Source organism: Ursus maritimus, unplaced genomic scaffold, assembly GCF_017311325.1.
Source record: "Ursus maritimus isolate PB19 unplaced genomic scaffold, ASM1731132v1 scaffold_20, whole genome shotgun sequence".
In the NCBI taxonomy this organism is placed as follows: Eukaryota; Metazoa; Chordata; class Mammalia; order Carnivora; family Ursidae; genus Ursus; species Ursus maritimus.
Genome location: NW_024424453.1, coordinates 40,924,633 through 41,068,811, shown reverse-complemented (window position 1 = coordinate 41,068,811; position 144,179 = coordinate 40,924,633). Strand labels below are relative to the sequence as shown.

The 144,179-nt window shown below is 38.8% G+C and overlaps 2 protein-coding genes and 1 long non-coding RNA gene across 5 annotated transcripts; 2 read left to right on the top strand and 1 right to left on the bottom strand.

Annotated features, from left to right (window-relative positions):
- Nucleotides 1-56,700: 56,700 nt before the first annotated feature.
- OXSM (3-oxoacyl-ACP synthase, mitochondrial) lies at nt 56,701-61,386 on the bottom strand. Its single transcript, XM_008709338.2, has 3 exons — nt 61,316-61,386; nt 59,673-60,787; nt 56,701-57,187 (listed from the first exon to the last, which is right to left on the bottom strand). Exons 2-3 carry the CDS (start codon nt 60,650-60,652, stop codon nt 56,785-56,787), a joined length of 1,383 nt encoding a protein of 460 aa, XP_008707560.1. The 5' UTR covers nt 60,653-60,787; nt 61,316-61,386; the 3' UTR covers nt 56,701-56,784.
- Nucleotides 61,387-61,440: 54 nt separating this feature from the next.
- Nucleotides 61,441-64,540, top strand: LOC121104291. Of its 2 annotated transcripts, XR_005836590.1 has the most exons (3): nt 61,441-61,476; nt 62,326-62,473; nt 63,251-64,540. It is a non-coding gene; the product is annotated as an uncharacterized LOC121104291 (long non-coding RNA). The 2 variants fall into 2 exon arrangements; XR_005836589.1 differs by lacking the exon at nt 63,251-64,540 and having other exon boundaries at nt 62,326-63,198.
- A 1,629-nt stretch (nt 64,541-66,169) lies between these two features.
- NGLY1 (N-glycanase 1) lies at nt 66,170-125,344 on the top strand. 2 transcript variants are annotated; one of them, XM_008709352.2, is made up of 12 exons: nt 66,172-66,342; nt 76,771-76,885; nt 81,363-81,608; nt 91,871-92,036; nt 100,893-101,115; nt 103,524-103,645; nt 104,629-104,774; nt 106,775-106,885; nt 108,173-108,337; nt 112,710-112,895; nt 120,074-120,251; nt 120,613-125,344. In XM_008709352.2, exons 1-12 carry the CDS (start codon nt 66,212-66,214, stop codon nt 120,786-120,788), a joined length of 1,965 nt encoding a protein of 654 aa, XP_008707574.2. In that variant the 5' UTR covers nt 66,172-66,211; the 3' UTR covers nt 120,789-125,344. The 2 variants fall into 2 exon arrangements, with proteins under 2 accessions (XP_040492814.1, XP_008707574.2); XM_040636880.1 differs by lacking the exon at nt 120,074-120,251 and having other exon boundaries at nt 66,170-66,342.
- Nucleotides 125,345-144,179: the final 18,835 nt, after the last annotated feature.

Genomic DNA, 144,179 nt, shown 5'->3' with positions numbered 1-144,179 from the left:
AATGATCAGGGGCATCACTAGATACAGGGTAGATTGGGCTAATAGGGCCCCCCTTCCCATGACACATTATAAAAGTTCAAGACATGGGTGAAGGTAGCTCTACCTGCCACTCCAGCAGCCCCACGTTATTGGACCCAACTGTAGGCTCCAGGAGATAAATGCACCGTGTGGGGTTCAGAACAGGCACGGTGATGCTAGAACTAGGACTCCTACAGAGAACCAGAAACTAGATCCAGGCATCCAGTCCATGAAATAGAAACTAGACTCTATCCTCGTGGAAGACAAAGTCCAGGAAATTCGGGAAAAAAAGAAAGTCTCCTAAAAACAATTTTAAAACCCAATCCTGCCTTACATGCAGGGGTAGAGTCAAGAGAGAGTACTATGTGAGTGATGATAATAAATTGTTATTTTAATCCAAAGCTTCTGGGGTAGCTTGCTATATAGTAATAGAGTCAGTACCTGGAGTTACAAGGATTCCTTCACATTGCAGGAGTTTCAAGGAAAGAAATTAACACAAGAAAGTTGATCTAAAAGTGATGAAACATGAATCACTGACAGAAGCAAAGAAAATCATGCTGAAGTGATGTTTCTAACTCACTGAGACTCAGACACTGACAACATGATAAAACCAAGTTAAAGATAAACTCACAATCGAAAATTGCGAACCACATAAGGAAATGAACACCCATGAGATGGAGAGAGAGCATACAAAAATAATGGAAAACTTTCCAACCTAAAAATGTTTATAAACTGTGTACTTAAAATTATTAAAGAAATTAAAAATAGGATCATGTATAACTCAGCTATTTCTTGATTTCTGAACTATGCCCTCAGACATTCTTTTGGTAATGTTGATAATAAACTCTGTTTTTGTTTATCTGAAAATGGGGGTCAGAAGAGGGTATCAACTACAAAAGGCATGAGGATTTTGGGGGGGGATGATGGCAATATTCTAGAACTTGATTGTTGTGGGGTTACAAAACCGTTTTGTCAAAACTCACCAAACTGTGCACCTAAAAAGGAGAATCGTACAATATGTAAATTATACCTCAGTGTCTGACATTAAAAAAAAAAAAAATCAGTCTCTTCTCTTTCAAGGTCTCCACAGACAGAAAACAGAACAACATAAACATTTTCATTCAGAGAACAAGAATTTGTGCAAAGATTCACTAAACAATAAACTCAAACAAAACAAGTAGATTCAAATCCTACTAAGGGCTCACTGATATAAGTTAAAACTTACCTGAACACCAGTCCGCAAAAGCAGACCTGGAGGAGGCAGCCTCCCACGGGAGGCTAGTGTGAACCGAGTGTGAACACACAGCCACATCCATTTTTTGAAAAATTTATAACAGAAATAGTCACATGCATTTATAGCACTGGAAAAATAATAACTAAATCCTTAGTAAACAGGTTTATCACTGAAAAGTCAGAATCAATTTGTTGACTCAGGGGGCACCTGGGTGGCTCAGTCGTTAAGCGTCTGCCTTCGGCTCAGGGCATGATCCCGGTGTTCTGGGATCAAGCCTCACATCAGGCTCCTCCACTGGGAGCCTGCTTCTTCCTCTCCCACTCCCCCTGCTTGTGTTCCCTCTCTCTCTCTCTCTGTCAAATAAATAAATAAAATCTTTTAAAAAAAATTTTGTTGACTCAGAAAATAAGGAAATCATTCAAACTCAGACTTTGCCAGTAATAAGTAATATGATCCAGAGGCCAAAGTCTCACTTCTCTGCTCCTTAGAGTCATTTTTTGCGTTAATAAAGATGATCCCTCGGGTCCACTCCTGCATTCACGTTCTAAGAGTTCATGACATTTGGACTTAGACAAGGAGCCACTAAAACTTCAAAGTCAAAATACCAAATCGGAGAAAATTTTGAGGCCCGTAAAACTTAACTGCCATGGTAGATCGAGGTTGTACCATTTCAGAGAGTAGTAAAATCATGCTTTCTGCAAAAATCTCCATGGGGAAGGGGGTTTACTATAGAAACTAATTTCTCACCAATGCAAACAGAAGAAAAATGTGAATTACAATATTTGAAATTCAATACATGAAGTTGAAGAAGAATTAGCAAATCACAGCTTCATGTGTCATGCTCCATTCCTTCAAAGTTCTATTCTCTCTTTGTAAGAGATGATGGAAATAGTAGCCAACTCCAGCCAGATCAAGCAAAACCTGTAGTCTATTAGAAAAATACCAACAGATCCCATAGAACCCAGGAAAAAAAAGTATAGCCAAGCCCCAGAAGGTGCTAAAACAGAACATTGGGACTTGAAGTCATTCTTCTTGATTCTCTGGGGCCATATTAGAGGTTCTTCCGGCACCAACTGATATACTGCAAACTAATTGTGGTACTAACTATCTGAGATCAGCACAGACCCCACAAGTTAAGGGCTGAGTCCTCCACAAGACTACCCTCATTTTAATGCCAGTCAGACATCAGGGGTCCCTGGGCCACCTGCACTTCCAACTGACTGGCTATATATTCAGAGGTTCCCACAAACCCCTCAGGCTTGCTAACTTGCTAGACTGACTCGCAGAACTCAGAAAAGTACTATGCTTATTATTACAATTTTGAAATAAAGGATACAGATCAGGACTTGTTAAATGAAAAGCCACAAAGGCCAAGGTCTGGGAAGTTCCTAAACACAGAGCATCCATGCCCTCTTCCCAAGGGATCAGGACAAGTCACCCACCTGGCACACTGACGTATTTATCTATCAGGAAGCTCCACTGAGCTTCAGTGTCCAGAGTGTTTACTGGGGTTTCCTTATATAGGCAGGATTGATTAGATCATCAATGATGTGATTGAACTCCATTTCTAGCCCTTCACTTCTTCCTAGAGGTCAGACTGCTCAAAGTCAACCTTCTAATCATATAGTTGGTCTTTCTGCTGGCCAGCCAGAAGCTGGCCCATCCGGAAGCTATTTTAGAGGCTAACCTTGAGATATCTCATTTGCATAAACTCCGGTGTGATCCAAGGGGCTCATGAATAACAAAGACACTTCTATCACTTGAGAAATCCCAAAAATCTTTGTGCCCAGAGCCCAGAACAAAGGCCAAATTCTTTATTATACAACAGAGCTCATCTCAGATTCTCTCTGTGCAGTCTTTTTAGATATTTTTTTCTCAGCACACAGGCATTCCTGGCTTTAAGATTCTGGTTGATCACAGCTGTCCCAGCACAGTGCTCCAGTTTGATATGACCATTCCCTTTCAACACTCAGCTCCAACTAAGTGACTTACATCCTTGAGTTAGCATTTTAAATCTCTGGGAGAGAATGTCTAAATGTCACAGCTTGAGTCAAGAGACCACTGGTCTAAAAAGCTGTGATCAGAGGGACAAAGTCACAGGATGCTTCAAGATGGGCCTAACAATTCTCAGAAAACAGAACATGGACTTGGCAGGCACCAGACAATATAGCTTAAATGCAAGTTCTACAATTATGAAAAGCATAGGTGTGTAAAGCAAGACCCTAGGAAATGTGAACAAGGATATACACAAAGAGAACTAAATGTAATCAAGCTCCAGGATTGTTGCCATCCCTCCTGTAGTCTCTTTATAAAATAAGCACAGAAATATTTCAGTTCAACTTTATCCAGGTAGGATGTCATTAAGATCAATATTCATGGGAGGCAAACCGAAGTTGGACATGTTCTTCTTGTGTGCAAATGATTCTATTTGGTTTTAGAGAATCATCATCAATGAAGAAAGCACTTTATAGGGAATGGGAGAAAGAGAAAGTCCATTTGGGAGTACTTTCTGGAATCAAAATATGGAGAGCTAATAGAAGAGTTAGGTAAAGCCTAACCAAACAGTACATAGTTGAGCTAAAAGAGAAAAAAAAAAAGATCTCTTAAGCTGCATATGAGGGAAACTAACTAGAGCTAGATTAAGAAAAATGAGAATTTGTCATAATGATGAAGGCGTAACTCATGAACTCCAAGTGCAAAAATGCAATCTGGCCTCCAGAAGGTACTGAGACCCAGCCTCAGAAGCCTTCATGGCTGCTCTCTGTATATTCGCCAATCTCTCTGTCTCTCTCTCCTTCTGCTATTCCCATTTTGCTGTTTCTCAGGTCACACATCTGTGCATGAGGGCCACTTCACAACCCTGAGTTTACTTTCTGAAAAAGTTAGAGTCCCTTAGTTCCAGATCTTTAGCTCCAAGAGACACTGTCTGGCCCCCTTGGAAGCAACCAGGAAAGGTATTGGGCAGGGATCACATAGTGCAAACTTGGCTGCAGGGAGCCATTTTTGTGGGTCCAGGAGGCAGTGAAGGAGCCATTTGTGAGTTGAGAAGATGCCCCAGAAAGTAGCTCTGATACTGTTCCATTTATTTAGAGAAAAACAATAGCCGCCCTGAATAAATGACAATGTCTAAAAAGCATGTCCCCAGGCTACATGATAGTTTCTGCATTTAATGTTTTTCTAAATTATGTGAAGAGTGAATGCGAAAGAAAGAAAGAGAGAGGAAAGAAAGAAAGAAAGAAAGAAAGAAAGAAAGAAAGAAAGAAAGAAAGAAAGAAAGAAGAAAGAAAACAATTCACATTTGCAGATGAACAAATATCTCTGGAATATAAGTAAGCCAAGGTGATAGGAATAAAATGTCAACAGCTAAACTTCAGTGAGTATAAGGGAAAAGTAATAAAATCAGGGCAAATGATCTAAATCCATTAGTTATAAGAAATCAAAGGAGCATAATCTTGAATGCACTGAAGAAAATTTCAAGTAAAGACCTGAGATATTCCTATAACCTAAAAGATGAAAGGAGACTTTTATTTATTGAGTGACTTTCAGTCTCAAGTATTATTTACTCATTTGCTCATGCAACAGAAATATACAAGGAAAGAAGGGGGGAAGGGAAAAATGGTGAGAGGGAAGGGAGAAGATGAAGAAAAGGAAGGGAGAGAGAAAGGCAGGCAGACAAGGGGGAAGGGAAATCCCCCCCCCCTACCATGTCATACATACCTCAGGAGGCAAAGGTTATCAATCTCATTTTTCAGATGAGGAAGCTGGACTCAAGATCCCATAAGTTACCCAAGACCACCAATTAGTAAGTAGAGCCAGGATTCCAGGTCAGGTGTATCTGCGCCCAAAGCCTATGTTCTCTCCACCACATGATTACCCCCCATTTTCAAGATTTGGCATGAAATTCTTAGCAAAAATATTAGCGCATGTTAAAATAGCCTAGTAAAAAGCCATGAGGTACTGATTTTTCTAATACCACATAGAAGTCCACAGATGAAACAATAATCCATTTGGAGTCAGAGCATGACACCAAAAAAAAAAAAAAAAAGGTAAACATACGTTTCTCTACCCACCTACATTTGTACCCCCAAAATGCTGCCCTGTTTGCTTACTAGGGCCTAAAATTTCCAGTAGGAAAACTTTGGTATCAAGTAAAGTGAAAATATTCAAACCCAGTACATTTGTACCCCCAAAATGCTGCCCTGTTTGCTTACTAGGGCCTAAAATTTCCAGTAGGAAAACTTTGGTATCAAGTAAAGTGAAAAAATTCAAACCTAATAGGAAAACTTTGGTATCAAGTAAAGTGAAAATATTCAAACCTAAAAACAAAGAAGAAATAATGAAGGGGAAAAACAAGATATATCACATTACAGAAAAATTAAAAGTTACTTATAGGCAAGTAATACCAAAAATAAAGTTAAATTGGAAATCATGTGTAACATTTATGACAGTTACTATTCTTAATAGCTAAAGAGGTCATACAATAAGAATACTTTGAAAAAATGTCCATCCTTATTAGTAACCGTAGTATTTGTCTATCCAACTGCAAGTCTTCTCTTTCTTTTTTTAATAACAATAACCAGGTTTTGTGGAGGATATGGGGGAATGTGCTTTCTTAACATTGTAAGTGAACATATAAATGGTATGCATTTTCTGAAACACAATTAGTCAATAGTATCAAAAAATTCAAACATCTGTCTACCTTTTGACTCAACACTTGCACTTCTAGGAATACATTCTAAGACAAAAATGAGATCGCAAAGACTATAAACAGGAATGTGTTTATACCCAAGTATCAGTAAAAACTGAAAACACCTAATAACCAAGAATAACAATTGCTTAAAGAAAGTTGATCCATCACACATCATCATTGTTTGCAATCACCAGAAAGTATGCTCTAACAAATAGTAATACTCTGAATAATTAAATGAAAAGGGTAACTTATGAGATTATGTTCACTTATCTATACAATTTCAGATACGCAAGCATTATATATTACATATATATAATGTAATAGAAATGGTATATAGAAAACGTAATAGAAATAATTTAAAGTACTCATCAGATACTCACTAAAATATTAACAATAGCTCTTTCTGCATAGGGTTATGGGGATTTTCACTTTGTACATAGAGTTGTTCTCTATTTTTCACAGTTTCCACAATAAATTAAGTTGCATTATTTTTATAATCAGAAAACAATGACTTTAAAATAAAAATGCAAATTTTTCAAAAAGAAGGCATAATTTCTGCTCATCTAGTCTATGTGCAGAATGGATTCAAACAGGTTTTGATCCCACTGGAGGAGGTCACCAAGGTGGCAGGTCATCCTGCGTGGCTGTAAGTAACTGTCCTATTTATAAATGTGTGGAGCCTTTTTAAATATTCCTTCCCAGAGTAAAACACAACCGTACATTTCTAATAAGAGCAATTTGCTTTTGATGACGAATTCCTACCAAAATAATTAAGACATTTTTCAGAATCATCAAAACCAAAAATACAAATAATAGCAACAGAATAAACACACAATAAAAAGGATAAAATACAAAAGCAAAACAAGGTCATCTCATTAAAAACAAGAGATTACTGTTGAAATTGCCCAGGGTCTCATCGGAAGGACTTTATTTTCTTTAACAATAGCTTTGATTTGAGAATGGCAATGCCAAAGCGACTTCATTTTCCTCTCAGTGTTTTCATGACCGGGTGTGGATAGCTCTGAGAGTGCTCACATGGTTGAGGAGGGTGATTTGTAGAAGAGGGAACATATTACTTGTAATATTCAAAAACAAAACAAAACACGCTACGTGCAGATAATTTATTTTAAAATGTACTATATTTTTTTGTTTCATAGAAACAGTATAAACTGAGTTAGGGTTTTTTTTATTATTTTATTTTTTTACCATTTTAAGTATACTCTTTAATTCCCATCACCTATCTGACTCATCCCCCAACTCGCCTCCCCTTTGGTGACCATGAGTTTGTTCTCTATTAAACTGAGTTAGGTTTAAGCAGGTCTGGCCCCTCTCTTCCTGTTCTGCTCCGCTTCCCAAATATTTCTCCCACCATATGCCAAAGAGGTCAAAATACACCATTATTGAGTCATTTCCTGGGGTCCTGCAGGCATTTACTTTATCAAGAATCATTCATTACTTGAAAGCAAATACTCTCTGAACCAAATTCATCTCAGCCCTTGCTTAGTTGCAAGTAAGTGACCAAGACAACATACCAGGTGAGGGGACTGTCTAGGAAGGACAAGCATATGGGAAGGCATACAGAGAGCAAAAGGAAAGTGAAAGGATCATGAAAGCAAGCACTGCTATGCATATACAGATAATGGATATAATCATCAAATTCCAGCTAAAAATAACTGATACCCTTTTAAAATCAAGGAAGCATCCGCTTGACCCCATTCTAGTAAGGCACAGAAAGCAAACCACTCACTCCCTGAAATGATCTACTTCCTCTTCTAACCACAAGGTGGGGCTCTCCTTAGGATCTGCAAACTCGGAGAGCGTATTTAGAGCTGAAACAGCGGGAAACTGGCGTTAGAAATCCCATCTATAAGCCATGCTCCTCCAGTCAATCCAGTTTTACATAGGACTTGCTGCCAACGAAACACGCTAGGCAAGTACAGAGTTCTGTCCACTGAGGACCCCTCTTCACTGATGCTGCATCTATACGGGCCAAGTCACCTCTGCATTTCAACAGCTACAGCCATCACTTTCTTTCCTCAAGCTGAGCTTTCTGTGATGGAACTGAGCTCTCTGCCTACCCCTCCCCCCTTTTCTTCCTTCTTTTTATTTCTTGGATCTCGTTTTTTATTTTTGTGTTGTGACAAGTCAAGTGAAATGTCATGCCATAGCAGATATGGAGATATGCCACCCGGATTATTCTTCAGGAAAAGACTGGCTGCCCAGCTGTGAAGACTGCCGTCATCAGAGTGCAGCTGTCAGCTCCTTCACAGTGTCAGCTAGAGAGAGCCACCTCGTTCAAGCCCATGCCCTTCCCGGAGCGGCCGACCTCAGGGATCTGGGAAGGGTGGGTAGGGATATGGAGACCCAGCCACCTCAACCCAACGCAAGGCAACTGTAACAGGCAATGCTTGCCCTAGAGCTTTGCTGGGCCTCCACTGCACATCACCCTTGTCCCCTGGTTAACGCTGCTTCCAGCCCTCTTCGTTTCAAGGTACTAATCCCTGATAAATATCTTGCACCCCAAATGACATGTCTGTGTCTACCTCCAGAGAACACAGTCTGCAACAATGTGAAAATAAATTTCTCAGATCACCCGACAATGATAGGCTATTAAATAATTTGGAGTACTTAGCTTTTGCTTTTATACACTTTCGCGCTTCGGATGTTTTCACTGAATCCCCATTTAGTCGTTTATTCAATAAATATCCAACTGCCTGCCCAGAGCTGCACACGATGCTGGGTAAAGGATACCTGAAAAATATCAGGACTGGAGGTGAAGCAGCCGTCTTGGAAGCGTGAAAATGAAAGCAGCGATCCAAGAAGAGAGCCAGAAAGAGCCTTCGTGGAGCAGTCATGACTGCCCTGGATTGCCTGACTCTGACCTTCTCATTGTGTGAGAAAAGCAACCTCTACTTGGTTTTTCTATTGTGTGCAATGGAACATCAACCCTAGCTGAGAGAGTGCCCCCAGCTGGCACTCACTATGCCTGATGCAAATACCATGCCTTGGCCATTGTTTGTTAATGTGCTGACGGAGTAAATGAACAAATGAAAGATAGTTCTTACTATCATGTGACCCCACATCCCCTGGTCAAATCTAGAAAGGCAGCCAGTAATAAGGAATCAAGCCCTAAGAAGTAGTCTGAGCCCTGACTGCCCACTCCTAGGCTCAAATCTGCTCACTTTATTCTTCCCTATTTCATTTCAAAACTATATTCATGTTATTCCTTTTATAGTATTGCCACATGAAAATGAACAACAAGCAAAGCATTTCTCCAGTAAGATCGTTTTTGACATTTTTTTCTTCTATGTCTCATATACAAAGAAGAGGAAAATTTGACACATGGGCTGTAGGGCTGTGTAAACATACAGCATATTACTTAAAATGCTTCAGTTTCAGGGCAGCTGAGAGATAAATGGCATGTCTATAATTATCCCTGCACCATCAATAAGCTTCAAATTACTATCTACTCTCAAGAGTGGAGAAAACGTTAAAGTTATTTTTTATGAAACTTCAGAAGTTGCATATTTGGTAATTTGTTATACCATAAAGTCCCAGACCCAGAAAGTGTCTTGAGATTCTATTTACTTGAAGGGAAGTTTTCAATTAATTGTCCAATTGGGATGTAAGAAGACCAACAAGAAAAGTCTGACCCATGAAGCAAATCCAGGCTCGCTGAGGTTCACAAAAGTTTTCCGCCAAAATTAGCAGCCACTGGTGGTATAACACTCAATTCAGCTATTTCCCTATAAATTTCCTTCTTCCCAACGATGTTTCCTCTTAAGTTATTGATTTATATATCTATTCAACAGACATTCATTAAACATCAATCACGTGCAGGCATAATAGAAATAATAATAGAAAACCAAGTAAAGGTTACTTTCTCACATGATGAGGTCAGAGTTAGGCAATCCACGCACTAGAAAGAAATAAGGCATGGCCTTGGATCTCAAACTACAGACTTTACAGACAGATATAAACACACAACAGAGCATTTTAATACAATACCATGTGTCCAATAAAGGTGTGCACAGGCCGTTTGGCGAAATCGCAGAAGAGAGAAACCTAGCCTAGCATGGAAGAACAGTCCGAGCAAGAAGTTTTTCTCAGAGAAAATGGCCTTTGAGTTATCCTAAACAATGAACAGAAGTTACCTCTACCTCCTGTAAACATATGCCAATCCAACTCTTTCTGCACATGTGCACCTGTGCTGGCCAAGTCCATCATCCACCTACCTGGTTCACCACAAGAGCCTCCCAACAGGTCTCCTGAACCCAGGCCCTTACATCAGCCAGAGGGAGCCTTTTAAAAGGTAAATCGGGGGCACCTGGGTGGGGCTCAGTCGTTAAACGTCTGCCCTTGGCTCAGGGCATGATCCCAGAGTCCTGGGATCAAGCCCCGCATCGGGCTCCATGCTCCACTGGGAGGCCTGCTTCTTCCTCTCCCACTCCCCCTGCTTGTGTTCCCTCCTCTCTCTCTGGCTGTCTCTCTGTGTCAAATAAATAAATAAAATCTTTAAAAAAAAAAAAAAAGGTAAATCAGATGATATCACCCCTCTAATGGCTTTCCTTCATCCTTAAAATAAAAGTCTTCGCCATGTCTCTAAGAACCGATATGATCTGGTATCTGGCTACCTATTCAATTTCATTTCCTGTAACTCTTCCCCTGGCTCACTGCCCTCCATCTACACTTGCACCCTTGCAGTTCCTCAAACACAACAAGAAATCTGTCTCCGGGCCTTTGTACTTGCTGTTCCCTCTACTTAGAAATATTCTAATGGCTTACTCACTTCATGTGTCTCTACTCAAATGTCACTTCCTCAGAGAGGCCTTCCAGGACCATACCCCTGAAAGTACTATATACCATCCCCTTATTTGACTTCAGTTTTCTTCCTAACACTTGTCAATATCTAACATTATATGTAATTATCTACAGCCTATATCTCCCTCCGGAAGGTAAGTCCTATGAGAATAAGATTTTATTTATTTCAATGCTATGTCCCCAGTACCTACAGCAATACCTATGATTCACAATAGGCACTCAATAGACTGTTGAATAAATAAACCCATAGCATCTGACCACAACCCAGAAAAGAAGAAGTAAAAGGATAGTGTGTTTAGAAGTTGTTTACATGGCAGGCCCAGGCTCTCTGCTCCCATTCTAATTGAGCTAAACAGTCTGTCTAGTTAACTACATGAAACCAAACAAAGAAAAGATCAGCTTCAAAGTGGGTACAAAGGTGGGGGTGGTAGGACGGTTTGGGCAGGATTACTTGTCTGAAAAGTTTTGGAAACGGTATTGTGAGTGAATCAGAGCCATGATACTAAAAGCCTTCTGAAAATCCTTCAAGTTCTAAGTGACTACAACGTCCAAGTCCATTTGGAAACATGCTCAGCCACCTCGGCTTGATGTCACACTCTAAAGATGGGGTATTGTGACGGACAGGGTTCCTGGAGAAACTCTGCTGTGCAATCTCGGTGGGAAGCTATGTAAGAATTCCCTACACACAGAGATAAGAGTTCTTAAAAATGGCAACCCGGAGGCCCATTCTGTATTTAGGGATTGGGTTGTGTCGGGGCGGGGGGGGTGTAAATGTATTTTTCTGTATTGAAGCATTCGAAGATTTCACATTAAAATCCATGTTCTATTATCTCTTGAAAATAGGAAAACTCAGGCAAAATGTAATAGTCAGCTGGAGCCTAGTTACAGCCGCTCCCTTCACTCTGTAGCTTGGCACCATGCTTGACACAACCTCTTTATTATCCCAGGTGGGTTCTCTCATTCATTTATTTGACCCGTCTGGGCCAGGGAGGCATGTAAGTCATGATTCCTGGCCTTAAACTTGATTGGTTACTTGTCCCAGAGTCAGGAAGATCATAAAAAGAGCAAAACACTCAACGACTCAATGCCATGAAGAGCCACCAAGTATTAAAATGCCACAAGTCCTCGTAGAGATGCAGAGCTGGAAGGGGCCTCCGAAATCATCCTGTCAACTCCGTTATTACAGGTGGAGGAACAGAAGCCCAGGTGGGTCAAACTTTGAACAGATCAAAGATTGGATCTCCTGATGCCCACTTTGGGTCTTACACCTCCCAATAAGTGGTTATCAGAACATATAGTAGCAGGTTAGCAAACACTGCCATGTAACCCTGGTCACTGTCATAGCCACCCACTGATCTTCATCCCTAATATTTGGAAAACGTTTTCAAAAATTTAAATATTAAGAAAAGACAGCATTTATAACGATGTAAGGGCAATTGAGAAAAATCTGCGGAATAAAAATCTTAGGAGGCCCAGACAAGATTTGGAGAACTGAGTTGGCCTCTGTCAGAGATAAGTAAATTCTTTTGGTAAAAGGCCAGATAGTAAATATTTTAAATTTTGTGGGCCATACAGTCTCTATGGCAACAACTCATCTCTGCTGTTGTAGCAGGAAAGCAGCCATAGACAATATGTAAATAAATGTTACTCTGTTCCAATAAAACTTTAGTTATGGACACTGAAAGCTGGATTTCATATAATTCTGTGTCATGAAACAATCCTGTGATATTTTGGGGGGGGGTACCATCTAAAACTGTAAAAAGCACTCTTAGCTCCAGGGTCATACAAAAACAGGTGGTGGGCAGGATTTGACCCAGGGGCTATAGTTTGCTGATCTCTGGCCTAGATGGTGAGGGCAGATAAGAAGAGCAGCCAATCCTGCTTGTCCTGCTATCCCAGGTCTTCTTTCAGTTTGAATAGAAGAGATCTCCTAACTCACAGGTCTGACTTTCTAACGATAGTATTTGAAGGGTCTTACAGTTTATCAAGTTTATCCAGTTCTCTTGTTTGCTCTTCACAATGATTCTCTTAGATACATAGAATAGGTCTATGTGTGTATTGCATTTCAAATTTGTTCACTTTTTGTACAGGTTATAATGACAATAACAGAAGAAAAATTTGCCCAAAATATCACCACCTCAGGAAAAATATTTGATATTTTCCTTTATATTTCTCTATTCCTTTTTTTTTCATTGGTATGCTAACTTTTACTGAATTGGCATCATCATGAGTATAAAATGGTATATTCCCATTCTTCCCATAGTGGATTTCAGTGTCTTGCCCAATGCCACATACTTGACAAAGAGCACTTCGGACTCTAATTTATGCCTTTTGCTCTTTCCCTTTGATGGCACCCAAGGATTTCCTGGGACTTTGATATATAGTTTTGATTTCTTGCTCACTCTTGGGGGCATTTCATTTGCAGACTGACTTCTAAGTCCTAGATATCAGCCAATCTGTCCTTTCCAGATTCTTGGACCCCATTGGTCCCTCTCTAACCTGCTACACAAATCCAGAGGCAATGCTTTTCTTCTTTTTATTTCTTAAATTAAACAAGTAACAGATGAGCATTATGCGACATAATATTTGTGCCTTCGAACTCTCCTATCAGCCTGGTCACTAAACTTAGCACAGCAGTTTCCCTCATGACAGCATATAGATTGCTATTAAAGGAGATGTCGACAAGTTCTAACTCTGAGTTCATTTATATTCATAATCTTTTATCCACATTCTGATATTTCAAGGTTAATGAAATCAGTACTCCTGAAACTGAGAATTAATATCCAAGAAGAATTCATATGAAAAAAAGTGTAATACTTCCTCCTCTTTATTTTTTCCTTTACAAAAACAATATCCCCAAGAAAGGTCACAATTAGAGGCAAGAACAACTAACAGGAGAATTTTGACAAAACTATAATCTCTGCCTGTTTCCTATCATCTTATTCTGAATGAAACGCAAAGATAGAGTCTGCAAACTTCCTTGCCAGTTCTCCATCAGTCCTCCCGAGACGGTTTTCTCTAAGTTTACTCATTGACGTAGCTGTATTTCTAGGTGTTGGTTGCACTGGGTAGCAACTATGATCTGAAGTCTTTGAGGCAAATCTGGTTCTAGGAATTAAGGATACCTGTGGATATAGATTGGGGGCGTATGTGGGTCTAGAGCATGTGTCAGGAGACCTTTTTCTTACATAGCCAGACAGTAAAGATTTTAGCCTTTGCAGGCAAAAGGTTTCTGTTGCAACCCTTCCACTCTGCTATTACAGCACAGAAACCAGCCATAGACTATGTGTAAACAAAGAGGTGTGGCTACGTCCCAGTGAAACATTTACCAAAGCAGATGGTAGGCCTGCAGGGCATAGTTCGCTGACCACTGGTCTAGACGCTGATAGAACTTGCACTTCTAGATGTCAGTACCTTGGCACTTTGTAACACTTGATAATACTTCAACGGCACATACAATCTCAGTTTTGGTGTTTTCTGGCACTTTGTGAAACCAGCACAGGGTGAAGTCTTCTCAGAATTTGGTGGCACTTATGATTCTAGACCTTGATAGCGCTTGAGGTTTTATGCTTGATGATTCTTGTGGTTGTGAGTGCTAGCGGCATTTCTATTTCTAGAAGGGATCTAATGTTGTTAAGGGTCATTTGCCAATCCTAAAGTCATAGCCCTGATACCATAGTAAACACTCAGAGAATGTTTGCTGAGTGAATAAATGACCTCTTTGGAGATCTTCAAGTGTGCTAAAAATTTTATCTCTAATATTTACACTTTCTCTATTCCATGCTTTGTACTCAACAAAAACTGGCTACTTAATTTGGAAAAGGCGACAGACTTTGGCCAATAGGTGGCATGGGTATTCATGAATTCATATTCGCAGTCACCATGGTAGAAAATATTAACTGAGAATCTATCATGTACAGGGTATAGTACTTCCTCTAACCTATCATTTCAAATGTTGTATTGAGGTATCTGGGTTCACAGGCTTATAAATATCTCTTATTGAAGCATGGTATATCTTCCAAAGTACTCTGGAGAAATTTCTGCGTTCCCAAAGGAATAGAAACGGTATCATACACAGATCCTACTGGTCTCATTCTTAAATAAATAAATATGGAATTTTAACTTTCTTCTGTACCACTCTGAGAATGTGCTACTCTGTGTTAGAAAACTCCAATTTTACAAGTGTAAAATATTGAGAACGAAGTCGGTTTTATCTCATGACCTAAGAACATAGTAAGAAATAAAACCTTACTTTGAAAAAATTTCACTTATCTTCAATAGATTTGTTTTTTAAAATAAAACAACTAAGCGAAGTTGGCAACGTTTATGTCAAAGGAGTTTGCAAGCTGATCTGAAAAGCCATACTAACTACCAAGGTTTTGGCACCATCATGTGGCCATTTAGATTTATCCATTAAAAACTAAGCTAAGCGCCACCGTAACCAGTGTATTCCCACAACTCCGCACAAATCATAACGGATATCTGGAAATAAAGAGGAAATTCTTCAAAACAGAGTTTCAGTCAAACCTGATCTCTGACAGGGGACAAAAGATTATTATAATCAAACTATTACCTGACTTACAAACTTAGCTTGCTTTTTTGGACACAACAGTTGTGGAATGTATGTTTCCGGAATCTTCTCTCTTCTGTCTCTCCCACTGCCAGCACCCTTGTCCAGGTACCACATCTGTTTCTCAGCCGATCTGTCTCATGGTCTTCTAGACCCATCTCCCTGCAAACACTCTTGATTCTCTCCAATTCATTCTCTACTCTGTTGCCACAGTGATTTGTGTTAATACAAAACTGATGGTGTCACTCCTAAACTCTACCTAAAACCCTTCAATAACATCCCACTTCTGAAGAAAAACGTCCCAATCCTAACATAGCCCGCAAGCCTCATCGAGCTGTCCAGCATAGCAGCCTCCAGCCACAGGTGGTTAGTGAACCCTTGAAATGTGGCTGGTACAAATTAAGGGTGCTGTCAGTGTCAAATGCACCCTAGACATTGACTACTTAAAACATAGAAAAGAATCTTGCCATTTGCAACGATGTAGATGGAACTAGAGACTATTATGCTAAGCGAAATAAGTCAGTCAGAGAAAGACAATTATCATATGATTTCATTCATATCTGGAATTTAAGAAACAAAACAGAGGAGCATAGAGGAAGGGAGAGAAAAATAAACCAAGACGAAATTAGAGAGGGAGACAAACCATAAGAGACTCTTAATCATAGGAAACAAACTGAGGGAGGCTGGGGGGAGATGGGGTAACTGGGTTGTGGGTGTTATGGAGGGCACATGATGTAATGATCACTGGGTATCATATAAGACTGATGAATCACTGAACTCTACCTCTGAAACTAATAATGCACTGTATGTTAATTAATTGAATTTAATTAAAATAAAATTAGGTGTAAAAAACAAAAAGAATGTAAATTATCTCATTACTAATTTTTATAGTGATTACATGATTACATTACATAAAATGATAATGCTTTGGATAGAATGGGTTAAACATAATACATTTTAAACTTACTTTCACCTGTTTCTTTTTACTCCTACAAATGTGGATCTAAAACCTGAGGCTATCGTGAAGCAAACAGGAAAAGTTCCTTCCCAATGGCTCTAACATCTCTTGGGAGAAATAGGGCATAAACAATATGTATCAGAGAGGATGTGAGATAAAATTCATTACAAGCAGAGGAAACAGCAAGGGCAAAGGCAGGGGCAGACCTTGTTTGCTTAAGAACTAGCAAAGAGGTTAGTGTGGCTTAAGCTCAGCTACCAAGATGAGAAGGGGAGGTCAGGGCAATACCAAGAGCCAGATCTATGGCCTTTAGCTGAGGGAGACAGGAAGCTACCAGAGATTTTCAATATCACATTTATGCTGATGCAGAAATTTTTATCTCCACGGGTGCCTGGGCGCTGCAGTCAGTTAAGTGTCCAACTCTGGTCTGGCTCAGGTCGTGATCTCAAGGTCTTGAGACCCAGCCCTGCAGGGGGCTCCACACTGAGTGCAGAGTCTACCTAAGATTCTCTCTCTTTTCTGCCCCTTCCCTTCCACTAGCGTGTGTGTACTCTCTCTGAAAGAAAGAAAGAAAGAAAGAAAGAAAGAAAGAAAGAAAGAAAGAAAGAAAGAAAGAAATCCTATCTCCAGCCCTAGCTCTTTACCTGACTCAAACCTATATATCCAACCACTCGGTATCTTCCCTTGGTTGTCTAAAAACTCTTTCAGATGTTACATAGACACCACTGATTCCTGATATGCCAGTCCTCCATGCCCTGCCAAGACCTGCTTCTCACCCAGGATTCCTTGTCTTGCTAAAATTGGATCTACATAAACCTATTTACCACTTAGATAAAAATAGTTTACAATAAAAAGCTTCCAGTTTCAGCTCCAATATGTAAAAAGATTCAAAATTGTTGGGGCGCCTGGGTGGCTTAGTTGGTTGAGTGTCTGCCTTTGGCTTGGGTCATGATCCCTGGGTCCTGGGATCGGGCCCCACGTCGGGCTCTCTTCTGGGTGGGGAGCCTGCTTCTCCCTCTCCTGTTTCCTCTGCTTATGCGCGCGCTCTCTCTCTCTCTGTCAAATAAATAAAATCTTAAAAAAAAAAAAAGATTCAAAATTATCACTCTCAAATTCCATCAAGAAACAACTGAACAAACTGAAAATCAATGGCTTTTCTTGGACCCATCACAGAACTGGGGTAACAAGGCAGATAACACCCTGAAATCTGGAGAGACAGGTGCGTGCAGTGAGTTACAGCCAAGATCTGCTCACCTGGAGGAGAAGCCGCTGGAGTCATAAACTGGTAGCCTCAGGTTCCACATGGTTGCTACAATTACAGGGAATTTGACTCCTAGGCAACTGACAGATGTCAAAGGCTTTTCCAAGTTAGAATTGAAACCCAGAGTAAAATATTTACAGGAGCCATGAAATCTAAAAGACAGGTTTGACTACATAAAAATGAAGAACTTCTGTACAACAAAAAGGAAAAAACAGGTAAAAGATAACTAGGAAACTGGAGGGAATTATTTCCAGCATAGGTAACAAAAAGCCAATGTCTGTAATATATAAATAACACCTACAAATCAATTTTTTTTTGAAAAAGAAAACCCAACACATTGAAGCATAAGAAGGCATTTGGAAAAAAAATAATTGTACTTGAAGCAAGCATTTGGAAAAAAAATAGTTGTATTTGGGGAGAATCTAGTAGATTGAGAAGAAATGTTAAGAGACAGATAACATTTGGTGTCAAAGGAACAAGGGGAAAAAGGCACTGTAAAACAGCATTGGTAGGAGTGTATACAGGTAAACCTTTCTCAGGGGACAAGTGACAGCATTTGCCAAAATATTAAATGTACAGACTTTTTGAGCCAGCAATTTCACTCCTAGAAATTGTTAAGTGAATATATAGAAATATATGGATGAGCAAGTTCTTGTTACGTTGTTTCCAATACAGAAAATTCAAAACAATTTAACATTCACCATTAGGAACTGGTTAGGGTAGGTATATCCATTCAGTAACGTTCTATGCATGTGATCAAGGCTTGTTGTAACTCACCTACCATCTTAAGAAATGGCCATGATTTGTATTTAAATAACAAAAACATGATAAATATTCAGAGTCTTATCTCAAAAAAAAAAAAAAAAGCACTTAACATATTTATTCAAGACCTCTTTTTTTGGCCCCACAGTGAGGTTTTACAGTTTCTTCCAAAAGGACCTTTACAGGTTAAGTTTAATTTCTGTATGGTTTGTGTTCTATGTTGCCATTATGAATGGAATATATTTTTCTATTATATTTCCTATATAAATTTCTATAGTTATATAAAATGTGTTGTTTTTATATAAGAAATCTGCTGATTTTGTCTGTTTAATTTATAACTGAACTCCTTAATGAACCGTCGTATTGTCTAGAAGTTTCATTACCTACCCCTTCTATTTTTTATATTTCCTTCTCTACCCCCCAAGAGAAGCTATTAAAATATGATTGCAGTTCAGGGGAATTTTACTGCTAAACACCTGGGAAAGGAGAGCAGGGAACCATAAAATTATACAGATTTGGAAACAAAATTGTTTTGCAAAATCCGGTAAGTCACTATGTGGTCTCTGAACTAAGGTTCCTAAAGTCATTCTCCATCTAGACAGTGGTGTTATTCACATACTTTTTAAGTTCTCTCCAAATGAAAACTTGGGCAAGAGCACAATATGTAAAACTGAGCTTGCCTGGTTGATGCTGCCCTAAAAATTACTCTTTTTCAATGCATGGGGGTCCTGAGATAACTTTTAGACACAAATAAATTAGGCATTTGCTACAGTCCTAATGGAATGTTCCACAATCATCATCATCTGGGATTCGATTGGGCTTTAAGGAACCAAAAAACAAAATATTGTGCATGGTGACTCTCTGCTTTAAAACTTATTTAGCCAATTCTTGAAAATTCCTACCTGTTGACCTTAAAAACATACCATACTGAATGATTGAAATACCAATGTTCCTGCTGATTTTATGTCTTTATGAAGGTTATCAATTTAACAAAAGTCGTACTCTGTATGCCCACCGCTGCATAAGGAGAGACAGCTTCTCCAGAAGTCAGGAAAATCAAATCAAAAGTGGAAAGGAAGGGGGAAAAAAAAAACTTTTAAAACAATGTAGACCAAGGACGGAGCTTTACAACAATGGGGCTTTCACCCGAAACTGTGCCTGGTGCAAATCATTCTTCAAGTTCCATTTACATAATTGGCTGAAGAGAGGTCTGCTGTCTGGCAAGCGCTCACTTATAAATTTGGTTCTTTTAGTCCTATGTCAGGTAGGGCTGGCAGCTGTGCTTTGGGCCTTCTCTTACTCTCCTGGCACACATCTCTGTGTGCTTGCATAAAATTCCATCTGGTGGTATATGGAGGGATTTTAATTGCAAGACTGCATTTGGCGAGTGGATGAGATAATACATCAAAAGTTTTCCACATGATGAAATTGCATCTCCCAGCATTATACTTTTTGAATCACTGACTAGGCTAAACTACATTGTTTTTGAGCAAAAGCCTTTCTCCCCAAATCATGTTTTACAGCAGAAGGAGCTGTCATGCTCTGAGCAATCACACTGACCAGAAGGCTTTCTCTAAAGCAAACCCTGTCAGCTGCTCAGGCTCTATAGAAAGTACAGTATGGCCCAGGGATTAAATGAGTATCTTTGGTAACTGCTTCGCCACGATTGGTATAAAGAGAATAAATACACAATTGAGGAAAATTGCAGCTATCCAGATGCACATTACTTAATTAGCTTAGCCACAACTGAATGCGCTAATCATTTTCCCCTTAACATGTCCTGCTTTCACTTCTCTTTTTCACAAGTTAATTGTTACCCCCATCCCCAGGCTTTGGCTACACTCTAGCTTTCTGTCTAGGTTTAAGTCTGGACTTAGAAACTGCAGAATGCAATACCTCCTGTCATAGCCAAATGATGCGTGTGTAAGTTCTCTCCGAGTCCGTATCTTCCTGCCCACAGAGCTCTCCCACTGACCCTGAATATACTGTACATTGGTTTTATGCATCAAGTATTGCTGATGAAAAGTCTGATATCATTCTGATTTTCTTTTCTTTGTAGGTAATCTGTTTTGTTTTGTTTTTTTTATCACTGGTAGGCTTTAGGATTTTCTTTGTATCCCTAGTGTTTTGAAGTTTCACTATAATGGGTTACTTTTTTGTGAAAGGTGTAAGGTTCATTTTTGGCATATGGATTTCCCATTGTTCCAGCACCATTTGCTGAAAAGATTATTCTTTCTCTATTGAAGTGCCTTTGTTCCTTTGTCAAAGATCTGAGGGGTCTATTTCTAAGCTCCCAATTCTGTTCCGTTGATTTAGGTCAACTACGTGTCTGTTCTTTCACCAACAATGTGCCCCGCAAGAAAGGTTTACTAATACATACTCCCCCACTAACACTGTTTAACATTGATCTTTTATCCTTATCCCCATCAACACTAAATGTTATCTGTTTTTTTAATTATTTTTCCAATCTACTAGACTCCCCCCTTCAAAACACTCTGCCTTTTTTTCCAAAATGCCCGCTTACCCTTTAATATATTGCATGATATTTTTTAATGATTTGTTGGTACTGTTTACATATTATATATTGACCTTTTGTCATCAATTTTTAAATATTTCCCTCCAGTTTCCTAGTTACCTTTTAACTTTTTTTTTCTTTTGTTGTACAGAAGTTCTTCATTTTTATGTAGACAAACCCATCTTTTAGATTTCATGACTTGTATAAACATTTTACTTCCGGGTTTCATTTCTAACTTTAAAAAGCCTGTGACACCTGCCAGGTGCCTCGGAGTCAAATTCTGTTTCATTGTAGCAACCACGTGGAATCTGTGGTTTACATATTTTCATTTGAAATTTTTGCTTTCTCATCTCAGCATTCTAATTTTCTTAACATTTTTTAATATTTGATTTAGCTAATGTATCTAACACCACCTTGATTAATGTTTCCATCTCACAGAAAATAAACTCCCAGCACAAAGTGGGTAAAAATGAATGTACATTCCACTCCTAGGTACATACCCCAAAGAACTGAAACCAGGTGTTCAAACAAAAACTTGTACACAGATATTTATAGCAGCACTATTCACAAAAGCCAAAATGTGGAAATAACCCCAATGTCCATCACATGATGAATAAATAAACAAAATGTGGTATATCATACATTGGAATAGTATTCGGTCATTACTAGGAATGAAATATTGATACATACCACAACCTAACGAACCTTGTAAACCTTATGCTAAGTAAAAGGAACCAGATACAAAAGTTCACATATTGTATGATTCCATTTATACGAAATAATCAAGAATAAGTGAATCCCTAGAGACCAAACGCAAATCAGTGGTTGTCAGGAACTGTGGGGAGAGAGTAATGGAGATTGATTGCATAATGAGTATGGGGTTTCTTTATGGGATGAGGGAAATGTTTTGGAACTGCATAGAGGGAACGGTTGCACAACATTTGTGAATATACCAACTGCCACTGAATTGTACACTTTGAATGGCTAAGTTTACATTACATGAATTGTACCTCAGTTTTCCTTAAACACAAATATATAATAAACACTTCTTTCTAAGGTGGGGATCTTAATCTCTACCTACTGCAAATGATTGTTATAAGGCTCAGATGGTAAACAGCAAGTTAGAGCATTATACAAATACAGCATGATCAAATATATCATAATCATGATTGTTTTCTAGGACAGATTTTGCCTTCCTTTCAAAGCTTCTCAGCTGTGGTTTGTCATTCGTAAATCTGTTAGGACAACAAATTGCTTAGTTTCCACCCCTGCTCTGCTTGAATTTCAATAAAAGGAAGGTCATGGTTAAAATTCCAGCCCATCTCTGTCCCTGCTCCAATTAGGAGCAGGCAGCTGGTGTTCCTACTGACTGGATTACAAACTGTGTGGACTCAAAAAAAGCACAAAAGGCAAAAACGGTGAGCCCCTTCCCTGAGGGCACAGTTCACTTTGGTGCTGCTATTTTATTTTCTTATTCAAAAATTAAACATTGTTGAGCACCAGCTATATGTTGGGTACTTGGGCTACATTTACCAACAAACCAGTCAAAAATGCCAGTCCTTGTAGAGCTTGCCTTCTGTAGAGGGAGAGAGAAAAAATAATAAACTGAATAAGGAAGTAAATTTTATAGTATGTTAAAAGGCGATGAAGCGCTATGGGAAATGGAATAGGTAAGGAGCATTAGGAGGGTAAGAGAGGGTACCCTTTCTAACAGACGAGCAGGCTAAGGCTCCTTGGAAGAGTGGCATGTGAACAAAGATGTGAAGGAAGAAAGAGGTGGACCTCCAGGAATCTGACATTTATCATGAAGAGTGCTTCATGCCAAGTGTGCATTCCTCCACGCAAATGTCCTACGGCAGGAGCATGTTAGAGCCTCAGCAAGTAGACCCGCGTGGTCAGAAAGGAGTAAGCGATGGGAAAGAAGTCAGAAACGAGATCAGAGGGGTAAAGGGGAAAACAGATCACACCAGGTCCTTGTGGGCAATTATAAGGACTTCGGTCATGAGCAAATAGCGAGTTTCTGAGCAGAGGCCTTGCTCATGTCCAGCTTGACTTTGCATCGTTCCAGCTGGGTTTCCCTCAACGACTACCGCTCAGCATATCACCCCCAGAATCATAGGCTTCTTGTGCATATTTCAGAATCTTCTTAACCTTTAGCCACTGTCGCAGTTACTAGTTCTCTCCGGTTACTAGTTCTTTGATCTCCTTTGTCCCAGAGCAACCAGAGCATGCCCCGCCTTAAGCTGCGCTGTATACCACTTGCTTTCTGCCCAGGGATTCTCTTGAGGCTAAGCCAAGATGTCTTCCAAATCACTTGGAATTCTTAATCCAGATGTACAAGGAAGTTAACATCAGCGTAGCCATTTGTGACCCTGGGGAGCAGAAGTCAATGAGTAAATGCTTCCCTCTTGCATTGCCACCAAGAAAACTGTTCTTAGATGCATTTCATAAGGCTCCTCAGGAAGTCTCATTGGATTCAACACAAGATGCCCCTAGCACTCGTTTGACTCAATAACACATCCTTGTATTGGCTTTTACTCCCTTCTCGTTTCATTCCGCCATCCTGTACCCCTGCTCCCTGAGACCATATTTCCAAATAGACTTCACACAAACATATCTCAAGTTCTGCAGGAACCTGAAGGGAAATTAGGGGAAATCCAGTTTAAGACCCCTCCCTACACTTTCAAACTGTGCACTTATTCCTCCAGAGTGCAGTCCCCTAGAATGTGATACCTGCCTGGGACGTCACAAACTATCACACTCACCCAGCCTTGAGTGACTGCCAGTTCTACCCCGGCTGTCCCTTTAGCTCCCCCTGCTCCCCACAGCCAGCAGCAGAAAATGAACTCAGAAAACAGGTGGCCAGCAGATTGTGAAAGGGCTGGGATGCCATGCCCAGAATCTGTAGGCAGAAGAGATTCACTGGATGTTTTTAATCAGGGGAGGAATGTGATCACATTTTGGAAAAGTAACCAATGGCAGTGTAGATGGTAGATGGGAAGGAGAAAGTCTGGAGCCATGAAGATTAGGAGCAAAGGAAGTTGAAGAAACACACCCTGAATAATTAGTTTCTCCTCAAAACTGGTCATCTGCCAATAGTGTTGGGCCTAGGAGTAGAGCCAGGGCCCCAGGGGAATGTAGATGTGTCCCCTCCCCAGTGAGGTCCTCCTGTGGAGGGTTGAGTTGCCCTGGGTTGAGGGGCTGGCAGGATAGCTGCAGAAGAAAGATAATCAGATGAAGGAACATGGTGATGTGAGGATGTGGTTGAAGGGATAGACTGTACTGAGATCGTAGTGAGATCCCTTATATTGAATGGGAAAGGTACAGAAGCCAGGCACAATGGATGGTCTAAAAGAATCAAGATAGTCAGAAAGTGGTGAGAAGTGAGAAGGGACAAAAAGGTGAAACTTTAAAATGTCCATCTTACTTCTTAATTACAATTCTGAGTGGAAGGCTTGGTATAGAATACACGGATACTAATCACTCAGATGAGGTTTGGGGATTATTGGTGGATTTCAAGGATAATTGGACTGAATATGCAATGAAATTCAATTCTGCTTAACTGATGGGAACTAATGATCTCATTTCAAAGTCTAAAGTGAGAATGGACAAAAACTTTCTATTAGTTTGGCATAAATATTAATATGGGGCCACGGGTACAGGGCTGGAAAAATGAAGCCAGAGTACAGCCTTAAATTTATTTAGAATAATGGTCAGAACTAAATGCTATAGCATTTGTAAGAGTGCTAAACTGATACAAAATATAAATAAATTAACACTCTTTTAAGCCCAATTAAAAAATAAATTTGGTTTATTAATTTGGTGATTTTTCCTCTTTCTTAATAATTGAACTTTTCCATTTTCTTTCTATAATTGAACAACTAATCACTCATCTTCCTTTTCACAATTAAAATGATTTTCATATACATGAAAAATAAATAGCCAAGATAGGAATGAGCCACCAAGGAGGTTTTTGTTTGTTTGGTTGGTTCTTCTAGTTTTATCTAATTATAATGGATATACAAAATCACTTCCACAAAATTGCATTTATCACCTTGAAATAAGTCCAGAAAAAATATATCAAGGCTTAAAAAACTACAAATCAATATATGTACCCATAAAAAAGTAAATAGCCAAATCCCACTGTATCAATTATCTATTGCCACATTAATGCTTTGTAACCAACACCCACAAATCCTCATTGGCGTACACAGTTCAGTGTTCTCATCACTGTGCATTGGCTGTGTGGTTCTGCTGATCTCACCTGGCTCACTCAAGTGTTTGTGGGATGAGGAGGTGGCTCTGATTTAGTCAGAGCTTTATTGAATCCACTGAACTGGGCTAGTTTTGCTTTTACTCTCCTAGAAACAGCAGGCTAGCTAGGAATGTCCTTCTCATGGCAATGGCAGAAGCTCAACTGCAAAAACACTTTTCAAGACCGTGCTTGCACCACATCCCTAACATCCCATCGACCAAAGCAAGTCATCTGAGCCCGACGTTGGGACATTTACATCCTGCTCACAGTGGAAGACTACTGAAAAGGAACATGGCAAAGAGCACAGATACAATGAGGAGGGAAAAAATCCAGCCACTGGCGCAATCTACAGTACCCATGGTTCAGAATTTACCCAAGTAAATAGTTTAAAAGGATAAAAAACAAAACTATGCATAGGACTCATTCATTAACATACTGATTACAATATGAAAAAATCAGAAATGTAAATATCCGTGAATAGAGGATTTGTTAAGCACATCATGATATAAGAAAATGATCATTTATACCACTATTAAAATTGAAGTAGGTCTCTTTTTCCCTTTTTTGAGATTTATTTACTTATTTGAGAAAGAGAAAGATGGAGGGAAGGAGGGAAAGTATGCCGCGAGCCACAAGCTGGGGAGGAGCCGAGGGAGAGAATCTTCAAGCAGACTCCCTGAAGAGTGTGAAGCCTACCCCGGGGCTTGATTTCACGACCCAAGAGATCATGACCTGAGCCAAAATCAAGAGTCAGATGCTTAACCAAATGACCCATCCAAGCACCCCAATCTTTTTCTTTTTTAAATGGAAAGATGTCCAGGGCACCTGGGTGGCTCAGTAAGTTGAGCAACCAACTCTTGATTTCGGCTCAGGTCATGATCTCAGAGTCCTGAGATTGAGCTCTGTATCAGGCTCTGCACTGAGCATGGAGACTGCTTGGGATTCTCTCTCTCCCACTGCTCTGCCCCTCTCCCCACTCGTTCTCTCTCTCTCTCTCTTTCTCTTTTTCTCTCAAAAAAAACCCCCCAAAAAACCATAAATGGAAAGATGTCCACTGTATGTAGTAGACTGGAGGGGGGGTGTGGGGAGAAGCAACTTACAGAGCAGAATGAATGGTATGAACCCATTTATGTAAAATGCATACATATTTCCACATGTTATATGCATAAGAAATATCTCAAACAATGTCCATCTATACTTTTCTCTGATTGTAGAGTTTCAGATGCTTATTTCTCTCTCTGTATTATTTGATTTTTTATAATGCGTAAATATTTTATAGAAGCAATACAGTGCTCAAAAAATAAGTAACTCCTCTTTAAGATTAAATATAGGAGAAAATAAACGTTTCTTCTCAATTTTATTCCTGACTCATTGTCAGATTTAGATAGGAAGTCCTAGGTTTTATCCCCCCCCAAAAAAGAGTAAATATTCATTTAAAAACAAACTTTTGGGGCCTTGAGTGGGTCAGTCAGTTGAGCATCTGACTCTTGGTTTTGACTCAGGTCAGAGTCATGATATCAATCCCCTCATCAGGCTCTGCATTCAGTGTGGAGTCTGCTTGAGATTCTCTCCCTCTCCCTCTATCCCTCCCCTCAGCTTGTGCTCTTTCTCCCTCTCTCTCTAAAATAAATAAATAAAATCTTTAGGAAAAACGTTTACTTTTTAATTACCTGGGCGGAAAATATAAGAATATTTGTTATATTATGTTTTATACTCTTTTATGTCTTAATTATTTCAGATTAAATATTTTTGAAAAATCCTTGTGCCAAAACTGTTTCACTACTCAATGTATTTGTATTACAAATGCAATTTTTTTTCTTAGTCTGAGCCTTGATGTCCAAAAAGGATGTTCATATTTGAGACTATTTTTAATAATTTGCTGGAATCCTCTAAGAAATAATCACTTAATAAAATAATCATTTATTGAATTCCTACTGTATACAATGTACTATATTATGGGCTATGGGAGGCTTTTTTTAATGTACATGACAGAGTCTATTCCCAAAGAGCCGAATATTTCATATTTTAAAGACTAGACTCTAAGTAGAAAATAATATGAAGAATTTCTACCTCTAAAATTATGTAAGTATCAAAGCTAGATTTCATGGTGAAGATCCATCTCATCTACAGGACCCTCATGTTAGCATCAGTGGCTTGAAATGAACACATAGGTGTTCTGGGTCCATGCTTCTACTGGCTTGAAACTGCTCCAAAAACTGTGGGCAGTCAATAAGCAAATTTATGCCCCAATTACAAGCATTCTGGCTACAGGGCACCAAAAAGAATGTATACTAAAGAAAAAGAACAAAGAGTTATTTTAAGTAGTAAGCCTAGTATGGTGATCCAAAATTGGTCAATATCCCAGTGACTATTTGCCATGACTCTTTAAGTTCCTGAATATATAGTTTGTTGTCAAAAGAATCTAATGTATGTAATAGTCATATTAATATGACTATGCACACAAATTCAACTGCCACATTTTCAACTCATTGTCCTCCACTTTCCACCAAAATAGGGATTCCAGCTGCCTGTATGCTAATATACACTGCAAGAACTTTGCATCATTACCAAACACCATATTGCGGCCAGGCTTCCTAGTAGAATACTGAATTGGTGATATACTCATTTTAGTTTTGAATACCAAATACCAATTAAAGGTAATATTTCTTCTTTACTCTAAAATCCTATAGTTCAGTTTTTCAGGGCAATTGCATTTAGATGTTGACCTTCATTTAAAGCATTTTCTTTTTTTTTAAATAATAATTTGTTTACTATATTATGTTATTCACCATACAGTACATCCCTAGATTTTGATGTAAAGTTCCATGATTCATTACTTGCGTATAACACCAAGTGTACCATGCAATACGTGCCCTCCTTAATACCCATCACCGGCCTATCCCATTCTCCCATCCCCCTCCCCTCTGAAGCACTCAGTCTGTTTCCCAGAGTCCATAGCCTCTCATGGTTCATTCCCCCTTCTGTTTACCCCCCCTTCATTCTTCCCTTTCTTCTCCTACCGATCTTCCTACTTCTTATGTTCCATAAGTGAGTGAAACCATATGATAATTGCCTTTCTCTGCTTGACTTATTTTGCTTAGCATTATCTCCTCCAGTCCCGTCCATGTTGCAGCAAATGTTGAGAAATCATTCTTTTTGATGGCTGAGTAATATTCCATTGTATATATGGACCACAACTTCTTAATCCAGTCATCTGTTGAAGGGCATCTCGGCTCCTTCCATGATTTAGCTATTGTGGACAATGCTGGTATGAACATTGGGGTGCATATGGCCCTTCTCTTCACTATGTCTGTATCTTTGGGGTAAATACCCAGTAGTGCAATTGCTGGATCATAGGGTAGCTCCGTTTTTTACATTTAAGGGACCTCCACACTGTTTTCCAAAGTGGCTGTACCAACTGCATTCCTACCAACAGTGTAAGAGGGATCCCCTTTCTCCACATCCTCTCCAACATTTGTTGTTTCCTGCCTTGTCAATTTTTGCCATTCTAACTGGCGTAAGGTGGTATCTCAATGTGCTTTTGATTTGAATTTCCCTTATGGCTAATGATTTTGAACATTTTTTCATGTGTCTGTTAGCCATTTGTATGTCTTCATTGGAAAAGTGTCTGTTCATACTTTCTGCCCATTTTTTGATTTGATTATTTGTTTCCCATGTATTGAGATTGAGAAGTTTTTTTGTAGATCTTGGATACTAATCTTTTATCTGTAGTGTCATTTGCAAATATCTTCTCCCATTCTGTGGACTGCCTCTTAGTTTTTTTGACTGTTTCCTTGGCTGTGCAGAAGCTTTTTATCTTGATGAAGTCCCACAAGTTCATTTTTTCTTTAGTTTCTCTTGCCTTAGGAGATATGTCATGAAAAAGTTGCTGTGACCCATGTCAAAGAGGTTGCAGCCTATGTTCTCCTCTAGGATATTGATGGATTCCTGTCTCACATCAAGGTCTTTCATCCATTTGGAGTTTATCTTTGTGTATGGTGTGAGAGAGTGGTCAAGTTTCATTCTTTTGCATGGCTGACCAATTTTCCCAGCACCATTTATTGAAGAGACTGTCTTTTTCCACTGGATGTTTTTTCCTGCTTTGTCAAAGATTAGTTGCCCAAAAAGCCAAGGGTCCATTTCTGGGGTCTCTATCTGTTCCATTGGTCTACGTGTCTGTTTTTTTGCCAGTACCATGCTGTCTTTGTCATCACAGCTTTGTAGTATAGCTTGAAATCCAGAAACTCAAACACTAGGAAACTAAGAACCATCAAGCTCAAGAATGATTGGGTAAATGAGGAAATTAAAAATCAATTTAAACAATTTATGGAGACCAATGAGAATGAAAACACAATGGTCCAAAACCTATGGGACACTACAAAGGCAATCCTAAGGGGAAAATACATAGCCATTCAAGCCTCACTCAAAAGAACAGAAAAATCTAAAATGCAGTTTTTATATTCTCACCTCAAGAAGCTGGAGCTGGAACAGAAGAACAGGCCTAACCCACACACGAGAAGGCAGGTGATCAAGATTAGAGCAGAGATCAATGAATTAGAAACCAGGAGCACAGTAGAGCAGATCAACAGAACTAGAAGCTGGTTCTTCGAAAGAATAAATAAGATCGATAAGCCACTGGCCAGACTTATTCAAAAGAATAGAGAAAGGACCCAAATTAATAAAATTATGACTGAAAGGGGAGAGGTCACAACCAACACCAATGAAATAGGAAGGATCATTAGAAACTTTTATCAATAGCTTTATGCCAATGAATTAAACAACATGGAAGAAATGGGTGCCTTCCTGGAAACCTATAAACTACCAAGACTGAAACAGAAAGAAATTGATGATTTAAACAGACCAATTAATTACGAAGAGATTGAAGCAGTGATCAAAAACCTCCCCAAAAACAAGAGTCCAGGGCCTGACGGATTCCCTGGGAAATTCTACCAAACATTCAAAGAAGAAATAATACCTATTCTCCTGAAGCTGTTTCAAAAAATAGAAAGAGAAGGAAAACTACCAAACTCATTCTATGAAGCCAGTATTACCTTGATCCCCAAACCACGCAAAGACCCCATCAAAAAGGAGAATTACAGACCGATTTCCCTGATGAATATGGACGCCAAAATTCTCAACAAGATCCTAACTAATAGGATCCAACAGTACATTAAAAGGATTATCCATCATGACCAAGTGGGATTCATCCCTGGGATGCAAGGGTGGTTCAACTTTCACAAATCAATCAGTGTGATAGATCATATCAACAAGAAAAGAGTCAAGAACCATATAATCCTCTCAACTGATGCAGAAAAAGCATTTGACAAAATATAGCATCCTTTCCTGATTAAAATCCTTCAGAGTGTAGGGATAGAGGGTACATTCCTCAGTCTCATAAAAACCATCTATGAAAAGCCTACAGCAAATATCGTTCTCAATGGGGAAAAGCTGGAAGCCTTTCTCTTAAGATCAGGAACACGACAAGGATGCCCACTCTCACCATTATTATTCAACATAGTACTAGAAGTCCTTGCAACAGCAATCGGACAACAAAAAGGGATAAAAGGTATTCAAATCGGCAAAGAAGAAGTCAAACTGTCTCTCTTCGCAGATGACATGATACTCTATATGGAAAACCCAAAAGACTCCACTTCCAAACTACTAGAAGTTATAGAGCAATTCAGTAATGTGGCGGGATACAAAATCAATGTTCAGAAATCAGTTGCATTTCTATACATGAACAATGAGACTGAAGAAAGAGAAATTAGGGAATCCATCCCATTTACAATAGCCCCAAAAATCATACGTTATCTCGGAATTAACTAGAGACGCAAAGGATCTATATTCTACAAACTACAAATCACTCTTGAAAGACATTGAAGAAGACACAAAAAGATGGAAAAATATTCCATGCTTATGGATCAGAAGAATTAACATAGTTAAAATGTCTATGCTACCCAGAGCAATCTACACTTTCAATGCCATACCAATCAAAATACCAATGACATTTTTCAAAGAACTGGAACAAACAGCCCTTAAATTTGTGTGGAAACAAAAATGTCCCCGAATCGCCAAGGAATTATTGAAAAGGAAAAACAAAGCTGGGGGCATCATTTAAAGCATTTTCATTCAGGGCTTGCCTTCCTTCATTGATTGTATTTTCCTTAAAGACAAGAACAGTATATATTAATCATTGAAGCCCCATAACCCCCTACCACATTGTCTGGTAAAGAGTAGACTCCCAATAAATGGCTTCTAAATAAATGAATAAATTCTAATTCTATTTCTATTTCTGAGCAATAAAAATAAATCGGATGAAATAAAATTAAAAGAGCACTGGGGCGCCTGGGTGGCTCAGTCGTTAAGCGTCTGCCTTCGGCTCAGGGTGTGATCCCGGCGTTCTGGGATCAAGCCCCACATCAGGCTCCTCTGCTGGGAGCCTGCTTCTTCCTCTTCCACTCCCCCTGCTTGTGTTCCCTCTCTCGCTGGCTGTCTCTATCTCTATATCAAGTAAATAAATAAACTCTTAAAAAAAAAAAGAGCACTGGACTTTGAGTACAGAGATGTGGACACTGTTGGCTACCAAACCACACATTCACTTTGCAATACTATCTTCTTTTACAGCAAAATCTGCCTCCAGTGAGAGGGACTAAAAATGCCAGATATTTACTTTTTCTGCCTTCCTTGTTACTAGGGATAAAAATATAACCAAGTTCTAGCCAATGAGATATATAGATAAATATTTGCAGAATTATTTCTTGGAAAGATGCATCTCCTAACTAAAGAGATGAAGAAGGAAAGAATGTGAGAGATGAAAAGACAGAGAGAGAGGTCGACAAAATCAAAGAAGAAAGGGGGAGGGGGAAGAGAGAGAAACAGAGAATGAAAGAAATAGGGAAGAAGGAAGGCAGAGAAAAAAGAAGAGGCAGAGGGAGAGATTGAGAGAGAACAAGAGGTCTCCTATCTTTCTCTTTCTGCTTTAGATTGATTCTATAATGTGAAGATGTGATGTTTGGAGCTACTGCAATCATCTTGTAGCTTCGAGGGAAAGGTCAAGAGAATCAGAGACATCAGTCTAGCTCCCTGAACTAACCTAGAATGATTTGTTTCCAATCTTCTTTTAATGTGGGATTATTAAATGTCTTTTTTGTTTACACCACTGTTAGCGAGGTAACCTTTCATAATGAGCCAAAAATATCATATTTGATGTAGAAGGCATAGGTTTCAGTCTCAACTCTGCCACTTGCTATCTGTTTGACCTTAGAAAACCTTGTTAATGTCTCTGATTCTTCATTTCTCTACCTATCATGACTTTCCTGCCAGGGAGAGTGTAATGAAGGAAGGAACACTGAGAAAAGTAAACAACTATAAAAGTCAATTCAATTGCAAGTTGAAACTGAGGATGTTCTTATATTTTTTCAATGATTGTCGATAGATCATGTCTCCAAATCTCAAAATCAACAGGTAAAGATAAGTAAACCATAAAAACAAAGTCAAAATCTGCTGACAAAGAGAAGCAATTAAATCCCTTACATCTCTAGCTTATCTTCCTATCAAAGAGAACTCCCGAGCCTCGTTGCACCAACTCCAAGAATTAGTTTTTTTCATAAAATCCTATAACATGATTTTAAACAACATGGATTTTATTCTTCTTAAAATATGTTTAAAGTGGGCCAAGAGACATTTTTCTGGATCATAATTACAGCAAATATGAACTAATTACAGGATCAAGCCAAAGGCTGTTTTTCTATGACAGGTTGCACACTGTAACCTGTAATGGCTCAGTCACAGCAGCATGTAATTACTCAGCATTCACAGCTAAGTACTTTCTATGCCTTTGCCAAATGAAACGATGCAAATACCAAAGAACAGACTTTAGACGAGTACATGGATCAGGGAAAGCGTAAGTGTTTTACTTTCAGGTTGCCTAGTCTACAGCTCAGGATGCTTTGGTGTTCTTAGTTGTACACGTTTGTGGGAGGGAATTCCAGCCAGCTTAGAGTCAAACAACCAGGGCACAACCTGCCCTAAGTGAGAGGCTTAGGCTGGACTTCTTGCTGATCATGTCAGACTGTAGTAACTACTATTTTATCCACTCAGCATACACATTTTGCCCTCTCCTTTCTCCTGGTAACAAACTTTCCCCACCGGTCATAGGCTTGGGCATGTGACCCAAACAAAATCAGTTAAGTGCCATGCCCACCTGACCCCAGTGACTGGTTCAGGAATGTGCCCGTGACCCATGTAGGACCAATCAGAATGCTGCCCTGGACTTACTGTATAAATGTTAAGAAAAGCCCGTCTCCATAAGAATCAGCTCAGCGCATAGAAATAACTAGTTTCATTGTTTGGTCAGGCTTTTAGTTTCTGCATAACTGGCAGGTTGCCAATCCAAATGACTTTTTTTTTTTTTAATTCAATTAGCCAACATAGAGTACATCAGTAGTTTCAGATGTAGAGGTCAGTAATTTATCAGTTGCCTATAACACCCAGTGCTCATCACATCACGTGCCCTCCTTAATGCCCATCCAGATGACTTCTGGCAAATATTCACTGGTTAACCCAACGACGTGACTCATTTGTTCCTCCAGATGGTAGCAAGCAAAAAGTGGGCAGTAAAATCAGCTGTCATCTAAATGCAGGTAGAATTCAGGAAGGACTTTGATTATCTATACCATTAGAACATTGATTAACATAACAAGCAGAAATAAAGAGTAATTAAGAATAAAGATTAATTGATCCAAAGAAAAATCTAGAGCAGTACCATCCAACAGAAATATTCTGTGAGCCAAATTTAATTTTAAATTCTCCAGTAGTAGCTATAGTTTAGAAAGTAAAATAAAAGGCAAAAATAATTTTAATATATTTTATTTAACCTGAGAGCTAAAATCTTATCGTTTTAACATATAATATTTTAAAATTCTAGTCATATGTTCTTTTTTTTAATTAGTAAGTCTTGAAACCCCATGTGTATTTTATATTTACAGCTCATCTCAATTCAGACTAGCCATATTTCTTTTTTTTTTTTTAAGATTTATTCACTCATTTTGGGGGGAAGGGATAAAGGGAAAATGAGAGACAGTCTCAAGCAGACTCCATGCTGAGTGCTAAGCACGGAGCCCGATGTGGGGCTTGACCCCACGACCCCGAGATCATGACCTGAACAGATATCAAGAGTCAGACACTCAACTGACTGCGCCACCCAGGTGCCCCTAGCCATATTTTAAGTGCTCAATAGCCACATGTGGCTAGTGGCTACTAAATTAAATAGTAAGGGTCCAGAGAATAAAATATCCTGATTTTTAAGTTTTGGTTGCAGCTCCCTATTACTCTTTGAGCTGGGAATCAGGGTGATTTTCCCTAATCCAAAGATGCATTTACCAATATGATAAATAAAAATGCCATCTTTGATATTTTAAAAGACAAGTTCCAAGATTACCTGTGGCTGTGGGTGCACCCAGGCATGTGTACCAAGAACCTGAAACACCTCTGGTGGGCTCTCACACCTCCCCAGCAAACACACAACTATGAGTCATCTACACTGCACCTGTACCCAGGTTGTTGAGCTCTCTCTTGGAGAAAAACCCTGTAACTCTGAGCATTGGTATCATTTACAAATTCAAGGCTTCAAATCTCAACTTGAAACTCAGTATTACCCAAAATAGCCTGCCCCTGATCAATTCCCTTTGCCATTGTACTCAAAAGCATTATCGTATCTTCACCATTTTCTTTAGGTCCACTACCTTTGCATACCACCTTCTTCTGTCATTTCTCCCTGGGCAACTCCAATCTTTCTTCATAGAGAAATGGAAGCCTCACATAAGAACCCCATTTCCCTGGGGCGCCTGGGTGGCTCAGTCATCAAGCGTCTGCCTTTGGCTCAGGTCATGATCCCAAGGTCCTGGGATCGAGCCCCACATTGGGCTCCCTGCTCAGCGGGAAGACTTTTTCTCCCTCTCCCACTCCCCCTGCTGGTGTTCCCTCTCTTGCTGTGTCTCTCTTCTCTCTCTGTCCAATAAATAAATAAAATCTTTAACAAAAAAAAAAAGAAGAAGAAGAACCCCATTTCCCATTNNCCTACACCTGTTTCCTCCTTCAAATTCCAGGGTTCAATATTTATCCATCCTTTTTGGCCTCTTGTCTAAATCTAATTGCAGTCACCTCTTGCCTCTGTCAGGCCTTTCTCCATCAATCACACCATGCCTTGCATATCCAACCTTTCTTCTCTGCTTCCTCTTTCTCTTCAGTACCTAAAGTTCTAACTTTCATTGTATCGAAATTATATACATCCAATTATTGCTACTGCTTGCTTTCTCTGCATCCCTTTGTAGAAATCTACCCTCCTTACTCTATTAAAACTGCCCAAAGATACTGCCTCCTGGAAAATCCAACACAGCCTGTTCTATCTTTATGTATTTGTTTCTCAGCAACATTTGACCAAGTTGAGCATGTCCTCTGTCATGAAAATCTTTCCACACTTAACTGCATGACACCAATAACTATCTGATTTTTTTCTTTTTCTGGCTTTTAACAATTTCTTTGCAGTTTTTTTTTTCTCCTTTGCCTATTATTTAAATGTTTTTCCTTAAATACCAAACATCTACCTTCTTCATTTTCCAAGTGTGGTCCATGGACCAGTAGCATTGCCATCATCTCAGAGCTTGATGGAAATGCAGAATCTTGGGCTGCACCCCAGACCTTCTGAATCAGAACTTGCATTTTAACAAGATTCGCAGGCACAACAGGCATATCAAACTTACTATAGTCCCACAGGAATACCTGATCTCATGTGTTTAGATAAAGGGAAGATCATGAGAGGAGCAATCATAAAAGAATACGTTGGAATTGGAGTTGAATTTGACATGAGCCAAAAAGAGGGGGAGGACCAGGATTCATGTAAATAAAAAGTGACAGAAAGCCCAAAGCCCATTTATCTTCAAAACTAATAATGTAACCCCTTTTTCCCAAGGCAGTAGTCTCCTGGCAGACAATATAAGGAAGAGGTAACTATTCGGGGTTTCTTCAGCCAGCATGAGAATTCACCTAGACCTCTTGGTCGCTATCCTCTTCAAATTTCTTTTCATTCACAGTTACTTGTTGAACTTCTACTCAATAGTGTCAGGCACTATTCCCAGTGCTGGTGATAGAGCAAAGAACAAAACACAAAAGTTTCTGCACTCATATTCTTAATAGAAATATTTATTGTCTCCCCTTAATGAGTCATTTAGAAAGAAGTCATCATGCAACTTGAGTCCCTTTGTGATCAACTCCCTGTCAAGCTCGAAGGCTCAGGAAGAATTCCAAAATATCATTCGAAATACTTTAAAGCAAAGACTTTGTCGTGGGAAAACTTACAAGTAAGGGTCTATAGGCAAAGAAGGGCTGGATCCTTCACTTCCCTATTGCTTCTACAAAGAGGCTTGCTGGAAGCTGACCCCCTGGTAACCCCAGAATGACTGAGGCACTTACTCAATGTTTATACAGACTGAACTCTGATATCACAACAGAAAAGAACATTTCTGCCCTCCAACAGGGACATGAGGTGAATGTCCAGGACGAGTACAAATCCACCACCACATCTGAGAAACTTTTTCCAAGTAGATGAATAGGTTTATCAGTGCATATAGAAACAACATGGAACATTCTCTTGTGGCTCTTAGTTTATACAGATTTCACTTGTGACATATTCCCCACTGCTTTAACAGACTACTTAGAACCACCACCATAGTTCAACCACAATAGTGGTTGAAAATGAGTAGGGGACACATGTCCACAAATGTGAAAGTAAGTCGATTATAATAGAGTTGAGTTAGGAGCAGAAAAATATTGATAGCAAAACACTAAACCACAGAAAATTTACATTGGAATTATAGATTAACTGCAGAAAGAGAGCATTTCCCTGACACTTTCATAAAAGGAGGTTTTCCTCAAACCCCAAAGATCATGCCCTTCAATATGGTCGATAATTGGAAAAAGTTCAACTGTAAGTCACCACACTTATCTCTTTACATTTCTTTTTATATTGCATTTTAATGCTGATAAAATAAAACAAGGGAGAAAAAAGTAGAGCTCTGATATCATGCCTCTTACCTTCTGATTTGATTTCAATCCCATTATCACATATTTCCAGAAATATACAATAGTGCCGAATAGCTTTCTCTACCTTGGGGTGGTTTCCCTGTATATTAGCTGTCATTGTAAAATTATTGTGCCTCCTACGTGCAGACTAAAATTCCAAACAATGGCTACTGACAAATTTCTCTATAGTTTACTGATTCCTCACAGAAAATGGATTTTTCTACCCAGCGAAAATTAATTACCGTTGTTATAGAAATCAGAATGCATCTGTCGGCTTGAACAGAAAACACTGTGTGCTTTGCTTTCCTTTTTATTGTATCGGTAATACATGCTCAAAGTCAATTAGTATCTTATAACCTTCCTAAAGAAATAGCTACCCACTATCCCTGCTTACTGTGGAAAAGCCCCTGGGTCTGTGTATCCCTCAGGTACGAGAATCTCATGACCGTGGAGACTCTGTTTTGGGGACCAGGAGAAGCCTTCAGCGAATATCTTATCACCTCTAGCCTGCACCAAGAATATGAAGGATCTGAGAAAGTGACACTATGGCACTAAGAGCCCGAGACGGGGAGGTTCAGGGTGTTGAAGTTACCACTTCTGGCCTAACAAGCCACCTAAAACTCAGTGGCTCAAAACAGCAGCCATGTATTATTCCTCAGATGTCTACAGTCCGCCAGGCCCTTAGTTTGTTCGAGCCCCCCTTCTGCGTCTGCAGTCAGCTGGCAGCTTGCTCATGCTTCAGCAATGGCCCCAGCAGGACACCTTGGAGGTCTCAACTCTGCTCCCTGTGGTCTCACCTTTCAGCAAGCCGGCCTGCGCTTATTCTCAGGGCAGCAGCAAGGAGAGAAGAGAAGCGTGCAAAACCCTTTAGTGACTCGGGTTGGAATGGGCATCCCGTCTGGTCCCCAGCAGGCTGCTAGCCACAGCGAGTCACCAGTCAGCCCAGATTCAAGGCACAGGAAAGTGGATTCTACCTCCTGATGAGAAGATTTTAAAACCACATTGCAAAGGGCTAACATAGCGGGGTAGAGCATTACTAAAGTGTTTCAGCTGTAAGTCGCACATTCATGGGAAATCCCTGGCTAGCCTCCTTGGGTATTACACTTCTACCTGGCACATCCTTGGGATCAGGTTCATGCTGAGACTTTCTCTTACTATGGCTTCTTATTGCAGATGCTCTTACACCGTAAAGGGCAAGTCAGAGAAGAGATAGTGCCAGAAGAAAAGAAGATGCTGCCTGTCTGTAGGACTTCATTGTCTCTCAACTCCCATCAGTACATCCAAAACACTTGCTGTGGCTTCTTGGTGGGGGGAGTAAGCTTTCCCACCCCTTGACTTTGGGAGACCCATGTGCCTTGCTTTGGCCAATGACATGTGCCACCAGCAAAGATTTAAAATGTGTTTCTGGCGTCTGAGTGGCTCAGTCAGTTGAGCAGACGCCTCTTGATTTCAGCTCAAGTCATGATCTCGGGGTCTGGGGATGGAGCCCGAGTCAGACTCCCTGCTCAGTGGAGAGTCTGCTCCTCCCTCTCCCTCTGCCCCTCCCCCTGCGCACGCACGCACGCACTCTCTCTCTCTCTCTCCCTCTCTCAAATAAATCTTTTAAAAAATAAATAAATAAAAATAAAATCTGTTTTTACATTGCCTATATTATTGCATTTAGGCCTGGGCCCCAAGAGAAACATACCCTGAGTAGACACTGACTCTTCAGCATGGAGTGAAATAGCCCAGACAATCCACAGGTGCGTGACCAGCAAACAAATGCTTACAGTTGTATGTAACTGAAATTGTGCGGCAGCTAAACAGAAACATTGAATGAATTATTGAGAAACTGAATTAAAAGAGTAAAGAAAAAGGCAAGGAGGAGACTGGAAATTCTGAAGGCAGGAAACCAGCAAAGAGGTGATGGAATCACTATCTTTAATCTGGGTTTGTACAACACATGAATTTTCTGGAGAGAAATCATGCAGAAAGAGTCTTTTTTCTTTACTGAGCAATTCAATCATTGACCAAGAACATCTTTTCTACTGCGTGTGTGTGTGTGTGTATAAACATATTTCTTGTTTATTAGCAGGTGCTATCTGAGGCCACTCATTAGGAAGGAACTTTGCATTGTTTTTCTAAGTATAACGGGATACACTGGTGTTTGTTCAAGAACGAAACCACCTTCCCCCATCTGTGAAATGGAAATTAACATGCTAAGATGCTTCAAAGGATTCTGTTTTCTTGGTTGGTTTTTTTTTTTTTTTCAAAGAATAATGGAAAAAATAATTGAAAACATTTAAGAAATACAAAGTGATATAAACACTAAATAATAATTACTTGTGAGAATTGAAATGAGAACTGCTTTGCCAAGAATCTTAAGTTAGATTACAGCTCCATTACTTGTGAGGAACAGCTAATGGGAATCTTCATAAAATTTCTAATTTTCTACTGACCGATTCTTTACCAGATCAAAACCATTAGCAAATCCATATCAACCATCCATCATGAAAAAGAATGATATTCAGCACAACCGGCCTAATTTCCTTTTGGGATACAGTTGACCAGGGTTGTCAGGAGTCACACAGCCATTGCAGGAAGATGTGGTACTTCCAGTTGAAGAGGAAAATAATCATTCCCCCTCGCAGATAAGGCTTCACAAGGATACTAGGCTGGGGCCTCTAGTTAGTTAGTTGGAAGACTAACTGATGTAATATTTGTACTATTACCATTCCAAAAGACTCATTGTTGATTTACATACGCACACTAATAATGATAACAATAATAATTGCTACCGCTTATTGAATAACTACTATTTGCCAGGAACTTTATATATATTATCTCATCCCCAACACCTATTATGTATGGTTCTTTATATATAATAGAAGTTAATGAATACTTAATGAATGAATGAATATTCCTTCTTACAGATAAGAAAAATGGGAGTTATTTAAAGAATTAAAATAACTTATGTGGCACATGACAGAGCCAGAATTCAAAGAAACTGTCTGAATCCAAAGCCTAGTCTAGGACACAGAGTACAATCTAGTACATCTTACTCCCCCTCCCATGTAGACACAAAGAAGAGAATGTAAACAGAATCCTTGCTCTTTAGACATTTCTGATTTAAGCCAAGGCAAAGTTACCTGGTGCAACCTGAGTTCATCTGGGTCCAGCCGTCCCATGCAAGGCAATGTGGAATGCCGTGGACCAGATCAGGGTGACTTTCTCTATGCCCTTCTCTGATTCTCCCAAGGCTGTGCCGTCTAGAGTCAATTTGAAGTAAGGTATCCAGGTATTTCCAAGTAGAGCATCCACCAGTAGGGCCTCAGCTCCAGCCTTTCCCTAGTTCTTTCACTGGTCAACCACCCTGTGAACACACTGACCTGCCCTTGTACCTCATACCTAAAAAGATGACCCTGTTACCCAGCTCCAGGAAAACATATGGGCTAACTGGGGCTTTCAGGGACCCTTAATTTTTTAATTTTCCTTTCATCTATCTGGCTACTCAGAACACTCCCCACATCCCACTTAGCTCACCATGTTCCCCTCCAGTGTTTGCTGTAATATCGTGAGCATAAAATTTGGAGCCAGAAATCCCACCTCTGTCATTTACTAACTGACTTTAAGAATGTCTCATAATCAGGGCACCTGGGTGGCTCAGTCAGTTGAGCTCCAGCTCTTGATTTCAGTTCTGGTCATGATCTTGGGGTAGTGAGATCGAGCCCCGCATTGGGCTCTGCCTTGAGCATGGAGCTTGCTTAAGATTCTCTCTCTTCCTCTCCCTCTGCCCCTCCCCCCTGCTCACATATATTTGCTCGCTCTCTCTCTTTCTGTAGAAAAAAAAAAAAAAAGGGAATGTCTCATAATCATCCTTAAGCCTTGGCTTTCTCATCTATAAAGTGGAAATGAATCTAAGCAGAAAAAAATGTACTTTAAGGCAGGCCTTTCAAATCTCACCGAAAGTACTGTCCATCCACACACTTCAGATAGAATATTATGACAGGGGTGCCTGGGTGGCACAGTTGTTGGGCGTCTGCCTTCAGCTCAGGGCGTGATCCTGGCGTTCCGGGATCGGGCCCCACATCAGGCTCCTCCACTAGGAGCCTGCTTCTTCCTCTCCCCAATCCCCCTGCCTGTGTTCCCTCTCTCACTGGCTGTCTCTCTCTGTCTAATAAATAAATAAATAAATCTTAAAAAAAAAAAAAAGAAAGAATATTATGACAAATTGGGATAAAAGAGAGTGACTTTTTTTTTTAAAGATTTTATTTATTTATTCGACAGAGATAGAGACAGCCAGCGAGAGAGGGAACACAAGCAGGGGGAGTGGGAGAGGAAGAAGCAGGCTCATAGCAGAGGAGCCTGATGTGGGGCTCGATCCCATAACGCCGGGATCACACCCTGAGCCGAAGGCAGGCGTTTAACCGCTGTGCCACCCAGGCGCCCCAAAAGAGAGTGACTTTAGATGAGGGAGCTCTGTCTATGACCCTAAGATCATGCTGCCTAGGAGCCTACCTGATTCCCCGTCTACGCTGGCCCTGAACATAGCTCTTAAAAGAGGTAGATGTAGTAAAAACTCAGTGAGGGTGAGGATTTTTGTTTGGTTTACTAATATATCCTAAGGAGCAGACACATGGTTGGTGTTCAGTAAATATTTATTGAATGAATGGAGAAATTGTCATAAATGGCCAAACTTAGAGCCATTGTAACCACTGGGGAAGTAATTGGCCTAGTGGTTTAAAGCAGTGATTTAGGGGTTTGATGGATTTGAGTTCCATTTCTGGCTCTGCATCTTACAAACTATGTGAGCATGGCAGGAGCTAAACTCCTAGGTCTGAGTTTCATCATCTGGAAGTGAAAATAATAATAGCATCTACTTGCTTAGGGCTGTTTGAAGGATTAAATGAGATAATACATGAGAAACATTTAACACAGTGCCTGGCACACAGACCAACTGCTGGGAGGAAGAAAAGCTATGAGTATTGCAGGAGTGGTCCTCTGGTTTATGGATTGCATTTGTGTTCTCTTTATAGGTATAAGTAACAGCAATTCATTCATTCACTCAGCAAATACATTTTAGGGACTTCCTATGCACCAGACATTGATTTAGGCACAGGGAATGCTTAGTGAACAAAACAAAGAACTTCTGGTGGAAACAAACAGATAAGCAACAAATGAAATAAATAAGTAAATTTTAAGGTATGTTAGAAGGTGACTAATGCTTTGGAAAATTAAAAGTAGAGCAGGGTGAATGTGATCAGCAGTGGGAGGTGAGGAGCAGAATGTAGTATTTAAATAGGGTGATTCTTGAGAAGGTGACATTTGAGCAAAGACTTGAAGGAGGTGAGAGACTTGGTCATGTGTGTATCTGGAAGAAGAGCTCTGAAGGCAAAAGGGAATAGCCAGTGCAAAGGCCCTGTGGAGGGATATGACAGGTGCCTCTATGGGTCTGAAAAGAGATAATCAGGGCTGGAGTAGAGTTAATGGAGGTGGGTGCAGATTATTTAGAAGCTGGTAAGCCGTTGTTTTGAGTAGTACAGGTACAATAAGAGGGATTTGAACAGGGCGCCTGGGTGGCACAGCGGTTAAGCGTCTGCCTTCGGCTCAGGGCGTGATCCCGGCGTTACGGGATCGAGTCCCACATCAGGCTCCTCCGCTAGGAGCCTGCTTCTTCCTCTCCCACTCCCCCTGCTTGTGTTCCCTCTCTCGCTGGCTGTCTCTATCCTGTCGAATAAATAAATAAAATCTTTAAAAAAAAAAAAAGAGGGATTTGAACAGAGGAATCATTTGACATAGCCTGAGTTTTAAAAGGGTTATTCTGGCTGCTGAGTTGAGAACATGTCATAGGGAAGGAAGTGAGTGCAAAAACAGGGACACGTGTGAAGAAGCTATTGTAGTAATATGGACTGGAGATGATGGTGACGTGAACCAGGGTAGCAGGGGCCTGGGAAATGGCAAGAAATGGATGGATTCCAGATATATTTTAAGGTGATTAGAATGGGCAGAAGTGGAAGGTTTGCCCTTGTGAAGTTCTGCTCATCTCCACCTATTTCCAGATAACATGATGCACAATCAGTAAAGATAAATATGAGTAATTTCATAAAATTATAGTGGGTAGGCCTTGCCCTGTTCAAAGAAGCATTGCCTCCACTGCTGATTTTTATTCAGAATTAACAATTTATAAAACTTGGCCTGTCTGCTAACATCACAAAAAGATAGTTGCGCTGACTCATGAAGGTCCATACTACCCTTGAATGGTGTGTTCTTGTGAACTTGGATCAAGTCAAGTCCCTAGTTCCAACCACTAATTTCTAGGCAATATAGAGGACACAGGAACATGTTAAATAATACCACAGACTTGCAACCAGCAAAATACAAATGTGTAAGATTCTATAAAACAAATGATCTGTTTCTTTAACAGATAAATTGCAAGGGGAAAAGAGAGGAAAGAGACTGACTCCTTTAGATCGAAAATGACTTAAGAGCTACCTCTTCCAAATGTATTAACCTTATTTGGATCCTGTTTTTCAATAAAACTTAAAAATTTATGAGATATTTGGGCAAATGTTAACACCCATTTGATATATGATAATATTAACACATTATTGTTAATGCTTTATAGGTGTGAAAATGGATTATGGTTATGTTTTTAAAAGAAAAAGACAGTATCCCTGTCTTTTAGAGTAGGCGTTGACAAACATTTTCTAAAAAGGGTCAGAAACATTTTAAGCTTGTGGACCAAACATTCTATCACAATTACTCAATTCCACCATTATAACACAAAAGAAACCATCCACAATAAGTAAATGGATAGGCATCACTGTTGTTGAGAAAGAAAATCTTTTCCTCTATACTCTTAGATTCACTTTTGGGGGCTTGTGAATTAAACTGAATGAAAAACAGATTAGGAAAGACAGATTTTTATTCATGAACATAAGAGTTCACACACATAAGAGGTGGTTAAAATTTGGGACTTAAGTATCACCTTAATAAGGGAAGAGGAGGGGGGGCAAAGGATGACTTATGGGAAACCAAAATGACTTTTAGGATAGATAAATGGGCCCTTAGGAAAATAGATGACAGATACCATAGTTTTGTGACAATGTCTGTTTAGATGTGGTTCCAGCTTCTTTGTGATTAAGAATCAATCTTTCATAGTGCTGAAATTCCTGCAGAGGGGACTTATGACAATTGAGTTCTTTTGGGAGACTCTGCTTTTAGGCACATAAGGGAGTTGGTAGAAGAAAAGCCTATTCTTGAATGACTTCAGCTCAAAATAATTTTTATGCCACATGGAATATTCTGGACCCCTTCACTATGTTCCAATTAAACTTTATTGTCAAACAGACATTGAGCTGTAATTTGCTACGTCTATGTCAGAGATACGTACTGGAATATTTATACGTGAAGTAATATGATGTATGAAATCTGTTTTAAAATAATCAAGTAGGGGAAGTGAATGGGCAGTTAGGTAAAACAAGATTGCCCATAAACAGACAACTGCTGATGAGTACATGAAGGTTTATTACACTTTGCTCTATATTTTTAAATATGTTTGCTATTTCCTATTATCAAGGTAAAAAAAATGGTAAAAAAAAATAAGCAAAACAAAAAGCAAACAAAACGCAATAATACTTAAGATTTTGCATTAATCAATATTATTGAACTCATTATATTCCAGAAACAGTGCTAACCACTTTATATGTACTAACTCATTTAATCTTCAAAACAACCTTAAGAAGTAGGTACTATTATTGTCCCCATTTTACAGATGAGGAGCATAAGATACAAAAAGGTTAAATAAATAACCAAAGTCACAGAGCTCATAAAAGGTCAGAACCATTATCTGACCCAGGCAGGTTGGCTCCAGAGGCCAGTCTCCTAAAATACTACACAAGTTCCTTATTAGGTATAAGATGCTTATGGATTTGTAGAATTCTCTCTCTGTTCTCTGCTAACAATGACTCTTTTCTAGTTAATATGCTGCTCCAGTAATGTCTAGTCTGGGAGGATTACCTCCTGGATCTTTGCATCCTACATTATTATTCATTCATCTTTCTGAACCGCAATATGATAACTAAGCTTAGTTATTAAAATGATCTAACTCCTTCTGTATCTGAATGCATTTTTTATCAGCCTTCTCCCTCTTGCTTTCGTCCAAAATACAACAACGAAAAAATCTTCTTGAGGAGAAAAAAGACCCAATGGCTTGTATAAAACATGAGCATTTGAGTCCTGCTAATCTCAAGTATACAATTTTAACCATGCAGGCATAGATTCAGGTCAGGAGCCAGTATTTTCAACCATCACTGTGTACAAAGGATTTCACATCAGCAGTATTAGCATAATCTTTAAATAGACATCAAAAAACAAAACCCAGGCTACAAGGAACCTTGAGAGGTCATCTAATCCCCCCTGCTGCTAAGAAGGGGTGGGCCTGAGCCAGCCAAGAGAGGCAACCTTTCATCCCTTCACCAGGAATTTCATAAGCTTCTTTTTAACATTTCTACGCCTCAAAACGCTTATTTTAGAGGAAATTCCTGAAGCTTGGATATGGTGCTTTTTACCCTGACAAAGCTTTTCTCCATTTAATAATAGGTCTGTCTCAGGGACAACAGTATGATGATGATGATTATAATAATAATAATAATTATAACAATAATATATAGATATAAAATATAAAAATAATGATAAAATCCAAAAGCAATTGAGTTTTCTGGACACAGCAGCAAAGCTCCTGGAGAGCTCATCAATATGGAAAAGACCATACTCGTCTCTTAACATAATAGCCACTTTTTACACAGATGATCACACTCCGCGTATTATCGATCAACCTATTTGAGGCTCAAAATCATTGTTGCACAAGTAGTATTACTGACTCCATTTACAGATGAGAAAACCGAGGCCCGGCACCAGTGATTTCCATCTAGGTCTCCTGAGTCCAGTCTCCCATTCTGCCTACCACACTGCTCTGGGAAAGCAAGGAGATCTTCAGGTGGGTTGTTCACCATCAGACCATGGTTAACAGAGCTTGGCTAGGGTAGAATTAAGCAGTGAAAGGAAAAAGGAAATTCTCATGTGCTGTTTGCTGAAGTCAAGCCAGACCAAAATGGCACCATATATATCAGTTACTTTGAGGTTATAACATATTTTTTTTTTAAGATTTTATTTATTTATTTGACAGAGAGACAGCCAGCCAGATAGGGAACACAAGCAGGGGGAGTGGGAGAGGAAGAAGCAGGCTCCCAGCGGAGGAGCCTGATGTGGGGCTCGATCCCATAACGCCGGGATCACACCCTGAGCCGAAGGCAGACGCTTAACGACTGCGCTACCCAGGTGCCCCAAGGTTATAACATATTATTAGCCAGTGATGAGGGGTGGGGAGAATGGGTTGACTTATATTCTTCCCCACTGCTTTAATTTTTTAAAATGAGCATATATAGGGGCACCTGGGTAGCTCAATCAGTTAAGCGTCTGACTTGATTTCGGCTCAGATCATGATCTCAGGGTTGTGAGATGAAGCCCCAAACCAGGCTCTGTGCTGGGTATGGAGTCTGCTTAAGATTCTCCCTCCCCCTCTACCCCTCCCCTGCCCTGTGCTCACTCACTGCTCTCTCCCATATATATATATATGGGGTGCCTGGGTGGCTCAGGCAGTTAAGCGCCTGCCTTCGGCTCAGGTCATGATCCCAGAATCCTGGGATTGAGCCCTGCATCGAACCCTGCATCGGGCTCCCTGCTCAGCTGAGAGCCCACTTCTCTCTCCCTCTCTGGCTCCGCCTGCTTGCGTTCCCTCTCTAGCTGTCTCTCCCTGTCAAATAAATAAATAAATAAATAAAATCTTTAAGAAAATTAATGAGAAGATATTAAGAAAACACTTGAAATAATGTGTGGCATATAAGCATTAGTTATTGTTCTTATAATCATTATTATTACTCCAATACTGAAATTCACCTTTTAAGGTTATACTGCAAAGTTTCTGGACACTTCACTGGTGCAGAAAGATTAGATGGCTAAACATTTCAGAGAATGTCAGAAAATGTGCTTCCTTGAAGAGCTAGGGCAGGAACTGTAAAAATACAGCCATTGACCAAATCTGCCCCCTTCCCTGGCAAATCGTGCTACACCCACCCACTCATTTATGCATTGTCTATTGCTGCTTTTGAACTATAAGAGAAAGGTTGAGAAGTTGTGACTGAGACCATATAACACACAAGGCCAAAAACGTTTGCTATCTGCCCTTTACAGAAAAAATGGGCTGAACTCTGAGTTAAAGGCATTTTTGCTCAAGACAGCATATTTAGTTTCTTAAAATTCAAGATAACATTGCTTATAAGCAATTCTAAAGAAACTATCAAGATAACCATGAGCTTCCCTATTTGATCCCAACCATCAACGCAGTGTCTCAAGTAGCTAAACAGATAAAAAGCATGACAGCTTCCACTAATTATGGTCATGAGGTCCATCCCCTGTACTTAAGACCCTACATGGGCAACTCCTACCTTAATAACAACTCTTTTTGTTTTTCTAAGACCATGGGTGAACGGCTCTTCCTCACTACCTTCCTGGAACAAAGTTATTTTTAGTCACATTTGGGACTAAAATATTTCCATTTGTGTTGGTCATGTGTTTGTGTGTGTACATGTGTGTGACACCTGTGTGTGCCACACACTTTGCTGGATTCTGGGAATACAATTTTGGTGGGGGGAAGAGGATATAATTTTTGTTCCAAGGATTGATAAGATTTCTTTTTCCGTGAAGCTTACATTCTAACAGAGAGATTTTTTTTTAAAGCCCAGAAAACATATTGTTAAAAGGGGATAATTTCTGATAGTAAGAAGAGATCAAAAGAAATACCCTGGGGCTCGGGGATGGAGAGGGATTAGTAAGGAAGAGAGGGGGCTACTTTAGAATGGGTGACCAAGAAGACCTCTCCCAAGAAGGGGCATTTGTGTGGAAATCTGAATAACAAGAGGAAGCCAATTTGCACATACATTTTTTTAAAAAAATCATATTCCAGGACAAGGGAAGAGCAAGCATAAAAGCAGAAATGAGCATTGCGTATTTGAGGAAGAGAAAGAACACCCGCGTGGCTTGAATGTGAGTGGGACGAGGCAAGATTGAAGAGGGAGGTCAGGGCCAAATCATGTAGAGACTCAAGTCTTGGTAAGGTGTTTGAATTGCATCCTACATCAAATGGGAAGCCATGGAAAGCTTTTCAGCAGAGCAATGACCTGATCTGATTTATATCATACAAAGATCAATTTGGCAGCTATGATAAAAGTGAATGGTGTTTGGGAACCATTGAAGAGCGGAAGCAAGGAGACCAAAAAAGTGGCTCTTGTACTAGTTCAGGGGAGAGATGATAGTAGTGGTGGATGTGAAGAGCAGTGACTGCTCAAGGTACAGATTGGGTATATAATCAGCTGGAATTGCTGAAGGATTGGAAATGGGAAAGCAAAAGCAGGGGAATAGAGGATGACTCTTACTTGCGGTCTTGTGGTCTAAGCAACCAGGTAATTGGTAGAGCAATTTTCAAGATTCACTCATTTGTTCACTCAGCAAATGTTTATTGAGGACCTACTTTGTGCCAGGTATTATTCTAGGCACCAGGAACTCTAGCAGTAAGATAAGCCGCAAGAATTCCTACTCTGGTAAAATTGATACTCTAGGAGGGAACAGAGAATACAGAAGATTAAGGGAGAAAAAAAGAATTTGAGGAGGAAGATGGGGGGAATCATCCACCAGATCCTGCTGATTCTGTCTCCTAAGTATTTCTTGTAGTAGTTCAAGTTGAAAAAGATGGCAGCTGCATTGAAGCCACATTTACCTTGTTAAGTTAATTAAATGAGGAGGCTGTTAGACTGAGCTGGCTCCAATATTATGGCAACCGATGTAGACAAACCAAAATCTAAGCCTGTATATGCCTCAAGGTTATTAAATAGAAACCTAAGGACAACCAATCACAAACGGCCAACCAGGATTTAAGCTATAGCCAATCAATAATTGCCATGCTTTGCTTCTGCCTTTTCTCTATAGAATCTCTCCCTGAGCTCTTGCTGGTTGAACGCTCCTAACAATTTCTGGTTTGGTACTGGCCAATTCAACTCGATAAATTTTCAGATAAACTCTGAAAATGTTTAGTATGCCTCATTTTATCTTTTAACAAGGAGTAGACTTGAAAGACATTGGTGAGGGGAAACTTCCCGATGGGCAGAGCTGCAAACAACACAACTGGCGATCTACTTCGTACAAAAGCCCAAGAAGGGAGACTATATAAAGATTCCTAGAGAGTAGCCAAAAGTCTGGCCTTTAGTCAAGGGTCTGGGAAGAAAAGATGGAAAGATCAGAGGTAAGAATATCTGGTGCAGAGTCATGCAGATGGACATACACTTAGTTGAAGAATAAAGAGTTTTGTATCACACATTTATACCCCCCAGAAAACATCCACCACTGTAGAGGAACTGTACAACCAAGTAGACAAAAGGACTCTGCCAACTGACATTAGTCAGCCTTGTCATTGGCCACCTCGGGACTCGCATGAGAAAGACACATAAATGAAGTAGTCACAGTGGTAGAAATGGTGGCTACATATGGGCTCACCAATATGGAGTTTCACTTACCAGATGGATCTAGCTACCGCTGCCTCCATTTACTAAGTACAGTTTAGCTACAGCAGCCCTCCCTTGTCTGCAGGGGATGCCTTCCAAGACCCCGAGCGGACACCTGAAACCACAGATAGTACCTAACCCTGTATACACTGTGTTTTTTCCTATACATACATACCTAATTTATAAATTAGGCACAGTGAGAGATTGACAATAGAACAATTCTAACAATATACTGTAATAAAAGTTACAGGAATGTGCTCTCTCAGAATACCTTACTGCACTGTACTCACCCTTCTCCTTGTGCTGATGGCAGAGAAAACGCCTACGTGAGATGATGTGAGGCGAACATGGCGGGCGCTGTGACACAGTGTTGGGCTCTTACTGACTTTCTGACCATCCATCGGGAGGATGACTGGCTTCTGGACTTGGCGGAGGGTAGGGAATTGAAACCACGTTAAGCTAAACTGCAGGTAAGGGAGAACGACTGTACCGTTGCCTCTCAATGTCCAGCGCCGCTCAGAAAGAAGCATCTGTGTTTCAATGTCGTAGGTATAGAGACTTATTTTGGAGGGGGGGTGCCTGTCCTGCCCACAGAGCCCCAGCCAGCATCACCATCTGCAGGCTCGTGGAATACCGGATCCGCAGGCATGGAACCCCACACAACACAGCATCTGAGCGGTGCTCTGCAAACTCGGGAGCTTCCCTGACAAGATCTGAAACTGGCCCCTTACACCGGAGGGCAAGGAAAGACTGAAGAAAGAGGCTGGCCACTCCTGATTGGAGTGTCCAAACAAGTAAGGGAACTTGATGAGGCTTGTTTCCAGTGGATCTCTGCATCCGCTGCGAGAATCTTCAAAGTTTATATAGAGGCCTTAATGAGGTTCAGGTGTGTAACTGCCCAGATAGTCTCAACAACACATTGCTCGCTCAAGGCTGTGTCCTTGAAACTGCCTCACTCTATAGAAAACGAGGGCTGAATGTACATTTCCAGGACAGCGGAGGGAGTCAGGAGCTTCTAATTGCCCGGGTCTAGCCTGAGGGTCAACTGGTGTTCCTGTCCTCTGGATGACCTCCTCCAACACTTTACCCCTCGTGACCTGCCTTTACAATCTTGCGTGCCCCCACTCCAACCACGCCCTCTTCTGCAAATTACCCTGAGCAGGCAGCAAGGAGTTTCACTGGGATGGAGGTGACTTTTTTTTCAGTGACCTGGCTGCACAGGAGGCAGATACCACAACAATAACAGACACATGCAAGACAACACAGATTAAGATAATGATTCCCAAAATAAAGAACAGCTTTTTCCACCAAAGACCCCATGAGCCAAACTACCAGTTTATTAAGTCACCGAAGAAGGGTGTCAGATCATTCAGAACATTGATTACTTGCATCCTCACGTGACTCTGCTTATGTGTTAGCAGAGTCAGCAGCTATGAACCCAGCATTCTCTTGGGTAATGGCATAGATGCCTCCTTGCAAGGCAATAGTAACCTTCAAGGCCATCCTTTTTTTTTTAATATTTTATTTATTTATTTCACAGAGAGACAGAAAGAGAGGGAACATAAGCAGGGGGTGTGGGAGCGGGAGAGAGAAGCAGGCTCCCCGCTGAGGAGAGAGCCTGATGTGGGGCTTGATACCAGGACCCAGGAATCACGACCTGAGCAGAAGGCAGAGGCTTAACAACTGAGCCACCCAGGCGCCCCAAGGCCATCCTTTTTTGGAGGATAGTGTTTCTCGTTAGAGACACTTCAGTGCTCAGAAAGGACAGGCTGTGTTGGCTCGCATTTAAGGCTCCCCGGGTGAATTTAGTAAGGTCTTCTGTGTGAGCTATAATGCCCTCCAGGCCAACAGTGGGAACAAAGACAATGGCCAAATGATTGTACCAGTGGAAAACAGAGTGTATCCATCTGGCCTAGAGGACAGTGAGTTTGGCAGCTTTAGGAATTTGACCTGGTTATAATACCCTGCATGTTTCCTGGGGGAGGCAGCACTGTCAGGCATGAGGAGATGGACTGGGGACAGGATATGCCAGATCAGCACCTCTACCTTCTCCCCGTTTACAATGGTGCATGCTTCATTCCAGGTAGAGTACATTTCAAAGGTCAAGCTTGCAGCAGCACAACTGGATCCCAGGGGAGATTAAGTAGTTCCTCCTTACACAGGGGTGCAAAGTAATTATTCATCCATTCAGGTGGGACAACCCATTGCAAATTCTGGTAGGTAATACCTTCCCCAGGCATCATGGGACTTGATATCCTCAGCAGCATAGCACTTTGATCCATGGTGACAGTTGGTGGGGAGGGGACTGTTTCCCACAATTGCCATACCTTTGTGGTATTGGGTATCTCAGCAGGGTCCTCAGTCTGGCATATGGAGCAACAGGTGCCACTGGTTGATCATTCAAATGTACTAAAACATGGGGTAGTACCTTAGTCTACCCAGGCAGGATGGTTTTACCCTTTAGTAATTTAATCTATTGCTTGCAGGTTACAGGGAAGATGGAACCTCCATTCAGTGTCATACTCTTTTGCCCAGTTTTGTACGTCATGATCACCATCTGTTTGCTGAGGGTATCTACTCGGTACTTAACGTCTCTAATCCCCTAATGGTGGCAGCATGGTTTGTGCAGTGACAGAGGAATACTTGGGTTAGGCCAAACTAAGGCATATTTAGAATTCTCACTTGGTGGGAGGGGGCCAACGTCATCAACTTGCCAAACTCTCATTAGTTGGGAACTCCAGTGAATGGCCCTTGGGCATTGTTTAGAACACACAAGACATGTTGTTACTGTATTAACCAAGTCGCTGTATTTCAAGGGCAATTTGGCATTCTTGGCAATATGCCATTCCACCTGGGCGCTAAAGTGGCATCTACTGAAGGGTCAGTATGAGGGCTCGTGCAGAGCAACAGCATTAACTTCCTGATTGCCGGGAGGTGTCAGTGCCTTATGAGCCGGGATGTAGAAGGCAGTGAGAAATGTCTCAGGCCTTTGCAGGTGAACCCAAATGTCTTTCCACATATTTTGACCTCACAAGGGCTTATTCATGATCATCCACCTCTCAGCTTCCCACTGGTCCAAGCCATGAGGTTAATCCCTTTTGAATAGCCCAACTGTCAGTACAAAGGGTTAATGGCCAGGGCTCGTGAGTGATCACTAGCCAAATTGCTCTGAGTTCAGCTCACTGGCTCCTGTAATTCTTTCCTGCTACAAGGAGAACACATTCTTATTGAACCTATGCAAATAACTATATGGACATGAAAATAAGAATATACATTAAGAATTTCCAAATTCTGGAGGGTTCAGGTAGGGAAGAAAAGATAAATGTTTCAACTCTGTTCATAAAAGTGTATGTTGGCAAATTGCTGACTGCTTAAGAAAAAAGAGAAAAAGCTTTCTTAAATCTGGAAAAACAAAACAAAACAAAATCAACAATGCTTCCAATAAAAAGTTAAAAAAATTAAAGACATCCTCATCAGCTTTTCCATTAGAGTTCTATAAGTTCTTATTCAGTTCAGTAATATGATCATAGTTAATCAGACACCTGTACTTGTCAGTCTTTTCAATGAATCTCCTTGAAAATGAAGCACTTTTGCAGGAACACTTTTGCAAGAGAATCGGAGTGCAACAATAACTGTCTGTAAATGACAAAAGACTTAAAAATAGCTATGGTTAAAGATCTGGTTAAGAGTTCATTATAATGTGATTAACATGGAGATTTGGTTATGTCTGTGACACACATCCTCTCTATGACTCCTCCAGTACTGAGCAGGGGCACTTCCTGCACAGCAAAGGAGACGGACCATGGGAACAAGCCAATGACATGGGATCCCCGAGTTGTATCCCATGTCATACCATCCAGAAGCAGCCAGCCTCAGAAAATGCTGGAACAGCCTTCTAAAGGCAAACCTGAATCACCAACTCAGAAGCAATTTCCTGAATGTGGTGCCAACCTCAGGATGCAGCAGATGCTGAAATCAAAGACTTCTGTATGGGGCCAAGTCCCCAATAAGAAGAACACAAAGTGTGTGGGGAACAGGAGTGGCCCCCCTTATCATCACTCCTAATGATCCAATCACAATGGGGAATTTTCTGCTTCCCATCCTTGCAACTCTGGGCTCTGCAGTATTTAAAGTTCTGGTCTCCAAAGGGTATACAGACTCTTGCCAGGAAACACAGAAAGTGTCTCATTGAACAACAAACTGTAGTTACCACTAGGACGCTTTGGACTCCTTGTGCCCAGAGCCCAGAAAGTCAACATGCTGGCTGTGGTATTTGACCCTCATCAGCTGAAGAAGGTGGTGCTGCTTTACAAGGAGGACAGGGAGAATATGTGTGGAATCTAGGTGGTGTACTTGGGCACCTTCTGGTATTTCCTTGACTCCTGATGCCAGTGGTCTAGACACAAACAGCAACTGCTGTCTGGAAAAGGTGTGGTTTGATTGCCTAGGGCCCAGGGTGTCGGGAACGAAGGTTTCAGTCACACCACTAGGGGAGCCAGCAAGGCCCGCCAAGATAACATCTGAGTGCGAGGGGGAATTTAGGATGAATAGTGGATGAAGGGGAGGACGAGGGCCAGTGTGAACCTGAAACCTACTACCGCATTAGGAGCTACTACTTGTCCCACTAAGCTTCCTCTTCTAGGAGAAGTGGTCTAACTGTCTGTGTAAGGCTGTTATGTTCACCTGTTCTCCTCTGATGCTGGAATCTGAAGTCCACAGGGCAGGCAGTTGGAAAGGGAAGATGGGTGTAAGGTTTCAGTAACAAGCTGGAACCCACAACCACAAGAATAAACTGAAACCACTCAGACCTTGCTTCTTCTGATTTTGGGGATACGAGGGCAAAGCTGGGGCCCTTCATCATCATGGAGCTAGACACATAGCTGGTCCAGGAGTCCGGGAAACTGAAGGAAGATCCAGAAACAGAAGGAAGAAGCGGTTGCAGGCTCAGCCGCTGCCTCCACGTGAAGGTGAGCCACCAAAGCCCCGACGTGGATCTGCTACAAAATGGCTGCTGCTTCACTTCCCCTCTCCAGTCTCCTACAAGAACCTCTTACGGCCAGCATTAACTGAAAACATACAGTAAGAAGAATTCTAGGAAGTGTAGGTCAGCCTACCAAGTTGACACCTTACAAAACCATCATAACCTTACCTTAAATGACCTCCCATTACTTTCATACTGTTAACAAAATTTGTGAGGTTCCTTGTGACCTGACTTCCACCAGATTTTCTGCTTTATCTCCTATTCATCCCCACCACCATCCCCAGTCTCAGGCTATTATGTATTTGTTTAGTACAAATGTTCTAACTTTTCTAACCTTTCCACACTATTCCTCGTGGCTGGAAGACTTTTCATTCCTTCCCTCTCTTCTTCTTAACCTGGCTGAGACCTATTCACCCTTATGGGCTCAGCTTCTTTTAGGAAACCCTCCCTGATATATCACTTTATCATTGGTGGCCAGTACAAAACGAGGTCCATAGTTAGCACCCAACAAATTTTGGTTGAATAAATTAATATGTGCCTATGACAATTAAAACTGATTATAACTGAATGAACATGGCCGCAGTCTTGGGCATACAGGGGATAAAATGCTATAGTCAAGGTCAGTGGGTAGACAATATATCCAGCCTATTAAAATGTGTACAAAACTATTCAGTTCTGCAGAAGTATACATGTTCCATTTATCCACTTATTTACGCCATCCCTTTGCTATATAAACCCCCATTTCAACACATACTTCTTGCTTAGTTTGAGTCCCCCACAAAGCAGAGCCTAACATAAGGTAGTTTGTTTGGGAGGTGATACTGGAAGCAGGATAAAAAATCAGGGAGAGAGGAAAGGGAAGGGGGGGGGAAAGCCAGTAAAGAGGGTTACTGAGCTGGTAAATGTCCTGACCACTGAAGTTTTATCTGACCAGAAACCCTCTGAGGAACTGCGGAGAACATTAGATATCCCTCTGAGAGGAGGCTGACGCATTTGACCACTAACCCAATCCCTCACTGGTTTTGAATGTTGCTCTAGGGAACTTGTCCCTATCCCCTCCCCAATACTTGCAGCCAGACGGGGATGAATGAGATCTCAAAAGATCTTTAGAAAAAGCCCCAAGGTGGAAAATTAGAGGCACCACCAGCACTTGTGGGGGACATTAGAAACAGCCACAAACACGGTCTACCACAGCTGCAATGAAGGGGGGCTGAGGTGATGTGGCTGGAGTCACCAACAAGTTCTGCTCCACTTCCCAAGGACCTTTATCTCCGTTAATCACTAGATGCCACCATAAATACAAAAAGAGTAAGAAACCAATTTTACCTTCTTCTTTCAGAGAACTCATGACTTGGACGTTTAGGGAAATGCCACAAATTTACTGCATCTCTACAGATAAAATGAAGAAAAGAGAGCTAGCTAGATAGAAGGGGCAAATAGCTCATTGCTGGCTGACTGACTGCTTTATTCAGAGTGTCGATCAATGAGGCAAACTCCCAGGTGTATTTGTATTCCTTCTCCTTATGTTGTATGGGAATGGCATGCCTGGAGTTGTACAATGCAACAACCTTGCCTAGCCCAGAGCAGCTACTCACCAAATATTTGTGGAAGGAACAAGAGCAGGTGAAACATCAAAGAGTTGTTTGACCTAGAGTATTAGAAAAGTAGAGATCAGTGGTTCTTATATGGGGATGATTTTGCCACCCAGAAAACACCTGGCAGTGTCTAGAGACATTTTTGGTTGTCAGAACTAGAGAAGACAGTGCTTCTGGAATCTAGTGGGTAAAGATGAGGGTGCTGCCAAGCATCCTATAATATATAGGACAGCTCCTCTTACCCTAACAAAGAATTATCCTGTCCAAAATATCAATAGTGGCAGAGTTGACAAACCCTGACACAGATAAAGGGTATCTGGGTATTGATATAGATTGATATATAGACTTATACACAGATTGATATTTATATATTTATATAATATTTTATTTGTCCACTTAATATAGTTCATAATATTTTTTTAAAAATCTATGTTTAATTATAAGTGATTTGTCCTACATGCCAGCAATACAAAGTGTTGCATTAGTACCACCAAAACCAAAGGAATTGGTGAGTCCAATACATCTTTTCCCAATTTTCCATTCCTGTGCCTTTAATGGAACATAATTGAGATCAAATTCTGGTTCTGTACAATCCAGGTTTAAAGTAGGTGGTAGTTTTTGATAATAACAAGCCAAAGCAGTAAAAGCTGCCTCAACCGCCCCTGCAGCTCCCAACAGATGTCCCGTGGCTCCCTTAGTTGAAGAAACTGCAAGGGCAGGTGCATGGTCTTTGAAAAGATGTTTGATAGCTTTGTTTTCAGCAGCATCTCCCAATGGGGTGGAAGTAGCATGTGCGTTGACATAGGATATCTCTTCAGGTTGTACACCTGCATCTCTTACAGCTGCAGCCATACATCTAATAAAATAAGGAGAGAAATTTATCAGAACTAAGTTTAATTTGAACACAGGAGTCTCTATATGCTTTATGAGAAAGAAATAAACATATATGCTGGATGAAGAAAATCATTTCCTCTAATAACAGAACCTCAACTTGGATCACCGTATGAGTTAGAATGCCATCTGCATGGGCATAATGAGTCACCCCCAGTAACCTGGACTGACTCAACACCAGAGATAAATACACAGGCCTATGGGTTTTATAATCTCTAACAAAATATATTTCCATTTATTTGAATTGATATTTTTCCCTGGGGAAAATATCATGTTGACTCATGATATGCTGACTCAAACCTAGAATAGTTTTTCTTCTAGGAATTTTTTATCAGTGGGGTGTGCGTGCGTGTGCATGCGTGTGTGTGTGTGTGTGTATAGTGATTCCAAATATGGAGAAAAAATTTATAAAAATGTTTTAATTTTTTCTCTCACATTTAAATGTAAAACTTGGCATATTTCCCAATAATCTAAAAATGTCTGCACCATTACTTTGGTGCTTCAAATAACCTTTTCAAAATTCTATTTAGGCTTTAAGAATTCTAAATAAATGAAGTACGGTGCCAAGCCAAAAAAACAAACAAACAAATCTGAAAATAAAACATTTCTCTGGAACAATCTCTGAAAACATCATCAATGTCAACACCTTCTTTTTTAGTTCCTGATCTCTGGGTTGCATACATTTCCTTAAGAGGCAGCTCAGGGTATAATGTGAAGTGTGATGAAGGGTTTCACCTAAATATAACTATTTCTTCATCTAGCTGGCTACTATGTTTGACACCAGGAACTATTTACTAAAACTCAAAAGCATAATTCAGGGGCCAGTAAACTGTGGCCCTGGCCAGATGCCTGTTTTTACAAACACAGGTGACCCTTGAATAATATGGGTTTGAACTGTGTGGGTCCACTTACATGTAGATTTTTTACAGGATTGTACTATAAATGTATTTTCTCCTCCTTATGATTTTCTTAATAACATATTCTTTTCTCTAGCTTACCTTATTGTAAGAAGACAGTATATAATACATACACAAAATACGTGTTCATTGACTGTTTATGTTATCAGTAAGGCTTTCTGTCAACAGTAGCCTATCAGTAGTTAAATTTTGGAGGAGTCAAAAGTTATACATGGAATTTTTTTTTTTTTAAAGATTTTATTTATTTATTCAACAGAGATAGAGACAGCCAGCGAGAGAGGGAACACAAGCAGGGGGAGTGGGAGAGGAAGAAGCAGGCTCATAGCGGAAGAGCCTGATGTGGGGCTCGATCCCATAACGCCAGGATCACGCCCTGAGCCGAAGGCAGATGCTTAACCGCTGTGCCACCCAGGCGCCCCTATACATGGAAGTTTTGACTGCACAGCAGGCCAGTGCCCCTAACCACCCACATTGTTCAAGGGTCAACTGCAGTTTTCACTGGAGCACGCCCATTCATTTATGTATTGTCTATGGCTGCTTTCACACTAGAAGACAGATTTGAATAATTGTTGACAGAGACCCTATGGCCTACAAAGATGAAAATACTATTTGTCCCTTTACAGAAAAGGTTTGCCAACCCCTGGTCAAGTTAACTGCTTAAAACGTAATATGACCTAAGCAGGCTAGTCTATTAGCTAACACATTAATTTTTTTTTTTAACTTAACTATCTCTTCTGCAATACCAACTTGCTTTTCAAATTGTGGTCCTCAGACCAGCAGCAGCAGTTTCATGGGAGCTTGTTAGAAATGCAGAATCTCTAGCACCACCCCAGGCCTAGAGTCAGAATCTGCATTTTAATGTCCCTGGGTGGTGAAAAGTTAGAAAGTACTGATTTAATAAAAGCAGAACCCTGTTGAAATGGCACAGAGACCACACACAACTAGAAGGGCTGACTTTACTGTCTGAGTCTGATGAAGGGCCAAAGAGGAGGACTGTGAGAGGAAGCACTCTGACAGTTGCTAAGCACAATTGGAAACATGAAAAATTGGCAAAGACACACATGGCCCTCTTTACAACTTTATAGGCCTTAACTAAAATCTAATTTTTGTTAAGGATGTTCAAATGCTTTCAAATATTTCAAACATGTTAAAGCAAAGAATTCAAAACCATTTTGTCTTGTCTAAAATGGAAAAACATCAAAGATACTGTACACCAAGGGCAGATACTACAATATCGGACTCCCTACTTTGAAAGTCTAATAAAATGTCTTATTTGGAGAAATATTTAAATAAAACAACAAGTCTTGGGGCACCCGGGTGGTGCAGTTGGTTTAGTGGCCCACTCCTGGTTTTGGCTCAGGTCGTGATCTTGGGGTCCTGGGATCCTGGGATCAATGTGGAGTCTGCTTGGAATTCTTTCCCTCCCCCTCTGCCCTTCCCACCCCTATCCCTGTGCTCACTCTCTCTTTCTCTCTCTCTCAAATAGGTAAATAAATCTTTTTAAAAAACAAAACAAAACAAAGAAGTCTTTACCTTAAGGCACCTTCTCCTTCAGGGTCAGGTGCAGTTATGTGACCAGCATCACCCGAGAGTCCATAGCCCAAAACTTCTGCATAGATCCGGGCCCCTCGTTGAACAGCATGATCATATTCTTCCAGCACAAGCACAGCTGCACCTTCTCCCATTACAAAACCATCTCTCTTTGGGTGAAATGGTCGACATGCCAACTTAGGATCAGGGTTTGTGCTCAGAGCACGGGCTCTGGAAAACCCAGCAAGAGATAAAGGACTAATGCAAGAATCTGTACCTCCAGCCACCATCACATCAGCATCACCATGGGCTATAAATCTAAAAGAGTCTCCCACAGCATGAGCTCCTGTGGTACAGGCTGTAGACACTGTATGATTGGGGCCCTTGAGTTTATAGCGAATGCTGACCTGGCCTGCTGCCATATTGATGAGAATCTTAGGGACAAAGAATGGGCTGACTTTACTATAACCTTTTGTCTGAAACATCAAAGCAGTTTCAGAAACAACTTCAAGAGGAACCATTCCCATACCAATTGCAACTCCGGTAGCCACTTGATCAGCTTCTGATTGAGGGTGCCAGCCAGAATCTTTCAAGGCTAACTCTGCAGCCCCGATGGCCATAATGGTAGGAGAAGACATGGACTTGATATCGGATTTGGACACAAAGTTTTGTTCATTGAACTGACCTTCATCACAACCTCTTGGCACATAAGCAGCAACACTGCAGGGGATATTCTTATACTCCTCACCGACCACTGAAATAATTCCAGTCTCTCCTCGTATAAGACGATCCCATACCAGCTGAGTTCCAACACCCAGAGGAGTCACTAATCCAATGCCTGTAATGACAACCCGCCTACGAAATCTGAACGTTGGCACAGTTCCTAAAAACCTCCTTTTACTTCCTATTAATCGCTGGCATAATCTTGAATATAGATGAGGGCTTGTAATTTTTAAGAAATTTTGCAAGCAGTTTGACAACATGGTTGAGATTCAGATGATCAGAAACACATTCCTGTAACAGATCACAACACGCGCAGGAGGTAATCACTGTTGTTTAAATAGCTTATAGGCCTAAGAAACAATAGCCGAAAACTTCTTTCAGGTGCTCGGTGTGAGCTGTTAATGAACACAAAGAAAACAACGTTAACATCACTTTAATTTATACTAATCGTCAAACCAACTGTTTTGAGTTCCCTTTTTAGACTGTAAATACCTCAGATATTCCAAGACAAAGAGGTGAAATGATGAGTCATTCAATTCACCACAATAGAATTACACCATGAAAAATATAAAGGCACTCCTGGCCTTTTATGGACTGCAGGAAGCATCCTGTATCAGGATTACTGAGGCCTTATTCTAGGTAGTATTTCTGGTGCCAATGACACAAAAAACACTTCAGGGCCTATTCTTTGAGGTAGGGGTAAGTAAACTTTATTGGTCTTCAAAATGTGGAGAAAATTTGGGTTTTTGACTAGGGCGGGGTTTGGGAGTGAGGGGCGTGGCCAACTCCCCACACCGCCTCTCAAGCACACCGCACACCCCCGAAGAAAGCACTCCCAGAGGAAAAGAAACCAGGCCCAGGTCATCAGACTCCCCTTTCCCGATCCAACCCCCGGAAGGAGAAGCGTAGCACGCAGCTGATACCTTCACCAGGCCTCGCGCCGGCCGCGCAGCCGCCGTCTGCACACGCACGTCCGCTCATGCGCGCGCGCACGCACGCCCTGCGTCTGAGCCGGGTGCGGCCAGTGGCCCTTCCGCCGCGTCACCTTGGTGGAGGTCAGACCGCGGGAGGCGGCAAGGCTCAGGTTGCACGGGAGGGAGCTCCCCTCGTGCGACTTCAGTGACAGGATGATAATCAGGACGCGATCAGATAGCTTTTTTGCCCATCAGGAAAGGATTTTGGGGGGCGGGGTAATGATGTCCAAATATTTCCATCTGCTAGGAGAAAGGACACTGTCATATTCTACTGAAATCCTTGGAAAGAATTAAGGAAATAACTGTAGCCTCAAAGTTATTACCGTACCTCCCAAAGTTGTTTATAATAGTAAAGTAGAACTAACCAAAGTGCCTAACAGTAGGAAATGGGTTACTTTGTAGTACACCTAAAGGCTGTGCAGGCGTTTAAAATAATTTTGTAAGTGAATGTTCTGTGGAAAAATGTTGAAACCATGTTAGGAGATACAAGTTACAAAACAGTATATATACCTTTTAAAATATATTAAATATTTTAATAAATAATAAATAGTAAGATAAACATATTTAAAATATATTTTCAGATCTGCAAGGATGTACAATGATTGTGAAGTTCCCCCATTTTTGCTTAGTCTTAGGTAGTATCTTTTCTATAATAAACAAATAGTACTTTTGTAATAATAAAGCTATTTTTACTTTTTAAAATTATTGGATCTGGGGCAAGGCTCAAAATGCCATGTGCAATGTCTAACAAGAATGGAGACAAAAACAGATTGTAGACATTTATTTCTAAGTGTCTAAAAAATACAACTTCATTTGTTCAGAGTTAACTGTGAATCTATAAAGGGAAAAACATGAAATATTTTAAAAAACAACAAGAAAGCAAGATATTTATATAGATGACCATCTTTTGCTCACATGCTAACCCAGGTATGAGATTTGTGTCCTTTTTTCTTTTTTAGATAAAGGATTGACCATGTAATCTGCATCTGATCCTCCCAGCCATATTTGTTTCTTTCTGGACAGTGTCTCTTGAAATGATTGTTTCCGAGTGCTCTTCCTTCTTTCCCAGCTCTAGAGAAGAATTTTGGTCAAGCTCAGATTTTCCTGGTTAGTATTGGTTATAAATGAGTTTGGAAATGTACTTTGCCTAAAATAGTTTAGGAAACCCTAGTATGACCTTACGTCTTCCTTGATCCAAGCCTATTCAGTCACTTCTTAGCATGACCTTCATTCATTAACCATAGAGTTAACTTAAGAGGAATTAAATAAACACATGTGGTTATAAAATAATTAAAAGTTGTGAGTGAGAAATACCCAAGCTTGCTGTCCCTTTTCATTGTTATGCAATATGTTGAAATTACAGTGTGAAAAGACCTACAATATATTCTTTAAACCCAAACTCCTAGGAAACACCCAGTTTTAATGTGCTGTTTTTTCTTTTGTAATATCACAAGATTATCTTGGATAAGGAGTGACAAATCAATTAAAATCTTGTAGAAAAGTAAAACCACCAAAAAGTCATTTCACTTCTATTTCTACCTCTGATCTCCTTTCCTTTGGTTTGTAAAAGGGATAAGAATGTCTATGATACTCCAATAGCCATAAAATGATTTAGTACCATATTCCTTGCTGGTGATGCTGATACTGATCTAACCACGGCTATAAACTCATTATAACTTCCATGAAAGCAGGGCCCATGCTTATCTACTTCACTGCTTCACGGTATCTAGCACAGTGCCCGGCATTTAGTAGCCACTTCATAAATATTTAGTGAATGACTGAATTATGAAATGAATGAATAAACACATACACTTCTACTGGTTAGTATCATATACACTGCTTTGTGTGTTTTTTTTACCAAATAACTTTTTCTTCTTTTCACAGTAACTTTTTTGTTTCATCAGCTCAAGGACTGTCTGTGTGTAAGGTATGATCATCAGTTTTGTCTTTCCTACTAGATTAAAAATCTCTTATGTCCTCCATCAGACTACTTTGTACACAACAGGTGCTCAATAAATAATTGTTGGTTAATTACTTAATGCAATCACGCAATAGTGAATCACCGTACAATTTCTAAAAGGCTTCACTGAGGTCAGTGTTTTCTCTTTTATGTCAAAACTGACCCTGGGGAAATTTAATGGGTTATTTCTTTTTTCTATTCCATTTAAGAATAGTGCCACCATGTGTCAACTCTAATGATGGTGTGCTTAATAAAGTTGGAATCCTGAAAAAAAAAATTCATTATTTTGGAGGAAAAAAAAATCAAGTAAAAGAATGGAAAGTTCAATGTTGATTTAAAACTAGAACACCCTTTAGTTGAAGTGATGGTAAGTATAAAGAGATTAAGAGGAGCCTCCTATCTTCAATTTTTCTCAAGGAACTGAAAAATCAAAATATTTTCAACTTGACTTAGTGGAAGAAGCAGACAGGGAAAAGAACAAGTCAAAGTCCCTTATAAAACTCTCTTAACAGCTGCATAAATGGTGGTATCCAGGAGAGATTGTAGTTACTCGAGAACTTCAACAGGAGTATTGGTAAACAGTAATTTGGAATGATTTAAATTTCAGGTGATTTAAAATAAATAATAATTTACTGAATTACCCTCAAAATGATGATTTCTATGATTTTTTTAAACTCTGCATCATTATCACAGTATTAACTCTATGGCATTGGTTTTCACACCGTGTTTGCTTATTCCTCACAAATGCCTGGTGGCCATTATCTCTGTCAAGAGACAGGCTAATAAGCTGATGGTATTCTGTCCCTCCTGCCCCCTCCTCCTGCTTCAATTCCAGAGCATCTCCACTTTGGTGTTTTCTATATACTGGGTTTCCTCCTAAGAATTTATTTGAAAAAAAAAAAAGTGTTCTATTACTTAAAAATAAAAGTCAAAAAACTATATAGTATGTAATAACCTTAAGCTATTACAAGGATAAATAAATGTGAAAAAAGAAAAATTAAGGTGCATATAGTTTGTGGTTAGAGACAGCTAGCTATAATTCTAGGCCCTCTTCTCTGCACCTTTCCATCTTTCAGAGTTGTGGGTAGTACATGTCCAGCTAGGGACTACATTTCCCAGCCTTCCCTCTTTTATCTAGATGGGGCTCCATTTTCTCCAATTATATGGTAGAGAAAATGCTATATGTCATTTTGGGCCCATGTGGTTAAGAAGCAGGTATGCCTTCCTTTTGCCCAACCACTAACAATGCAGAAGTATCTGAGGCTCTATGGCAGGAGTTAGCAAACTACAGGCCAAATCCAGTAGGCTGCCTGTTTTTGTAAACAGAGTTTCATGGGAACACAGCCATGCCCATTCATATTAGAGTACTGTCTACAGAATACAAGTGCAGTGGCAGAATTAAAGAGTTGAAACAGAGACCCTGTGTCCACAAAGCCTTAAACATTACAATCTGGCCCTTTACAAAAAATGTTTGTTGACCTCTATTCTACAGGATGGAAGGTGCCTGGGAGCCTGAGTCACTACGTGGAGGAGAGCCGCTCATTGACTAATGACACCTGCTTTTTAAACTGTTATGTGAGCAAGAAAGAAACTTCTCTTGTCACTGAAAATTTTAATTACAGCAGCTAGTAACATACTATCAGTTAAACACACTAGTCTTGGAAGCTGGTCCAAAACCTACTTATTAAAAACTTTTCCCACGTATCTAGCAGATGAATGGAAATTGAAGCAGATGGCATAGCTCAAGGTCTTGCTCTGAGATACTGGAAGAAAACTTCAAATTTAAGAAGCAAACAGAAGATAAATCATCAAGAACATTTAAATAAGCTACTTACACAAATAACTTACCTTAAAAACATAAGGTCAAGAAAAATATTTGTTGAGGTTTTAAAGGTATGTCTGCAAAGAAGGAAGCCATCGGTAAAGTACACTTTCAAGGACATGGTGAGGCAGAGAATGGATTAAAGAAGCTAGGATTCATCTTCTAAAAGGAATAAAGGATATTAATGACATGATCTATCTGTGAAACAAAGTCACAGAATAATACCCACCCTTACTATGTGAGATGCATATTTTTACTGCCAACCCCTCCTTCCATTTTATTCTATTCTATTTTGTCCTTATGGTATATATGTTTTATGCTGGTCACCACACGGTAAATTGAGTCCACAACCCACTACGTTGCAACCTGCGGTTTGAAAACTACTTCTTTACAGAGACATCATACTATTTGAACTGGTACTTAATGAAAAAGATTTTCAATCATTCTTCTAATTCTAAAAAGAATCTATATACCAGAAACCCAGCAGAGTTTACAGACACCCGTTTGATTTTAAACATTTGTTGCTCCTTCCTTCTGAAGTTCCTTGATCCACACATGTCTAGGAACACCTGGCAGTCTGCGAGGAGGAAGCTGTAAGGTTGTTTTGTTTGGGGGGGGGAAAGAGTGGTTGTACTAGAGGGTTTCCCCACCTTCGTGGCTGGATCAATCGAAGCGCACCCTGCGGCGCGGAAAGAGCCTGGTTTCTGGGACAAACCGCCAATCACCGGCCAGCATCCCCCTGCCCCTCCTAGCTGAAGCCCCCGGGCCCTGACAACCAAGCACCCCGCCCCTTCTTTCTGATCGAAGCCCCGAGGCCCAGGCGACGACACCCCGATCACTCCAGGTCCAAACCCCCGACCCTCCCGGAACCGCCCCAGCCCGCCTGGCTGAGGCCGCCCCGCCCCTCCCCGCCAAGCCCCCCGCCCCTTCCCGCCAAGCCCCCCACCTCCGGGTCGAGCGCCCCGCCCCTCCCGGCTCGCCGCAGAGGAGGCCGCGCGCTGTAGCGCCTGCTCAGTGAGGGACGCGGCGCGCGAGGGGCGGCGACGGCCCCGGGCGCTCAAGCATGGCGGCAGCGGCGCTGGGCAGCTCGTCGGGCTCCGCGTCCCCGGCTGTGGCCGAGCTGTGCCAGAACACCCCGGAGACCTTTCTGGAGGCCTCCAAGCTGTTGCTCACCTATGCGGACAACATCCTCAGGTGCGGGGCAGAGGAGTCACACGGGGTGCCAGGGCGGGCGGTGAGGGGGCGCCTGGTTGGCCTGGGTTTGGGGGCGCCCGGCTTGGGCCCGGAAGGGTGTCGAGGACATGAGGGACCGGGCCCTGAGCCTGGCTCCGGTTCACTATCCGAGCCCACCCGCCAGGGGCTTCGAGACACAGGCGGGCCACTCCCTCCCGAGAAGAGTAAGTTTCTTTGCACTTGTGACTTGGCACCCAATGTCGGGGTGCTCTAGGGTGAACTGGAGGTCGCGGGGATTGCGCAAGGCGGAGGGAGGTGAGAAGGCGTGCCCTAAACACTTGCTTCCGTTCGGGTTAATTGTCTTAATGTCAGCACAGAAAGGGTAACAGCGTTTTATTCCCGCTGCGTGGATTTTACCGAACATAGTGCCTTAGCCACAGGCTTCTGAGAAGTTAGTCTCGACAAAATCCCCCCCCCAACGTTTTGTGAATACCTTAATATTAAAGCATAATACTACAGAAGTGGTGGGGTTTTTACATTTTTATGGTCTTTTCCTGCCCATTTTGTTGATTGAAATGTTATTAACCATACTAAAGTTACAATTTTCATATTAACACCTGTATTCTACTTTTCAACATGACCTTTTAAATAAGAATTAGTGAAGATTACCTTGGTTGAGGGTAATTTGTTATTCTCTCGTGAGCAGAAGTACACTTGTAGATCCTTAAGGGACCTTACAGGTTTGGGGAATTGGGAGGCAAGTTTGATTATTCATTTTGAATCATTTTCCACCTCAGTTCTTAGATCAAATCATGTAGTGGCTTGTGTAGGGTAGGGAAATGGGACCGAGGTTAAAGGAGCTCCAGGTGCCAGGTAGTTGAGTGAGTTTACCTCATTCATCAGGTCATCAAGGTTACTATCTAGGTTCTCTCTCCCACTTCACCCCCTCGTGCACTTATTCTTCTAAGTGGTGGGTATATTGGCACGAAGTCTAAAAGGAAATGCTTAGTTTCAAGGTTATAGATTTGATGTGACCCAATTTTAGAGACATTAGTTACAAGTGTAGTGTTTTAGCCCATGGCGTTTCATTCTTCATGGCAATATATTGTTCATAGAGGTAACATTAAGGATTTTAAAAGTAAAGTGAAGGAAAAATGACCCTTTATTATTCGCCCAATGCTATAACGGATGTGCAGTATGTGCAGTGTACACAGCCACAAAATTGTGACCTATGTGGAGACTGCCTTTCTCCTCTGTGACACCTTCTCAACTCACCTCTACCCTGTGAGATCTAACAGCTCTTCAAAGCACAGGGATGCCAATGGACTCTGCATGAATGAACTCATAAGCTGAGTCCTCCAGATATTCTGAGCTGGGACCCCCAAACTGGAAAGCCACCAAACTATTTAAACCCCTTTATTCAGAAAAGGGGTTAGTTTCAAGGTTATAGATTTGGGAAAAGGGAAGGGAAGTGGCCTTGTAATAGGATTCACTTCTGCTTTTAATCTAGTGAAACCCAAAATACTAAGATCAAGGTGTTTTGAGGAAGGAAAACCTTTGCATGCAAATAATGACTTGGCATCATAATCACCATTATGAATATTTATCAGACTCATAGAAGAAACTTGGCATGCTGTCAGTTCATGTTACAGTCTTTCCTTTGGCTTATGTTTCTGAATTGAAAAGTTTTTATCTAAAAAGGGAATTAGGAGTCTGGAACTCATAATTGAAGATAGTATGAAAAGCTACCCTTGTTAGTTTAATTACAGTTATGCCTTGTTTTATTGCTCTTCACTTTATTGTGCTTTGCAAATACTGTGGTGTTTTTTTTGTTTTTTTTTTTTTACAAATTAAAGATTTGTCTGTTGAGCGAGTCTATTGGTGCCATTTTTTTCAACAACTCACTTTGTATCTCTGTCACATTTTGGTAATTCTTGTAATATTCAAACTTTTTCGTTGTATTTGTTATCTGATCAGTGAGCTCTTTCATTTAATTGAAATATACTTGACACATAATGTTACATTAGTTTCAGTAGTACAACATAGTGATTCCACAACTCTGTACATTATGCTGTGCTCATAAGTATAGGTACCATCAGTCACATACAGTTCTATTATAATACCATAAATTATATTCCCTATATGTATCGTTTATCTCCATGACTTTTTTTTTAGTGAGCTCTGTGCCCAGTGTGGGGCTTGAACTCATGACCCCAAGATGAAGAGTCACATGCTCTACTGACTGAGCCAGTCAGGCGCCCCCCTCCCACCCCCGTGACTTACTTATTCTATAACTGGAAGCCTGTGTCTCCCACTACACTTCACCCATTTTGCCCATCCCGCACTCCCCCCTCCACCCCTACAACCATCATTTGTACTCTGTATTTATGTGTTTGATTCTGTTTTTTGTTTGTTTTGGTTTTTTATCCACATATAAGTGAAATCATATAGTGTTTGCCTTTCTCTGTTTGACTTACATCTCTTCTCATAATACCATCTAAGTCCATCTGTGTTATTGCAGATGACAAGATCTTATTCTTTTTTATGGCTGAGTAATATTCTGGTGTGTGTATGTGTGTGTTTGTGTGTGTGTATGTATACACACCACATCTTCTTTATCCTTCAGTCAGTTATCTTTGATGTTAATAGTGTTTTGGGATGCACCAACTGTACCCACATAAGATGGCAAACTCTATAAATGCTGTGTGCATTGTGACTGCTCCACCCATTGGCCCTTCTCCTGTCCCTCTCTTTTCCCTGTGTCCTGACACACAATAATAATTGAAATTAGGCCAATCAGAACCCTGCAATGGCCTAAGTGTTGAAGTGAGAGAAAGGGGTGCATGTCTCTCACTTTAAATCCACAACTGGAAGTAATTCAGCTTAGTGAGGAGGGCATGTCAAAATCCATGATAGCCCAAAAGCTACGCCTATTGTACCAAACAGACAAGTTGCAAATGCAAAAGAGAAGTTCTTGAAGGAGATTAAAAGTGCTACTCCAGTGAACACACAAATGATGAGAAAGCGAAACAGCCTTATTGCTACTAATGGAAGAAGTTTTAGTGGTCTATCTAGATAGAGGATGAAGCCAGCCTCAGCATTCTCCTAAAAACCAAAGCCTAATCCCAAGCAAGGCCCTACCTCTTCTCTGAAGGTTGAGAGAGGTGACGAAGTTGAGGAAGAAAAGTTGCACCCTAGCAGAGGTTGGTTCCTGAGGTTTAAGGAAAGAAGCTGTCTCCATAACACAAAAGAGCAAGGTAAAGTAGCAAGTGCTGATGAGAAGCTTCAAGTTATCCAGAAGACCTAGCTAAGATGATTCATGAAGGTGGCTACACTACAACGGATTTTCAGTGTAGACCAAATAGCCTTTTATTGGAAGAAGATGCCATCTAAGATTTCATAGCTAGAGAGGAGAAGTCAAAGTCTGGCTTCAAAGGACAGGGTGACTCTTATGTTAGGGGTTAATACAGCTGGTGACTCAAAGTTGAAGTCAGTGCTTATTAACCATGCTGAAAATCCTAGGGCTCTTAAAAATTATGCCAGATCTACTTGGCCTATGGTCTGTAAATGGAAGAAACAAAGCCTGGATGATAGCACATCTGTTTGCTATGCAATTTACTGAATATTTTAAGTCCACTGTTGAGACTTGTTCAGGAAAAAAAGATTCCTTTCAAAATATTGCTCATTGACAATGCGCCTGGTCACCTAAGAGCTATGATGGAAATGTACAATGACATAATGTTGTTTTCATGACTGCTAACACAGCATCCATGCTGCAGCGCATGGATCAGGGAGTCCTTTGGGCTTTGAAGTCTTTTATTTTAACAATTACATTTTATAGAGCTATAGCTGCCATAGATAGTAATTCCTCTGATGGATCTGGGCAAAGTAAGCTGAAAACCTTTTGGAAAGGATTCACCATTCTAGATGCCATTAACATTTGTGGTTCATGGAGGGAGGTCAGAATATCTACATTCATAGGAGTTTAGAAGAAATTGATTCCAGCCCTCATGGATGACTTTCAGGGATTCAAGCCTTCAGTGGAGGAGGGGACTGCAGATGTGGTGGAAACAGCAAGAGAACTCGAGTTAGAGGTGGAGCATACAGATATAGTTGTAGCTAAATTGCTGCAATCTCATGATAAAACTTTCATGGATGAGAAGTTGCTTTTTATGGATTAGCAAAGGAAGTGGTTTCTTCAGATGGAATCTACTGGTGAAGATGCTGTGAGGATTGTTGAAATGACAACAAAAAAATTAAAATATAACAAACTTTGTTGATAAAGCAGCAGCAGGGTTTGAGGGGATTGACTCCAATTTTGAAAGATGTTCTATCAAATAGCATTGCATGCTACAGAGAAATTGTTCATGAAAAAAAAAGAGTCAATTGATGTGGCAAACTTTTTTGTCTTGTTTTAAGAAATTGCCATACCACACCAACCTTTAGCAACCGTCAGCATTGAGGCAAACCCTCCACCAGCAAAAAGATTACAACTCCTGAAAATTCATTTGGTAGTTAGCATTTTTAGCGTTAAAGTATGTTTAAGGTATGTACAATTTTTTAAAACATGCTATTAAACACTTAATAGACTACAGTATGGTATAAACATGACTTTTATATGCAGTGGGAAATTTTAAAAATTCATTTGACTTGCTTTAGTGTAATTTTCACTTAATTACAGTGGTCTAGACCCAAACCTATAATATCTCAGAGGTATGCTTATAACAGTATTAGTCCCCGCTCTTATATTAGAATTAAAACTCCTTTAGCCTTCAGGAAGTTAGAAAACACTTTCTTCCACTTCTAAGTCCAGTGACTTGTTAACCTCTTAACAGAAAAGCCCCTGAACTCTTCTTGATCTCTAGCTACACTACCTTACAGAACCGTTAATCTGACTTATTTAAGAATAGAGAAAACCAAGGTTTCTGTTCCTTTTGTTGTCTTGGGAAATTGATCAGTGTTAGAGATAAGGGACTGTATCAGGGATGTTATCTTGGTATATCTTGTTCCTACCTTAGGGTTTGACATAGTGTTTTATGAAATGAGTGCTGAAATAAGAATTTTATTAGTAGGTTTTGTTTTGTTTTTTTAACAGCAATACTTGTCACTGCACTCAAGTGAAGATAATACCTTTGATTACATTTCAGATTTCTGCTTCAGGTGATGTTTACCTTTTCCCCAACTAAGAGACATAAAGCTAGTGAAATTATAGAATAAAACATAAGCTAATTTGCATGCACTATATGCTATGGGTTTGAACTTTTTACTTTTTTTTTCAGTTCACTGACTTCTAGATAAAGATGAGCTGTCCTCAATAATATCTACTTTGCAAAATTTATAATAGTTTGACTAGCATTCCACATGTGTTCCTTAGATAATTTGCTCTGTTCTTTAAAAAATATGTTTGATGTTCCACTAATTTCTTTTGAAAACTGCACAGAGTTACTGGTTACAAAGTGCCAAGGGCCAAGAATAGAAAGTGGTTTCTTCGAAGAAAATAAATATGTTTAGGAGAAAGACACAAGTATGGAAAATAGCCACAACATAAAATCTAGAGAACAGTTGGAAGACAGTGTTCAAGCAGTTACATGTTTATGTGTGGAGATGATAGAGGGACCTAGTGTAGAATAGTTTTGAGAACGGAGGTTTGATAAGATGGGATGGGTTCATGGAATAGCAGAGAACATATATTTGACATAAGAGGCAAGAGAAAATGATTGTACTTTCTAGAGTCAAAGAGAAACATGAAGGAGTTTCATGAAGAATAATGATGTGTGAAGACACAAGGCATAGGTTTCATTTGTGAAACTATTACAGTAATCATAAGCATAACTGGGGATAGAATGGAGAAAGAACTATCGGAGACAGGGATTGGCAGTTCTTGATGACTGAAAGCAAGGAGTAGAGCTGGTAATGAGAGGAGACAAAATAACCCAAATAACTTCAGATTTCTAATCTGCGTGACTGTTGACAACTGGAGAAATTGAGAGAGGGTAGTTAATTGAGGATTGGTGAGCTTGTTGGCATATTGTATGGTGGAGAGTATGTAAGCTTTGTAATCAGACCAGTGGGTTTATATCCCAGTCAATCATTTCCTAAGAATATGGTTATAGGCAATTTATGTAAAGTCTCTGGGTTTCAATTTCCTCATTTTTTTTCAGTTTCCTCATTTTTAAGAGGAAAGAAAAATGCCTGCATTATACGATTGTTGCAAAAGAGAAATGAAGATACATATGTTGTCTATTGTTACCATTATTCAGTTTTTCATGTTGAACAAGCTAGATTTTGTGTATGTTTCCCTTTTTGTCAGCTACATAGAATGGTAGAGTTAGAGCTAGAGATGGTTCCCAGATGGTTCTAAAGATGTTTTTGAAAAATGTACATGTATCTCAGAATAGTAGATTTTCAGAAGGCCTAGAAATATTTTTTAAATGGCCTACAAACTGACTTTTGTGATTAGTAATAAAAATACAAGATTATAGGATTTCTCGTGTACTAAATTTCCATTTATGTAAACCTTTCTGAGATTATGCATCCTAAAGAGGTAGAGGGCTAGTAATTGGTTAGATACATTTAATTACCAGCATTTCTGAAATTCTGAGATAGAAACATTTAAGTTTTTCTTTTTTTCTGAGTTGGTGACCTCAGTGGGAGACCTACTGTTAACATATCTTAAGATCTTTTTGGGGGCTCCTGATGCCTTTGGCTCAGGTCATGATCCCAGGGTCCTTGGATCGAGCCGCATCAGGCTCCCTACTCAGCGGGGAGCCTGTTTCTCCCTCCCCCTCTGCTATTCCCCCTGCCTGTGTGCTCTCTCTCTCAAATAAATAAAATCTTGAGGAAAAAAAATCTTTTTTTTTTAAGATTTTATTTTTTTATTTCAGAGAGCAGAGGGCAAGGGGGTGGGATTCAAAGGGGGAGAGGAACAGGGAAAGAATCCCAAGCAGACCCCGTACTGAGCACAGAGCCGGACATGGGGCTTGATCCCATGATCCCGAGATCATGACCTGAGCTGAAACCAAGAGCTGGACCCTCAACTGACTGAGCCACCCAGGTGCCCCAGTGTGTCTTAAGATCTTAAATACATGGTCGATTATTTTTTATAATAATTTTTTATTATGTTAGTCACCATACAGTATATCCTTAGTTTTTGATGTAGTGTTCCATGATTCATTATTTGCATAATTATGACTTTCAGGGTGAAAAGCATGACTTTTTTCTACCATTCAGTTGTAAAAACAAAGACAGCGAGGGGGTAAGACAGCTAGGAAGACACCAAAGTATGTTCAAAGTGATGGTGAGTGAGGTGTGGGACACTTTGCTGCCCTTTCAAGATCCCATTCTTCCAACATCATCCAACAAACAACCAAGAAAAAAAAAGCGAAGGTGCTAAATGATTGCAAACAAGCAAGATAAATATTACAAGTTGCAGGAATAGTTAAGGGTCAGCAGAGGTAGAAAAAACACAATGAAGAATTACAGCAAAAAATATTTGAGAAAAGTCTGCAGAGGAAATTAAGTTAATGGAAGAAGAAAATGAAGCAAAAATAAAGGTGATCCCTAGGGGTACTTCAGACACTGCAAGATAAGGAGAATAGTAAGGAGTTCAAGGGTGGTGGGTATGCTGGCATGAAGCTAGAGATTTAGGAAATGTTTGTTTGGTACTTTTCCAAGGGCAGGAAATGGGATCTGCTGGATATGAGCTCTAGTGTCTTTATGGCAAGTTCTCTAAGCCTTTGAGGGCTTCAGGATGAACTTTTGGCACTATTGTGTGTTCAGTGCTATGGCTGATGTGCTCAACATATTTAAAAAGAGGGAGGCGCCTGGGTGGTGCATGGGGCGCTTGGGTGGTGCATCGTTAAGCGTCTGCCTTCGGCTCAGGGCGTGATCCTGGCGTTCTGGGATCGAGCCCCACATCAGGCTTCTCCACTAGGAGCCTGCTTCTTCCTCTCCTACTCCCCCTGCTTGTGTTCCCTCTCGCTGGCTGTCTCTCTCTGTCAAATGAATAAATAAAATCTTTAAAAAAAAAACATTTAAAAAGAGGAAGATAGGATTTGGGTAACTGGACATTACTGTTGGTCTTTTTGATTTGTTTTTGTTTGCATTATGTTTTTAGGGAGAAAAACAGATAATGGTATGTGAGGCCCATAGATGTTAAAAGATAGAAAATTGCTGACTAGACTGGAGCCGAAAAGCTATATCAAGAATTACTTTGAAACATGTATCAAAATAATAAGCTGTATCAGATCAACTAGTCTAGGTTTTATAAGAATTTTTAAACAGTGGTGAAAGAGGAAAAACTAGAAAATTAAAGCCAGAGAAAGACTTTTGATCATGTAAAAATCTGGAAGCTATTGGGGAAAAATAGGTTAAAAAAAATCAGGCAGCTTTGCACCAGTAGATTATATCATCCCGGTGGTACTGATGTTTATGACCCTGTGAAATGTGTTGAATATCACGAAAAGATGCTTCGTTTATCTATAACTGGCCTTGATAAATGTAGGAGTATCGTATAGGTTAATGTTTTTTGTTTTCATGGTAAGAAAACGAGGCACACTTATATTGTGGCATAAAAGCCAGAGATGCTGAATATCTTGCAGTGCTCAGGGCAGTCCCCTACAACAAAGACCTCAAATGTCAATAATACCAAGGTTGAGAAACTCATTTAATACACAGAATAAAAGAGTAGAGCGTTTATTATTGTCTTTTTTAACCACCTGTGATGCTCAAAAGACCCGTATTGAAGAACAGTGTTTTTTTTCTTTTTTTCCAGTTTTTTGTGGATCTATAACTTTGTAAAGTACAATAAAAATTTCATGGCATATCAAATTGTTAGAAAAATTGCTGAGTAGTCTTAATTTCAGCACTTCTCATGAATGACTAGCAAGGAGTTTATAGATGGGCACCAGTCTATGGACATTTTGAATAACACTATTTTAGAGCTTTATCTCTGAATAATCTGTAATAAACTTGTATAATTTTTGAAATTAAGGAGAAGTTTAAAGAGGATTCATGTATTTATGACATTTTGGCAATAGAGAGTTGTTTGATGGAAAACAAATGTGAAATATGTTGAAATTTCCAAAGTTCAATTAGGACAGAAATGGTTAATGAGTTGCTAACAGTTGATAGCATTGTCCACTATTCCCATTCCATACCCCAAGCAGATGGCCTTGGCACTCCCATCGATGGACCCCTGACACAGCCTCTGAATCCGTCTTAAAATAGTGCTAATGAAAGCCACTACTTTTGTAAGGGAATTCGTATCAGATATGAAATCTCATCAGGATGCCAGGGTGGCTCGTTCAGCTAAGTGTCTGCCTTTGGCTCAGGTCATGATCCCAGGGTCTTGGGATTGAGTCCTGCAGCAGGCTCCTTGCTCGGTGGGGAGTCTGCTTCTCCCTGTGACTGCCATTCCCCCTGCTTATGCGTGTGCTCTGTCTCTCTCTGACAAATAAATAAAATTTTTTAAAAATCTCATCATCCTAAATTATGTTTTGAAGGTCTTTTGAGTGTAATACTGTGATTACCTTTTTTAAAATTTTATTTATTTATTTATTTGAGAGAACATGAGCAGAAAGGAGGTGCACAGGGAGAGGGAGAAGCCCTACCTGGGGCTCGATCCCAGGACCCCAGCATGATGACCTGAGCCAAAGGCAGATGCTTAACTGACTCTCCCACCCAGGCTCCCAATACTGTGATTATCTTAATCTTGTATTTTTTTCTGTTTTTTTTTTAAACAGCCTTTCTGATTTATCAGGATTATTAAAAATCTCAAAACTTTTCACAAAGCTGGTCTCATCCCATGTATGCTATTCAAAATTTTAATCATGGTAAAAAAAAAATTTGGCTGTGACAAAAATATATCTTTACTTAAGAGTAAAAACAATCATTGGTCTAGGGAGGAAAGAAAATCAAGTGACTTTAAGGTATACCTGGGTTTGTATTTGTCAGAGGTAAAGTCTTTGAGGAACTGTGATCCATTTTTATATAGCTTCTTAGTTTCTTTTAGTCATTCATTTCACAAGTATTTATTAACTACCATCTGTGCATCAGGCACCATTCTCGATGATTGAGATCCATCAGAACAAAATAGGCAAAACCTGCGCCCATGTCTGGAGCTTACCTAGATTTTTTTCTTAGCAACCTAAAAACTCATAAAGGTATGTGGCTTTAACAGCGTAGAATTAAAATGTCGCATGGATTTCCCTTATGGAAGCATTCATATTATTAGCTATGAAATTAAACAGTAAGGTGGTAATAAATGTATACTGAGGTAAGAATCACAGAATCAGGCCATTTTTCCCGACTGTGCTTTCTCTTTCTTTAAAGTTGGGAACTATACTACCTTGTAATGGTGTAGCCAATATAAAAGGTAAAAAGGCATGCAAAAACACTGTGGAAAGTATAAATTGTTATATATAATCAAACTTTCTTTATTTAAATCAGGAACCCTAATGATGAAAAATATAGATCTATCCGGATTGGAAACACAGCTTTTTCTACTAGACTCTTACCTGTCAGAGGAGCCGTTGAATGTTTATTTGAAATGGGCTTTGAAGAGGTAAGTTAAAGGGTTTCTTCTACCCAGTTCACGTATAAAGAATTTATTATAATGTTGATGGATAATTATCTAAATAAGATAATATTTTTAGATTAATGTATCATTTTAGAAATCTGTGGAACTACTTGCTTCTTCACCTGTTAGACTTTTAAAAGTCACAGTAAATATATTTTAAAATCACAGTAAAATATAACAACTCTCCTACAGGGAAAATTCTTAGAAGTTTTAATCCTTTAGAACAGGGAGGTCAGACATACAACCCAAAGACCAAATTGTGGGTCATTTTAGACTTTTAGCAAAAATCTGATTTGTAAGTACACATGAATACTAGTAGGGTCTAACCACTTGTCTCCAATAAGAAATGAAAAGAGTAAATGCAAAATAGCTGAGTTCAGTTGCCACATGTAAGAGATTTCTTCTGTGACAGAATAGAAGAATCTCAGTATGTTTTTTTTGTTTTTTAGTCAAAATAAAAGTTTGGTGTTTTCATCTTCTGGAATCTTGTGGCATAGCTTAATTTTATGACACAATGAAAGTAGTTATCGGTATTGTCAGTTTTCTTTATGTATATATGTTTAACCATTTCTAGTTTATGGAATATTGAAAGAAGTTGAACCAGGTTGTGGATACACGGTAGTCCATAGCAGTCAGAATTGTCAAGGCTGTAGAAGTTGTTAAAGAGATATACTGAGTTGCCATAAGAAGTACTTTCCTTCCTGCCTCTCTGCTTTTCTCCCCATATTCTGTTCTAGGCCCTGAAGGGTATAGTAGTGAACTGGAGAAATAGATCCCATTTCACAGTGAGCCTGGTTCTGATAGGTTAGACAAACCGTAGATATGAAAGCAAAGATGAGTGCAAAGAAGAAAATAAGGAGTGGTAATACACTGAAAAGCAACTATAGAGGTGAGCAGCTACGTAAGAATGAGTGGTCAGGGAAGGCCTTTCAGGAGATAATATTTGAGCTGGGACCTAAATGAAGAAAAGCATTTCAGGTACCTGATCCCTCAGGTAAGAGTACTTCAAACAGAAGGATTCATGTGTGCAACGGACTTCTAGTAGAATTAGCTTTGGCACAGAAAGGAGCTACACAGGCCAGCAGAATCCAGGGTGTGGGGTTTTGAGGACCGTGATAAAGACTTGGACTTCATTCTAAGTGAGATGGGAACCATAGGAAGGTTTTAGGCAGGAAAGAATATTTAAAAGATTACTTTAGCTGTTGTAAAAAGGATGTTCTGAATGTTCTGGGATGGGGGCAAGGGATGAAGCAGGGAGACCAGTTAGAAAGCTTTTATCAGCCTAACGAAGAAACAATAATGGTTTGTATGAGTTCCATGAGGGCAGAGCCTTTTGTCTTTTTATCCCCCCTGTTGCCAGCTCCTAGAATACACTGAGGCATTCAGGAAACATTTGTTGAGTTAAAGACTGATAGCAGTGGAGATGGGGGAAAAGTAGAGGCATCTGGATTTTTCTTTTTATTTGAAGCAGAGCCTGCAGGACTTGCTGATGAACTGAATGTGGGGTACAAGGGAAAGGAAGGAATCAAGGATACTTCTAGGTTTTGGTTTGAGCATCTAAGTGGATGCAAGTACCATTAATTCAGACTGAAAAATCTTGGAGTGTAGCAGATGTCAGAAGAAATCACTGTTTCTCTTTTGGATAAATATAACTGACACACTGTTAAACATTCAAGTAGAGATAAGAAGTAGGCAGTTGGATATATGATTCTATAACTCAAAAGGAGAGGTCAGCCTGGAGATATAAATTATGGTGTTATCTGCTTGTTAGTTACAGACATCTGAACATAAAGAACTTAAAAGTATAGGAGACAAAATTGAGAACATTGCAGATTTTGTTCAAGGAAATACAATTTTCAAGTTAAATGACAGAAAAATTTAGTAAATGACAGCTGGAAACTGTATGATTTCTCAGTTTTGAAGTATCACATATTCTGTGGAGTCATATTTGTCTTTTCATTCAACAAATATTTGAGTGCCGGGTGTGATGACAAACATCCCAGTTTGCCTGGGGCTGTCCTGGGTTTAGTACTCAAAATCCCACATTCTAGAAAATCCATCTCAGGCAGACCCAAAAGTTGGTTACCCAGTGCCAGGTAACAAGATAAATTGAGACTTGCAGTAGTATTGGACACAAATGGAGGAACGGTTTCGGGAAAGATTAACATGTTTTGATCAGACTAATTTATACTTAAAGTTTCTGAGTGAATTTAGACTTCACACCTCAGGACCCATCTGCAGTAAATGTTTTATCAGTGTGGCTAAGTTGCAGAAGGAACCAATGGAACTGCAACTGAAGTCTACCATTAGAAAGAAATTCAGTAGGCTTTACGGTGAAGTAGGAATCTCAGACCCATCCCAAAATGTTCAGGTGTATACTAAAATCCTGGGCACTTTTGGGCCTCCTTGCCTCTGAGGCTACATTCCTTGTGAAAATTTTGAGAAGGAGGTTGAGAAAGACTGGGATCCATGTGGATATGTGACTCATCCAGCTTGCTGAGTGGAGTGGTTCTCACCAGGTACCATCGGAGGAGGGCAGTTTTGGTTGTCTTGGTGACTGGAAGATATTATCAGCGTTTGGTGGGCAGGAGCCAGGTTTGCGAGAATTGTCTTAGCAAAAATATGTTGAGAAATAAGAATTTTGTTAAATACTAGAATTCTCATTAATTTCCTAAAGTGTTATTGGGTCTAGTGCAGTAAGCCTGTAATTTTGTCCTTTTCGTGAAAATACAGTGCTGTTGATGAAACTTTTTGGTGCAGACACTTTAGCCGTAATCATACATTCTTTTAGGACTGGTCCTGAAAAGTTAGAAGGGAAGGGAGCAAGGCACAAGCAGCATCTCTGTCTTATAGGCCTTCTCTGAGGTATGGACTGAACATCGATCCCGATACCTGTTATGCTGGATTTCCACCTCGGCCCATGGTGTCTTCTACCTCTCTTAGTGCTGCTTCACTAACAGTATGAGATGGGAAACCTCCGCATTTGGTTTTAACCTAGATACCTGTTTCTGAAGAGAAACCTCATCCAGAGATGTGAGGTGGTTCCTTTCTAATGGTGGAAAATCATTGTGATCCAATTTGTGCTAATCATGGGTGTCATCATCACAGCTGTAGAAATATTTTCTTTTTGCTTAACACTTACAGCTATTAGTACAAGCTTATGAGTTTTTGTCTCTCTTCAGTCTAAGATGTAGTCAATTATAGTTTAACAATTAAGGTTTACTCCAACAATTACTCTGTAGCATCAGGCAGATTATTTTACTTTTCTGAGCTTTTGTAATTTCATATAAAGGATAGGGATAAACCTAATACCTACATTTCAGGGTGGTTGTGAGAATTACTTAAGATAATGTACATAAAATGTTAGCATAGCACCTAGAACACATGAACACAATAAGTGATAGTTTTGTTTTTACAGCTATTATGGGTAATGAATATGTAGAGCTTAATGGCCTCTTCTAGCTTTTTAAAAGGGATTCATATGGGATTAATTTTCATGTCATTAATTTTCATGTCATGTTAGTCATTTGATTCTGATAGGTCTGCCATCACCAGGAAAATAGGTCATTCTTAGTTGTGGAGCTTAATTTAAATGCTTAAAATCTACAAGTCTATCTATTGCACGTTAACAATTATTTTATCTCATATGCAGTTGGAATTACTGTTGCTTCTCAAGACCTTAAAACTTGATTGAAGATATTTTCATTTAACTTTTTTGTTTTGTAATTTGCTGACTATTTTACATTGTGAACTTTGTTGTGATGTTTATTGTATCTTAAAGCTTCTCTGATTATATTATGGGTATTCATTAAATGAATCACTACTTGAAGAATGGGAGTTTTATTGTTTGTTTTATTTGGACCACCTTTGTATTACTATTAGCAATGCATAGTTTTGAATTGACCATCAGGCTATACTTTTTGTTTTCTTGAGAAAATTAGTGGACCCCATATCCAGACTTCTTTAATCTTGTAGCTATTCTTTAAAGTCTTGGGTTTAGGAGATTCAGAGGTTATTATACAGATATAACTTCTTGACCCCGGATCATTTTGTATGGCTGCATCTCTAATTACTATTATTTCATAGGGAATTTCACAGAGAATAATAGTATAATATACTATTGCAGAGAAGATAGGAATGTGCATTTTTATAATAATTATGAGACTTTGTGACTTATTATTCCTAAAAGAAAATATTTTTCTAATGGCTTTTGAACCAATCAAATAAGCTAAGCATTATATGCAAAGGAGACCAATTTTTTTAACTTCCTCGTTCATACATAGGCACTTTTTACCTTTGACTATTTTTTAAAAAGTACCATAATGGTAGGAAAACAGAATGACTGTTAAAATATTATGTATTCTATAGTATTGACTTCATTTTACAGATATATATATATATATATATATGAATGTCAGTATAAAGCAAAGGTTAAAATTGTTTCCAATTTTATAAATTCCAGGGAGAAACACATCTTATCTTCCCTAAAAAAGCTTCAGTGGAGCAGCTGCAAAAAATTCGTGACCTGATTGCCATAGAAAGAAGTAGCAGATTGGATGGATCAAATAAGAGTTACAAAGTAGAATTATCTCAGCAACCTGCATCCAGTACCCAGCTTCCTATAACACAGTCTTCAACTCCTAGTGGGTTAACCCAGCATGCAGGGAACAGTGAAGGACAGTCATCAAATCTACCATCTGCTCCAATGGTAATGTTAGAATTAAACCTTTCTTAACCAAAGTATTGAAACAGCAAAAGCTTTGAAATATGTTGTGATTTATTCCTGAATTTATGCCCTCGTTATTCTTGGTTCTTAGAATTGTAATATATCCAGATTTCCTTAGGTGTTTAAAAAATTGTCAAATTTGTAACAAAGTAGGGAAAATGTCTTTTTTTATACTTTTAAATCTTAACTTTTGGTTTATTGCTTCTTAGGCATTTCATCATTTTATCATTCATAAATTCACCCATTGCTTTGGTACATAAATCATTAACACAAATTAGCATAGGTCTTTAACCTAAAACAAAGTAACAGACTTGCTGGACAATGGCAGTCATATTAGATTTCCTCTACTGCACTGATACTTCTCATCTAAATTTTACCTGTTGCCATTCATTATGAAGATTATTAATTCCAATAACCTAACCATTATCAGTCCCTCATTTGGTAAAAGAAAGCAGCTTCTTTAAGGTAAATAATAGTGCACTAATTTATTGAGAGGGGTGCTACCAGATTAGTGAAGTTGAGTTAGTGATATACACAGAAGAACTGCATTCAAACTTTTGATCTCTTACAAACATCCTTGGTACACTTAACTGATCTCATTTAATAGGAAACTATCTTTTTACCAAAATTTCTTTTGATAGAGGTCCTTAAGTTTTCCTCTGAATTTTCACTCAGAAAAATTTCATGATTTTTTTTTTTTCTATAGTAATTTTATCAGTTGCCAGCTTCAGTTTATATCTGCTTATTTTGATTTTGGTAAAACATCTTGTCACTGTCCTCCATAAAGCAGAACTTATATATAAAGTCAGTTATTAAATCTACCCTTAATCTTCTCCAATTGAGTAATCCAGAATCTTTAACCTCACTTCCCTGGTGGTCATTTCTTTGTTTATGCTGAGAAGACACTAAGCTTGTCTTTAAAAAATAAAGAATAAAGGTGGTAAAGGCTATCGGGAAGAGACAGAGAGTTAACTGTCCTCTTATATAATTCTTGTTGAGTGATTTCCAAACTTTTTTCTTTTTTGTGGAGGATTAACTCCTCTAAAACATATTTCTTTGTGCTTCAGTTTACGTAGATTAACCTTTAAGTCTTTAAAATATTTTCTCCTCTCATTAGCTTCACAGCTAATGCTTACTTATAATAATAATAATAATAAATACAACTAGTGTTTACAAATGCTTTGGAGAAACTTACTGAAAATTTCAGATCAACTAGTAATGATACTAAGTGGCTGTGGGTATTCCATGAGATAGCATATGTGAATACATTGTAAACTGTAAAGGACTTTGTAAACTATAAAGGTTTGCCCTTGGTAATAATAATTATTTCTATAAAGTATCGGAGCTGCTTCTTTCAGCACAAAGTTATCACAGAGTAATGGAAAAATGGGACTACTTAATTCTAATGTGACATAATAGTAACCCCAGTCAGTCCATTCCTTACAAGAGTGGCTTTTGGTTACACATCTTAAAAGTAATAAAATGTTGAGTACATAACCCAGAGTCTATTTCCTTATAAATTATATACTTCTAATATGTTATGTACCTTATACAACAATTATGTAAAAAAGGTGAAATAAAAAGTAAATCTGAGGTGCACCCCAGTGGATTCTTTTGTGCCCCTCTCATGAGCATGTGTGTTCTATCTTGGAATACCTGAGGTTGTCTTCAGTTTTGCAGTTAAGGTTGATATAGAAGCACATTTAACTTGTTCATTTTGAGCACCATTTGTTATGTTTTCTAAGTATAGTGTTAGAATATATCTTTTAAGATTCCCTACTTTATCTTTGTTGAATCTCAGTGTTACAGTTTAAAATGCATGGTACTAACCAGCTTCACAGAAAAAGCATGTAATACATGAAAACATTTTATTTTACAAAATATACCTATTTCCTGGACTAAGTAGTATTTTGTTAGTGTTCTGACTCAGGAGATTGATTTACATTTTCTGACTCTTCTGTAACCTTTCTTTTTTTTGACTCTTAACCTTGCAATTCAGATATAATTTGAGGCCTTTAAAACTCTGTAATCACCAGAAAGCCTCTGGATACTAACCTAAAAACAAAATGTCATTTTATTGACAGAACAAATGTAGAGTTTAGAAGAAAATAAACCGCTGGGTGGCACAGCGGTTGGGCGTCTGCCTTCGGCTCAGGGCGTGATCCCAGCGTTATGGGATCAAGCCCCACATCAGGCTCCTCCTCTATGAGCCTGCTTCTTCCTCTCCCGCTCCCCCTACTTGTGTTCCTTTTCTCGCTGGCTGTCTCTATCTCTGTCGAATAAATAAATAAAAAATAAAAAATAAAAAAAAGAAGAAAATAAACTTTCCTAAAGACATATGCTTTTAGTAGGCAGTCTGTTACCAATTCTTATTTCTCTAGTCCTTGGTACACAGTATCTTTTTCTGAGTTCCTTAAGGGAACTGGGAGAAATTAGAATGAATCTTCTTTTTTATCACCAAGTCTTGGTTATTCATGGATCACTGGAACGCGTAGTTTAAAAAAGTATTTTGTTATTTAAGCATTCATCACCACCATTTGTTGTACTACAGAATTTGACAGTTATGCTCCCCTGCCTTGCCTGTTTTGAGTGGGGGTACTTAATTGGTAATTAAAATAGACCAAAGTCAAGTAGCAAGAGAAAGATTTAAAAAGCATTGAATGCGTATAAACTAGATAAATCCTGAGCACTAATGTGCTCATAACTATTGTAATCATACTTTGTTAAAACTGCATCAAGTAAAATTTTGAAATATAATTCAAAGTGATAGTCACTGATGTTGAAGTTTGCCAATAAGCTTTTGCTTTAAAATACAAAGTAATGGAATATATTGGTGCTCAGTAAAAGGTGATGTTGTTAGAAACTTATTTTGTTGCTTTTTCTGGATATTTTACGTAAATGGAATGTATAGTTTTTTGCTTTGGGCTTCTTTTACTTTGTATGTTCTTGAAGTTTATTCATATTGTAGGATGTATCAGTATTTTATTCCTTTTTATTGCTGGATAGTATTCCATGATGGACTTTTGGGTTGTTTCCCATCTTTACCAATTATGAATGATGCTGCTGTGAACATTCACATACGAGGCTTTGTGTGGGCATGTTTTCATTTCTCTTGTGTAGATTCCTAGGAGTGGAACCACTAGGTTGTATGGTAAGTTTATGTTTAATGGTTTAAGAAATTTCCAAGCTGTTTTCCAAAGTTGTTGCACCATTTTACATTCTCACCAACAGTGTATGAATGTTACAATTTCTCAATATCCTCACTGACACTTGTTATTGTTTTTTTTATTACGGCAATTTTAGTGGTTGTTAGGTAGTATCTCATTGTGGCTTTAATTTGAATTTCCCTAATGACTCAATTGACTTTTAAATTTGCTGGTTATACATGCTGAGTGTTTAGTGTTCCTAAAGGACATAATTTCCCAATAACCCTTTATATATTTTTATACCCTTTGCCTTCGAGAAGCAGTTTCGAAATAGCAGAGATAGTTTTTCAAAGACATAGAGCCTTAGAATGTTAAAAGCGCTGTATTTTGAATTTTGCAACTTTATCTAGGTTGAAAATATGTGATTCTGAATGTGTTTTGCTTAAAATAAGCCTTCAGTTATTACACAACTAGTTTAGCTGCATACTTTTATTTGGCACATGCCTACTTTTAGAATGTGTATAGAGTTGTTAAGGACTTTTCACCAACTCTAATTACTGTAGAAATTACTACCTGTTGTGTATATGGGTATACATTTATATATTTAAAAGAATTATCATTTGAAATTATTCTCTTGAAATTGTAAATGTATTGTTAGACAATGATAAACAATATGAGTTCGTTTATTTTTTTTTTAATGAGTTGGTTTATTTTTATAAGAAACCTTTTAGTCTGGATCTTTATTAGAGAAAAGGTACCCTTCAATAGGGGATCACTTAAATTACAACATATCCATATACCAGAATTCTTAGCATCCATTAAAAATGATGATGTGGGGGGCACCTGGGTGGCACAGCGGTTAAGCGTCTGCCTTCGGCTCAGGGCGTGATCCCGGCGTTATGGGATCGAGCCCCACATCAGGCTCCTCTGCTATGAGCCTGCTTCTTCCTCTCCCACTCCCCTTGTTTGTGTTCCCTCTCTCGCTGGCTGTCTCTATCTCTGTCAAATAAATAAATAAAATCTTTAAAAAAAAAAAAATGATGTGGCCTGTTTTGGCATTAAGACAGTTATTATGTGGGGGAAAAATGGTAAACTGAGAATTCTAAAATTAAACAATATATGTTGTGTGTATGTATATAATATTTCAATTTTCTTACTAAAAATGCACATACATAAATATGTTCATTTTTTAAAAGTCTGGAAAGCTATACCGAGACATCTTAGCCATAATTTTATCTTAGGGTGAAGTTACAGGTGATTCCATGTTATTTATACCACTCAGTATTTCCTGAGAATTTCTTACAACATTTACTTTTATAAATAGAAAAAAAAAAGAGTGGGGGGGTTGTAAGAAATAAGGTGATTGAAGTCTCAAGCTGATTAAAACTAACATTAAAAAGTTATTAAACAGAACTTTTATGTTTAAAAACAGGTTCTAAATTTAAAAGGCACAAAAGCAAAAGGCTACATAAAGGTAGAAGGAAGACTGGTCCTTTACTAAAGAAGTAAATTTGCTAATCCAGCTTCCACAGGTTGTATGACATGATATGACAAAATATACATATTATACATTTTTTCTTATAAAGGGTCTTGAATATATTTCACATTAGAAACCAAAATAATTGAAATCCAAGTATGATCAGTGAAGCAAACCACTTTTTTTGACCTAAAACAGACAGATTGCACTTTTGAACTTCTATTTGTACTCCAAATAACTTCAGCTCTCTCAGGCAATTAACTGGTTGCCCAGCTGCGGTAGTCACCTTGCAGCCGGCGGACTTTGCTTTTATCACTTAGTGTTTATAGAGTTGTGCCAAAGACTATGTGAAGAAGTAAGGCAAGAAAATAAATTGCTCAGGATTGTTTGAGTGCCATAAAAACCACAACCAATGAGGTAATTTCCAGATTGGAAGTATCAAATTGAAAATAAAAATTCTCTGGATGAGTTTTTACCTTCATAGGTTAAATGAAAACCTATGTTTAAGAACAACAACAAAAAATATAACTGTGCCTTCTTTTTGTAAGAATTCTTTAAAAATGGAGACCTGTTTTGTATGTTTCTGTATCAGTTCTGGCAGAGGAGCATATTCCTCTCTGTTGGGAATACCCTGGATTTCTCATCACTAGATCTTCAGTAAGTTTCTTCAGTCATCTGTAAAACTCATCCCTTTTGTAAATGGGGAAACGTGTCTGCTCTTAATAAAAGCCAGTTCCTCCTTTATCCCTGCATCCCTTCTCCTCTGTTCACTGTGGAGTCTCACATGGACTTTGTGCAGTCTTGAACCTCCTCTTTTCTTGGGGATTCTTCTCATTGGCCTTTAAACCTTGCTTTAGTCCAGTTTTCATCTAAGGTTAGGCTGTTGGCATCAGAATGAGCTGGACATTCAGGTTCCTAGATGTAACCTAATGTTTAGGAACCTTTCCCATAAACTCTCCTATCTTAGAAACAAGCCAGCATACAAATATCCCTGGATCCTATATGTCCTCTAGTTCTCATTTCTTCACAGCAAGTTTCCGGAAAAGCTCCCTGTACTCATCACTGTATCTTTACTTCTCACATATAAGCTTCCATTCTTTAATTATGTATCCTATCAGTAAAATGTTTGAGCATAGCCTTTCAATATATATTTTTGTTTGTAAATTATATACATGTACTATTACGTCATTATACCATATCGGGAAATAATGTTAACAGAAGCTAGCGACTAAATAATATTTTTAATTTTTAAATGTATTAATGACATTATTGATGTGAGGGGCACCTGGGTGGCTCAGGTGGTTAAATGTCTGCTTTTCGGCTCAGGTCATGATCCCACTGGGATCGAGCCCTGCATCAGGCTCCCTGCTCAGCAGGGAGTCTGCTTCTCCCTCTTCCTCCCCTCACTCTCTGGCTTGTACTCTCTCTCTTGCTCTCTCTCTCTCTCAAATAAATAAATAAAACCTTAAAAAAAATTCTTTAATTATACATATATATATCATTGAAGTGAATGTAAATGAATTTAGATATAAATCTGTTTTTAAATCGTCTTGATAATTTTGAATTTAGGGGGCTAACTTTGTCAGTTCTAAGTAGATTGTGATTTATTTAATTTTTTTGGCATTAAAATTAGCTGTTGAAGGGCTCATACTAAAAAAGTAGATGAGTTAGCCCTGCCATTTCTTTTTGCTTATGTGAACTTGCAGTATTAGTATTAGCTTCCATGCCTAGAGGTCTTCGAATCTTTTTTTTTTTTTCTAAGTTTATTTTTACGTAATCTCCACACCCAACTCAGGGCTTGAACTCACAACCCCAAGATCAAGAGCTGCATGCTCACAACTGAGCCACCAAGTGCCCCCAGTCTTTGTAATCTTTTACAGCCAGGTTGAGGGTTCATTAGTGAAAACTATATAACATAATCTGTAAATTCACTTAGCCAGACACATAGGAATTGCAAAACCATGTAATATGATAAGAGTAGTAGTAGGAGTGAACATGCCAGTTGTTAGCCCCCCTGTACTTTGTGGTACTTTCTCTCCTCAGGCTAGCTTGCTAGCCACTGATCACCCAAATACTAAATGTTATTATAACTTAATTGCTTTATTTTTTTGACAAAAAAAATAAATAGTTCTAATATTTTCTGTACACTTTCCAGTAGACCATTTCATGCAGCTGCTTTAGTACTCTTCAGGCCACTTTGGGACACAGTTACACAACTAAGTTTCTTACAACTTGTTTTCCTTATTAACACCATTAGAAATCTTCCTAAGATCATCAAAGAACTCCATGCTGCTAAATTTAATGTACTTTTTTTCAGTTCATTTTTACTTGACCATTCATCTTCTTTAGCTCAGTCACTTCCTGGTTTTTCTTCTGCTGTAAGTGGTTCAACCATTGACCTAGTTAGTTGCTCACTCAAAATCCACAGATCATTTCTTTTTTTTTTTTTTTTTTAAAGATTTATTTATTTATTTATTCGACAGAGATAGAGACAGCCAGTGAGAGAGGGAACACAAGCAGGGGGAGTGGGAGAGTAAGAAGCAGGCTCATAGCGGAGGAGCCTGATGTGGGGCTCGATCCCAGGACTCTGAGATCACGCCCTGAGCCGAAGGCAGACGCTTAACCGCTGTGCCACCCAGGCGCCCCATAATCCACAGATCATTTCTAATGTATTTTTCTACTTTTCTAACTGCCCCCGACTCCACGATTACGTCACCAAGACTTGATGATCCTATTTCCTAAGTTCTTTTTATTCCCTTTACTCCTGCTAAACCATCTAGTGGAAGCCACCAGCTCTTTCAGACTTCCGCAGTAGGCCCCCCTTGGATCATCCTTTCTCTAGCTATAGCTAGGGTGATATTCTGAAAATGTAAATCTGATGGTTTTACTCCCTTGCTTAAGTATCTTTAATAGCTTCTTATTAGAATGGAAAGAGACCAGAAAGATCTAGCTGCTTACCAACTCAGCTTCATCCTCAGCTTTCTCTCTCCACCATTTCCCCTTGGTTCTTCATGCCATCGACATCCTGATTTACTCTTTGATCCTACATTTCCTAAGCATGTCCCCGTAAACACACTCCCCAGCTACCTATATGCTGTTCCTTCCGATAGGAATTAGCCTTTTCCCTTTCCTATTAGCTTCTCATCCTTAGTACTTCACCACAAATATGAAAAATAACATTTTTTCAGGGAATTCTAGGTTCAGAACCCCTGTTGTACGGTGTCACTATTCTCTGTATTTGCTTACTCTTCTTATACCTATGAATAAATTATCTAACTTACCATTATATCCCCTGTACCTAGCAAATAATAAAGGCTCATTAAATGTTTGAGTAAATGAACATTGTTGTGCCAATATTAGTTTGTATCAATAGACTACTTTGCGAGGATAATATCCTCGACTATTTTGGTCACCATTATTTTTTCAGTATGTAACACACACACACACACACACACATTTATACACAAATATTTGTTGACTTAATATGGTGGTTTTGTCATTATTTAATGCCTTTCCCTCTCTTAGACAATAAAGTAATCATGTCTGTCTTATGCACCCATCCCCAGTGCTTTAAAAAGTCCTAGACATTAAAGGCAGTTTCGGTAATGGTTTTTATTTTTTAAATTAATCTATGTCCACCTTTTAATATACACATTTAACCAATTCACATTTACCATAATTGCTAATATGTTTGAATTTATTTCTGACATCTTATTTTGTGTTGCCTGTGTCCTTGCTTTTGTTTTTTTCCTTTTTTCTTTGTCTTATATTGAGAACAGTTTTCTTCCATTATTTTCCCTTTAAAGGTTAGAAAGATAAATATCTTCTTTTTAGTCTTCTATTATTGCCCTTAAATTTTTAATGCAGATATTTACTTCTGTATTTTTTTACTAACATCTTATAACAAGACAGGAACCTCAGAAAGCTTTTACTCTTTTTCTGCTCCCTTCCCTGCTACCTTCTTTATGAGAAAATTTGAGATTTTGCTTTTCAATTATGATTATTTGTAATAATCAGAACTTAGCTTTTACTAGTTTATTTTTTTAACTCCTGCTGCTTTTATCTCAATTTCTACTCCTGGGTGATCTGTCTATTTACTTTGATTATATTATATCTTGAGGGGACAGTAACTTCTCTAAGAATTCTTTTGGATAGGATTTGGGAGCGATATACTTTTATACTGCTACATATCAGAAAATGTATTTATTCTACCCTCCTGTATATTAGTTTGGCTGGGTAGGAATCTTGTGTTCCCTATCATTTTCCCTCAGAATTTCAAAGATTTTGCTTCATTGTTTCTAACAAGATGTCTGATTCATAAAAGGCTTTTGGGATTTTGTTTTTCTACTTAACTGTTAATGAAATGTCATTATTATATGCCTTGTTTTATCCCCGCATTCATACTGGTTCTTTCTTCAACTCTCAGAAATTTGTTTCCATTATTTCTTTGAGAAATTTCTGTTTTCCATTCTTTCTCTTCTACTTTCTAGACTTCCTGTTAGCTGGATTTGGAAACTTTTAGATTTATCCTCAGTGTCTGGGTTTTTTTGTGCCGCATTCTCAGAAATGTCTTGGCTCAGTCTTCTAATTGATCAGTCTTTAGCTATGTTTATTCTACTGTTTGACACCATCTGTACTTTCTTATTTCAGTGTTTAAATTTTTAATTTCCAAGATCCATAGTTGTCTTTCTCTGAATATGGTATACTGTCAAATCTCTGAAGATAGACTTGCTGCTATGGCTACAGTGTTAGTTTTTCTGATGTTGATTCTAGTGTATCTTCGCAACAGTATGGGTTGTTGCAGACCCAGTGAATCTGAGAGCTCCTGCTAGCCTGTCTGAATGCAGCATCTGCTTCTAGCAACTGTGGGGAAGGGTAGGACATGCTACAAGATGGCCTGTACCAAAAGCAACTGTTCGGAGCTTGGACGTCTCTCTTTCCTTTTGGGAATCTAAGCAGCCTCCCTCACTTCTCAGAGGCATCTTCTTTGTTGAGAAGGAATGATTGGGGGAGGGGGGGATGTCTAGCTATTCCTCCTGCAGAGCCCAGCCAGTGTCACTAATGTTCCATCCAAGGCCCTTTTCTGCTCTGGATCCTGGGGCTCCTCTGCCCTTGGAATTACTTTGAAAACTTTTTTTTGGTTTGTATAACCACTCTGTTGGAGGGATTGATTGATTTTAGAGAGCGTGCGGGTGCATGTGCGGTACATGTGGGAGAGGGAGAGAGAATCCTCAGGCAGACTCCCTGCTGAGGGTGGAGCCCAACTCAGGGCCTGATCCCAGGACTCTATGATCATGACCTGAGCCAAAATCAGGAGTCAGCCGCTTAACGGACTGGGCCACCCAGGTGCCCCTCAGAGCACTATCTTGATCCAAACTTGTAATCAAGAATCTAGCGTATCTCTGTTTAAATATATCCTCAATAATATATTCAGAGGGAAAGAATGGATGTATCTTAGATGGTGACACAGATACGGGTATCTCCTAAAACTAATATTATATAGGCTTTGAGTATTATATTTCAGTGAATCCATACAATCCTCTTCATGAAACCATTTTCTGTTATGTGTTATTTTTGTCGCATATGGAGAAAAGCTAATCAATATATTTTTTTTCTATTAGGTTACTACTGATTCAGTCATTCTAAAAGTTCTCCGGTCCAACATTCAGCATGTGCTGGTCTATGAGAACCTTGCTCTCCAGGAGAAAGCACTGGCTTGTATTCCAGTCCAAGAACTAAAAAGGAGATCTCAAGAAAAGTTATCTAGAGCTAGAAAATTGGATAAAGGTAGTGGCTTTATATAATCATTCATTGCTAAATATACATCATTGCTAAAGAGACACACTGAAATGCTGGCTTTTGCTGTATACATCATAAAATTCTAACAGTTCTATTTTGATCTTTAGGAAGTCCAACAATAGTGAAATTTTACTGCATGTACCTCATTGACACATCTATTAACACATCTTTTTTTTTTTTTTTAACCTCAGTATGTGTTTACAGTTTAATCATTGGTATATGAATTTTTTTTAGGTATAGTAGAACGTAAGAGTGTAGAACATATGATAGTATTATTAGTGAATTTTAATGTGAATTAGACAGAAACCACATTCAAGATTAATCAATATGATTAAACCATTGATTCACTTTGGCTAATAAAGAGAGAGTATTTACTGGTATATGGTTCTTCCTCACCCACTACTATTTACTGCCTGGGAATAAATTCAGCTCTGCCATTTTACTGTGCATCACTGAGCAAGTAATTTGATCTCTGTGCCTCAGCTTCTTCATTTGAAAATAGGATGATTTTTAAAAATAAATGAAATAGTACATGTAAATGGCTCAGAACAGTACCTACCACATTCATCAACCAATAATTGTGTGTTATCATTAATGGTCTTAGGATTTTTGTTGTTAAATTTTTCCAATGTTAGCATTTGTACTTTGAGTTTTTATGTAACTAGCTTTTATCTAAGTCATTTCTTAATACCATATTTTTTAGGGGATAATATTGCTGGGATATAGAATTCTAGGTTGGTGAGGTTTTTCTTTCAACAACACTTTAAATATTTTACCTCCCTGTCTTCTTGCCTGCATTGTTTATGACAGAAGTCTGCTATAATTCCTATCCTTATTCCTGTCTAGGTAAGGTTTTCCCTGCGTCCCCCCAGCTCACTCCCCATCCCCAGCTTTATTCAAGATTTTCTCTGTCTTTGGTTTTCTACAATTTGAGTAGATATGCCTGGGTGTAGTTTCTTGGTGTTTTCTGAGCTTCCTAGATCTGTGGTTTGGAATCTCATTAATTTTGGAAAATTCTTGGCCATGATTGCTTCAAATATTTCTTTTGTTTCTTTCTCTCTTTTCCTTCTGCTATTCCAAAATGGAAGTATCCTGTTTTACTTACATCTGTCTCTGCCTCAATTTCCCATAGTTCTTAGATGTCTCCCATAGAGAATCTTGAGATTCTGCTGCAGTTCTTGGATGTTCTATGCCTTTTTTTTCTTTTTTTCTTTTTCTTTTTTTTTTCCTCTTTGATTATCAGTTTGGGAAGTTTCTGTTAACCTGTCTTTAAGCTCACTGACTCTGTCCTTGGCTGTGTCCCATCTACTTATGAGCCCATGAAAGGCATTCTGTTACAGTGTTTTTAATTTCTGGCATTTCCTCTAGATTTTTTTAAAGCTTCTAAACAAACTAAAAAAATCTATTTACATTATCCATCTGTTCTTACATGTTGTTTACTTTTTTCATGAGAGCACCTAATATATTAATCATAGTTATTTTAAATTCTTTATTAATTCCAAAATCTGGGTGGTTCTGATACTTGCTTTATCACTTCAGACTGTTTTTTCTTGCCTTTTAACGCATCTTGTATTTGTTTGTTGGAAGTTAGACATGATGTACTGGATAGTAGGAGCTAAGGTGAATAGGCCCTTTATGTAAGGTCTTGTGTCCATTTAACGAGGAGTTGGGCTATGTTTAATGTTAGCTGTAGGTGTCAGAAGCTTCAGACTTCCTCTGGTATTCTCCTTGTATCCCCTGTTGTCTTTTGGGCTTTTCTAAAAACTCCTCCTTAAATAGAGTCTGCATCTTTTAGCAGACTCCATTGTTGTTACACCAGAGCCTTGTTGGTATAGAGGTAAGGCACAGGGGAGCAGAAACCCTCTGTAATCTTATGATTAAATCTCAGTGCTTTAGTGGACCTATGTCCTCAGGCCTGTGACCTTCCCAAGTCCTTCTTAACTTTTCCCCCCTATAGACAAGATAGGAAGGCTAGAGGTGGCTAGGGTCAAGGAAGTTCCTTTTTTCACTTCAGAAAAGGCTCTGGTCAAATCTTTTTCCCTGAAAAGTAGGCCTTAATTGTAAAGAACGCTCTGGGCATACTTTGCAATTCTTAATCTTCTCCTCTTCTTCTCAGAGCTATGAGGGGATCTTTTTTGGTTCTTTACCTAGAAAACCTGGTAGGATTCTTGGAGGGAAAACCCTCAAAAGTGTTAGGAACCCCTCCTAAGATTGTGTTTCTTACTCAAGCTAGTCCGTATGCAGCCTCCAGCAATTTGTCGAAATTATCATTTAAGTGTTTCTACCAATTTATGACTCCAGTGTCTTCTGTTCCATATAGCAGATGGCTGGTTGTGATTCTGTGTATTTGGCTGAGATTCTCTGTATTTGTCTCTCCAGATTTCAGGGTGACAGTTTGACCTCTGAACTCTAAGGAGCTCAAGAAAAGTCGGTGATTTGGGTTTGTTCTTTTTTTGTTGTTGTCGTAACCTTGAGACAATTCTTCATCTTCTTGGATTAACAGTTTTTTTACTATTTATAAAATAAGAATGCTTATTATATGTGATCACAATGGCCCTGTCCACATTAAAGTACTGTGCTCCTTCAGGTGATCCCTGACATAAACGCGTGTTTAACAGGTACTTACCAAAGCATGTTTTATTTGTGAGTCATTCAGCTGAGCCCCACAGGGGAGACACAGTTAGTAGTGTCCCTGTTGACATTTGCCTGGCATTTTTTCCCTCTAATTATAAAGGTAATACGTGGCTTTTTTTGTAGCAAATTTGGAAAATAGGGGTAGTTTAAGCCGTCTATAACTTCACATCAGAGTATGACTTTTGAGGTTTGTCTATATATCCTTTCACGCTTAAAATTTAAAAGCCCTATAATGGAATTTTAAGTAGGAAAGAAAGAACATTGGGTTGATAGAATGGTATTGTGAAAATCAGTAAAAGATTCAACTTTTTTTTTTTTTAAAGGTTATGAAGGATGAGTTGGCATAATAACCTGAGATGCCAGAGGACTTATTAAGGCAGGGATCAGGGATATTATTCCAAATGTAGTGAACAGCATGTATGGAGGCAGAAGAGTTACAGATTCTATATGGGGAATAATGAGTAATAAAGTCTGGCTTTAAGTGTGTAGTGTAAGGAGTGGGTAAAACAGTAGTGAGAGATCAGGTAGGCTGAAATCATATTTTGGTTGACATTGAATTTCAGGCAGAGAAATGTACACTGAATTTATCTTACACTTTTAATCTTTCCAAAAAGAACTAGCGATAAAATGGAACAAAGAATACTTCTAACAAAGTTTTGAAATAGAAAATAAGGACCAAAGAAATTAGGAGGATGCACATGTCTTAGTTGAAGGCTAACATTACAATATACTGTATTCATTAGCAAGGAGGAAATAAAGCGATTGCTCAGGGAAGTCAACTATTCTTGATTACTTAATTCAACAGCATTAACCATCGAAGCTTTAAGCAAGTGAGTGACATCAGAGGTGTGCTTGAGGAAGATTGATCTAGCACTAACTTGTAAGATGAACAAGAATAAGAGTCCAAGGAGAGAACGGTTGAAACACAGTAGTAATAGAATTTCCACAAGAGGAATTAGGATGAACAGGGTATTGTGACAGCAGGGGAGAAAATGGATGTGAGTTATTGGGGTGATAGAATACAGACTGATTGCAGTTGATGAGTGTATTTGATGTGACAGGGCATTGTCTGTGCTTAAGGAAAATGTCAAGGAGGACTGTCCAGTTTTGAATTCAGGCAACTAGAAGATTAGAGCAGTCAATAGGAACAGGCTTTGAAGGGAAATGGTTTAAAGTACCTGCTGGCCATTATCTGGACCAGGTGAAAATGTAGGCCTAGAGTTCTGTTAAGAGGTCAAGCCTTGAAGTACACTTTAGAGTGATAGGTAAAACTGTGCAAGTAAATGAGATTTCCCAGAATGAAAAAACAAGGGGGTATTGCAAAGGTTCTATAAAACAGGGTAGTACTAGCCACATGTAGATATTCATATTTAAATTAATTTAAGTTTTAAAAAATTAAAAATCCAGTTCTTTAGTTACAGTCAACACATTTTGAGTACTCATTAACCACAATTGACTAGTGGCAACCCAGTCGAAAAGTGTGGATATGAATTATTTCCATTATTGCTGAAAGTTCTCTTGGGTGGTACTGTTCCACAAAAATAGTAGGATATTGAAAGAGTTACAGTCATAAGTGGAGGAAATTCAAATATATAGCGAAATAAGTGGTATTAAAGGCATAATGAATGGATCATTTAAGGTTAGAGTGGGCTGTTGAGTAATGGGATTTGTGACCCCAGTGGCTTAGGATTTATTTTCTCATGTAAGAAATTATTGAGGTGGGCAGTCTGATGCTAGTCGTAAGCTCTGAAACATTATCAGAGGCATAGGTTCCTTCTGTCTTTTGGCTCTGGCATACATGGTGTCCATTCTGCAGGTTACATCTCATAGTCTAAGATGGCTGCTAAAGCTCCAGCCATTATATCTGCAGACCAGGCATCAGGAAGAGGAAAGGGAGAAAAAACAAAAAGGAAACTCTGAGCCTGTTCTCTTAAAGCAGCCTTCCTTGGAATCTCACACAAAGCTTAGTCATTTGGCCTCCTTTATCTACACGGGAGGCTGGAATCTGTACTCTTTTAGCTAATGCATTGCCATCCCTAATAAATTATAATTCTGTAAATAAAGTATTGGCAGATGGATATTGTGTGGCAACTAGCACCCTCTGCCCCAGTGACTGGCACTGAAATGATGACAAAACCTCCTTTGTCCAGGTTGTTGATTTTCTTTCATTCATTTTTTTTTTTTTTCATTTTTCGCCCCAAATTAAATCTTACTCTGGGTTTCTGAACTAGGAAAAGTGTTCTGGTCTGAAGCAGAAGTGAGGACCTGGGAAGCCTACCCACTGAGATACCTTTAGAGATAGTCAAGGCTCAGAGAAACATGATTTCATAGCTCTGGCTTGGAAGACTGAAGATTTATCATGATTGAGTGTTCCAAATACAGCCGAAACACCTTTTGCGAAGAGGAAAGAACCCTGTCGTTTTGGAAAAGTGAAACAAAATATATGTTTGCCCACTAAATTGAATGTGAAGACATGGGAGGAAGAATGTTGAGTATTAAGGTGTGTCAAAGGATGAGGCTACCTGTACTGATGTTTTTACTGATTTTCTTCTCATTCCCTCTTTTGCACACTAATGTCTGTGATTTTCATAGGATGGAGTTAAGACTTACACATGTTAATTTTATCTTTGTCACTGAAAAGTTACCAGAAATCTATTGTATGGTGTTTTTGAAGATGCTAAATGTATTAATCTGAAGTCTTGAGTATAATTTTAAAATGTACTCTCCACATTCTAATATATTCTCCATACTCTGCATACTCTCACAGAATTCAGCATCTAAAAAAAACCAAAAAACAAATAAAGAATTCCACATCTAAGTCCAGCCTCCCTTTAAGCCCCCGATCTCTGAGCTTTCTGAGCTCTTATCCTCTACAGACAGGATTCCACTTGCGTTTCTCTGAGCCTTAATAAAGGATATTGCTCGATCAAGGAGCACAGACCCTCATAGTCCTACTTCTAACTGGGAGGCTGCCGGTGTATACCTGGAGTACACAGAACACAGAAGCACAAGGATGCTGTCTTCCTTTCCCTTCTTTTCCTAATTTGATAATGACTATTTGGTGAACAGTATTAATTATAGTTAATATTATGAGGCTTATTTGTTTAGTCCTTCCATCATTCATTCAGATATTTACTGAGCACCTATTGTGTGACAAACACAGCTCAAGATGTTGGGGATACAGCAGTGAACAAAACAAAATCCCTGTTGTCACAGGGTGAGACAGACTAAAAAACCCCAAGTACTCAAATATAGCAGGTTGTTAAGTGCCGGAAAGACAAGCAAGTCAGGATAACAGTAGAGAGAGTGACTAGAAAGGTTTGGTATAAGCTTCTCTGGAAAGCAGTGATTTACATTCCAGGTAGAGGGCACCATCAACTGCACAGGCTCCCCTAGGTGAGAGTGAGCTTGGCATGTTTAAAGGATGGCAGGGAGGACATTGTGCCTGTAGCAGAATGAACAAGACAGAGGTCAGAGAAGTAAAGAGGGTATATTAGTTTCCTGTGTCTGCTGTAACAAATTATCACAAACTTGGTGACCTAAAAGAACAGAAATTTATTCACTCCCAGTTCTGGAAGTCCATAATCAGTGTCACTGGGGCCACGCCTCTCTCTTCTGCTATCACATCGCCTTATCTGTATGTGTGTAAAATTTCCCTCTGCTTCCCTCTTAGAAGGATAGTGTGCATTTAGGGTCCACTGAGATAATCCAATATAATCCCCCATCTCCAAGTCCTTAACTTCATCATATCTTCAGACTGTTTTTTTTTCTTTTTTTCTTTTTTTTTTTTTTTGCTGTATTTAGTAACAGTTATAGAGTCCAGGGGTTAGAATGTGGGTATCTTTTGGTGGACCATTGTTCAGCCTACCAGAGGAGACCAACTGTGGTAAGGAAGAATAAGAGTAGAGACTTTGAACTGTATCCTGAGTGAGATGGAAACCTCATTGGAGGGTTTTGAGTGATATAATAATCTACCTTGCATTTTTAAAAAGATGACTATGCTTTAGGCTCTTGATGGAGAAGAAGGGTGTCAGTTCTGTATTTCTAAAGTTCATTTTTAATTAAATACAGACCTTCATATTAAATGAGAAAAGCTAAACTCTCCCTGCCAGTTGGTCCTACACCTCTTCCATAGGTAACAGCTATTATCATGTGGTATGTTCCTTTTCATATCTTCTCCTATGTATTTACACCCATAAATAGTTACCTGCAAAAATAGTTCAAGTTGTGTGGGTTTACATAAAATTTATCATCCCATATATCTTCAATTTCTTGGTGTTTTTCATTTACTAACTTGTCTTAGAAATATTTTTAACCCTCCGTAGTGTTCTATAGTATGCATATACCATTATTTGTACAGTTCCCTATTGATAGACATTGAGATTATTTACCATTTTTCTCTATCCTAAATGCTCCTACAGTGAGAATTCTTGTAAAGCATGCCTTGTGGTGTATATGCACAAGTGTTTCTCTGAGATAAAAATGTCAAGTTTGTGTGACTTTAACACTGTAAAGGTTCCTGTCAAGCAAATTGCCTTTCAGTTTACATTAGAAGTGTCAGAGTATTTATTTCCACTAATGAAATTATTGGACTTCTTTTATAGGCTTTGAATTTTTCTAATGGGTTTGCTAATATTCTTACCGATTTATAGAAGTTCTTTATTTTGGATACTTTTCTTTTTTAGACATGTTACATTTTTTTTTCCTCCTGGTGTTTTGTTTAATTTCATTTAGTGTATCTTTTGAAATTCATAAGCTTTAACTTTTAATATAAGAAAGTTTTTTTCCCCATTATAGATTTCACAGTCTGCATCTTGTCTAAGAAGGCCCTTCCCTACCACAAAGTCACAAACGTATTTTTTGTAACTTCTGTTACCTTTATAGTATTCCTTCTCTCAATATAGAATTTTTGTATTATCCCCAAATCATTTATTGAATAGTCCGTCCTCTTAGAACTACTTTGAAAGGCTAACTTCATTAGATGCTATGTGTCACTTAGAAATCTTTCAGGAGTCATTCCTTTGTTTCTTCACCAATATCACAATATTTTAATTATTAGAATTTTGTAATGTCTTTTGACATGTACTAAATGAATTTATCGTATTGTTCTTAGTCAAGTTTTATGAAAAATTAATTTATAAATTTTTAATTAAGTAAATTTTTTAAATTAAATACTTTTTAAATTATAATTGTAATTGGGTTTACATTAAATCACAGATTAATTTGTAGAAAATTAACAACTTTAGAATATTGTTTTCCCATCCAGGAACATAATATATTTCTGGCCTTTATTAAATTCTCTAGTTTTTTTTTAATATAGTTTTTTTCATTTTGAACTATATCAAACAGAAATAGAGTGAGTATAGAAATAGAGTATAATGTATCAAACACCTATGACCAGCATTAAACTTTACCAGGTCTTTGCATTATGCCATATATTTCCTTCATATGTATGTTTTCTGATCTCTTCTTAATAATAAAACATGAAAGAGATGAGAACTCCCTGTATGTGTCTCCTAGATTCTTTTCTCGTCTTGTTCTCTCCTCAGAGATACCACAGTCTTGAACATGGCCAAGAGACACATTTTTATTTGATAAATAGATACAATTTTATGTAATATTATAGGCCATATTTACTTGCCAGGGTTTTTGAATACCGTGTAGACACTGTTGTGTTTTTAGGTGATTTGTGATGAGTATTCACAGATGGGTATAGTTGAAACACTGATAGAAAAGCTTATAGGTTGAGTTTTTAAGGTGTCTGGAATTCTATGATTTCTGCTTGGGATTTTCTGATTGTTTCTTGTTCACTTGTGTATATATACCTGATAACAAATTGAATGTAGTCCTTTTTAAATGTTTTTAAAAAATTAAACTGATTTCTTAACCTCCCTGTGTTTCAAGATCAACTACACGTTGACCATAGTTCCCTAAGAGGTTGTTGTGTTCAGCTCACTTGTTAGTACGTAATGTTGGTTAGAGGTTACGGAGTGATGAATGTCCTGCTATAAATGTGCAACGTATTAGGTCATTGTATTTCAGCGTGGTTCACAATATGCTGACAGTTCTTTTCTTACATCATATTTGTGAAAACCTCTTAGATCTTATATTTTAATATATTTCGGCTCCATATTCAAGAATAAAATGTGTGTGCATATTTTTAGTTTTTGTCAGTTTTAGATCTTACTTGACTCTGTTTTAACTTCTCAGGTACTAATGTAAGTGATGAGGATTTTCTTCTGCTGGAGCTTTTACACTGGTTTAAGGAAGAATTTTTTCAATGGGTGAATGACATGTTGTGCAGCAAATGTGGTGGCCAGACTAAATCTAGAGGTGAATCATTATTCCCCAATGATGATGAGATGAAGTGGGGTGCAAACAGAGTAGAAGATCATTACTGTGATGCATGCCAGTTCAGCAATCGATTCCCAAGGTGGGTGTCCACTGACAGTAAAGTTAGAGTGATGTCTTAATGGAATGGTTAGAAAAGAATTTTTATTAAATGAACTCTTCAATAATTAGTAATATATTCTTCAAGGACAGAGGTCAGCAAGCTGTGGCTGGCAGCCCAGATCCAGCCCCCATCTTATCTTTATAAATAAAGTTTTATTGGACACATTTATGCTGATTTGTGTGCTTACGGTTTATAACTCTCTCTACATTACAGTGGCAGGGTTAATATTGGCAGCAGAGGCCATATGGCCTGCAAAATCTAAAATAATTACTGCCTTTTTATTGGAAAAGTTTGTTTATTCTTGCTCTGGGATATAAATTATGTATAGTCTTAGCACATTTAATGCTGTAAATCTTGTATTATTCTTTTAATTATATAACTTTAAATTTTCTGATAACTTTAATAATAATTGATAGCACATAAAAATAACACTGGCGACATTAATAATAATACTGATAAACTGTGACAGTAAAGACAGTGCTGTACTTAAAATAATCATCAGATGGTGATACGGAAGGTAGAAGTATAGTACCATCATATTATTTTCTTTTTAACAACAGAATTTTGTTTTAATCAGGTGCCTCCCCTACCCAACCTAACATATCCTCATTATCTAAATTTTAAACTAAAGAAGTTTGAACTTTTCAATTAACTTTTTTCATCCTTTAATTCACAAGCCTCTTATCAAAATTTTTAATTGACAGTACTTACAGACATTGGCTATGTCATTGGTCAAGAAAAGATACCAAGTATTTGAAATACTTAATTTTTGGAGCTTAGGGACTCAGTTTTGTCTTAACTAGGAACCAGCTCTGTGATGTACACAATATACTATGTACAGAGTCCAATATAAATTATAATTATATAAAATTAGTTCAAGTTATTTCTTCAGTCAGCATACATTTGCACAGGCACTTTGCAAAGACTGGAAGGTAAAAAAAATATATAATTAAATCTCTTTCCTCAAACTTTTCTAGGCAGTTAGATATAAACTGATAATGCAGTGTGGAGGGACACAGACTAACAAAGATATTTACTCTTTTCCTTTCTACCTGTTTGCTTGTTTAACTGTTGGCTGTTCCGTATACAGAGTTGGGATGATGAACACTATTAATTCTAGGCTAAGCTGGTGATTCAACTTGGCACAAGTAGTATGAAGAGGCATAGGATGCTCTAATTCTGCCATTATTACTTCTTCATGTAAATTTACATCTTTTTTCAATTACTTAACTACTTTAGTTACAGATTCTTTTAATTTAGCTAGTTTAAGCCATAGCACCTGCTTAAGACAGACTTGTCATTGTCGAGCCAGTTTATTCATGTAATGGTTTAAGCTCATGGCCAACATCTCTGCTGAGCTAGGGCACATTTCTTGCTTAGCTTTATCAACCAAGATCCTTCTCAACACAGTATGCAAAATTTGGTGTTCTCCAATTTTATGATAATTTTATAATTGGGGTAACTTTTACAGCATTGTTGCAAACATTTTTCAAAAAACAGCTTCCAAATTAGCAAGCACCTTTAAATAGTTAAGAAGGAAAAAAATTCTATCAAAAAGATCGTTAAAGGGATGCCTGGGTGACTCAGTCGGTAATGTGTCTGCCTTTGGCTCAGGTCACGAACCCAGGGTCTTGGGATGAGTCCTGAGTTGGGCTCCTTGCTCAGCGGAGAGCCTGCTTCTCCCTCTGCCTGCCACTCCTGCTTATGCACTGGCACGCGTGCACTCTCTCTCTCTCTCTCTCTCTGTCTCTCTGACAAATAAATAAAATCTTCAAAAAAAAAAATCATTAGACAGAAAATTAGTGTTTTGAATAGAATTGATTTCAACTAAGTTTTTTTTTCAACTAAGTTTTAAAATCTTTATTGAGTAGTTTGTTAAAGTTATTTACCTTTTAAATATATGAGCTAATTATACCACTTGTTAGAGTAATACTAATGCTTTAAGCAGATTTCCTAGAGAATCTGCCTGTCCAAATCTAATCTGTCCTTCAAGGCCTGATTCAAATACAAGCTCTCCTCCCAACCACACTCTCCCGTAACACTGAATCTGACCTATTATATAGTTTTATCGCATTCTGCCATGTGTTAGTTATTTATGTTAATTCCTTCTTCCTCTAAGGCCTGTAAACTCCTTGAAGGCTGTACTAATCATTTTTCACTAAAGCTTCTAACATAATGCCTCATATATTCTAGACTCTTTAATCATTATCTAAGAATGTGAAATGAAGCTAATATAATATTCTATGTCAACTATATTTCAGTTAAAAATAATTTTTAAAAATGTGAAATTAAAAAATATTACTGTTTAGCACAGAAGTAATATAAATTGTGTAAAATTCTTGATTTTGTCAATGAATCAAAGCTTTTTTATGGTTATTTTAAAACAGATATAATAACCCTGAGAAACTTTTGGAAACAAGATGTGGACGGTGTGGCGAGTGGGCCAATTGTTTTACACTGTGCTGCCGAGCCTTAGGGTTTGAAGCTCGCTATGTTTGGGACTACACAGGTACAAAACGTGTGAGCAGAGTAGTAGGGCTGTGCAGACTTCAGGATTGGGTTTACAGTTTGGACTCATCATTTTCTGTTACTTTCTGTCCTTGTTATTCTGAGCTTCCATTTACCTTCTATAAAATAACAATAATATCAACCTCATTAGTTTTTTGTGGGGATCTCAAGACTTTTGTAGTACACTTACCATTTTGTCTGGTACTTTAAATATGACACTATAAACATTCTTTTATAAACAATTTACCATGACAGTTGTAATAATGCTTTTTCTATATGAATAATAACATGTAATATGCTGTAGAAATCTTCATTTTTGTAGGGATTAGTATAAAAGATGTAGTAATCCTTAATCTCAGTATACAAAAAAAAATGTAATAAAAGCCATGTGAAATTTATATTGTCCTTATTTAGAAATGACTCGTCCCATCTACACATTTAAAAGTTGTTTCCCTTGTTCTCAGAATTTTACATGTGTTTCTGTTTTTTTAGGATAAAAATGAAACCTTCACTTAAGAATTACTGTTCTCTTGCAATCAAATAGAGAACATCAGTAACCAGAGATCCTTTGTTAGACCTCCTACTGGTTGTGGGACTTAAAGGGCAAAAGAGACTGCCGTTTCAAAAGTGGCATTAGCTCCTTTGTATTAGCAAAGATGGAGCCTGATGTTTTTGATGCTGTTCAGTATCTTCACCTTTTTAGAGATAGAGCTCACATTATTTTTAATTAAGCTTAAAACTGCATAAAGGACATATTCCAAAAACATTTTCAAGGATTTCAAAGAGACAGAAAAATTAAAACAAGTATTCTAGAGTCTTATGTGCCCCAAAATGCTCAGACCTATTAACTAAAATTTAGACTGTTACAAATTCTGATGTGATCCTTATCTTAGGAGTTTGTATATAGTTGTTGGAAATCATTCTGGTTTTATAAATTTAACTTTTATTTCTTTCCTTTCTGTTGCTCTCTTGTCTGTTGAGTAGACCATGTCTGGACAGAAGTCTATTCTCCTTCTCAGCAGCGGTGGCTGCACTGTGACGCATGTGAAGATGTCTGTGATAAGCCGCTCCTTTATGAAATAGGGTGGGGCAAGAAGCTTTCCTATGTCATTGCATTTTCTAAGGATGAGGTAAGGCATAAGCAAGAAACATTTTTTCCTAAGAATGAAATATAATTTCTTTTGGACAGCTTCTGAAGGTATAATTGACATACAATAAGCAGCTTATATTTAAAATGTATAATTTAATAAATTTTGTCATTTGTATGCACTCATGAAATTATCTTTGAAGTCAAGATAGTGACATACTCACTATCCCTGGAAGTTTCCTTATGTCCTTTGTTATCCCTCCTTGCCTCTCTCTAGGCAACCATGCATCTGCTTTCTCTCACTATAGATTAATCAGCATTTCCAGAGTTTTACATAAAATGGAATCATACAGTGTATATTCTTTTTGGTAGGCGTGGTCTGGTTTCTTTTACTCAGCATAATTATTTTGCAATTCACCCATGTTATTCTTACACATTAATAATTTATTATTTTGGGGCAAATGGGTGGCTCAGTCGGTTAAGCGCCTGCTTTCAGCTCAGGTCATGGTCTGGGATTGAGCCCCATGTCAGGCTCCCTGCTCGGCAGAGAGCTCTCTCTCCTTCTGCCTGCCAGTCCGCCTGGTTGTGCTCTCTCTCTCTCTCTCTGTCAAATAAATAAACAAAATCTTTAAAATAAATAAATAAATTTTTTAAAATCTTTAAAAAAATAATTTACTATTTTTATTGCTGAATATTCCATCGTATTCATGTACCATAGTTTATCCATTCACCTGTTGATGGGCATTTGGGTAGTTTCCAGCTTTTTACTATTTCAAATAAAAGCTGATGTAAACACTTATGAACAAGTCTTTATATCGCCATATGCTGTCTTTTCTCTTTGGTAAATGCCTAGAAGTAGAATGTCTGGATCATATGGTAGGTGTATGTTTAACTTTTTAAGAAACTGCTGAACTCTTTTCCAAAGTCACGTGCCATTTTATATTCTCACCAGCAGTATGTGAGAGTTCCCAGTTTCTCTATAGCCTTGCTAACACTTAGTATGATCCTCTTTTTTTTTTTTTTTTTTTTTTTTTTTTAGTTTTAGCTCTTTTAAAAGATGTGAGGTGGTATCTCACTGTGGTTTTCATTTGCATTTCCCTGAGTATGATACTGAGTATCTTCTTACGTGCTTACTTGCCATGCATAGTCCTCTTTGCCCATCTTTTTAAATTGGGTTGTTCATTTTCTTATTGTTGAGTTTTGAGAATTCCTTATATATTCTGCATACAAGTCATTTGTCAGATAAATGCTTTGCAAAGATTTTCTCTTTGTCAGTGGTACGTCTTTTCATTCCGTAAGTGACTTTTGAAGAGACAAAATTAATAAAGTCCAGGTTATCAATTTGTTCTTTTAGGGATTGTCCTTTTTTTCTTTGTTAAATGAGGTATAATGGACATATTATATAATTGCACATGTACAAAATAATGAATGATTCAGTATTTGTATAGATGGTGAAAGGATGGATTTGCTTTTTGATGTATCTAAGAAATTTTTGCCTATCCCAACCCACAGTGATTCTACCCTGTGTTTCCTTTAAAAGTTTTATACTTTCGGTTTTACATTTGGGTCTGTCATCCATTTTGAGTTAATTTTTGTATATAGTCCACTGTGTGGGTTGAAATTCATTATTTTCCATTTGGATAACAAGTTGTTCTAGCATCATTTGTTGAAAAGTTTGCCTTTTTTCCATTGAATTGTCTTTGTACCTTTGTCAAAAATTAGTTCTTTAATATAAATATAATAAAAATGGAACAAGTTTTTATTTGTTGAATTTTATGAAATCAGCTTTGTATATAAGTTTTAAAAAGCTAAATGTTCTGGAAATCTCATTTTATCAGTCTTTCCTGAAAGTGTACCTGTTAGAAAATGAATAAAAAGCATATTCTTTTTTATTTTTTTCCATAGGTTTTAAAATTTTAAACAAAGGATAGCATTTAAAAAATCTATTTAAGATTTTTTTTACATTTTAGATACATTCTAGGTAGTTAGCAAATTGAGGTTGATGGTTGTAATCTTATTAAATACTGTATCCTATAATTTGAGGTGGTTGATGTCACTTGGCGATATTCTTGTAAACATGACGAGGTAATCTCCAGAAGAACTGAAGTTAAAGAAGAATTACTTCGAGAAACTATTAATGGACTTAATAAACAGGTATGAGCATTTGGCATTTCTGAGAGGACATTTGAAGTTTTTTATATAATCAAGAGTGGCCAGTTTTTAACCCGTTGAAATTCTGAAAGTAGTAGCATTATTTTGCAAGCAAAAAAATTCTAATATGTTTAATTTTTTTTTTGTTCATTGAAAATTTCGAGGACTCATTTTAAATATTACGGGTTTTTTGCGTATTCAGGTGTCATAACATCTTTTAGTGAAACAAAGCAAAGTTTAGTGAAAATCAGTGTAATACTAGACATAAAAAGTATGTTTTTATTTTTCAAAGAAATTGTGTCTTGAATATAATTACACACACTTCTCTAAGGATGGAAATTTTTGAAACAACGCACAGGAAATTGTTAACAGTGACTACTTCTGAAAAGAGGAACTGGAGTTTCAAAAAGGAAGAGTCAGTTTTTATTTTATATCCCTTTGGTAGTATTGAAATTTTTTACTATTATACATGTGTGACATTTTTTATAATTTAAACACCATGATTTTGCTTCCGGCAAACAGTTAGAATAGGGCAGACCCACTTAACCCAGTGATTGAGTTTCAAGGTGAAGTTTCTTTCGGTCTGTTTAGAATTTCACCTTCTACTGTGCAGCCCTTCAGAGATCCTAACCTGAAAATCTGGAGTGTTTACTGGAGCCTCTCACCTTGAAAGGCTTTGAACTCCAGCCTATTTACTCCACAGTACTATGATTCTTTAAAAATTCTGCTGTTTTTCAGCACATGAGCCATCATTTCATGGTTGCTTTCTCACTCTCTTTTGCTCATACCAGTTAATAATTGGCAAATGCCTGGAAGCAAAAGAGGTGGAGTATGTTCAGTTCACCACAATTCATTTCTTTCCTTAGGATCTTAGCTTCTTTAGTTGTGGTTACCTTGGTAGCTTTCTGTTGTATTTAAACAGGTGTTTGTACGTTTGTATCTGCATATAATGTTTTGCCCAGCTTTAGTCTTTTCTTGGACAGTTGGTCAGACACAAGCTAGTCTGTCGTAGCTGAAAGCAGAAGTTGCTATCTTCATTTTAAAATCTAGGACAGTAAAGGTCATGAAGAGTTGGATATGGATGTCAAATTATTTCCTTACATAAAATTTGTAAAATTATTTTAAGTTTTCTGCAGTGTCTTAGTTTCCAAATAACTATGTGTGAACAGAAAGTTGGTTACGTCTTTCAAGATCCCATTAAAATACTAATGTTTTATGTATATTCTTACTTATAGGTGAACCTTTACATTTCCCTAATCCTAATGACTTTTTTTAAAACATGAATTACAGAGGCAAATATCTTTGTCAGAAAACAGAAGAAAAGAACTTCTCCAGAGGATAATTGTGGAGCTTGTTGAATTTATATCTCCCAAAACTCCTAAACCTGGAGAACTTGGTGGAAGAATATCTGGATCAGTGGCTTGGAGAGTAGCCCGAGGTGAAATGGGTCTAGAGGTATTTAATTCATTATAGCATGATAATCTTTTCACTTTACTGTTCCCAATACTGTGCTCTTTACTTACAGAAAAATGGCCAAGACCTTTTTTTTTTTAAAGATTTCATTTTTCATTTGACAGAGAGAGAGAGAGAGCACAAGCAAGGGGAGCTGCAGAAGGAAGAAGCAGACTCCCCGCTGAGCAGGGAGCCCGATGCCCTGGGCTTGATCCCAGGACCCCGAGATCATGACCTGGGCCAAAGGCAGACGCTTAACCAACTGAGCCACCCAGGTGCCCCAGGCCATGACCTTTCAATGAACTTTTTAGAGTAATTATTAAAAAAACATAAACATTTGAAAGAACCAATAATTGATTGACATAGTATAGTCACATGCAGGAGTTAGCAAGGTATTTTAAAATAGGATTTTCTTTCATAAATTTTCAGTGTAGTGTAACTGTTACTGAAGTACATACAGAAAAATGCACAAATTATAAGTGTACAGCTTAACAAATTTTCACAAATTGAGCACCCATGTAACCAACAACCAGAGTGAGACGTAGACCACCGGAATCCGAGGAATAACCGTAAGTTCCCTTCTAGTCACTTCTTCCACCACCAAGAGTAACTGGTTTCTAACATCATAAGTTAGTTTTGCCTGTTATTGTGCTTTATGTAAATGGAATTGATAGCATATGTACTCTTATAAATACATTTTTCTCTTATTATTTTGTGAAATTCAGACTTGTTGCTGCATGTTTATGGCACATTTATTCTCATTGCTATATAATATTCCATTGTATAAATGCAATTTATCCATGCCACAATTGATGGGTATTTAGGCTGTTTCTGGGTTTTGACTGTTAAAAATCGTACTGCTGTGGACGTTTATATACGTGTTTTAGGTGAATATGTATTTATGCATTTGAGTTAGATATATACCTAGGAGTGGAATTGCTAGGCTATAGAGTAGGAGTTAGGAGTATGTTCAGCCTTGGGGGATACTGCCAAGCAGCTTCCCAAAGAGGTTGTGCCAGTTTACGCTCTCACCAGCAGTGTATGCAAATTTTCCACATTGTTCCCTGTAGTTGGTATTGTCTTTTCATTTTAGCAGCTCTGGTGGTATGTAGTAATATTACATTGTGATTTTACTTCGCATTGTGGTGATGACTCATGAAGTGGAATGCCTGTTCTGTAAATATTTGGATATCCTCTTTTGGGAAATGCCTGTTCAAGTTTTTCAGAATAAGGGGCACCTGGGTGGCACAGTCGTTAAGCGTCTGCCTTTGGCTCAGGGCGTGATCCCAGCATTCTGGGATCGAGCCCCACATCAGGCTCCTCCACTAGGAGCCTGCTTCTTCCTCTCCCACTCCCCCTGCTTGTGTTCCCTCTCTCGCTGGCTGTCTCTGTCAAATAAATAAATAAAAAATCTTTTTAAAAAAAAAAGTTTTTCAAAATAAAATTTTATATATTTTAGAGAACCTTTTTTACCTTTTTTCATATATATGTATGTATTTAAAAACATACATACACATATATAAATTTTATCAAGTACAGTGAGAAAAATAATAGAGTCTGGTTAATTCAGTGGATGAAAGTGTTTATTTCTTATTTATTTGTTATATCCGTCTGGTATTGGCTAGAAATTATTATTGCTGGTGTGATTCCTATTATATTGTCAAATTTATATTAAGATATTATATCTTGGTTAATGTCCCAAAATTAACGAAAAATGGAAATATGCCTATATTAGGATCTAGGTGAAAAGCATTGTGCTCTGTAATGGACATTAAGAAAGTACAGTAGACCTGTCCCTTGCCCTTAGGGAACTTAAAGTTGACCCAGTAGAAAGTATTTTATATAAATGTCTAAGAAGATATGTAATGAAAGATGCTTAGAAGGAAAATAATCCACCATGATATATCAGAATTCCAAAGAAATTAGAGTTTTATATCTACTTTTTCTAAATTTGCCATTGTTGGAACCCATTTCTCCAATAAAGGAATATGTCCAAAATGGGTGAATTATCCCCAGTAAACTTTATGTTTGCTTTTTAATTTACTTCATCTTTAGGAGGCAGTTGAAAGTGTTGGTTCAGCCATAGAATTACAAGATCTAAATTCAACAGATAATTCAAATCACTGCTGATGCAGTGCAAGTTACAAGTTTAAATCTAAATGAAGCCCGTTTAAAAGAGCTAATTTAATTCACAGCTGTGTTCAATTTAAATAAAACATCGATATTAGGTCTTCATTCTTTTTTCTTTTTATGGATGGTTGTGCTTCCTCTTGTATGGCATGTAAGTTGATTAAACTTTAAAAATATGAATTGGGTCATATGCCCAGATTGTCTTCCCTTTTGAAATTTTTTTTTTTTTAATTTCTCAGTTACTGGAGACCATTACAGCCATGGATTCAAAAAATCATTTTCCTCTTTAGAAGTAGATGTTTGTTTTAAAAGTAAATTGAATAATGAAAAATGTCAGTCCTAAAAAGTTACAGAACTGTACCTTGAAATCATTTGGGAAAAAAAAGGAAACATTGGTGATATTGTTTCCTAAAAGAAAAGTTTTATCTTAATCTTAGATTTAAAAGATTTTATGAGGGGCATCTGGCTGGCTCAGTCGAGCGTCCGACTCTTGATTTCAACTCAGGTCATGATCTCAGGGTCATGAGATCAAGCCCCACATCAGGCTTCGCACTCAGTGTTGAGTCTGCTGGTCCCTCTCCCTCTGCTCCTCCCCCCACTCGCTCGCTTTCTCTCAAATAAATAAATAAAATCTTTTAAAAAATTCTATGAGGTATTAATGTTATTCTTACTCCAGATTATTCAGTTGCATATATGATTATGTTCAGTAGCATAAATATCTTTCTTTTCCCTTTGGTAATTAGTTATCCTTTGTAAATTAGTAGATAATGCTACTTTTAAATTTCATTTCCATTTCGTTTATGTCAACACCCTAAAATATCTTTGATAAAGAAGAAAAGAACTGGGAAGTTTTGTTACATCCTTGTTTTGAACTTATCATTCATAATTATAAATCAATTTCTAAAAATAAGCTGCTTTTTTTCTTTACCGTTTTGACAGTAATATTTACAGGTTCTACTAGGGAATTATCTTTTTCATACATTTAATGTTACTACTTTAATAATGCCGACAGTGATGTCTATACACACACACTTTTTTTCTTTTTGTTTCTAAGATGCTTTATATTCTGCTTATTGATTCTTGTACATTTGAAGTTTTCATATTGTTTAATACCAGTACCCAATGTTTAACAAAAAAGCATTGCCTACTCTTTTGATTGATTAGCACGTACTGTGGCAAGACATTGACACAGACTAGAGCAGCGGTTCTCAATGGTGGGTGATTTTTGCCTTCCAGGGGATATTTGGCAATGTCTGGTAAGACAACCTGCAGTGCACAGGGCAGCTCCTGTAACAAAATGCTACGATGCCCATGTCTAAAGGACAGGGGCCATTGTGTTAGTGGCACATAAAGACACACAGGATAAATATATTATCTTTCTTAAACTTTAGATTCATTCTGTGATTTCAGGATTTCTCGGGACTGATTTACATTACAACAAACATGGATTTATTTTGGGCTAGAATGCAAATTTTTCCCTAATTGTGAGGTAAAACATAACCTTTTGTAGTAATTTCACACATTGAAGATTGTTTCAAGCTATGTGTCCCAGGCACTGTCCTAGTTTAGGGTATCCGGAAAGGACATTAATGAAATGGCTTTAAGTTGAGGCCAGAAGGATGAGAATCAAGTATATGGAGAGTAGAAAGAACAGCATTCCAGCAGCAGGTGTCAAGGTCCCGAGGCAGGAACTAGCTGGACCTATTTGAGAAGCTAATGGAAGAGTAACATAAGACTGGTTAGAGAAGTAAGTAGGGAATAGATCATTTAGAGCCCTAGTAGCCTTGGTAAAGGTTTGGAATTTAAATACAGTGGAAGTCATTGGAGTGAGTTAAGCAAGAAAGTGACGTATCCCAATTTATCCCAATTTCTAGAAAATCACTTTCATTACTATGTGGAGCATGGATAGGAGAGGTAAGAGTTGATAGCTGGGAGTCAACTTTAGGAGACAATGGAGATGTTGGTGGTAGAAATGAAGAAAAAGAAAGGAATTTAGGTTGAACACAAATCACAAAAATATAAATCAGAGCTATATATAGTTAACACTTCTTATTTTCTGTTTAGTAATGGTTGGTGTTATATCCACATCCTACTAATCCTATTTAACCTATAAAATATTTTCCAAATTTTTTATTGGCACCAACTCTTCATTTTCAACTTGAAGGAATCTCTTACCACTGTACATAGCAGTTCTTCATATATAGTCTTCCATTATTTTGAAAACTAATTCTGCTTTCTTTTTAAGAGAAAAGAAACCCTGTTCATTCCCTCTGAAAATGAGAAGATTTCTAAACAGTTCCACCTTTGTTATAATATTGTGAAAGATGGTTATGTCCAAGTTTCAAATAATAATCAAACCATTTCTGGATGGGAGAATGGTGTGTGGAAAATGGAATCCATATTCAGAAAAGTTGAAACAGACTGGAACATGGTAATTTCATGCATGAAGCTGTTTAAAAACTTTGTCATTGTTTAAACAAATGTCGATTGTTTCAGTTGTGTGTGGATAATTGATATATCAAAATTACTTTTAGTAATCCTCAAACCTGTAAAAGAAAATCCTGCTCTGAGCGTTTAATCAAAAGTCCCTAAGAAATCTGTGCATTTGTATCAAGGAAGCATCTGTTTTCATCAAAGAGGCTGAACTTAATTCATGGGAAAAATAAGTGTATGACCAACTCATGACTAGTTTTTGCATGAATATATAAAATACAGCGTTATTTAATTTCTTCAGAGATACTTATTGATTACCTACTAAATGCAGGCTATTGGGGACTCTCACATTTTTTTTTTTTTGAAGATTTTATTTATTTATTTGACAGAGATACAAACAGCCAGCGAGAGAGGGAACACAAGCAGGGGGAGCGGGAGAGGAAGAAGCAGGCTTATAGCGGAGGAGCCTGATGTGGGGCTCGATCCCATAACGCCGGGATCACGCCCTGAGCCGAAGGCAGACGCCCAACCGCTGTGCCACCCAGGCGCCCCGGACTCTCACATTTTATCTAAAGTCCCAAGAGCTAACCATAACACACTTTCATTTCATAAGAATGTGGATGATTGAGCAGCAATATTGGTTATTTCTTCTCTGTGCCCTAAAGAATAAAGAAATGGATACTAGGACTATAGTAGTTCACTTATACCACCCTGCATTGTCGTCCCAGGTTATCTGTTACAAGTAAGAATCTTTGCCTTTAAACTGCCTTCCCTTAGATAGGCACCAAAAATGAACACAAAACTATTCACATGACCTCAATAGATCGAACCGTATTATTGATAGATTTTCATAGGAGTTAATCAGCTTATAGGGAGCTTTTAAAGTTCACTTGCCAAGATGTTTGAGTAGGAAGGGAAGTTTCTCATTTGTAAGACACACTGGCTAGATTTAAAAAGTGAGTCATGGGTTAATAACTGCTAGTGTTTATGCTTATCACTGTCCTAGGCATTAATCAGAATACAGAAGACATACAGAGATAAGATCCCTGCCTTTTTTTTCCATTCATGTTTTCGTTCTAAAATTTACCTTGGTGCTTATTTTGGTGATCTTTTTGTATTAAACCAAGAATACCTTACAATATTATTAAAATTTTAGGTTTAAGAATCTTCTTCTTGAGTTGAAGAGCATAAGTAGAGCAACATCAATTGAAAATTTTAACATGTGTATATCTGTAATTGATTATGTAGTTGATGAGAGAGGATGAACTTCTCTGGAACACCATTCTTAGCCTAAGATTCTTCTGAACAGAAAGCAGGATAGGAAAGACATGTTATTATCCAAGGACCAAGCTATCCTTGTGGAACTAAAGAAAGAGTATGCCTTTCTTCCTCACCGCAGTGTTAATGGAGAAACTTAATGGGGAAAATAATGACTTTCTGCAAAGATGTGGTGTGATGAGAAACAGGTCGATTCTATGGAATATTTCTTCTCCATCTCACTGTTTTGTTCATCAGCAAACATTTACTGAATGCCTATTATGTCAGGTGTTGTTCTCAGCTACATGGATCAAAAGATAGAGATAAGGTTTCTGCCCTCACAATCTAACGGGGGAAGCCGAAGCATAAACAGCCATCTTACCCACAATGCTGAGTGCTATAATAAGGATATCAACACATTGCTATGGAAACACCGAGGAGGGAGTAATTAGCTCTGGCTGTGGGAGTTGGGGAAAGCTCCGCAGAGCAGGCGACATTTGAGCTGGATGCTAAAGGATGAGTAGGTGTTCATAAAGCAAGGGAATAGTAGGGGAAAAGCATGGAGTACATGGCATGTTTTGGAGTTCTCTAAATAGACCATTGTGGCCAGAGGGTGTATTTTTATGAGTAAGATTTAAATGTAAATGAGATGCAGAGGCCATTAAATAAAAAACAGGCTCCTACTCAATTAAAGTTTATGCCTTGATATACCTGTACAAAGGGCATCACTTTTAAAAATTGAATGAATCTGTTTCCAGTTATATGAAGAAAATAATAGAATCTTAATTACACTTACAGAGTCTAATGACTCAGGAGTAATATATTGCCATCGAAACATTGAATTTTCCAGCTAAGTCAGTATTTTTAGTTTTGTATTAGCTTATTCCCAATTAGGGATTCTCTAGCTCCACGAAATAGAAGAAGCCTGTTTCCCACCACACCTTTCCTCATAACCTCCAACCTGGAATCATGACAGATCACATGCAGCCTGCCTTCAGATATTTAGAACAGATTCTTACCCTCTCAAAGAGTTAGACTCCCAGGAACATGGAGACTTACTAAATGTTACTACTCGGCAAATACACTGTTCGGTGATGTCTGATTTGGAAGGAATATAAAAAGCTGAATCAAGAAGACTAATATATTTTTTAGAAGGCAAATGATAACACCTTGATAAAAGTGTTAATAGCTTCCTAATTAGTCTTCCTGCATCTCACAGTTGTTTTCCATGCCATTAAGCCAGAAAAGCATTTTCCAAACCCTAGTCATTACTGAGTGCTCAAAGGGTAAGAAACAGCTCAGGTCTCTTCTGAGTCTGGCCTCTGCCTTCTTCTCGGGCCTTGCCTTGCACCATGCTACCCCCTTGCTCTACATTGCAGCTGCACTGCCCTTCTACCCTCTGCACAGATCCCCTTTTATTTTCCTTTGTATTAGATTCACTTATTCCTTTGCTTGGAACTTGGTGTAAGCCTCACTCCCTCTAGTCCCAGCTAACTGGATCCATTTCCCCCTTTATTCACTGTATCATGTACCTGTCCTTCATGACATTTATTTAACAAATTTGTTTAAGAATAGATTATTTGTCACTGTCCTACTAGAATTGTAAACATTCTCAAAGAAAAGACTCCGTGTTTTTCTACTCACTTGTACTCTCAGTATGCCTATATCTAGCATAGTGCCTGATAAATGTTTAGTAAAGACTGCTGAATGTAAGAGTGTTTGAGTGCATATGGCATAAATTCTACACCACCCTCAGACTGTGTAGAGTGTCAGAGATACTCTATCTTCATTCAGACTATCCCTTGCATGTTCTTAAGTACTTTGCATTTTTGCAAAATATCATCTTTGTCACTTTAGCACTTTTTGGTGTATGGCATTATGTCAAGAATTGATTCATCTAGTCATTCAGTAAATGTGCATTGTCAGACACTGTGCTTGGCACTTAGGATGTAATGATAAATTGAGAGTCAAGTGTCAAGGTGAGCATAGAATAGTGAAAGAGAAAGACATGTGGACCAATTGTTTAGATTAGTGAGATAAAAAGAATATGGGTCTGTATATGACTCTAAGGGAAAGAAGACAGAAGGAAGAGCCACTACCCCTTCTTGAGTCAGAGGTGATGACCTTGCAGAAGAAGCAATACCTGAATAGGCTTTGGAGAAGGAGGCAGAGGGAGAGTTTCTCAGTGTGGAGACAAGATGTAGAAGAAGGGAGCAGAGCTATAGCACGTGCAAAAGCACTGGCGTGAGAAACATCCTGTATATTCAGGGAAGAGTAGGGAATATGGGGGAGAAGAGTGGGAAATGAGACCAGAGGTGAACAGTGGTCAGGTCCCAAGGACTTTGATGACCTTACAGTTATGTAACAGGAAACCGTTAAAGATTTCAGGCAAGGGAAGGACATGATCACATTAGTCCAGAGATAATTACAGAAGCTTCAGATAGAAAAAATAAGCGCCATATAGAAAGATGTAAATACAGTGGGGACTGACAGTGATTTATGTTTGATTTCAGTGATAAAATGGAATAACCAAGAATAAGATTCATGAGCAATACCAGTTTATCAGCATTAAATTAAAATCTATTGAAATGCGGTAGTTCTGCTAGATATGTGTAGGAATGATTGACTGCAGACTGTCTGCTAACAGTAAACTTAATTAAGTTAATTTTTTTTTCACTAGAGTTAATCTTAACAGGCTAAGCAGAAGAATCATTTTAAGAGCAAAGCAAAGAACAACTTCAACAGTGCCGTACAAACCAAACCTCCAGAAAACCATAGCCGTGGACAGAACAGCCTGGCCATATAGTAATCAGAAAATCCTTACGTGAGGATCTTCTGTAGAATGTGAAAAACATAAAGCATAAAGAAGCTGACGTGCAAATTGTTCTCAGTCTTGAAAATCATGGTCACAGCCTTAACCCCAAGGATAAGTTTCCATTGTGTGCATTGTTAGTGGCATAGCTTAGACCTTAAGCCATAGACAGACTGGTCTCATTCTCACCCACATGTTGTGATCTGCCTGTACTGTATGCCTTACAGTTGCCAAAGAAGGGCAGGGATGGGTCACTAGAGGGAAGGGGTGGGTGCCAGACAGATTTCAGGTCTACAGGGGATAAACTCCATGACTTCTGATTTTACTGTCCCTGCTGCTAGTGTAAGATAGCTCTTGGGGAGCCTGAGTGGCTCAGTCATTAATCGTCTGCCTTTGGCTCAGGGCGTGATCCCAGGATCCTGGGATCAAGCTCCACGTCGGGCTTCTCCGCTGGGATCCTGCTTCTTCCTCTCCCACTCCCCCTGCTTGTGTTCCCTCTCTCTCTGGCTGTCTGTCAAATAAATAAAAAATAAAAAATCTTTTAAAAATAAAAAATAAAATAAATAGAGTAAGATAGCTCTTGGTAGTCCCCGGAACTGCAGGACCAAGCACGTAGATGACACTGATGAATTAAAAAGCCGACAGCCAAAAATTTATCTAAGATAACTCAAGAAGTGAGGAATATCCAATAGTAAAAAAAAAAAAAAAGGTTTTCTTTTCTCTAGACCAAACAATTGAATATTTGGAAGCTTATAAAGTATTTTGTCTCTCCTAAATAAATTATAATTACTGGTTCTGTTGCTATTACATACACAAAGGACTACAATTGGGGTTTATATAAATCTTACTGTTTTGGCACATTTCAGTTATCAAATTGAGTGTACATATTCTTAATAACTTCCACCTCTAAAAATGTTGAGTTAAAATTAGTTGGTTAAAATGGTACAGACAATATAGTGTGAGAAAAAGATGACATGAATTTTCAATATCAGTAGAGTCTGCTTTATTTCCATATACTGTTTTTTTAGCCTGAGAGACCTTTTATTTGCTCACAGTGTGTTTGAATGTTTATTTAAGAATTCCGTGTTGAATTCTATCCTGTCCTTTAACTTTTTAGACTCTTAAAAGCTGATGCCTTTACGACTGAAAAATGTAAATTTTAGAACAAGCAATTCTCTCAGACATGTTCAACAGCTATTATAAACCTTTTGACAGTTAAAACCACAGTTGTGGCCCAAACCCACATGGTATAATTAAGACAATTCTGGGGGTGAACTAGGAATTTGAAACTAACCTGACTTCAATCTGTCATATTTTATGCCCACACTTTTGGGGGGAGGGGATCATTTGAAACTACTGAGCTCTAAGAAGACATAAGACATAAAGTATATACTGAGACATAAATGTGAATGTATTTGTCTTAAGATTACTTTTCCCTAGTCTTTTAGTTTCTTCCAGCCACCTTTCTTCCAATAACCCTACTGTTTGGCTCATCTTTTTCCAGTTAATCCCCTTTACTAGCCACACCTTTGAAGTAGTAATGAAGTTACAGGTAATCCCTAGATGGCCAGTAGTTTAGTATAGATGGAACCAGTGACTCCCAGGGAGCACGTGGTCATTAGAGGAGGTTACAGTGAGGTTGTCCTAAACTTGAGTGGAGCAGTCCCCACTTCCAAACATCGAGGTGTGCCATCCAGTGCAATCTAGTCTAAAGAGTTCAAATCATTTTCCTTGGGGAGTGATTGTTTTTAGTTGTTGATAACCTCCAACTCACTGATTGTGAAAACTTTCCAATTAAATTAGCTGACATATTTAACCTGGAAGAAAAACGATAGGTTGTGAAATAGAATATCAACAGAATGCTAGCAGCGATTGATTTTTTACTTGATGACTAAAAACAGGAGTAGGACATCTCCATGGCAGTTGTGTTACATGGCACTTCTGTTTGTCCCAATAAGTAAGATAGAGGTTTCTAAAAGAATATGTTTGTATGCAAACTTTTAATACTTAAACACTATTTATTAAACCCATATGAATCCAGAGCCTGTGCCCGCAGAAACTTATGATTTGGTTAAGATCATACTAAGTACACCTGAAATAAAAGTTACATTTGGATAAAAGAAATACTGGCAGTTCATAATGGGGTGAAATTCTGGAGGACTATGAAAGCCGAGAGTTTGGATTTAAAGCTCAAGCCAGTTACTTGCTGTACATTCTAGACCATGCAAATGATAGGAAGGAAGTGGGCTTTTAAAAACATTAATTAGGCAGTTGGAGAGAGATGAGCATAAAGTCATGACTATAGTGGTAAGTGTGGTATAAATGAGGAAAGGGTTTTTTTGAGACTTCTTTCAAAGAAACGCATGAGTTATTGCGTGAGTTTGAGCATCAGGGATAAGTGATTAAAGAGTCAGATTCGTAGGGGTTTGAGTGTGGGTGAATGGAGTTACCTGTGAAAGACAAGGCTGTGAATGTCAGTGTTCACGTCCACATCTTCAAGAATGTAGATGAAACTATGAGAGGAGATGCTCTGGAAGCAGCCAGTAAACTTGGATGCCTTAAGTAGTGTACATTTAAAGTGGTAAGGGTCACTGATAATGAAGGAATGGGAGCATACTATTTAGAGAGGCAGCATGAATACTACATTTTAAACCATTACTTAACAATGACTGAGTTTTCTTAGAGTAGATAGCCCATCTCAGCTCTAGGAAACCTTATCTGAAAATCCAGACTTAAAAAAGAAGATAAAGAATAATTACATTTAAAAGAATCGTAAAGTTCATATTAAATAGCTGGACTTAGCTAATTTAAAAGAAAATATGATTTACCGAAATTTGGTTAGCATGTACCCCTTAGGGCTGTACTTATCGGGGCACCTGTATCCAAGTATCTTTCTTCCAGAGCAAAATACGCTATAGGAAAAATTGCTGATAAAAATGCAGAATGTTAACAGGGAAAACCTTCTCAATGGGAAAGAAATTAGGTTTTTAATAAACCTACAAAATAAACATTTGTATATAGTACCGTATGATAGTAAGACTTTGATTATATGTGTTTTCTACATTATTTTATTATTGATAATTCTTTGTTCTCCTCCTCCTTTGTAGGTATATTTAGCCCGAAGGGAAGGATCATCTTACGCTTATATTTCCTGGAAGTTTGAGTGTGGGTCAGTTGGCCTAAAAATAGATAGCATTTCTATTAGAACAAGTAGTCAAACCTTTCAAACTGGAACAATACAGTGGAAATTGCGATCTGAAACAGCCCAAGTAGAACTGTCAGGCGGTAAGCATTAGACTGGAGAATTAATCATGACGTGTACATATAACACTCTAAAGAATAATTGTACTTATTTGAGCTTTTCATACCCAAGAGTCATTCATACTACTGCAGAAAAAAAATAAAATTAAAACTTGTATAACCTCATTCTGATAGAACTGTTTATGTTTTTTATTGTGAAACATAAATGGATGAAGAAAAATCATTGTTTCAAAGGACATATTTCCTCCATAAGGAATAATTTGTATTTATTTTTTCAAGGGTTGATTTTACCTACAGGTTAGGTATATAATATGTATTCCAAAACTATTTCTTTATGTTAAGTTACTAAAAGCAAAGTGTTAATTTTTTTTTTCCCCTCCAACAGACAAAACTCTTCGCTCTTATCATGATTTTTCTGGTGCCACTGAAGTTATTTTGGAAGCAGAATTAAGCAGAGGAGATGGTGGTGTTGCTTGGCAACATACCCAGCTGTTTAGACAAAGCTTAAATGACCATGAAGAAAATTGTTTGGAGATAATTATAAAATTCAGTGACCTTTGAGAACCTGAACATTATAGAAAAGCTGGCAATAATCAAGGACTTACCATGTTCTAAAGTAGTCTGTTGGTTCATTGCATGCTTAGTTGGCAAATTACTACCCTCTGCTAGCATATTTCTTTTGCTGGCTATCCATCATGTACCCCTCATGAAAATATATCTTTATACTATGGACCATAATGAAACCTTGAATTAAAAGCTCCCTTCCATATGTGACTGTAATTTGAAGTCAAGTCTTATTGCCTCAATATGAGATTTTAATCTAAAAATTGTAAGTATAGTTTTAAAAGTAAAATGAAGGTATTCATGATGAAATGCTATTCATGATTATGATATAATCTTAAGCTAATAGTAATATGACGTTTTTGATCAGCCATTAATTTCTTCATAAGTAATTAGATTTCCTAATATTTTTAATTTTTAATAAATGTGAAAGTATAGTATGTCATAAGTTATGCATGAACATTTTTATGATTGTAAATACATAGGCATTTAAGAAATAAAATGAATTATTTTGCCTTATATCATTTTAGTGTTTACTTTGGCTAAATAAGAATCTTTAATAAGTATGCTAAACATTGAAAACTGTTGGAATAGATGAGAGTTATGAAAACATTTAACAGAATGCGTATGTTCAGAAATACATTATAAATCCATGTGTGGACGTTTCAGAATATGCTTTACTTTTGAGTTTACTTTTGAGTATTTCTATCTACCTCATTGAATGAAAATCTGTTCTTGTCTTTGAAACTATGTAACTAGATTCTACAGTGTATGCTAACCAAGAGTTTTTGGTGTGTCCATATAACCTGTCCAGTTGAATTTAGTGAACATTGATTAAGCGTTCGTGTGCAGGCATTGTGATAGCACCGAAGGAGGCAGAGGTGAGGACACAGCTCCTGTACTCTCACTGGCTTTGTGATGTTCTGCAAAGTGAGTTCTCAACTCTTCATACAAGAAAAGTACATTCTCGGAGATTCTCGCCTGGTGCAACTCAGTAGGACATTCATGTGCGTTACAAAAAATTGCACTAAGATCCTGAACAAAAGTCTTATGTTTGCTTTTTAATTGTAGTCAAACTGTTGAGGATCAATTTCTTGCTAAAAAGTTACATTTCAAAAAAGTTTTCATGCATCTAAAGGTATGAGTCTTGAACATTAGAAAGTTTTCTGAAATTCTGAGTTAATCATAGCTTCATATAGTGACCAAATAATTAAATTGAAGCACCTTGACTCTTTACCTGTCTTGAGGTGTCTGGTATTGGCACATGCGTATTGTGATGAGCAGGTGGCCCAACCCTCGCAACCCTCATGAGAAAACCTAGAGATTGGCAAGTATAACAGTGTGAAGAAAAATGTCAGTCTCAACTGAATTACCTCATCTGTGAAAAGAGTACATTCTAATTTTTACTGTGGCTGTAAGCAGAAAAAGGATTAGAATTCAAATGTCTTATTTTTATAGAGATGAAATGTGGAAGAGGAAAGGTAGTTGCACACTTTTCTTAAATGTATTCCATGAGAGTCTCAACCCCAAGGGTAGCCAATACATAATAATAGATATTTTATTATACAGAAACTGTTGGCAATAGTACAGAAATTATGGAGCAAAACAATTCTCGGTAACGTATAAAGCTAAGTGACAGTGAACTGGTGACGCAAAAGGAACAGGCAAATAAGGGCTGATAGGACAGCCCCCCCCCCCCAAACTGGCACTAATATCAGAGCAGTTTACGTAGCAGTCCTTTAGGATCTTCTCACTTAGGAGTACATGGTGTGTTGTGCCTGGAGCAAATGCCAGAGCACTGAGGCATAACTGCACCACCTTCTGAAAACAGGCGCTGGTCGAGTAGCTTTCTACTACTGCCATCGCTCATTGTTTAAAAAGGCTTTCTACTCTGGCTTCAGGTCAAGTCCCATCATGATAATTTTACAGTCTGCCTTTTGTTACAGTGAGTTTGGGTGGAGAGTAGTTTAAAAAAGTACTTGTGCTGGAATTCACATTCTTAAGATGAACAAGAAGCTACAACTGATAAAATTGTGAATTTTATCAGTTTCCAAGGAAAAGAAGTGCCTCACATTAAAGGAGGGTTTAGAGAACACTTTACCATGGACTTTTGGGATAGGAAGGGTGGTTGGTGATCATTTCACCTGGATGCCTCACTTTTCACTGAGGAAACTCAAAACCAGAGAAGTTCAATGACCTGTCTAAACAATGAGTTGCTGTTTTAGTGGGTGTGTCACGAATATAGATACTTCAATACTAATGTTCAAGTTAAGGTGTTAAAGTTGATATGAGAGGGGCGCCTGGGTGGCGCAGTCGTTAAGCGTCTGCCTTCGGCTCAGGGCGTGATCCTGGCGTTCTGGGATCGAGCCCCATGTCAGGCTCTTCCGCTGGGAGCCTGCTTCTTCCTCTCCCACTCCCCCTGCTTGTGTTCCCTCTCTCGCTGGCTGTCTCTCTCTGTCAAATAAATAAAATCGTCAAAAAAAAAAAATTGATATAAGAATCAATGATTTTTCTACCTATAGGTAAGCTTTCCTGGAGAACAAATTTATTGTAATTTGATGATAGATTGTTCTAGATATGAATGCTTTGGTGTTTGTGTAATAATTTTTTAAAGATTTTTTTCCTCTGTAACAGTAAATTGTATGTTGATTTTACAGTCCAAGTGAATACACTCTTTTAAGCTAATAACTGACTCAGGTGGCATTCCTTCCTTAAACACTCTTGGGGGGGAAGAGTAAGAATAAACCAACACACGTCATGATTGGGCTTATTCCACTTAGCGTGTGTTAACAGTTGCGTCTTTATATGGACCAAAACAGTGCTTTATTTCTGATAAGAGATTTAGAATGGACTTAATAATGGTCAGCTTTGTAGTGTCTAATGAGTGCCAGTGAGTTCAGTGTCTCATTTGATCATAGTGACATCGTATGCTCGGCTTAGTGACATTGTATGTATTTTGAAACTGAGAGGCCGGGAGGACCGGCAGTATTTTAATGCTATTCCCTATCATTACAACACCACAAGTGAATACGGACTCTGAAGTTGACCTTGCTCTCTTAATTTTCTAAAGACTTGCTCTGAGGTCAACACAATTGTAGCAGCAGCTAGAAATCTCTAAGTAAGCCCAGAGAGGGCCTCCGAAGAGCAAAAATAAATATCGTAAAGTCTAACCACGAAAGCCCATATTCTTTATTGTGAGAGAGCATTTTGGGTAGTCACTCAAAGTCTGTTATTTACTGATTTTAAATGCTTAAATTGTTAAAGCCATTTTTGTTAAAAGTTCAAACAAGGCAATAAAATAAAAGTGCTCCCCACACTACGCCGTTTACAGAAGTAACTGCCAAAATGTTTACATGTGTTTTTCCAGAGCTTTCCTGGAGATTTTTGTATTCATATGTGTACGCATACACACAAAATCCGTTTCCATGTATTTGGTTTTTGCCTTTTTATGTAAATGGAAGTGTGTTTTCTTTCTGCTTGTTTTCTTAACAATGTGTCTAAAGAAATCTTTCCATGATTGGCCATAGATACCCCACATTCTTCTTAACTGCCCCCCACACACAGTATTCCTTTATTACCTTATTTACAGATACTTAAGTTTTTCCCTTTTCTGTTATTTCAAACACTACTGCAGTAAACATCATTATACATATTTCCTTCACACAATATATGCAAAGATATGTGCATTTTTAATGTCTACCATCCCATCATTTTCTAAAGGAGGTACATCAATTTACACACTCAGTGATAGTTCAGGAGAGCATCCATTTCCTCCCATTCTTGCCAAAACCGACTACTATAGTGTGGTAGCCAGCCTCCAGTGGTCCTCGCGTCCTGGTTTAATGTGTTTGTGTTGTCCTTTCCACACTAAATTAGAGTTGGCCTGTGTGTCCAATAGAATATGGTAAAAGTAACCATGTGGTATTTCTGAGGTTTTGTCATAAAAAAACCTCGCTTATATTGCTTGCTCTGGAGGAGATCCGCTGCCATGCCATAAGGCCACTCACACAGGTCTGTGGGGAGGGACTGAGGCTCCTTCCAACCTCGAGCACCAATTTGCCAGCTGTAGAAGTGGATCCTCCAGCCCCAGCCAAGACTTCAGTGACAATGACGAGCTTCATGAGGAGACACCTCAAGATGGAAATGCCGACCAAACCACTACTGAATTCCTAATGCCCAGAAAACCATTACAGCTATTGATTTTTAAAAAGACACTTTGGAAGTGATCTGTTTATACAGCATTAGATTACCGTTATGGACTAAGTGTTTGTGGCCCCCTCCCCACTCCCCCGACCAAGGTCTATGTTGAAATCCTAACCCCCAATGTGGTAGTATTAGCAGGGGAGGCCTTTGGGAAATAATTAGGTTTAGTGGAGCCCTCATGAATGGAATGAGTGCCCTTAAGAGCATTTGCTTCTTCTCTCTGCTTCCCACCATGTCAGAACGCAAGAGGTCTATCTATAAACCCGGAAGAGGGGAGAGCCTTCACCCAGAACCCAACCCAATGTCAGACTCCCAGCTTCCACAACTGTGAGGAATAAAGGTTTGTTTAAGCCTTTTGGTCTATGGTAATTTGTTACTGCAGCCCAAACTAAGGCAATTGGTAAAACAGCAATGTTTGCCAATCTCATGGATGAAAAATATCTAGTTTTAAGTTACATTTCCTTGATTAGTTGTGAGGTTAAACAATTTTTCACGGGTTTATTAGCCATTTTTGTTTCTTATTTAAGTTTTCTATATACAGGCATACCTTGTTTTATTGCACTCCACTTTATTATGCTTTGCAGACATTGCATTTTTTACAGATGGAAGGTTTGTGGCAACCTTGTTTCCAGCAGTCTGTCAGCACCATTGTTTCAACAGCATTTGCTCGCTCTGTGTCTCTCTGTCACCTTTAAGTAATCCTGGCAATATTTCAAGCTTTTTCATTGTTACTATATTTGTTATGGTGATCTGTGATCAGTGATCTTTGAGGTTACTGTTGTATTGGAGTGCTATGAACAGCACCCGTATATGAGACAGCAACCTAACAAGTGTGTGTGCTGATAGCGCTACCAACCAGCTGTTCCCTTACCTCTCCCTCTTCTTGGGCCTCCCTATTCCCTGAAACACAATATTGAAATTAGGCCAGTTAATAACCCTGCAATGGCCTCTTAGTGTTCACGTGAAAGGAAAAGGTACACATCTCTCATTTTAAATCAAAAGCTAAAAATGACTCAGCTTAGTGAGGAAGGCATGTCAAAAGCAAGGATGGGCCAAAAGCTTGGCCTCTTATACCAAACAGCCAAGTTGTGAATGCAAAGAAAATGTCTCGAAGGAAATTAAAAATTCTACTGAACACATGAATAGTAAGAAAGCAAAACAGGCTTATTGCTGATACGGAGAAAGTCTGAGTGGTCTGGATAGATCAAAGCAGCCACACAACATTCCCTTAAGCTGAAGTCTAATCCAGAGCAAGGTCCTAGCTTTCTCTTCAATTCGTTTAAGCTGAGAGAGGTAAGGAAGCTAGTTCATGAGGTATAAGGAAAGAAGCCATCTCCATTACATAAAGCGCAGGGTGAAGCAGCAAGTTATCCAGAGGACCTAGCTAAGACCGTTAATGAGAGTGGCTACATTAAACAACAGATTTTCAGTGTAGACCACACAGCCTTCTACTGGAAGAAGATGTCACCTAGGACTTTCATAGCTAGAGAGAGAAGTCATTGCCTGGCTTTCAAGTTTCAAAGGACAGGCTGATTCTTAGGGGCTAATGCAGCTGGTGACTTCAGATTAAAATCAGTGCTCATTGACCATTCTGAAAATTCTAGGGCCCTTAAAAATTATGCTAAATCTACTCCATGTATACTCTATAAATGGAACAAAGCCTGGATGACAGCATATCTGTTTACATCATGGTTTGCTAAATATTATAAGCCCGCTGTTGAGATCTATTGCTCAGGAAGAAAAAAAAAAAAAAGACTCCTTTCAAAATGTGACTGCTCATTGGCAATGCACCTGGTAACCTAAGAGCTCTGTTGGAGATGCACAAGATTAATGCTGTTCTCATGCCTGCTAACATCCATTCTGCAGTCCAGGGATTAAGGAGTCATTTGGACTTAGTCTTATTACTTAAGAAATGCATATTTTAGGCTATAGCTGCCATAGATAATGATTTCTCTGATGGATCTGGGCAAAGGAAATGGAAACCTTCTGGAAAGGATTCACCCCTCTAGATGCCATTAACATTTGTGATTCATGGGACAAGGTCAAAATACCAGCATTAACAAGAGGTTGGAAGAAGTTGACGCCAACTGTCGTGGATGACTCTGAGAGTTTAAGACTTCGGTGGAGAAAGTCACTGCAGATGTGGTGGAAACAGCAAGAGAACTAGACTTAGAAGGGGAGCCTGAAGATGGGACTGGATTGCTGCCATCTCCTGATAAAATTTGAACAGACGAGGCGTTGCTTCTCATGGATGAGCAAAGGAAATGTTTCTTGAGATGGAATCTACTCCTGGTGCCGATGCTGGGAAGGTTGTTGAAATGACAACAAAGGATCTAGAATATTTCATAAATCGAGTTGATATAGCAGTGGCAGGGTTTGAGGGAATTGACTCCAATTTTGAAAGAAGTTCTATTACGGGTAAAATCCTATCAAACATCATCGCATGCTACAGAGAAATCAATTGTTCATGAAAGGAAGAGTCAATTGATGTGGAAAACTTCACTGTTGTCTTCTTTTCAGAAATTTCCACAGCCACCCAGCCTTCAGCAATCACTACTCTGATCAGTCATCAGCCATCAACCCTCAACAGAAACCCTCCACCTGAAAAAGTTTATGACTCGCTGAAAGCTCAAATGATGACTCATATTTTTTAGCAATGAAGTATTTTTTAATTAAGGTACATCCCTTGTATTTTTAGACATAATGCTATTACACACTTAATAGACTATGATATAGTGTACAGACACCTTTTATATGCACTGGGAAACCAAAAAATTCATTTGACTTGCTGCACTGCGATATTCACTTTATTGCAGTGGTCTCAACCAAACCTGCAGTATCTGCGAGGTATGCCTGAGTGGATTCTTTGATAATCATTGTTATATCCAACTCTTTATGATTGCTTTCCTGCATATCATCTTGTGCTTGCTTAATGATTGTAATGTTCTATTTCTATAAGATTACTAATTAGAACTTTTCTAGGAGTCTCTTTTGTTAAATATCTCTATTTTCTTCTGGATCATATATCATTCATTTTGGTTTCTCTTTCATGCCATGCATTTTCTTTCAAAGTTTGTTCCACCGTATTTATGATTAAGGACTAAGCTGATAACAGGTAGTAGGTTTGGGTTTTCTCACTCAACAGGGAGGCTATTTCTTCACCAGGCCCCTCCCCTGATTGGGAGGGCTGATTGCACAGCCGCGTAAGTGGTGGGTGTGGCAGGCCAACAGTGAGCTTCCCCACTGGGTGCCTGGGCCTCTGGCAGGCAGACAGGCTGGAGACTCACACCTAGTCCCTCCCTGCTCAGTATTCACAGGCTCATTTGTTTCAGGGATTTTCTTTTTTTTTCTTAAAGATCTAATTTTTTAAAATTTTTTTAAGTTTTCTTTTTTTAAAGATTTTTATTTATTTATTTGTCAGAGACAGAGAGAGAGAGCACAAGCAGGGGGAGCAGCAGGCAGAGAAAGAAGAAGGCTCCCCACTGAGCGAGGATCCCAACGCGGGACAACGTCCCAGGACTTAAAAAATTGTTTAAAAATACACAGAAGGGCAAAGAATGATATGACAAAAACCAGTGTACTCTCCACTCAAAAGTGGAGAAATTAAATACGTTTTTTATTTTATTTGCTTTATCTTCTAATGAAAATCAAAACAGCACTTACGAAGTTGAAGTCCCCTATGGACCCCTCTCTCAGTCCCATTCCCCCTTCTACTTCTCAAGCGACAACTATAATCAGAACTTAAAAAAAAAATTAGAGTTTATTATGTTTTCCTTTTACTATATATATTTATTAATTATATTGATTTGTATAGTTTTAAGTCATTATAAATAGTACATAATGTTCTACAATTTGCTTTTTCCATTATTTTCTATATCCATGTTGATACGTATAGATCTTAACTATCTTAACTGAGCGTAGATTCCATCACTTAACAGTACCGCAATTGATTTTTCCCTTACCAGCTTGATGGGTATTTAGTTGATGCTCAGTGTTTATGACAGGCAGTTGTTATTACTGTTACAACCAATGCTATCTAGATCTCCCTGTGGGTAGGTGCAGTTTCTCTAGGATATATTCTTAGAAATAAAACTCCTGTGTCATAGGCTATGCACATTTTCAAATGTATTGCCCATTTTTTTCCAAGATGTTTACTACCAACTTAACAGTGCTATTGGCGATTTACCCAAATTTCTGCTTTTCTACATGCTGACCTGCACATAGTATTGTTAAGTTTTATAATTTTTGCCATTACGATTGTGTGAAATAGTATTTTGTTGCTTTACTTTGTATTTTCCTGATTACTGGCGAGTTTGAGTTTCCTTCACGTTTATTGATCATTTGGGTTCCCTACTCTGTCAATGCCTGCTCAGATATTTCTCTTCCTTTTTTATTGGGTTCTTTGTCTTTTTCTTACTGACTTTTAGGTCTTTATATATTTGGGACAGTAATCATTTCTATTATATGTTTCCCTCTATATGTGATCCATCTTTTAAATTCGTTGATGATTCTTTATTAGACAGAAACAACATAATACAGCAAAAAGCAATCTTCTCAACAAGAGCTACTTAAGAAGATAACAGTCTTTGACTTAAACCTTCTTATGAGCCCTGAAGCCAGTCTTACTAGGCACAGGGCTTTGTACAACGTAAAGGGACAAAGCAGTATTTGGTGGCAGTATAGAATGACATGTTATATTCCTGGCGTTCTCGAAATGTCACACTGAATGGAATTCCATGTGTGATGGCAGCATGCTTATAATTTGGAGAACATTTAGGTTTAGAGTAAGAGGCAAATGCTTGAAAATGAAGTCATTCTTTGGTGGAAAGAAAGACTGTCTTCTGAAATGTTATGTCATCCCTCACAGATGTAAAAGACTAAAAACAGCAAAGAGGGCCTTTGATCTTCATTTAATAAATATGGAATCATCAAAGCTCTTGTACTTCTTGTAAACTTAAATTTGAAACAGATTCAGTGCTGAGGGAGAAAGATGGTGGGAGAACTTTGTAAAGTGAATCATGAAGTAGTCGAATTTCAAAAACCCATGGTTGACGAAGTGAGTGCTGTAATTTCAGGTGGATTCAAATCACCCCCCAGGATCAGGAGTGTCAGCACTGAATGGTCACGCAATCAAGTCAGCCATCTTTGCCACTAAGGGAAAATACTGTCAGCCCAAAAATGCCAGGTGGGAGAGCAGCTGCACAAAAGATAGAGTGCAAACCTGGGTGCCGTTTCCCCCTTATCCAGATGTATGGGAATGTGCGTCTCCACGGAGGTGTCACCAAGTTCCTGTTCTGCCTAAGCCTCCAGCCAAGAGTGGGTGCTTCACCTCCTGCTCTCCTTCCACCGCTCCATGGAATGTTTCCATGCGGTCCCTGGGTCACAGAGGAGCTGCAGGAATGCCTGCGAGCATATACGCATGCATCTTAAACGCTCCCTACTCCTAAAGCGTGTGTGCACTGGGAGGATAGAAATATTCTCCATTCGACTTCTCAGATGCTACTCTCCATATCATGAATCCTACATCATGGTATTTGGGGGAACCTTTTCATTTTGCTCTGTGAGTGCAAGTTAATTATTTTTCTTAGTTTGAACGCACTGTTATGTTTAAGCCACATTTTCTGATAAAAGCATAATTTTGATTTCACTCCCTGCAGAAAGAATTGCATGCAGATTAAATTATACTCCTTATGAAATAACTCCTACAGTATTTGTGAATGTATTACGATGGGAATACATAAATAGAAACAGGAAGAGAAGAAATTGCAAGATGTGTATTTAACATTTCTACTAGTTCCCTTTTGTAATGGTGATACCTCACACAGACTATCTTTCGAGTAGGATCACTCAGGATTTTGCAGGCTAGTTCAGGCAGTGTTCCCCAGAGCACGGACTGTATCCCACCATCTGAGGGGTTCACTTAAAATGCAGATTCTTGGGCCTCTTGCAGGAAATTCAGAATCAAAACCCTTAGGGTGAGGCTAGTGAATTCAGTTTATTGACAATTCCAATTCTTAAATGGAAAAACATTTGAAAATTACTGTTCTAACCTGATGCTCTTATTTTCATGATAAGGAAATTGAAGGTCAGAGAGGTTAAGATACCGCTCCACCCCCCCAAAAAAAGACACTGGCCCAAGGCCACACAAGTTAGCAATTCCTTGCTCAGTGCCTAATATTTGGGAGCCTCTACTATTGCTAACCTGATTCATTCTCATTTTTTTTTCATTCCCACTTTTATAAAGATTTGCTAACATTGTGCTGTTTGTTGGTTTCCTTGCATCGTTACGTGCTAGCCGCTTTTTTTTTTTTTTTAATGCAAAAGGATTGGAATTTTTTTCTGGTTGTCTTCTCTCCAGTCTTAGAGTAGACCAAGGTAACCTCCACAGGCAGAGGGTGAGAAAGGAAAGGAAAAGAGAGAAAAACGGTGTTCTAGATAAACTGAGCCCATTTCTTCACGTCTTATTTCACTTGGAACACATGGCAGTTTGTCGTTCTGTACTCCGCTGAAAATACAAGCTGGCAAGCCCTTTAATGCCAGCAACCATGCCGTGTTCTTTTCTTTGTTGCCCCTGCTATACGTAGGACAGCACCCAGGAGGGATCTGCAGTTGACCCTGGAAGGACATGAGGATTCACGGGCACTGACCTCTCATATAGTCAAAAATTCCTGTATAACTTCTGACTCCCCCACAACTTCACTGCTATTAGCCTACTGTTGACCAAGAGCCTTACCGATAGCATAAACACTCAATTAATACATATTTTGTATCTTACATGTATTGTATCCTGTATTCATTCTTGCAACAGAGTAAGCTAGCAAAAGAAAATGTTATTAAGAAAATCATTTATAGTACTGTATCGTATATGTAGTATATGGTGTAGTGCTGTACAGCAATTATCCAAAAAAATGCACATTTAATGGACCCATGCCATTCAAACCTGTGTTTTTCAAGGGTTAACCACAGTAAGAGGCAGCAAAGGATAAGCAGATAAACTACAGAATAAAAGGAACCCAAAGTGGCTTCCCTGACTCCCCAGAGGACTTAGCTGCTCTTTGGGGGTACTTTCAGCAGTTTTGCCCCGGGACCTATTTTTAAAATCTTGCACCCCCTGTGATTCTTGTAGAAACTGGTGAAGCGTCATTGGAGATGTGCTCCTGAACTCTAGCTTTCTTGTTAGGCGGCAGTCTGAGATACATAGGTATCTTTTCATTCTTCTTTTGTCACTGGGACCTGCTGCTCTCAACCCACATCCTGGTTCTTTCTCTGATTGTATCTATCAGCATGATATAAATTGACTTCCTGTTACCCTAATCAGTTCAACGAGTAGTCTTCTATTAAAAATGGTATGTTACTTAAATTAAAATCCATGGGTAAAATAAAATCCCTGGGACACTGTGACAGCTAGTGGCACATACCACATCTTTCTTACAACAGTGTTTTTCATGGTCAGTTCTTGTCTACCTTTCAGTTCTTTGCCAAAGAAGTCCTTAACCAAAGCTCCATTTGAGTCTTCTTTCTAATGCACGATTTCTCTTATGGAAGTGAACATACCTCCTAGTGTCACTGATCAGTCTACACACAGATGACTCCCACAGCTGAGCTTCATGCTGACCTCTCGGAGATGCCTAGTTCTATGTCTCCAGCCACCCCACGTCCATTTCCGTGGATATCCCATTGCCATTCTCAATCACAGCCCCGCCTCCACAGTGGCAACCTTCTAGTTAACGACTGCATATGCTCCATCTTGATGTTCATGACACAGTTGACTCAGTTATTCAATAGATATTATTGGCATCCTATTCTGTGTTACAGATTGTTTCAGCTACAGAGAATACAGCAGCAAATAACAGATGGAACTCCCTGCCCTCGTGGAATATATACTGTGGAGAAGGAGATGGATTTTAGCCAAGATTCACACACGTATTTTTTTTTAAGTTTTATTTAAGTAAATCCCTACACCCAACATAGGGCTCAAACTCATGACCCCAAGATCAAGAGTCACACGCACCTTCACACTATATTTAGAAAGCAATAAATATATAGATAGGTATTTAGATAGTGATAAATTCCAAAGAGGAAAAAATATGTGATTATTATTTTGCCAAAACAAAATCAAGCTGATGAAGCAGGAGCGACCTGCTTGGCTCCTGAACCCAGCTGACTGTCCAGCCTCTGAGCAGAATGACTGGCATTTTGGTGTGGCTTTATTGCCTACACTCACCTCTACCTGGCAGATGATGGCTACAAAGAACACACTGGCAACCCACTGTGATTCTTGTGTGTCTCTCCCTGCAAGCGCTGAATAAGTTAAAGAGGCCGTGGGTTTTGCACAGTTCCCTGAGCTGACTGCAAGCATCCCCCTTTCTTTGAAGCTGGGTTGCCCACACATTACCTTTGCGGTAATGCACCTTTTCTGCCGTACAAATGCTTTGCTCTCCTACCTGTCGTGTTGGCGATGTTAACACAGGCCTTACCGGTTAAAGGACCAGCCATTGGCCTAATGGTGATGGACAAATATTGATTAGGAGGAACATGGCAGTGAAACTTGGTGCTTATCAACATCTCTCCATCTCTGCCTGGATCAAATTTGCTCTCTTGCTTTGGTCTCACGATATCTTGTCAGCTCTAGTGCAGTGACCTTATTAAATAGTGTGTAACTTTAAGTAACTTCCTTCCGTGTTATTATACAAAACATAGGGATAATGATTCCAGCCTTTCAAGAATGCAAAGCATAAGCATAATGCTTGAATATAATAGGACTCAATGCCCCGTAGTGGTCATTATGATCGATCTTCCGTCTCCCTAGAAGGCCAGACTCGACCAAACTTCCAGAATTTTGGCTTTGGCCATTCCTGTTTAGATATTTTTCTCCTCATTCATAATTTTGCTTCACTTTTCATGTCTTTTTGTAAATTTGTAGTTCTTGTTTTCAAAAATGCAGTAAGAATATTAGAGATATGAAGGTATTTAATAGCATGCAGTAATATTTTATTAACTTGAAAGCAATTAAATTTTTGGATTTTTTTCTTGTTTGTTTAGAAATTTTAATTCCAGCTAGTTAACACCCAGTGTTATATTAGTTTCAGGTGTACAATATAGTGATTCAACAATTCCATACAACACCTGGAGCTCATCACAGCAAGTGCCCTCCTGAATCCCCAGCACTTATTTCACCCATCCTCTCCAACTCCTCTGGTAACTATCAGTTTGTTCTCTATAATTAAGAGTCTGTTTCTTTATTTCTCTCTCTCTCTCTCTCTCTCTCTCCCCCCGTTTTTCCCCTTTGCTCATTTGTTTTGTTTCTTAAATTCCACATATGAGTGAAATCATATGGTATTTGTCTTTCTCTGACTGACTTATTTCACTTAGCATTATACCCTCAAGGTCTCTCCATGTCTTTGCAAACAGCAAGATTTCATTCTTTCTTATGGTTGAATAATATTCCATTATATATAAATACCACACCTTTATCCATTCATCAATTGATGGACACTTGAGCTAACTTTTTCTTATAAATACATTCATTACAGAAAAAATTAAAATACAGATAAAAATTTAAAATTACCTATAATCCCATTGCTCTGAGATAACCACTATTAGATTCTGGTATTTGTCTTTATATAAACAAGGAGACATATTTTAAAGTATAGATATATTTTTTTTTCAAAAGTGGAATTGATCCATATATAATGTTCTATAAATATGTGTGTGAATCATAATGTGCTTTTCATCATTTTTTATGACTGCACAGTAGTCATGTATACAATGCAATGTAATTAAAGCATACCAGGCTCTTGTTGGATTTCTAGTGATTTAATTAGTTTGTTGTTTTGTTGTGGTTTTTGCCAAATTTTTTAAGAGAAGAGGGAAATGAAAAGAAAAGGCAGCTCCCAGCAAATATTTCAAAAAATATCAAATACCCAGAACATGTCTTGAGATGATATAGACTCCGTCTAGTTTCCCACACTTTGTTTAGTAACATCCTAGAAACGTCACCAACTCTCTGTGACCATTACTAAAGCACTTAACTCCTTCCTTTCTCCTTCTGTCACCACTGGACCCCTCCTCTATGTCAAATACCATAGTGGGAACTGAGGATACCAGCCCAGCCTTCAAGGAGGTTCTTGACTCCTCAGCATAGGACTAATACTTTTGGGGAAGGAAATACTTAGGCAAGGTTTTCTTTTGTTTTGTTTTTAATATATATGATAATATTTTCTAATTAATTTTATTATATATTTTCATTGAAGTACTGTTGACACACAATGTTATATCAGTTACAGGTGTACAACATAGTGATTTGATAACTCCATATGTTATCCTGGGCTCACCACAAGTGTAGTTCCCATCTGTCACCATGTAACACTACTACAATACCATTGGCTGTGTTCCCTGCACTGTACCTTTCATTCCCCACGGCTTATTCTTTCCATTACTGGAAGCCTGTACCTCCCACTCCCCTTCGCCACTTTTCCCACCCCCGCACACCCTTCCCTCTGGCAACCATCAGTTTGTTCTCCATATTTATGGTCTGTTTCTGTTAAGCAAGGGTCTTAAGAAGACATTTTTGGTTTACTCTAATATAAGTTAAATTGGTCAGATTTTGTGGTCCATACATAAGTGGTACAGAGATGTTCTTTAAATCTGAATCTCAAATTTATTAACTAGTCTAAACATGTAGAATATCAAATATACCATTTCCTAGTCGTCTTGTTTCTTACTTATCACGTGCTTAAAAAACAAAACACAGTCTTACTGCTTCTTCTCATGTAACATAAAAATTAGCTGAATATCACAAGAGTTGGAAAGGGCTCCATAATCAGTGGCAGATATGTTTGGCATTGCAGAATGACAGTAATTTTGAAGAGGAAGTGAGATTAAAATAGAGCCTGATGGCTAAGTATAGGCCTGGGGTCCTGGAGCTGTAGCCTGTTTACAAGAAACCATAGATGTGAAGGCTCCAATTTCTAGAATTCAGAGATCACATTAAATACACTGGCCTCTGTGAGCTGTTTTAAAGTTAATGGCAAGCTATGATTAACTCTGTATTATGCAAGACAGGTGTAGCCCTCAATCTCCTGACAAGCCGCCAACATGGGCAAAGTTTGAAACTGTTCACTGGAGATTGATAAGATGTAGACAGTGTTCATTGTAGAAGAAAGCGTGGTTTCAAAAATACAGTTAAATCACAGATTTCTGCAATAGATATTATATGTGACTAGTATTAGTTAATAGAAGATAAATGTGTAAAAATATAACTAACAGATTGCTTCTTTCAAAACTAATCGCTGTATAAATGATGGTAGACACCCCTGGGAAGAAATTACACATAGTATGGATTCTTATAGTTAATGAAATTGATCGTGAAGATAAGCCACCATCGTCTTAAATTGAAAGTATTCTACACCGACCCCAAATGCAACTCCTCATCTCCAAATGATTCCATTTCCCATCTTTCCAGTCTCAATACTGCCACATGAAACTATCGGGTCTTTTTGTTGATTCTTCCTTTACAGTATTTCTATCTTCCACCTATTCCTTCCTAATCCCACAACACAATCCAGGCTCTCATCCCCGCCTGTTTTCCATGCCTCTGGTATCTCCCTTCCAAGATATTCCACATACCATATATGGGATCTTTCTAAATCATTCATTTCATCAGATCAATCCCCAGTTCAAACTTGCCCTGATTTCCCACAAGTTGAATTCCTGGCACATAGTAGGTTTTTAAGAATTGTTGAATGCCTCATGAACTAACTCATTGGTTGGTTTCCAAAATGTGGGGTTAGAGTTTTGTTTTAGCTTAACCATGTGATTCACTGAGCTTGAAATCATAACTATGATACTACACTTCTTTCAGGTTATTTTCATTTACAACTAATGAATGCACTGTGGCATTGTAAAATGATTGTTGACAGTGAAATAAACTAAGGAGATCAAAGCTTTAAGTACACTTCAATCTTGTGAAATAATTTGGAGTCACAATCTAACTTGTGCTTCATTAAAACTTGAATCATTCACAATGTGTGTCTTTAAGGTGAAGATACTGATTTCCATAATCCTCACTTGCAAATCAGCCTCATTATTTTCTACGTCTCTGTGTATGCTCAACCCTCTTTTCCCATTCTTTTATTTTTAGACCCAGCCAACCTGCCAATCATCTGTCTTGGAGCTGCTCTTGAGCGAGACCGTCACTAAACGGGATTGTAACGTTAGGGTTTTGGGCTACTGCATAAATGGTTGTAAATCAGTTGAATACATTGAGCATGTGGAGTCTAATTATTTTACATCGAAGAGAAGTTTTACATGAAATGTTAAATGCTTGCATTTGGAGTGGAAGTACTTTCTCCTCCTCCCCATTCCCCCATTTCAGATTTCCAAAGGGTGTGATAATTTAACTTTAAGCAGGGTTTGGTACGAACTTTAGATTAATCACATAGCCCAGCTATAAGTGATACGCACCATCAAAGTTCACAAACTGAACAAAACCAATGAGTTGGTTGACATAATTCAGAGGGTGATTACAGCATATTATTTCCTCTCAGTCACTCCAGTAGATAACCATTGTTATTCTTTATCAGAACTATGTTCTAGAACCCTAAATATCAGCTAAAGGGAGGTTTTCCTTTTTTCTCAGCTTCGTTTTTAATCACTACTTCTGGAAGATGTACCACTCGCTGACCCGTGACTGAAAATGAGGGAGAGGACGTCCATTAGCCAGATCCATTCTGGCGAATATTGAATGATTCTGGATAATTCGCTCCTGAATAATTGACTGGAATACGCATATTTCTTTGGTTCACAGTTATAAGCTCTTTTAGCTCTTCTGATTGCACACTCCAAACTTTCTAATTGTAGGCTGAGTGTCAAGTTGCCCATGTTCCAAGCAGACTGGGGAGAAATGTGGGAATTTAGCTTATGTTTCAAAGTTATTTAAAACATGTATCACTCTTTGAGGCTGCGTTAGACGATTCTTGCCAATAAGCTAAGTTTAACATTTCTCTCAATGTGCCGGGATGATGTTGCTACTGTGAATTGCTATTGTGTAGATTGGAACTTCAGAAAGTAATTACATGTTCAGAGGGCTGTAAGCCAAGTTCTACTACATGTTTCTTGACAATTTTGCCTCCAGGCAGTGTGATAACACTAGAAGAAGTTATGCATTCTTAAGTACAAGACAATGCCTGTAGCCAAATCTAAAAAGACCCACCAGTGCCCACTAAGCAAGTTATTCCCTGTTGAAGTGGAAATCAGCAGGCATATATCATGTAATACAGGAAAGATGCAGGGAGTTCCTTTGTAGGTCTGATGGTGGGCATTATTTTTGAAATCCTTCAAAATTATTTTTACCTAGGGAGCATTGCTTCTTCACAGCTCCCTGCTAGTTTATTTTGGTATTTTCGAGGCTGTTTTGTTCTTTGAATTAGAAAATGTTCAAAAAGTGTATATTGTTGACTTGATTCTGTTTGCACCAAATAATGAAGAGCATTGAGGATGGTGATTAGAGGCACTGCAAATATGTTAGAAAAGTCGCATGTTACGAGGGGTTCTTTTCCTCTTTTTTAAACAAATGAATGCTTCTGATGTTTGTAAATACAGGCTCTAGTTTACCGATGGGTTGTGTTCCATAAGTATATTTTAAAGTCGGTCAGTCGAAGGGCGCCTGGGTGGCTCAGTCAGTTAAGTGTCTGACTTCAGCTCAAGTCATGATCTCAGGGTCCTGGATTGAGCCCCCCCACATCAGGCTCCAAGCTCAGCACGGAGTCTCCTTATCCCTCTGCCCCTCCCCCTCCCCCTGCTCCTCCCGTCCCCCTCTTACTCCTCCTCCCCTTCCCTCCTCATTCTCTTCCTCCCCCTCCCCTTACTCCTCTCCCTCCTCCTACTGCTCCTCCCTCTGCTCATGTCCATTTTCTCTCTCTCTCTCTCTCTCTCTCTCAAATAAATAAATAAAGTCCACATAGGGAAAGACAAAGGACTTTTAAGTAAGTCAGGCCTGGTCAAATCTTGATTCTATTATGTATTAGCTGGATGAAGTCCCTAAACCTTTCAAAGCCTCTTTTTACATACATAGAAGAGGAATATCTTCCCTCCTGAGTCGATAGAAAGCTTAAAGAGAATATATATACAATGCAAAGCATAGAGCTTGGGACGTAGTAAGTATTCAATTATAAACATAATGGACTAGCAGTAACAGAGAGAGCTGCAGTCTGTTGTCAGAATTTAGGACTGACAGCAAGAATACAGGTTACTACACTGTGCACTAAAATGAGTTCTTGTAGAATAGCCTAGAAACTCCCTCTTACTTAGAACCAAGGTGAACATGTTCCCTAAGATTCAATTCTGAAAAGACAAAGACATTTCAGACCATACTTTTTAAAATTTCATAATGAAATTAGCTTTAACCTAGGGAGGGAAATATGTCATTTTACAGACCAAAGAAACTTTTTGATCAAAAGAAAGTCATTGAGAATACTGGCAGCATTTCTGACACTGGAAGTTTAACATCTGCCAGTATCTGAGAGGAAGAAAAACAGAGTCAACTCTAATTCTTCATCCTCTTGTGCACATAGAACTTGAGAGTTCATAGATTCAATCACTGGCATTATCTTAAGGGTCACCCCACTTTACAGATGGAAAAACTGAAGTTCAAGCAAATTTACTTGCCTGAAGTCACACAGTAAGTTAACAGCAAAATAGCAACTAGAATTAGTTCACTTCGTTTATGGAAACACTTGCCAAGTATATACCAATACTGGGGATATGGAAATCACTATACACCCCACCCTCACCCCCTCTCCCAACACCACACATAACACAGACCTTCCCTTCCAGGATTCTCCTGTCTGCGTGGACCAAGTAAGTCCCCTCTTCGCCTTAGTCTGTTCATTGCAAAAAAAAAAAGACCACAAACTGGATATTTTATAAAAAACAAATGTATTGTTCACCATCAATGATAGCAGGGCTAGGTGAGGGCCCTCACTGGGCTGCAGACGTTTCTGTTGTGTCCTCACATGGTGGAAGGGGCTGCGGAGCTCTCTGTAGACTCTTTTATAAGAGCACGAATGCTTGCTCTTATTCTCATGACTTCAGAACCTCCCAAAGTCCTCATCTCCCAGTACCATCACATTAGGTATTAGGATTTCAATATAGGAATTTTTGGGCGGACACACACATTCAGATCATAGCCCTCTCCATACCCGTCCACACAGATCCCAGAAGGGCTCGGAACCAGAGAGGTTTCTTGGTACACCAATGCAGAGTGGTGCCGAGAGTTCCAGAAAGTCCTATTTTTGTTCTTAACTACCTAACAGTTGACCACGAACAAATGGTTGGTCTGGTCAACTTCTTGAAGCACCAAAAGTCAAGGCGTCTTATTTTCTACAATTCAGCAACATTCTGTGATTATTGTTCTCTTTACAAAGGTTTTTTAAGGGCTTTAAAAGTAAAAAACAAAACAAAAAAAAAACAAGAAAAACTTTGCACTCCAGTTTCAGAGAGCTCTAGCACGAGGTTGAAACAACATATAGACAAATGTCTGGGATAGATGTCTTCGTTTTTGAGAGCAGGGAGTATGGCTTTACCTTCCCCCCCCCGCTTTCTGCAATGTTCACAGCATTTTAAGAACAGAATCTATGATTAAATAAATTGGGGGTTTTGAGGTTTTCAGGATTCAAATCATGAGTGGGTTTTATTACTTTTCTCCAAAGCATAATATATTACTGGGCTTCTCTTCCAATATCCAAACAGCTAATAGCTTTGTTGAACTGTGTTCTCTTCCCCACAAAGGAAATTCTCATTAACTCAAGCACTTTGATTCAACCTCTGAGCAATTTAAAGATGGGGGTTGTGTTACAGTTGGTCTTCGTTTTCTTCTAATGTCCTTTGTTAGCCTCATAAAAACGTCTATGGATATGAATCTTAATAGATTTCAGTTCTGTTCTATTTTCACATTCCTGCTTGTCCTGAGGGAGTAGTATAGTTTGGTTATTGTCGGTCTGGCATGCAGCTGGAGGAAGAATGTGGAGTTTATGGGAGCAAGGGGCCTCTCCGCTTGTTGCTGCTGCCAGAAATCTGTATCTTGCAACTCCTAGGCTTTGTACAAGACACGTTATAAAAGGAACCATGAGCCCTGATGGGTGTAAGTGAGCCCGCTGAGGCCGGACTTACTTGTGAGTAACTTACTTTGTCAGGGATGGGGAGGGGAGGAGGTCAAAACATTATCCATATTCTGGAATAGCTCCTCTCCTTTGCCCTCCTCCCATTCTTTTCAAATGACCTGACTTCTACCCTTAGAGAGAGTTACTGGTTTGAGTTCAGGCACCTTGTTTTGAGGAAGTCCCCTTGATCAGAGCGTTGATCAGAGAGCTTACGTGTCATCTCAAAGAGCAGAGGCTAGAACCTTAGCACAGTTGGACGCGAGATGTGCAAGTGAGGAGAGGCATGTTAAGTGCCAAGTTCAAGTTACACAGCTGGTAGCTACAACCAGTCTTCTTCCTTTTCTCCAGGCTTTTCACCCTGCTCACGGCTTTGCTTCGTTTCCTTTCCTTTCAGTGTCTCCCTCACTCTCTTCACCGCCCCTCATCCCTCAGACGGTCCACTCTTCCCTGCATTACCTGCAGTTTGTCGGGCTGCTGGTGAAACTCGGCGTCAGGCTCTCCAGCCTCTTCCCACTTGGTGTGCTCTTCCTGGGCCGGTGTATCTACCTTCACGGTTTCACCTAGTAAACCTGTGCGGGCATGCTGCAACATTTTATCTGAAATAGTTATACTCAGGGCAGCTCCAGACCCATCTCCTCCAAGGTTCGGGAGATACTTACATGTCTGGGATGGAATTCACCTGCTCTCTCAGATCTGCCTCTCCTTGTATTGTCAGGATCTAAGATCCTTGGAGGGGAAGAAAAAAGCCAACAAATCAAAAGCCATGAAAGTAAAGTCCTTTGCCTCCTGCTCTCATCCAAAGTTAATTAGAACCTAGTGCATCAAAAGCGAGGCTGGCATCGCTTCACACTCTCATCAGTCACGTGATCTAAGGCATTGTGCGCACGAGTTCAGGGTTTCAGGATGGGACGTGTTCATTCATTTATTAGGTGTCATTAACGATGCCAGATATGGGCCCGGGATAGGGAGTTATTTAGATAAATAATGCCTGGGTGTGCTGTTTTCTTTATATGCACTGGGATAGCTTAAACCTTTCTTGAATAACCAGTCTCTCTGGGCTATACACACTCCTTCTAAGTCTGTGCATTGCCTTTCTTCCCTCTTACTGTGTGAATGATTTGTATTTAAAGCATTATCCTGAAGGAATGCTTTTTGAAATGGGGGCCACAAAGAAGACCTTCAATTCCCTTTGTGATTGATATAACTTAAATGCCATATCGAATAGGGGAAAATCATATGCTTTAGCCGTGAAAGAACTGTAGGAATAGGTATGATGAAACCTTGCCTAAAGGCTGAGCAGTTTGAGAAGGTTTGGAGTCGTGGGGCAGGTTCCATGTTGTGACTTGACTGTCCTGATTGCTTAGACTTACACCCTTCTCTGGGCAGTCCCAAGGACCTTTGAGCACACTTGACCTCATCTCTGCAGTTAACAGGTAGTGCCATTCTCTCTCAAAAAGCACAACATGATTTTTTTCTTTTTATTTTTTATTTTTTAAATTTATTTTTAATTTTTAAATTATTTATTTTTATTTATTTATTTATTATGTTCAGTTGGCCACTGTATAGTGCATCATTAGTTTCTGATGCAGTGTTCCATGATTCATTAGTTACGTATAACGCCCAGTGCTCATCACGACACGTGCCCTCCTTAATGACCATCACCCAATTACCCCCTCCCCTCTGAAACCCCCAGTCTGTTTCCTGGGGTCCATAGTCTCTCATGGTTCTCTCTGATTCCTCTCTCTGAGTCCTCCCCTTCAGATTTCCCTCCCTTCCCCTGTGGTCCTCTGTGCTATTCCTTACGCTCCACATACGAGTGAAACCATATGACAATTTTGCTTCTTAACAAACATTGTCAAAACATAAAGGTAAACCTGTTGCAGTTTGGGCTTTTCTGCAGAGACATGTTAAAGTGGAAAGAGCAAGAAGCCAGGAGACTGTTTCTGTTCCCATGAACTGTGTGAACCAGGTCACCCTGTTTCCCCCACTTGGGGGTCTGTTACATGATCATTTCTGTACTTCGTGGCAATGTCTTCTGGGATCTCTAACAGAACGTAGGAAATTTACTGCTCTGTGATAAATATGTTTTTATAAGACAGAAAGGCCAACTCCCTGACTTCAGACTTCTATTATTTAATGCTAAGGTAATTCCTGTGTTTTCTTCTCCTCAAAGAGTCCTTAGATTTGAAGTACCTCTATTACTTGCTGGATTTGGAAAATTCATTTAAAAACTATGGTATGGCATTATAAATTGCGAGTTCTAAGCAACCAAGACCCCTTATACAGAATAATGGTAAATTTGAAACAGGAGTATTTTACTGGGGACCTATGGACCTTAAGAAAGAGAATGAGCACTAGAGGAGTGGAGATGACGGAAGGGCCTCTCCCTGGGACAGAGAACATGGAGAAGAGCAGGTTGGGGGAGGGCCAGCGGGGGAGTCTGGGTGGCTAGGAATCACGTCAGAACATGCCTCTCTGTTGCTCAAGTGGCTCCTCCTTCACTAAGTGTAGAAGAAAAGTCTTTCCCACAGCTTTCTGGACTCTGTACCACGTGGCCCAGCTTCTCCAGCTCGCCTCCTGCCTCCTTCCCTTTCGTGCTGTTGCGCCAGCCTGGCTGTTTCGGGAACACACTTCCACCCCTGGGCTTCTGCCCCTGCCCTTCCCTAATCCTGGAATTCTCTCCCCCGTGGCCCATTGGTTCCCTCTCTTCAGGATCTACTCCCATGTCAGCATATCAAAGGGGCCTTTCCTGAGCACCACAAATGAGTGAACACACCTTCTCCTGCTCAGTCCTTTCTCTCCTTCAGCTGCCTTTAGTTTCCTCAGACCCTTGCTAACCTTTGGTTCGCAACAGTCGGGGAGCTTCTCAAGTCTGAAATCTGCAACTGGCCCTGTACATGGAGGAGGGAGAGGTGGAAGAAAGAGGCCAGCTACTCCACGTGGGCAGGTGGCAGGTTTAACAGCAAAGGAACTTCCATACGAGACCTGTCTTGGACGGCAGCAAGAATGGATCTCCCACACCCACCTG

Bases quoted from the DNA above. Each gene is read 5' to 3' on its own strand.
- OXSM (XM_008709338.2), bottom strand. From the start codon at position 60,652: ATGTTGTCAAACTGCTTGCAAAATTTCTTAAAAATTACAAGCCCTCAT. The intron at 57,188-59,672 runs GTAAAGACTTCT...TTATTTTATTAG, and splicing joins GAAGGAGAAGGTGCCTTAAG to ATGTATGGCTGCAGCTGTAA.
- NGLY1 (XM_008709352.2), top strand. From the start codon at position 66,212: ATGGCGGCAGCGGCGCTGGGCAGCTCGTCGGGCTCCGCGTCCCCGGCT. The intron at 104,775-106,774 runs GTAAGGCATAAG...CTATAATTTGAG, and splicing joins TTGCATTTTCTAAGGATGAG to GTGGTTGATGTCACTTGGCG. The intron at 112,896-120,073 runs GTAATTTCATGC...CCTCCTTTGTAG, and splicing joins TTGAAACAGACTGGAACATG to GTATATTTAGCCCGAAGGGA.